Below are 144,179 nucleotides of genomic sequence, written 5' to 3'. Positions count from 1 at the left end.
CTCCAAAATGGCCGCCGCACGAGGAGGCCGGCGGGTATCTCTCGCGGTCCGGACCTACTGGGGGAAGGGGCGCGTGCACCTTATCCCCGCGGCACGCATGCCGAGAGGGCGAGAGACATGTAGCCGCGGTCGGAAGAAACAGACCGCGGTAAACAGCCGCCCACGAAAAACTGCGAGCGAGCACCCAGAGGGGAAACCAGCCGCAGGGGAAGCAAGGGAGGGGATCTCCTCCGCGGAGAAAAACAGTAACAGAGGGATGGAAAACCCAATAGGCACACCAGGAGATAAACGTTAAATACACAATCAAACGAGCAAAGTGTAAACAGCAATAAAAATCAATAAATGCTGAAAACATGCAGAGCAAGATAAAATACTTAGCTGATCTGAGGAAGCAGCAAAGAAAGAGGGGGATTGTGGGAAACACAGGCCTTATATACTCACTTCCTCTGTTATGTGATTGGTTGCCTGTGTATCTATACTGTTTTTTCTTTCATTTTTACAATATTCATATTCCTCTATCTTTGCTGCTGAGGAAATAAAGAAAGAGTTATGCATAATATGAGCCTCCGTGTCTTTAATAAAATCAGTGTGCATGTATGGGTCTATGTATTAGGCAGTGTGTTTTTATGGGTCTATGTATTAGGCAATATCTGTGTATGTATTAGGCAATATGTGTGTATGTATTAGGCAATATCTGTGTATGTATTGGGCAATATGTGTGTATAGATGTATGTATGTTTTAGGCAGTGTGTGTGTATGGGTGTGTATGTATTAGGCAATATTTGTGCAGGAGCAGAGCAAGCAAACAAACACCAGTGTGATCCAGGGACAGAAGGTCCCAGGGGCACACAAAAGAGTCCTTAGAGTATTGCTAGTAACTTGGATTAAAAACAAATTTTAGTGTAAATCATTGAATACAAATGGAAAAAAAAACAAATATAACTAATCACTCCACATATAAATCCCTGAGGAGAGCTAACAGGCTCTACAGACCTAATAGGGATATGGGATTAGCAGGTTATCAAGGGTTGCTAAATGGCAAATATCGATGAGTGGACAGCTTTAAGGAAAAGGCTTGATAAATGGATATAAATCCTATCTGTAGTTAGTATACAGCGATAGGTTCCAACAAAGTGTACTAAAATATTTCTAATAAAGTCATAACAGATTATGTTATGCAATTGTTCCAAGAATATAGACACTTAGTTGCCATTTAGCAACCCCTGATAACGCGCTAATCCCATATCCCTATTAGGTCCTTTGAGCCTGTTTGCTCTCCTCAGGGATTTATTTGTGGAATATTAGTTATTTTTTATTTTGTATTCGATGATTTACATCAAAATGTGCTTTTAATCCAATTTACTAGCAATACTCTGAGGACTCTTTTGTGTGCCCCTGGGACCTTCTGTCCCTGGATCACACTGGTGTTTGTTCTGCAAGCAGAGAGGAGCAAGAGCAGAGCAAGCAGAGAGGAGCAAGAGCAGAGCAAGTAGAGAGGAGCAAGAGCAGAGCAAGTAGAGCAGGGCCAGATTAAGAGCCCAGAGGACCCGGTGCTGACAATTATGAGGGGGCCTAATTACAGAATCTTATCGACCAAAAACACTAAAACAGTCATACCTCTCAAGTGTCATGTATCTGATGGTGTTGGTGTTGGAGGGAAACTCAAAGGATGCAGCTATAAGAAAACACATACTCTATGCTAATCTCTCTCTAATGTATGCTTTCATCTTTCAAGTAAATCCATACCCTCTAACAGCAGTGTCCAGTGAAGCAGGAAGTCAATGGGCGGGGTAAAAGGGTGGGCCACTGACACAAATAACGTGACCAGAACGGCCAAAAGGGGCGAACATGCCCAAAAAGGGGGCATGTCTGTTCAAAGAATTGGAAGGCCAGCCTGGCATCAGTGTCCCTATATATCAGTGTCAGTGTCCCTATGTCGCCCAGTCCCCTAGTCTCCCAGTGTCTGTGTCCCCATTGTGTTGGTGTATGTATGTATTCTGCAGTATGTGTGCATGTATGTATAAGGCACTTCCTGTGTGTGTATGTGTGTTTATATGTATAAGGCAGTTTGTGGGTTTGTGTATGTATAGACGGTTTACTAAGAGAGAGAGGAATACTACACACACATACAGTATTTCAGCTTGCTGAAGTGCTTTATATGTCTGGAGTTTGTCATTTTCTTGACAGTTTATAAAAATGCTGATTTAAAAAAAAAATTAGACCTTTTATTATTGGGGCAAAAACACCTCCCTGTCTGTCACACAGCTAGGAAGATTTTCTTTCACTTACTTTAGCAGAGCTATCAGAAGAGGCAGACATGCTGTACTAGTGTGCACCTGCCTTCTCCCTTTCTCAGTGAGCTGAACTAGAGCTCAATGGAAAACATAGCAAAGCCAGGGGCGGACTGAGAACCCTCAGGGCCCCCGGGCAAAATAAATCAAGGGCCCCCTTACAGGCCCCACCCATACTCCGCAGCAAGCGCCACCCATCTCCCGCCTCTATGCAGGGCCGGACTGGGGATACAAAGCAGCCCTGGAAAAAAATGTTATGCCAGCCCCATAAGTCACTGCGCAATATATTGTCGCATGTAATATGTAAGGCTATGTCTTGCCACCCCAGATGACAGATGATTGAGTAATATATATATATATATATATATATATATATATATATATTGCTTTTTCTAATATAAAATATTGGTCCTTTCAGAGTAAAATGTTTAATTATACAGTAAGCATACTCACATGCAGACACTGACATCTCAATGACACACACAAGCTCATTGATACACACCTTCATAGACAAAGAATCTCACTGATATACATCAGCTCACTGACATAAAAACACAAGCTTACTCACTAGCAGGCACACACATGCAAGCAAGCTCGCTCACTCACTAGCAGACGTGCACACACACACACACACACACACAGCTTAATGTCGTGGTACTGGTATCTATAGCATGTCTCGACAGGCTTTTCAACGTAAACACTAACTTTTCCAAGAAAAGGCAGTGTTTACATTGCTTCAAAGTGACACCGCTAGTGACAGTCACTCAGACGGTCACTAGAGGTGCTTCCTGTGTCAGTGCACCTACATTCAGGGCCTCCACACTCTGGAGGCGCTGAACGTTCCCCATAGAGATACATTGATTCAATGCATCTCTATGAGGAGATGCTGATTGGTGAAGCGTTTTGCAGCCAATCCTATGGCAAAGCATTGGATTGGCTGAGATCATCAAGCTTGATGATCTTAGCCATAGAGGCAGGGCCAGTCGAGGGGAGACCAGCACGCTGCGTGGGGAAAAAAAAGGTGAGCAAAAACACAATTTTTAAACACACATATACACCATGACAGACACAGAAACACACATATACCATGACACACACACACACCATCACAGGCCATGACACAGACTGACCCACACACACACCATGACACAGACAGACAGACACACCATGACACACACACACATATACCATGACACACACACCATGACACAGACAGACGCACACACCATGACACAGACAGACGCACACACACACACACCATGACACACACACACACACACCATGACACACACACATATACCATGATACACACACCATGACGGACAGACAGACACACACCCCATGACGGACAGACAGACACACACCCCATGACGGACAGACAGACACACACCACATGACGGACAGACAGACACCCCATGACGGACAGACAGACACACTCACCATGACGGACAGACAGACACACTCACCATGACGGACAGACAGACACACGCCATGACGGACAGACACACACACCATGACGGACAGACACACACACCATGACAGACAGACACACACACACACACCATACAGACAGACACCATGACACAGACAGACAGACACACACCATGACAGACACACACACACACCATACAGACAGACACACACACCATACAGACAGACACACACACCACACAGACAGACACACACACCATACAGACACACACACACACACCATACAGACACACACACACACACACACACACACCATACAGACAGACACACACACACACACACACACACACCATACAGACAGACACCATGACACAGACAGACACACAGACACACCATACAGACAGACACCATGACACAGACAGACACACACACCATGACAGACACACACACACCATACAGACAGACACACCATAACACACATTACTACTACCTGCCAGGGGGTCGTGCAGTGCAGACGGCTGTTTGTGCTGGTGGCCGCTGGGGAACTTGTGCTGGAGTCTGGCGGCCGCTGGGGGAGGTCTGCTGGCGGCCGCTGGGGGTCTGGTACTGTCGGCCGCTGGGGGTCTGGTGCTGGGGGTCTGGTACTGGCGGCCGCTGGGGGAGGTCTGCTGGCAGCCGCTGGGGGAGCAGGCTGTTCTGTCTCTGCTCCCCCGCCCTCGCGCGCTGCTGCATGAGACCGGCGCCAGAATATGACGTCATATTCTGGCCGCGGTCTCATTAAGCGGCACGCTGGGGCGGGAGAGCAGAGACAGAACAGCCTGCTCCCCCAGCGGCCGCCAGTACCAGACCCCCAGAGGCCGCCAGCAGACCTCCCCAGGCGGCCACCAGTACCAGACCCCCAGAGGCCGCCAGCAGACCCAGGTGTCTGCCCGGCCCCAGGTGCCGACGGCCCACCGGGAAATTTCCCGGTATCCCGGTGGGCCAGTCCGGCCCTGCCTCTATGCACCGCCTCCACCCACACCCTACACAATCTTTAGACACAAGGAACAAAAGTGCAATAATCCCTTCAAGGCCCCAGTAGAGACTACAATTGAGGGCTAATGGGCCATGGAGGGGGGTCTTTCTAGCAGAGGCTATCTCAGTGTCCCTGCTGGAAACAGTCGCCTCCAGGCCCCAGTAGAGACTACAATTGAGGGCTAATGGGCCATGGAGGGGGGGAGCATTCTAGCAGAGGCTATCTCAGTGTCCTTTAGAGAGTGTGTTAGAAATAATTTCCTCCAGGTCCCATTAGAGACTACAATGGAGTCTAATGGGGCCTGGAGGGGGGTCTCTCCAACACTCTGGTTCCTATTCACAATATAGCAACACAACATAGCTCGCTGATACCTAGGCCAAGTTGGTTCCTCTTACCTTAATTACTGTTGCTGGCTGGCAGTCTGTGGGCTTGCTGGAAGGCTGTGGGCTTACTGGCTGCGGCTGGCAAGCTGTGGGCTTGCTGGCAGGCTGTGGGCTTGCTGGCTACTGCCGGCAGGCTGTGGGCTTGCTGGCTGCGGCTGGCAGGCTGTTGGCTTGCTGGCTGCGGCTGGCAGGCTGTGGCTTGCTGGCTGTGGCTTGCTGGCTTGCAGGCTGTGGCTTGCTGGCTACGGTTGGCAGGCTGTGGGCTTGCTGGCTGTAAGCCTAACAGGTGGCCTGTGGGCTGGCTGGCTACTGGCCAGCCTGTGGGCTGGCTGGCTGGCTGGCTGGCCTGTGGGCTGGCTGGCTTGCTGGCTACTGGGGCACTTGTAGATTATTTAAAGAAATAATCCATGCACAATAACCACTACTGCTCTGTGTAGTCGTTATGGTGCCAGGAGGGCCGGGCCCCCCTCTCAGAGTAAGTAGTCAAACCGTTTAAGAACAGTTTGACAACTTACCTGGGGTCTGCTGGGATATGAGGATGTAGTAGGGTATAGGAGCAGTGGTGCAATGTGTAAGAGGTGCAGTGTGTGTGAAAGGTTCAGTGTGTGTGAGGGGGTGTAGTGTGTGAATGTGTAGGGTGTGTGGGGCAATGTGTGTATGAGGGGGCTGTGTATATATGTGGCAATGTTAGTATGGGGGGCTGTGTGTGTATGGGTGGGCAGTGTATGTGTGTGTGTGTGAGGCAATGTGTGTAAATGTGTATGGTGTGTGTGGGGGCAGTGTGTGTGTATGGGGGGCAGTGTGTGAATGTGTATGGTGTGTGGGGGCAGTGTGTTTATGGGGCTAGAGTTCACTCTCACCACTGCGACCACCAGGAATCCCTGGTGGTCACAGTGTTGAGAGTGAACTCTAGCCCGTAGCTCCAGGGCTAGAGTTTACTCTCGCAAGAGCCGTAACGTTGCCGTGGTAACCGCGGCAACGATCTGTGCTCGCGCAAGAAGGACCCAGAGGAGCTGCAGGCTGAGCTCCCAGGTCCTCTCTTCCTCCCTCCCCTGCCGGCTGCCCGCACGGTGCCTGCGGACAGGGGAGGGGGCAATTGCCCTCTTCTTACTCCCCCCTTCCCCTCTTCTTACCCCCCTTCTTACTTCCACCCTCTTCTTACTCCCCCCTCACTCTCTTCTTACTCCCCCCTCCCCCTCTTCTTACTCCCCCCTCTTCTTACTCCCCCTCTTCTTACTCCCCCCTCTTCTTACTCCCCCCCTCTCTTCTTACTCCCCTCCCCCCTCTTCTTACTCTTCCCTCCTCCCTCTTCTTACTCCCCTCCCCCCTCTTCTTACTCTTCCCTCCTCCCTCTTCTTACTCTTCCCTCCTCCCTCTTCTTACTCCCCCCTCTTCATACTCCCCCCTCCCCCTCTTCTTACCCCTTCTTACTCCCCCCTACCTTCTTACTCCCCCCTCCCCCTCTTCTTACCCCCCTCTCTTCTTACTCCCTCTCTCTCTTCTTACTCCCCCTCCCTCTTCTTACCCTCCCCTCCCTCTTCTTACCCCCCCTCTTCTTACCCCTCTCTCCCTCTCTCTTCTTACCCCCTCCCTCTATCTTCTTACCCCCATCCCTCTCTCTTCTTACCCCATCCCTCTCTCTTCTTACCCCCATCCCTCTCTCTTCTTACCCCCTCCCTCTTCTTACCCCCTCCCTCACTCTTCTTACCCCCCTCCCTCTCTCTTCTTATCCCCCTCCCTCTCTCTTCTTACCCCCCTCTCTCTTCTTACCCCCCTCCCTCTTCTTACCCCTCTCCCTCTCTCTTCTTACCCTCCCTCTCTTTTTACCCCCTCTCTTCTTACCCCCTCTCTTCATACCCCCCTCCCTCTCTCTTCTTACTCCCCTCTCTTTTTACCCTCTCTCTCTTCTTACCCCCCTCTCTTCTTACCCCCTCTCTTCTTACCGCCCTCTCTTCTTACCCCCTCCCTCTCTCTTCTTACCCCCCTCCCTCTCTCTTCTTACCCCCCCTCCCTTTCTCTTCTTACCCCCCTCCCCCTCTCTTCACCCCCTCTCTCTTTCTTTTTACCCCCCCTTTCTCTTTCTTTTTACCCCCTCTTTCTTTTTACCCCTCCCCTCCCCCTCCCCTCTCTCTTTCTTTCTTTTTACCCCTCCTCCCTCTTTTTTACCCCCTCCCCTCTCTCTTTCTTTTTACCCCTCCCCCCTCTCTTTCTTTTTACCCCCCTCTCTCTTTCTTTTTACACCCCCCTCTCTCTTTCTTTCTTTTTACCCCTCCTCTCTCTTTCTTTTTACCCCCTCCCCTGTAGCGTGGCCGAGCTGCACTCCGGTCCGCGACCCGGCCGGAGTGATAGGAAGGTGAGTGTGCACCTTCCTGTCAGTCCGGCCGGGTACAGGAAACAGAAACTCCTGTTCCGCGCGGAACAGGAGTTTCTGTTTCCTGTACCCGGCCGGACTGACAGGAAGGTGCACACTTGTGCACCTTCCTATCGCTCCGGCCGGGCACCGCGGACCGGAGTGCAGCTTGGCCACGCTAAAGGGGAGGGGAGGTGAGAAGCTGCAGCCGCCTGAGGCTCTTAAGAGAGCGCTCAGGCGGCTGCAGCATTTAAAGGGGCGGCCGGGCCCCCTGATGGCGGGCCCCCCTCCCGGCCGGGCCCTCGGACCATGTCCGAAGTGCCCGACCGGTCAGTCCGCCCCTGAGCAAAGCTCTGATCGGGTGTACATGCGCACAATTATGGATCCAGCACAAATGTGTGCATGCACAATTAGAAGCCTCTGATTGGAGGGCATGCAGGAAAAAAGCATATTTTCTTTGTGGGTATAACTACTGAAATGTGGAATAAAAAATCAGTGGAATGCTTCCTTTTCTCATATAGTGAATACACATGTGACACAATGGAAATCTCAAGAGGGGGCGCCAAATGGATCTTTGCCTAGGGAGGCAGAATTTCTTGCACCGCCCCTGATAGCAAGCAGAGCAAAGGAGGCAGAGAGGAGCAGAACAAGCATGCAGAGAGGAGCAGGTATTATGGCCAGTGACCTGTGCCACATCTAGGTTTTGAGAAAAGTGAATTGATTACAGTGAGTGGTGTGAGTGTGACAAAAGTTACTTTTTGCCCCTGAGGACGGTGTATTATCACGCCGAAACGCGCGTTGGTATTTTTTCACAGGTCCCTCCGTCATGAAGCACCTTATCACTATGCACGCACTTTTTTCACTTTATTTTAAGTATTTTCATTTTTTTGTCTTTAGTACTTGGACAGCGATTGAGGACTTGAGGGAATTACCCTAGACGGAGTATAAGCATAGAACACCCACAAAGGTGGGAGATTTAGGGTCTAGAGCAGGGGTAGATAATACAACAGCGGTGGAGGACCCACAAGTGATCGCTCCACTGGAGTTGTAGGTGGTTGAAGGGAGTAAAGGGCATAACCCAAAAAAATGCGAGAAGAAGAAACTGAGTGGAATGCACTAGCACAGTGCATCCATAATCGGCTTCTAAACCCTGAATGAAAGTGCTCCGTCAGTGTGTGGCAATACAATGCTGTGAAAGGGAGCTAAAGAACGAACTTATTTACATTATTTACAAAAGAGTAGTAGAAAAATAATAAATCTTTATTAACCCTCTTAAGGGAAATAGAAATGGAGTAAAAAGTAGATAGACTATTATATGAGCAATGCCGAGATAGATAGATGTGAGGGAGTAGGGCAATTAAACCCTACTGAGACATACTCACAATATAGACACTGTGTTGCAATGTAGCTGTACAAACGCTGTTAGGCAGCTACAAGGTGGATACAGTATGTATGAGTCACGCCCAGTATAATATAGATAACTCCCTGAGTACCACATAAAGGATAAGTGACAGCGTTTAATGATAGTAGATTGAAGGACTCGTAGAAGAGTCTAGGGGGAACACTGTCATTTAGACTAGCACTATATTTCAAGTACTGACGGTGTCCCTAGTGTCGGTACAACCAATGGTTAATAGAGTCCGAGGCAGGTATTTAGGTACAAGGGGAGGATCGAGAGTGGATAGCAAATGATTGGTGCCTATCCACCTCTTGTCACCCTTAGAGATACCAGCCAAGGAGTGGTATAGCGCTCCGTGGTTCACACTGGACCAGTGTGGACCACGGAGCGCTATACCACTCCTTGGCTGGTATCTCTAAGGGTGACAAGAGGTGGATAGGCACCAATCATTTGCTATCCACTCTCGATCCTCCCCTTGTACCTAAATACCTGCCTCGGACTCTATTAACCATTGGTTGTACCGACACTAGGGACACCGTCAGTACTTGAAATATAGTGCTAGTCTAAATGACAGTGTTCCCCCTAGACTCTTCTACGAGTCCTTCAATCTACTATCATTAAACGCTGTCACTTATCCTTTATGTGGTACTCAGGGAGTTATCTATATTATACTGGGCGTGACTCATACATACTGTATCCACCTTGTAGCTGCCTAACAGCGTTTGTACAGCTACATTGCAACACAGTGTCTATATTGTGAGTATGTCTCAGTAGGGTTTAATTGCCCTACTCCCTCACATCTATCTATCTCGGCATTGCTCATATAATAGTCTATCTACTTTTTACTCCATTTCTATTTCCCTTAAGAGGGTTAATAAAGATTTATTATTTTTCTACTACTCTTTTGTAAATAATGTAAATAAGTTCGTTCTTTAGCTCCCTTTCACAGCATTGTATTGCCACACACTGACGGAGCACTTTCATTCAGGGTTTAGAGCAGGGGTAGTCAACCTTTTAATACTTAACGCCCACTTTTGTATCTTTGTTGATGGCTAAATTTCCTTGCCACCCACCAGTGCCGCGGTAAGTAATTTTATAGAGCACGTGCAATTTTTTTATGTATTATTATTTATTTATTTATTTTAGAAAGGAGGAGTTTTTATTTAAAATATGTACTTAAATGTATCTATTTTTTTCTGTTTTTCTATTTTCTATTCTACTTTTTTTCTATGTGTGTCTGGTAGGTGCTGTGTGTGTGTGTATGTGAAGGGTGCTTTATGTGAAGGGTGCAGTGTGTGTGTGTGAGGGTTGCTGTGCGTGTGTGAGGAGTGCTGTGCGTGTGTGAGGAGTGCTGTGCGTGTGTGAGGAGTGCTGTGCATGTGTGAGGGGTGCTGTGCGTGTGTGTGGTGTGCTGTGTTGCGTGAGGGTGTAGTGTGTGGGTAGGGGGCAGTATGTGTGTGTGTAGGGGCAGTGTGTGTGTAGGGGGCTGTGTATGTGATGGATGTAGTGTGTGTGAGAGGTGTAGTGTGTGTTTGTGTGTGAAGGGTGAATAGGATCTATGCTGTGTGTAGGTTGATGAGAGGTGAAAATCTATCTTATTTTTTTTGGTTGACATGAGTGTAACATATTGCGTACAATTAGGCTTGTGCAGAAGCCAATGCTTTTGACAGTCACTGTATCATTGCAGAGTATGGATATGACTTGCGAAGGTAGCTATGACAATATACATTAGTTTAACAAGTGCCTTGTTACATTCTGTCAATTTTTGATTTTACATTATTGGTAAGTAGAGTGAAAAGAAATATAACCTTTTAAATGCAACAATTTCTATTTGGTAATAACAATTGTCATTTGCAGTTCCATCTGTCTTTTGGTTAGGGTCGTTTGTAGAACTCCCATCCTTTCTCCCCCACCCCACCCCCACCCAGGGCCTCTCCTGAAGCCTGTGAAAATCTATCTTCCTTCTTCTTACCTTTTACCAGGCAGTGGGGACATAATGCTGCCATCCCTGGTGGTCCAGTGATGGCATGTTCACTATACCCTGCAGCTCCTCCGGCTGCAGGCTGACTCTTCTGTCCTCCTGCGAGCACAGCATTGCATTGGAGGGTTGCCAGGGTAATAAGCGGCAATGCTTTGACCAGCCTGCTCCTGGGTGGAACACAGAGCTTCCCAGGCCCTTCCCTTCCTCTGCTGAAACTAAGTGTCAGTGGGCCAGTGAGGGAGATATTTGATCTCTTCACCAGCCCGAGAGGGCTTTGTCAGGGTACCTGAAGCCTCTACCTCCGAAAGAGGTAGAGACTTAGTAGTTTACTCCTCCAGCAGGTCGGCTTCCTCCATCCCTCGCGGCTCCCCTAGACACTCTCACGCCGGCCGCGAGGGATCCGTCTCATTTTATGACGTCACGCACGCTGCCCGACGTCATGACGTCAGTCCGGACCGGTCTGTCACTCAAGTGACTGGAAGCCACTCAGGACTCGTCGGAGGCGGGTATACTCACTGTAACCAGGGTATTTAAACCTGTTCCTCCCATTCACTCATTGCCCTGTCGTGGTTCTAGCCTGTCTAGTCACACAGTGCTCTGGCGATTTCAGTTATTCCTTTGGTTCCGACCCGGCTAGTTTGACTTACTCTGTTTCCCTCTGGTATCCTTGACCCGGCTTGTTCCTCGCTCACCTGTCCTCTCGTTCCCTCGACCTCGGCTTGTTTCTGACCATTCTCTTTACTCTCCGTACGTTAGTCCGGCCATTCTAAGGTCCGGTATACGTACCCTGTCCTGTTTGTACTTTGCGTGTTGGATCCCTGTCCCGATCCTGACATTACGACAGGGCCAATGGATCCTGCAGGTACAAACAGTCAGGTTGGTCCCTCTGATTCCAGGTTTGACGCCATGGAACACAGAATGGACCAGATGGCACTAGCACTACAGGCGCTATTATCTCGTGCCAATAACCCACCTGAGGAGATCCGTACTACTTCCATCTCTCCTGTAAGTTCTGGTCTAGAGGTAGCCACTGTAGGTGCCTCTTCCCGTATTACCCCACCGGTACGTTATGGTGGTTCACCGGAGAAGTGTCGTGGTTTTTTGAACCAGATTAGTATCCACTTCGAACTACAACCTCGCTCCTATCCCACAGATAGGGCGAAGGTTGGATTTATTATCACCCTACTCATTGAGAAAGCTCTGAGATGGGCCAACCCACTATGGGAGAATAATAACCAATTGGTATATAATTATAATGCCTTTGTAGCTGCATTTAGAAGAACTTTTGACCCTCCTGGTAGGAAGGTTAATGCAGCCAGATTACTGTTGCGCCTGAGACAGGAGAACCGAACACTTGTGGATTATGCACTAGAGTTCAGGTCTCTGGCGGCAGAAGTCAAGTGGAATGAGCAGGCTTATATAGATGTATTTTTGAACGGGCTATCAGATATTATCCTTGATGAGGTTGCTACTAGGGAGCTTCCTGAGAATTTAGAGGACTTAATTTCGTTCATTTCTCGTATTGATGAGCGTTTAAGAGAGAGACAGAACACTAGAGAGAGGAACTTCAGACCTGCCTTTAAATTAGCCCCTACATTTCAAAGTCCTGATTCCAATACCTCACTGTATCCTGAACCTATGCAGATAGGCAATACTCGCCTCTCTGAAGAGGAGAGGCAGTACAGGAGAAGGGAGGGTTTATGTATGTATTGTGGAGCCAGAGGTCATTTGCGTCTGAATTGTCCTACTCGCTCGGGAAACGCCCGCACCTAAGTTTCTCTAGAGGACAGGCTTTGGGTGTTTCTATTTTGTCCTCTACGCATAATTATAAAGATCACAGGCTTCTGCTACCAATTTCTTTAACATGGGAGAAGGGAATGCTAAAGACCATGGCCTTGATAGATTCCGGAGCTGCTGAGAATTTTATCGACCAAGTCTTTGCTACTAAACACACTATCCCATCCCAGTTAAGGGATACACCCTTGGCCGTTGAGGCCATAGATGGTAGACCTTTACTTGAGCCTGTTATCTCTCGTGAGACTATACCCATTAACTTAACTATTGGTATCTTACACGAGGAGAACTTATCACTTATGCTCATTTCATCTCCTTCTGTTCCCATAGTCCTGGGCTACCCATGGTTAAAGAGACATAACCCTATTATCGATTGGGAATTAGGGGAGATAATCTCATGGGGCCAGGGTTGTCAGGAGAGGTGTTTACGCAGGGTGTCTCCATTGGCTATGATTAACACACCAGATAGTTCTACCCAGTCTACAGGGAGACAGATACCTCCTCTGTACATAGACTTAAAAGCAGTGTTCGATAAGAAGAACGCTGATACACTACCCCCACACAGGACCTTTGATTGTAAAATTAATCTTTTGCCCGGCACCATGCCCCCCAGGGGTAATGTATATCCTCTATCCATTAAAGAGAATTCTGTTTTAGAGGAGTATATTCAGGAGAATTTAGACAAGGGATTCATTAGGAGATCCTCTTCTCCCGCCGGGGCTGGATTTTTTTTTGTTAAAAAGAAGGATGGCTCACTCAGACCATGTATTGATTACCGAGGTTTGAATAAAATAACCATTAGGAATGCCTATCCGATCCCCTTGATTACCGAGCTCTTTGATCGGCTAAAAGGTTCTAAGATTTTCACCAAGTTGGACCTCAGAGGGGCATATAACTTGGTGAGAATTCAACAAGGTCACGAGTGGAAGACTGCGTTTAATACCCGCTACGGGCATTATGAGTACACGGTCATGCCTTTTGGCCTTTGTAACGCGCCGGCAGTATTCCAGGATCTGATTAACGAAGTTCTTAGGGAATTTCAACAGGATTGTGTTATTGTATACCTGGATGACATTCTCATACACTCTAGAGAGATTGAGACCCACCATAGACAAGTCAGAAAGGTATTACACAAACTTCTACAACACGGCTTATAGTGCAAATTGGAGAAATGCAGCTTTGACCAGACCCAGATAGATTTTCTTGGATACGTGATTTCTGGGGAAGGCTTTAAGATGGATCCAGACAAACTCCAGTCTATTCTAGATTGGCCATTGCCTAAGGGACTCAAGGCTATCCAGAGGTTTATTGGGTTCTCCAATTATTATAGGCGCTTCATTAAGGGTTACTCTTCTATTATTGCACCTATTACCAATATGACCAAACAAGGGGCTGATACTAAGACTTGGTCTACTGAAGCTCTCGTTGCTTTCAAAAATCTCAAAGAACTTTTTGCTTCTGATCCAATATTAGTCCATCCTGATACGTCCTTGCCGTTCCTACTTGAGGTCGATGCCTCTGAGACAGGAGTAGGTGCCGTTCTCTCACAAAGGTTGGGGGTGGATAAACCGTTACATCCTTGTGGTTTTTTTTCCAAGAAACTTTCTGGGCCTGAAAGCAGGTATGACATCGGAGACAGGGAATTGTTAGCAGTCATTAAAGCCTTGAAAGAGTGGAGACATCTATTGGAGGGCACCTTACATCCGGTTACTATTTTGACGGACCACAAGAACTTGTCCTATATTGGGGAGGCTAAGCGTTTGTCCTCTAGGCAAGCTCGTTGGTCCTTATTCCTGACTCATTTCAATTATGTGCTTACTTACAGACCTGGCTCTAAGAACTCTAAGTCGATGCTTTGTCTCGACAATATGAACCTTTCACTGTATCTGAACCGATTCTTTCTTCTATAGTTCCTAAATGCAAGATTGTTGCTAATACGAATCTCAGGATTCATTCTCCGTTACTGGCCGAGATCATTAAGCTGCAACATCTAGCACCTAAACAGACTCCTGAGGGTCGACATTTCGTTCCTCCTACTCTTCAACTGGAGCTGTTGCAATGCTTCCATAACAGCAAGATGGCGGGACATCCTGGTATCCGCAAGACGTATGCTTTGATTTCTAAAGACTTCTGGTGGCCTGCTTTACGTAAAGATACTAAAGATTTCATCGCTGCGTGTGAAGTGTGTACTAAGACCAAACAACCTCATACGCTCCCAAGTGGATTCCTGCATCCCTTAGAGGTACCAGAGAAACCATGGTCTTGTTTGGCCATGGACTTTATTGTCGATCTACCTATCTCTAAAAGACAGACTGTTATCCTCACCGTGGTTGACAGATTCACCAAGATGGCCCACTTCATTCCCTTGCCTAAACTTCCATCCTCCCCAGAGTTGGCAGAGATATTCGCGAGGGAGATTTTTCGCTTACATGGGATACCTTCCCAAATCGTATCTGACAGAGGGTCCCAATTTGTTTCCCGTTTTTGGAGATCCTTTTGTTCTCAACTAGGTATTAAATTAAATTTCTCTTCTGCCTATCATCCCCAGTCTAACGGAGCTGCTGAACGTACTAACCAAAAGATTGAGCAATATCTACGTTGTTTTGTTTCCGAACACCAGGACGATTGGGTCGGTTTGATTCCTTGGGCGGAGTTTGCGCACAACAATCTCGTTTGTGACTCTACTCATTCAAGCCCCTTCTTCATGAACTATGGCTTTCATCCATCTATTCTTCCCTCGGTTTCTCCTTCCCAAGGTGTACCGTCGGTTGATGTACATGTTGCCAATTTGAGGAAGTTGTGGGATCAGACTCGACAAATTCTTCTACACAATTCTATGCTGGTTAAGAAACACGCCGATAAACGTAGAAGGGCGGCTCCGATTTTCGTTCCAGGCGATAGAGTATGGTTAAGCACTAGGAATATTCGGCTTAAAGTTCCTTCCATGAAATTCGCTCCTCGATATATTGGTCCTTACAGGATCTTGACTCGAATTAACCCAGTGGCGTATCGTCTAGCTCTCCCAGCTGCCTTACGCATCCCTAACTCCTTTCACGTTTCATTGTTGAAACCCCTAGTCTGTAACAGATTCTCCTCCACGATCGCCCCTCCTCGCTCTGTTCAGGTGGAGGGTCAGGAGGAGTATGAGGTTAACTCCATCATTGATTCTCGTATCTCTCGGGGAGAGTACAATATTTGGTCGACTGGAAGGGATATGGTCCTGAGGAGAGAAGTTGGGTACCACAAGAGGATGTTCATGCTCCTCGCCTTCGCAGGGCGTTTCACTCACGCTTTCCGTCTCGTCCCGGTTCCTTCCGCCCGGTGGGCGTATCTGAGAGGGGGGGTACTGTCAGGGTACCTGAAGCCTCTACCTCCGAAAGAGGTAGAGACTTAGTAGTTTACTCCTCCAGCAGGTCGGCTTCCTCCATCCCTCGCGGCTCCCCTAGACACTCTCACGCCGGGCGCGAGGGATCCGTCTCATTTTATGACGTCACGCACGCTGCCCGACGTCATGACGTCAGTCCGGACCGGTCTGTCACTCAAGTGACTGGAAGCCACTCAGGACTCGTCGGAGGCGGGTATACTCACTGTAACCAGGGTATTTAAACCTGTTCCTCCCATTCACTCATTGCCCTGTCGTGGTTCTAGCCTGTCTAGTCACACAGTGCTCTGGCGATTTCAGTTATTCCTTTGGTTCCGACCCGGCTAGTTTGACTTACTCTGTTTCCCTCTGGTATCCTTGACCCGGCTTGTTCCTCGCTCACCTGTCCTCTCGTTCCCTCGACCTCGGCTTGTTTCTGACCATTCTCTTTACTCTCCGTACGTTAGTCCGGCCATTCTAAGGTCCGGTATACGTACCCTGTCCTGTTTGTACTTTGCGTGTTGGATCCCTGTCCCGATCCTGACATTACGACAGGGCCAATGGATCCTGCAGGTACAAACAGTCAGGTTGGTCCCTCTGATTCCAGGTTTGACGCCATGGAACACAGAATGGACCAGATGGCACTAGCACTACAGGCGCTATTATCTCGTGCCAATAACCCACCTGAGGAGATCCGTACTACTTCCATCTCTCCTGTAAGTTCTGGTCTAGAGGTAGCCACTGTAGGTGCCTCTTCCCGTATTACCCCACCGGTACGTTATGGTGGTTCACCGGAGAAGTGTCGTGGTTTTTTGAACCAGATTAGTATCCACTTCGAACTACAACCTCGCTCCTATCCCACAGATAGGGCGAAGGTTGGATTTATTATCACCCTACTCATTGAGAAAGCTCTGAGATGGGCCAACCCACTATGGGAGAATAATAACCAATTGGTATATAATTATAATGCCTTTGTAGCTGCATTTAGAAGAACTTTTGACCCTCCTGGTAGGAAGGTTAATGCAGCCAGATTACTGTTGCGCCTGAGACAGGAGAACCGAACACTTGTGGATTATGCACTAGAGTTCAGGTCTCTGGTGGCAGAAGTCAAGTGGAATGAGCAGGCTTATATAGATGTATTTTTGAACGGGCTATCAGATATTATCCTTGATGAGGTTGCTACTAGGGAGCTTCCTGAGAATTTAGAGGACTTAATTTCGTTCATTTCTCGTATTGATGAGCGTTTAAGAGAGAGACAGAACACTAGAGAGAGGAACTTCAGACCTGCCTTTAAATTAGCCCCTACATTTCAAAGTCCTGATTCCAATACCTCACTGTATCCTGAACCTATGCAGATAGGCAATACTCGCCTCTCTGAAGAGGAGAGGCAGTACAGGAGAAGGGAGGGTTTATGTATGTATTGTGGAGCCAGAGGTCATTTGCGTCTGAATTGTCCTACTCGCTCGAGAAACGCCCGCACCTAAGTTTCTCTAGAGGACAGGCCTTGGGTGTTTCTATTTTGTCCTCTACGCATAATTATAAAGATCACAGGCTTCTGCTACCAATTTCTTTAACATGGGAGAAGGGAATGCTAAAGACCATGGCCTTGATAGATTCCGGAGCTGCTGAGAATTTTATCGACCAAGTCTTTGCTACTAAACACACTATCCCATCCCAGTTAAGGGATACACCCTTGGCCGTTGAGGCCATAGATGGTAGACCTTTACTTGAGCCTGTTATCTCTCGTGAGACTATACCCATTAACTTAACTATTGGTATCTTACACGAGGAGAACTTATCACTTATGCTCATTTCATCTCCTTCTGTTCCCATAGTCCTGGGCTACCCATGGTTAAAGAGACATAACCCTATTATCGATTGGGAATTAGGGGAGATAATCTCATGGGGCCAGGGTTGTCAGGAGAGGTGTTTACGCAGGGTGTCTCCATTGGCTATGATTAACACACCAGATAGTTCTACCCAGTCTACAGGGAGACAGATACCTCCTCTGTACATAGACTTAAAAGCAGTGTTCGATAAGAAGAACGCTGATACACTACCCCCACACAGGACCTTTGATTGTAAAATTAATCTTTTGCCCGGCACCATGCCCCCCAGGGGTAATGTATATCCTCTATCCATTAAAGAGAATTCTGTTTTAGAGGAGTATATTCAGGAGAATTTAGACAAGGGATTCATTAGGAGATCCTCTTCTCCCGCCGGGGCTGGATTTTTTTTTGTTAAAAAGAAGGATGGCTCACTCAGACCATGTATTGATTACCGAGGTTTGAATAAAATAACCATTAGGAATGCCTATCCGGTCCCCTTGATTACCGAGCTCTTTGATCGGCTAAAAGGTTCTAAGATTTTCACCAAGTTGGACCTCAGAGGGGCATATAACTTGGTGAGAATTCAACAAGGTCACGAGTGGAAGACTGCGTTTAATACCCGCTACGGGCATTATGAGTACACGGTCATGCCTTTTGGCCTTTGTAACGCGCCGGCAGTATTCCAGGATCTGATTAACAAAGTTCTTAGGGAATTTCAACAGGATTGTGTTATTGTATACCTGGATGACATTCTCATACACTCTAGAGAGATTGAGACCCACCATAGACAAGTCAGAAAGGTATTACACAAACTTCTACAACACGGCTTATAGTGCAAATTGGAGAAATGCAGCTTTGACCAGACCCAGATAGATTTTCTTGGATACGTGATTTCTGGGGAAGGCTTTAAGATGGATCCAGACAAACTCCAGTCTATTCTAGATTGGCCATTGCCTAAGGGACTCAAGGCTATCCAGAGGTTTATTGGGTTCTCCAATTATTATAGGCGCTTCATTAAGGGTTACTCTTCTATTATTGCACCTATTACCAATATGACCAAACAAGGGGCTGATACTAAGACTTGGTCTACTGAAGCTCTCGTTGCTTTCAAAAATCTCAAAGAACTTTTTGCTTCTGATCCAATATTAGTCCATCCTGATACGTCCTTGCCGTTCCTACTTGAGGTCGATGCCTCTGAGACAGGAGTAGGTGCCGTTCTCTCACAAAGGTTGGGGGTGGATAAACCGTTACATCCTTGTGGTTTTTTTTCCAAGAAACTTTCTGGGCCTGAAAGCAGGTATGACATCGGAGACAGGGAATTGTTAGCAGTCATTAAAGCCTTGAAAGAGTGGAGACATCTATTGGAGGGCACCTTACATCCGGTTACTATTTTGACGGACCACAAGAACTTGTCCTATATTGGGGAGGCTAAGCGTTTGTCCTCTAGGCAAGCTCGTTGGTCCTTATTCCTGACTCATTTCAATTATGTGCTTACTTACAGACCTGGCTCTAAGAACTCTAAGTCGATGCTTTGTCTCGACAATATGAACCTTTCACTGTATCTGAACCGATTCTTTCTTCTATAGTTCCTAAATGCAAGATTGTTGCTAATACGAATCTCAGGATTCATTCTCCGTTACTGGCCGAGATCATTAAGCTGCAACATCTAGCACCTAAACAGACTCCTGAGGGTCGACATTTCGTTCCTCCTACTCTTCAACTGGAGCTGTTGCAATGTTTCCATAACAGCAAGATGGCGGGACATCCTGGTATCCGCAAGACGTATGCTTTGATTTCTAAAGACTTCTGGTGGCCTGCTTTACGTAAAGATACTAAAGATTTCATCGCTGCGTGTGAAGTGTGTACTAAGACCAAACAACCTCATACGCTCCCAAGTGGATTCCTGCATCCCTTAGAGGTACCAGAGAAACCATGGTCTTGTTTGGCCATGGACTTTATTGTCGATCTACCTATCTCTAAAAGACAGACTGTTATCCTCACCGTGGTTGACAGATTCACCAAGATGGCCCACTTCATTCCCTTGCCTAAACTTACATCCTCCCCAGAGTTGGCAGAGATATTCGCGAGGGAGATTTTTCGCTTACATGGGATACCTTCCCAAATCGTATCTGACAGAGGGTCCCAATTTGTTTCCCGTTTTTGGAGATCCTTTTGTTCTCAACTAGGTATTAAATTAAATTTCTCTTCTGCCTATCATCCCCAGTCTAACGGAGCTGCTGAACGTACTAACCAAAAGATTGAGCAATATCTACGTTGTTTTGTTTCCGAACACCAGGACGATTGGGTCGGTTTGATTCCTTGGGCGGAGTTTGCGCACAACAATCTCGTTTGTGACTCTACTCATTCAAGCCCCTTCTTCATGAACTATGGCTTTCATCCATCTATTCTTCCCTCGGTTTCTCCTTCCCAAGGTGTACCGTCGGTTGATGTACATGTTGCCAATTTGAGGAAGTTGTGGGATCAGACTCGACAAATTCTTCTACACAATTCTATGCTGGTTAAGAAACACGCCGATAAACGTAGAAGGGCGGCTCCGATTTTCGTTCCAGGCGATAGAGTATGGTTAAGCACTAGGAATATTCGGCTTAAAGTTCCTTCCATGAAATTCGCTCCTCGATATATTGGTCCTTACAGGATCTTGACTCGAATTAACCCAGTGGCGTATCGTCTAGCTCTCCCAGCTGCCTTACGCATCCCTAACTCCTTTCACGTTTCATTGTTGAAACCCCTAGTCTGTAACAGATTCTCCTCCACGATCGCCCCTCCTCGCTCTGTTCAGGTGGAGGGTCAGGAGGAGTATGAGGTTAACTCCATCATTGATTCTCGTATCTCTCGGGGAGAGTACAATATTTGGTCGACTGGAAGGGATATGGTCCTGAGGAGAGAAGTTGGGTACCACAAGAGGATGTTCATGCTCCTCGCCTTCGCAGGGCGTTTCACTCACGCTTTCCGTCTCGTCCCGGTTCCTTCCGCCCGGTGGGCGTATCTGAGAGGGGGGGTACTGTCAGGGTACCTGAAGCCTCTACCTCCGAAAGAGGTAGAGACTTAGTAGTTTACTCCTCCAGCAGGTCGGCTTCCTCCATCCCTCGCGGCTCCCCTAGACACTCTCACGCCGGCCGCGAGGGATCCGTCTCATTTTATGACGTCACGCACGCTGCCCGACGTCATGACGTCAGTCCGGACCGGTCTGTCACTCAAGTGACTGGAAGCCACTCAGGACTCGTCGGAGGCGGGTATACTCACTGTAACCAGGGTATTTAAACCTGTTCCTCCCATTCACTCATTGCCCTGTCGTGGTTCTAGCCTGTCTAGTCACACAGTGCTCTGGCGATTTCAGTTATTCCTTTGGTTCCGACCCGGCTAGTTTGACTTACTCTGTTTTCCTCTGGTATCCTTGACCCGGCTTGTTCCTCGCTCACCTGTCCTCTCGTTCCCTCGACCTCGGCTTGTTTCTGACCATTCTCTTTACTCTCTGTACGTTAGTCCGGCCATTCTAAGGTCCGGTATACGTACCCTGTCCTGTTTGTACTTTGCGTGTTGGATCCCTGTCCCGATCCTGACAGGCTTACAGCAAGGTCGGTAGGGGAGATGAAAAGATCTTCCTTACCTGCCTTGGTTTGCGGCCATCGAGGCCCACTGGGCGCTATCTGCAGAACCCACCACCGCCCACCTGAAATCCCAAACCGCCCACTAGTGGGCGGTAGGGACCAGGTTGACTATTCCTGGTCTAGAGAGTAGGGACAGCTTTACCAGATACCTCTAGTATTTATAGAGAGGTGGAGTCATTTGTATATATCCCTATCACCTATCTCCTTGTATAAATACCCTTCACTTTATATATTTTTTCCTGTGCTTATTTCTCACTATTCCTTTGTGTTTTGACTTTTGCATCTGGATGATTACACTAGGTTCTGTTGTAGCCAGTGTTATATAGATTTCCACGCGGGCATATAAACAAAAAGGTGGAGATTGCTACTTTTTCTGTTCTCATATCGTTACATTTGTATCCTGTGGAGTTAATGTGGCATGCCTAATAACCAACCATTAGCTTTTGAGCATATCACTAGGTGTTTAGACAGCTATTTGAGAACTTAAATTTAAACTGAATTAAAGCATAGAATATCCACGAAGGTGGTTACATGAGACTGAAGGTCTAGTGACTAGGGATACCCTTACCACAGACCTCTGGTAATCCTAGAGAGGTTATATCCCTATTACTTATCTCTTTTTTCCTGACATTATTCATGGCAGCATTTACTCATGGGTTAGCTCCTCCCCTCACAGCAGAAAGGACAGGAAATAGAACTCTGAAACTGGTATAAATAGATCCTCCCCCTTCCCATCAGGCAGTAATTGGATTCTCAGTGTAATTCTCCCCGTGTTGAAAAGCATGGTGTATTGTTCTCATCCAACATTCTGTTATGCCTTTGTCAAGGTTCTGATCTGATGAGGTCATCAATTTGGTTTTAAATTTTATATCAAAATGGCATTATCCTTATCTAACTTAGGCTATCATGGCCTTAAGTCCTTTCGGACTCTATCATTATTCAGGATATTTCAGATATTGAATGCCAGGAGGTTGCTGACCTGGCAGCCTCTAGGTTAATTTACTTGTCTGAGCAGAATGTATGACAATATCCTATTGAAGTCTTGTTTGGCTTTTTTAAAGTCTTCTAAGATTTATGCAGCTCAATAATGGTTTTATAGCTATTAGCTGTTTTTGAACTCTGTCCCTCCCTCTATATATACTGCTTGGGTATTCCCCATGAGTAAATGCTGCCATGAATAATGTCAGAAAAAAAGGAAAATTTGCTTCATACTTACCGTAATTTTCTTTTTCTGATCATTATTCATGGCAGCATTACGGTCCCACCCATATACTATAAGATGTGATGCTAGTTACTAAGACTGCCTGATGGGAAGGGGGAGGATCTATATATACCAGTTTCAGAGTTCTATTTCCTGTCCTTTCTGCTGTGAGGGGAGGAGCTAACCCATGAGTAAATGCTGCCATGAATAATGATCAGAAAAAGAAAATTACGGTAAGTATGAAGCAAATTTTCCTTTATATACCCTTCATTTTATATTTTTTCCTGTGTGCTTTTTTCTCACCATTTAGCATATCTCTCACCATTCCTTTTACGTTTTAGTTTTTGCTTCCGGAAATCACACTAGGCTTTGTCGTAACCAGTGCTGTATGTACTTCCATGAGGGCTTAAACACATAAAGGGGGAGGTTGTTACCTTTTAAGTTAATTCTCGTACTGCCAATCTATACCCGTTTGGAACTAGTGTAATATGCTTTATTATTGACTATCTATTATTGAGCATCTCACTCAGGGCTGTTCCCCCTCCTATCAGGCGTACTGTTTAATTTGTCCTAGTACTTTTTAGAGTTGCTAATAAAGTTCTTTTGTTATTTATTATTATTCTCTCCTTTAGGATCTTATTGGAGTGGATTGGAAATTTAACCTTGTGGTCACTTTCTATTCAAGTGACACCTTTGGTTCTCTACTATTTATTGTACCCCTGATTGCAGAAAGTGAGTGGTATGACAGTGGCATTTACTCCTGAGATTGCAGACAGTGGTGTGACAGTGTCATCTTACTTACCAGAGATTGCAGACAGTTTGCAGTGCGTCCCCACATAAGGTGTGAAACCTTACCTACCCGAGAGTGCAATTTTCAGAAGGACTGAGTGAGCGGAGCAGACACTCCAGACAGTGGCATTACTACTGTACATAGTTACATAGTTACATACCTGAAAAGAGACTTGTGTCCATCAACTTCAGCCTACCTCACATATCTTTTTGCTGTTGATCCAAAAGAAGGCAAAAAATGTGGTCTGAAGCGCTTCCAATTTTGCAACAAACTAGGAAAAAATTCCTTCTTGACCCCAAAATAGCCGTCAGATGTCTCCTTGGATCAAGCAACTATTACCCCACTAATTAGAAATTATATCCCTGTATGTTATGTTTTTGCAAGTATTTATCCAATTGCGGTTTAAACATCTGTAATGACTCTCACTAAACCACCTCTTCAGGCAGAGAATTCCATATCCTTATTGCTCTTACTGTAAAAAAAAACCACTTTTCTTTGCCTTAGATGAAATCTCCTTTCTTCCAGCCTAAATGTGTGACCTTGTGTCCTATGTATAGCCCTGTTTATGAATAGATTTCCAGATAAAGGTTTGTACTGGCCCCCGAATATATTTTTGTATAATGTTATCATATTTCCTCTCAGGCGCCGTTTTTCCAAACTAAACAGATAATTTTTATTTTTTTCAATTTGACAATTTTTTTTTTCATGTATTAAAACGGGTTACAGAAAGGAAAGGGGGTGGGTAGGCATTTATGGTACATCTTGTACATTCATGTAAGGCATTTACAGCGTTCATAGTTGGTTTTGGTGGTTTAGTGTTACTATTGAGTTCTATCGTGCCCTTGTGTGATGCCTTGTCTCGGCTAGTTATACCCATAACTGTCTGTTTAGCCTTAGGTGAGGGTGGAAGAAGGTCGTGGAGGTATAGGAAAGGAGGGGGTATGGGAACAGGTTACCGTTATCGTGTGACTCCTAGTTTCCTTGCCTCGATTTGCTGGTTCTTTGTTGTTTTTGGGTCTGTCCCCCTCAAGAACTATTTACAGTGTGTGTTTCTTTTCCGCAATGCCCTGGGGCTAATGTGTTGATTGGGTTGTCCCCAGTTACCTCGTTCATGCCTCTCTGCTAGGAGCGCTAGTCTCTACACCTCCGGTCCAGCAGTTGACCGTCCCATCGTACTGTCTCTCTCTTATCTGTCTGTGCCTAGCCTTTTTTTTTCTCAAGTTTCTGTCCCGTCCCCCACCCCCTCCCTCTTGATGTATGTTTCCCACACTTTTCTGGCTTGCACCATATGTTTTTTTGGGTGAAGATGTTGGCTGGTCCCTGTTTCATAGGTCAGGTTTAGTGACGTCTGTTGTATCAGGTTGGGTCTTTAAGGTGCCTGTGTCTGTTTCCATCCTCTGACTATCAGGAGGTTGGCTGCTATCAGTATATGAAACATTAGGCCAGCTTGTGCTTTTGTGTACGATTCAAGTGATATAAATAATAAGGCACACTCTGGGCTCAGCTTGGTTTCAGTTAGTAATGCTCCCTTAACCGTCCCCTCCAATATTCCTTAAGAGCTGGACAAGTTCACAAAATGTGGAACATTGTGCCCTCATCTTTTAAGCATCTCCAGCATAGTTTTGAGGTGTTGGGGTAAATGCTCGATAGTCTTGTTGGCACCAGGTACCACCTATATTAAATCTTGCGCATGAGCTCTAGGTGAGATGCGCATCTGGATCTGCCCTTGTGTGCCGCGAAAGCCTGGTTCCATTGATCTTCTGAGAATATTGCTTGCCTATGTTCCTGTGCCATGCCTCACTAAAGTTGTCTATCTGCGGTTGTTGGCTTGAGTCACTGAGCATTGCGTATAGGAGTGAGAGTGGTTTCTTGGGCATGGACATGGATACACATGATCTTTCTATGCATTTTGTGTGTGTCGGAGTAGTCAGGGTGGTGTAGTGTGCCAATATTCCCTTTATTTGTAGGTAAGAGAATATCGTTTTTTGCAGTAAGTCATAATCTAGTTGCAAGTCTGGGAATTGTCTCAGTTGTCCCTGACTATATAGGTGTTTAACTAGCATACATCCTTTTTCTATTCATATGCGGTGATCGAAAGTGGGGCGTGCTACATGTATGCTGTATAGGGGAGTGGCCAGCGCCCAGGCGGTGGTATATCCTAACTGTGGTTTAACCATGTCCCATTTTTAGCAGGGTTTCTGAGGTGGTGGGCATCTCCGGGAGCGGCGGGCGTCGCCCACGCGGTACCCAGAAGAGGTACTTAAGGTCTTTGGGGCATGTCCAGGTCGATTCCATCTCTATCCATTGTGCTGGGTTATGGGCTGTGTGCGCTTGTAGGGCTGTGGCCAGTGTTGCTGCTCTATAGTACATTCGCACCTCTGGCATTCCCAACCCTCCCTGGGCCAGATTTTTGGTGAGAATCTTCGTGGCTACTCTGATTTTTTTGTGTGCCCAAATGAAGCTAGTGATGTTTTTCTGCAGCCTCCTCAAGTATGTGTTGGGTAGGGGGATCTGTAGTGTTCTAAGTAGGTACTGAAATTTTTGCAGTAACATCATCTTCACTGCCGCTAGTCTCCCCACCCATGACATGTATTTATCGTCCCATTTCTTCAATGTGTCGCTTATTTCTCCCTGTCGTCTTCCATAGTTGAGGTCTAAGAAACACAGTGGCTCTTTTGGGATTCTCAGTCCCATGAACGTGAGGTGGTCATCCCTCCAGTCCAGTGGGAATGAGAGTTTTAGGTGTTCTATCATGTGTTGTGGTATCCCTATCCCCCATAGCTTGGGTTTTCGTGACGTTGAGTTTGTAGTACGATTGCTCACCATACCTTTCTATTTCCTGCAGGAGGTTTGGCAGTGATATGTGCGGTTGTGTAAGTGTGAGTAGTATGTCATCTGCGTATAGGTTCGCCTTGTACTCCCTCTCTCCTATCTCCATACCGTGTATCACAGGGTTTTCCCGTATCTTAATCGCCAACGGCTCCAAAGCCAAGACATATAACAGGGGGGATAGGGGGCAGCCCTGTCTCGTGCCGTTCGTGAGTTGGAACAGCTCGGACAAAAATCCCGCATTGAGTACCCTTGCCGAGGGAAGATTAATTTTTTTTAACCTTTCTTAATAACTAAAATGCTCCATCCCTTTTATCAATTTTGTAGCTTGTCTCTGCACTTTTTCTAGTCCCATGATATCTTTCTTTAGAACAGGTGCCCAAAACTGCACAGCATATTCAAGGTGTGGTCTTACCAGCGATTTATAAAGAGGCAAAATTATATTTTCATCCCGAGAATTTATGCCCCTAGTTATACATGACAAAACTTTACTGACCTTAGCAACTGCAGATTGACATTGCATATTGCAGTCTAATTTGTTGTCTATAACAATTCCCAATGCCTTCTCGTGTGTGGTTATCCCTAGTTCACTTTCATTTAGGGTGTAAATTGCTTGTGCATGCTAAACCCCGAAGTGCATAACTTTGCATTTCTATGCCTTAAATTTCATCTGCCATTTTAGTGCCCAGTCCCCCAATCTATCCAAATCCCTCTGCAGTGCAGCTCACATTTTATTACTTTACAAAGTTTTGTGTCATCTGCAAACACTGATACATGGCTTTCAATGTCTATTTCAAGATCATTTATAAATATGTTAAATAGAAGTGGTCCCAAAACAGAACCCTGAGGGACACCACTTACCACTTTTGTCCAGCCAACAATTAATGACAACTCGAGAAACTTGAGAAAAAAAAAAAACTCTATCCTTAAGCCAATATTCTACCCAAGAACAAGAATATTCATCTAGACCAATTTCTTTTAGTTTGAATACTAACCTATTGTGAGGAACCGTATCACATGCCTTGGCAAAATCCAAGTAGCTCACATCCATTGCAACACCCTGATCTATACTTCTACTTACTTCTTCGTAGAATGCAATTAGGTTAGTTTGACATGACCTATGTTTCATAAAACCATGCTGATTATTGCTAATAACAAAGTTCTTCCCAATGAATCCCTGAATATTATCCCTTAATAGCCCTTCAAATATTTTCCCATTTACAGAAGTTAAGCTCACAGGTTGAAATGGTAAAAGGTGCTTTAGAATGGGATCAATATTTTTTGATTGCTTGATGTACACATTTATTTTTAGCATTATAATTACAAATGAAAGGGAAATCAGTTCCTTATATTTTTTCTTTTTCCCCTTTTAAGTAAGTGTTTCCTCTGCATTTTCTTAACCTCTTCTATACACATTTGTAGATCTTCTTTGTAACCTTTATCCACAAATTGTTGCTACATTTTGCTTACTTGAGATATATAATCTACTTCTTGTGTGCAGTTCCTTCTGATCCTAAGGAACTGGCTTTTAGACACGTTTACTAACCATAGGGCAGTAACGTATACTATACACCAGAACTTAAGCAAACTACCTAACATCTTCCATGTTTTCGTTAGTTAAAATGGTTTATAATGCTATAAGTTTGAGCCCACTGGCTAGAGGTTGATTTTTGTATTTTGATGTGTTTTCGCATACTGGAACCCGGGGAGAGGGGGGCAGCAGGTGCAACACAGACCCACCTAACTGGGCTATATCATACAACCGCACCTGAAAACAAGAGTTTTTCATAGCCTATGCATACCTCCCAGATACCACACAGGACCGCATGCCTACGCATACTGTACTTAAACGGGAAATGAAATCACGATAACTGTCACTAAAATGTGAAATAGAAGATGAAACGCTTCATGCAAAGGGAGTGAAAATCAAAAAACAAAACTTGAAACGTGACTGAAAGCAGCCTTAGACATAGCGATGCACGATGTAAATCAAATGGGGAGGGAAAGGATGATGCTGTTTGTTACAATTAGGATACAAACTCAATGCGTTTTAATGGTTAGTCAGCTTAAAAGTGTGATAGACAAAAGAGCGGGAACTCTAGGCCACTGGATGGTGGGTAGCCACTTCACCAGGGGTAAACGACCTCAGAGCACTGACGTGATAGGGAGATGACACAACCCCCTGAGACCACACCTCCGCCGACGCAAACCCACACATTCGCCATGGGGGAGGACACGGACACACAACAACCGGGATACCCTGCTAAGGCACGACCCTGAGGCATAACCACCCCACGTGATCACAAGCCACAAACGGCTAGCTGACCCCAACAACAAGGGTACAACCCGGCCCCACGATGACCAAAGACAACCAATGTCACCCCCCCCGACGAATGCAAATTTATAGATGAAACCCCCCTCCAGACGTATAGCTAACAGTGACAGACACCCTGAACGCCAGACATGCGACAGGTGAACTCTGCCCTCCCCCCTAGAGGACGGACTGCACAGGTTGTTCATATCGTATGTGAGCCTCGACAGGGTGCCTACCGGCTGAGCTTCCCCCCCATTAGAGGAGACACCCACGGCGCGGAGGACGCCCACCTCCTATAGCTCAGGGCGACTCGTAAGACCCGGAAAAACTTACTGATTGATTTACTGTATTAAGCAAATTGTGAATCTTGACTGTTTGCAACAGTGCATTTACTTGTATATATAACTTGTACATTTGCTTCCTCTTAGGTTGTACACAACCTTTCACTTTCAAACTCCGCATTCTATCTACTTTTCCTATACCCACCCATTCTCTTCCACCCCCCCCACCTCTCCCGACAACCGTACCACCCTCTGCAGACCTTGAAGGCTCGGCCCCGAACACCACTCACCAGGGCGGATGGCACAGGTCGCGCCGGACAACTGGAATCACCTGACAACCTGTCTGCAGTTGGGTAAGCCAACAAATGCCGCACCACAATGAGACATGGACCTCAAACTAACCTCACTAAACGTTAACGTACTTAAAAATAAAAAAAATACCTAATAAACGCAGACTACTGCTCAAGGAAATAAGACGACACAAGGCTGACATCACATTCGTGCAAGAGACACACATACCACGTAGCTCATGAATAAGCCTAACAGATCACGTATACACAAGAGCTTACGCATCACGAGCCCCCTATAAAAAAAAAAAACACGGAGTAGAAATACTCATACACAAGAAATGCCCTATACAAGTTACAGGGGTACAAACTGACTCGGAAGGCCGGTACGTGGTACTATCTGGCACACTCCACTCCACCACCTACCACCTCCTCAATGTCTACGCACCAAACTCCCCCACCCCAGAGTTCTGGTCAGACCTCGAAACAATAGTACATACACTACCGAGGGGAATTTTGATACTGGGAGGGGACCTCAACGCGACACCTTGCCCGGCATCAGACCGGGGAAGGGGACAACACCTCCCACGCTCACAAAACAGAGGAGGACAAGACAAACTCCTACACAAATTCATACTTAATACAGGACTGTTGGATCCATGGAGGATCCAACACCCAACTGAGCGCGATTACACATTCTACTCTGCACCTCATGCCACTTACTCCCGTATAGATCTCTTCCTCACCAATAGGCTGGGTATGCAATAGGTCAAGACCTCCATGATAAACCTGATATCCTGGTCGGATCACGCAGATATAGAAATAACTCTCAAGACCCCCGGGGCCAGCACATCCTGGAGATGGAGGTTGAACGCCTCCCTCCTCAAGATCCCACAGATACAGGAGCGCATTAAGCAAGAGATTGCGCTCTACTTTCAAACTAACAACACCCCCGATATCTCCCCAACAACCCTCTGGGCGGCCCACAAACCAGTGATAAGAGGCCTCCTTATAAAGCTGGCTACACAGCATAAAAAGGAAAAATATGACAGGCTAGTGGAAATACAAAAGCAACTGCGCAAAGCAGAACTGCAACACAAACAGGCAGTCACTCAAACCAGGACAAGAGACCTAACGAAATTAGACGACTGCTTAGGGAATTGATGATCGATGAAGTAAGTAATGACATACGGCGCACGAAAAGGCTTTTTTATGAGAAGTCTAATAAAATTGACACTCTACTGGCGAGAGCCTTACGACCCAAAAAGACTAAGACCTCACTAATAGCCATCAGAAACATGCAGGGAACGATTCTCACCAACCCCATAGACGTAAATGATGAGTTCACCCACTTCTTTGCCAAAATATACGACCACTCCACTGCTTTGACGGAAGACATCTCAACATTCCTAAACAAAGCCCGACTCCAGAGACTCTCAGCAGACTTGATAGAGTCCATGGGGGTCCCCATAGACATAGATGAAGTAGTAGCAGCCATCGCCGGGCTCAAGGGGAATAAGGCCCCGGGCCTGGCGGATTTAACGGCGCCTATTACAAGACCTTTAAAGACGAGCTCACACCCTACCTAACTAAAATGTACAAATAATGGACAGAGGGAGCACCTCATTAAGACCTCCTGACAGCGGACATAACCCTTATTCCCAAACCAGATAGAGACAACACATACATCACCAACTACCGCCCCATATCCCTTATAAACTTTGACCTGAAGACATACACCAAATTATTAGCCAACAGATTGAACCCGCTTCTTGCCAGATACATACACGCTGACCAGGTGGGCTTTGTCCCCACAAGACAGTTATACGAGAACACAAGGAGAGCAGTTGATCTCGTGTGGTGGGCTGGGAGGATGCGGACGCCTTCTCTGCTCCTTTCGCTGGATGCGGAGAAGGCATTCGACAGGGTCCTGTGGCCTTACCTATTTGCGGTGATGCGTAAACTACACTTATCGGACACATTTGTTGCGGCGGTCCAAACCCTGTACACACACCCTAGAGCGCAAACAATGATACCCGGAACAGCTCCACGCCCTTTTGACCTCTAAAATGGCATGCGACAGGGCTGGCCCTTATCCCCTCTTACAACTCATAAGGGAACACCCAGGGATAAAAGGTGTAAAGTTAGCGACGGAGGAATTTAAAGTCTCAGCTTACGCCGATGAAATTCTACTAACCCTAACTGAACCGAAAAGTTCAGTACCACACCTCCTCGACCTACTAGACGCATATAAACGCATCTCGGGGTACAAAATAGACGTAGAAAAATCTATGGGCATGCCCATAGGGTTACCCAAGTCAGACACCAACTGGCTGGCCCAAACCTATAGCCTAAACATTAGCCAAAGGCCAATTAAATACCTTGGAGTCGCAATCACACCAACCCTAACGATTTATACGCTGAGAATCACAAACGCTTAATAACGACCCTAATGAAGGACCTGGATAAATGGCACGAAAAACCTATATCATGGATAGGAAGATTGCACAGCGTAAAAATGAACATACTACCGTGCCTCCTGTTCCTCTTCCAGGCACTACCGGTAAGGGTCGTCAAGGGAGACCTTAAACCACTCCAGACCGGGTTTCCAGCGTGTAAGCCTCTTCAAAACGTTTGCCAGCTCTAATCGTGAGTTTACAGACGGGTACAATACCAGAGAATCTGCCAACCGCCAGGGTCCCTGGCGTTATACATGCTTGCCGGATATTCTACAGACCCCCCACGGACTCACATGTGTCATGGGGGTCTGCGGTATTACTTGCTAACAGGGTTGCTTCGGTCCTGCGCTTTACAGTGAGTACAGACAGGTACACTGGTACACCGTCTGTATCACATAGTGGGGATCACACAACCTGCGGGGGTCTCCAGCATGGCTCGGTATCCTCCTCACCCGCCCCCACAATATCACCATAGAGAGTACCCACATGCCAGCCCCCCCTCCCCTATCAACAGGGGCACAGAGGGGTTTCACATACCGGCTTCGCTGGCTGCCATCATCCAGTAACAGGGGCACTAAGGGGAGTCGCATACCGGCTTCCCCGTGTCTTCCCCTCCTCCTCCTCCTCCGGCAAAGGACACGGAAGGTAGACACGGGTAGTAACTCACTGGGTTGTGCGCTCCCTCCACGGCTGACGTCGGAAGTACGGTATAAATTTCATCTGGCCAGAGGGTAGGCCCCAACTCCAAGAATTACCTATGGAATAGAAGAGTTGCTAAGCCACAGCAAGAATTCACACAGTTGGTCCTCAAAGAATATGCACACTGCTATGACGGAGCTTACTGCATATATCGAAGTTCATGTCAGATCACCACCTTACAAACTGGTTCAAGAATACAAACTGGTTCAACATTGGGGGCTTTCGACATTTTTTGCCACATCTAAACAAATGTCACACAACACTATTAAGTTATATCTTCCGGGCATGCAACAACACGTTTTCAGTTACAAACACCATTCTAAAAAATAAAACGCCACATTCTTGGCTCTTATGTTTTCCTTTGACCCAGAGAATTTACCATTACAGGGCAACACGATTCCAAGCTTTGCCTACGGTATTCTAACCTGTACAAATACAGGATCACTACGTATTAAGCTTACCATCAACTAAGACCAGCCAGAGGGGTCACGAGGCAGGGGCGGACTGACCGGTCGGGCACTTCGGACATGGTCCGAGGGCCCGGCTGGGAGGGGGGCCCGCCGCCAAGGTCGCCATCAGGGGGCCCCGCGGCAGGACAGGATTGGCCCACCGGGGCCGTGGCATCAGGGTGCCACCGGGTGGCCGGTCCGGTGGCACACACTCTGAGGGTGCCGGCTGCGTTATATGCTGGAGCCGCCAGGCGGTCCGGCGGCATTCCTGTTCGGGCTGTCACTGACGCTGAGGACGGGAGGAGTATGTGTCTCTCTCACTCATGCTCCTTTGCGGTTCCCACAATTCCCAGCACAGGATCCTGAGTGAGAGAGACACATGCTCCTCCCGTCCTCAGCGTCAGTGACAGCCAGAACAGGAATGCCGCCGGACCGCCTGGCGGCTCCAGCATATAACGCAGCCGGCCCCCTCAGACTTCTGGTAAATGGAGGGGTAGGATAAAACAGGGGGAGAGGGGCAATAAAACAGGGGGGCAATAAAACAGGGGGGGCAATAAAACAGGGGGAGGGGGGCAATAAAAGAGGGGAGGGGGGCAATAAAACAGGGGGAGGGGGGCAATAAAACAGGGGGAGGGGGGCAATAAAACAGGGGGAGGGGGGCAATAAAACAGGGGGGATAAAACAGGGGGAGGGGGACAATAAAACAGGGGGAGGGGGCAATAAAACAGGGGGAGGGGGGCAATAAAACAGGGGGAGGGGGCAATAAAACAGGGGGGATAAAATAGGGGGAGGAGGGGGCAATAAAACAGTGGGAGAGGGGGGAATAGATATGGGGGAATAAAATGGGAGGGGGCAATAAAACAGGGGGGGAATAAAACAGGGGGAGGGGGGCAATAAAAAGGGGGGATAAAACGGGGGGGAATAAAACAGGGGAAGGGGGGCAATAAAACAGGGGGAGGGGGAATAAAACGGGGGGAATAAAACAGAGCGGGGGAATTGATAGGGGGGAATAAAACAGAGAGGGGGAATAGATGGGGGGAATAAAACAGAGAGGGGGAATAGATGGGGGGAATAAAACAGAGGGGGAATAGATAGGGGGGGAATTAAACAGAGAGGGGGAATAGATAGGGGGGAATAAAACAGAGCGGGGGAATTGATAGGGGGGAATAAAACAGAGAGGGGGAATAGATGGGGGAATAAAACAGAGAGGGGGAATAGATGGGGGAATAAAACAGAGAGGGGGAATAGATGGGGGGAATAAAACAGAGGGGGAATAGATAGGGGGTATTAAACAGAGAGGGGGAATAGATAGGGGGGAATAAAACAGAGGGGGGGAATAGATAGAGGCAGGAGAAGAGGGGAGAAACAGACAGTGGGAGAATAGAGAGAGACGCAGGGGGAGGGGGGAGGAGGGAGAAAGAGACAGAGGGGGAGGAGGGAGAAAGAGAGAGAGACAGACGGGGAAGAATGAAACACAGGGGGAGAAAGAGGGGGAATAGAGAGATGGTGGAGGGGGGCGAAAGAGACAGAGGAAGAGAGATGTGGGGAGAAAGAGACACAGGGGAAGAGAGAGACACAGGGAGAAAGGAGAAAGACACACAAGGGGAGGGGGAGAAAGAGGTAGAGGGGTAAGAGAGACTGGGAAGGAGAGGGGAGACATGGACACAGAGGAGCAGTGAGGGGGAGAAAGAAACATACAGAGGGACTGGGGGGAGACAAAAAGGCACACAGTGGGACTGTATATATCACTGGTGGATCCAGGGGGCAACGGCGCAATTGCCCCTCCCCTGCCGGCCGATCTCTCTCCCCGGTCCGCAGGCACCGTGCGGGCAGCCAGCAGGGGAGGGAGGAAGAGAGGACCCGGGAGCTCAGCCTGCAGCTCCTCTGGGTCTTTCTTGCGCGAGCACAGAGCGTTGCCGCGCTCTGGCTCTCGCGAAAGTTAACTCTAGCCCTGGAGCTACGGGCTAGAGTTCACTCTCAACACTGTGACCACCAGGGATTCCTGGTGGTCACAGTGGTGAGAGTGAACTCAAGCCCCATAAACACACTGCCCCCCACACACACACACACCATACACATTCACACACTGCCCCCACACACACCATACACATTTACACACATTGCCTCACACACACACACAGCCCCCTCATACAGACATTGCACCACACACCCTACAAATTCACACACTACACCCCCCCACACACACACTGAACCTTTCACACTGCACCCCGCACACATTGCACCACTGCTCCTATACCCTACTACAGCCCCATATCCCAGCAGACCCCAGGTAAGTTGTCAAACTGTTTGACTACTTACTCTGGGAGGGGGTCCCGGCCCTCCTGGCACCAGAGCAGTAGTGGTTATTGTGCATGGATTATTTCTTTAAATAATCTACAAGTGCCCCAGTAGCCAGCCAGTCAACCCATTGGCCAGCCAGGCCAGCAGCCAGGCACAGGCCAGTAGCCAGCCCACAGGCCTACAGCAAGCCACAGGCTTACAGCCAGCAAGCCCACAGCCTGCCAGTCGTAGCCAGCAAGCCACAGCCTGCCAGCCCCAGCCAGCAAGCCACAGCCTGCCAGCCCCAGCCAACAAGCCCACAGCCTGCCATCAGTAGCCAGCAAGCCACAGCCTTCTAGCAAGCCCACAGACTGCCAGCCAGCAACAGTAATTAAGGTAAGAGGAGCCAACTTGGCCTAGGTATCAGCAAGCTATGTTGTGTTGCTATATTGTGAATAGGAACCAGAGTGTTGGAGAGACACCCCTGCAGGCCCCATTATACTCCATTGTAGTCTCTAATGGGGCCTGGAGGAGATTCTTTCTAACACACTCTCTAAAGGACACTGCGATAGCCTCTGCTAGAATGACCCCCCCTCAATGGCCCAGTAGTTGTCAATTATAATCTCTACTGGGGCCTGGAGGCGACTGTTTCCAGTAGAGGCTAATGGACGCTGAGATGGCCTCTGCTAGAAAGACCCCACTCCATGGCCCATTAGCCCTCAATTGTAGTCTCTACTAGGGGCCTCAAAGGGATAATTGCACTTTTGTTCCTTGTACCTAAAGATTGTGTAGGGTGTGGCTGGAGGCGGGACAAGGGTGGCGCTTGCTGTGGAGCATGGGTGGGGCCTGTAAGGGGGCCCTTGATTTATTTTGCCCGGGGGCCCTGAGGGTTCTCAGTCCACCCCTGTCACGAGGTACTTATCCAGTACCTACAATGCATTTGTGATATGTCTTTATAGTACGCTAACTCCATGTCTTGTGTTTTCGTAATAAATATCTTTGATAACACTATATGGGTATTCCTTTTTGCCCACTTATTTACAGGCCTACCACACACCTCTACCGACTTTTATTATTATTATTATTGTGATAAGTATACTCCCTTGCTATTTCATACTATACTGAAATGGCCCCAAACACAAATTGGAAGGTGGGGCCTGAAGTTGTGGGAGGGGCTATGTCCCTTTAAAAGGGACTCCCCCTCCTACCTAACTTACCTGCTGGTCCAGACGTTCTTTTGGGCCCACCCTCCTCTCCCTCTATTCAATACTATTTAAGGTAGGCCCACTTATTTACAGGTCTACCACATACGTCGGTTTCGGCACACCTCTACCGACTTTTTTTATTATTATTATTATGATGATGATATGTATACTCACTTGCTATTTCATACTATACTGAAATGGCCCCGAACACAAATAATGTATATATATGATTTGATTATAAGTGTATTTTGAGATATATGTGTATATATCCCCCCCACCCCCCGGGTGCAGGTAAATCAAGGGCTCCTATTTGCCGCGAACATACTAGGTACATCTGCGGTCCTTAACAACCGTTTTTTTGTCGGATGTACTCAGTACATCCACAGTCGTTAAGGAGATATACATAGAATGAAATTATATATTTATCTCTAAGTGTATTTTGAGATATATATGAATATCAAAGTACAGTTAGAATAAAATTACATATATAATTTAAAAAGAAATATATTTTTACAGTTTATTTTTAATATTAAATTTTTAGAATATATAATTATATATACACACGTGTGTAATTTTACTCTAAGTGTATTTTTATATTAATAAAATACACTTATATATACAAGATAGATACACACACACACACACACACACACACACACACACTATATAGATTATAATATATACATATATCATTTATACACATATTTTTAAATGTATTCATTGTTTTACTTTTATTTTACTTTTTTTTTATTAACTTTTTCATCAGCAGGGGGACTGTCGGTCAGTTCCCCTGCTGGCAGCATGGTGGACACCTCTTTTAGAGTGGTCACATGGCCCCTGAGGGTCCTACAGAGCAGAAGGGAGACTGTCTGGGCTCAGCCTAGACAGTCCCCTTCAGAAGACGACGGATTGCCGGCGGGGAAACGGCGGTGATCGCTAAGCACTTGAGGAGGGAGAGGGTAGGGGTTAATTTTTTAAAATTGTATTAATTTTGTATTTTTTTTTTTAACTATTACCGAGTGCCTCGACCCCTCGAGGCACTCAGTACAGGCAGAGCATCGGAAGCCTGCCTGAATGCTTCTGATGCACTGCTATACACTGCCGGGCGCCCTGTGCGGCAACCCAAAAGTGATTGCTCGGGTGCCCTACAGTGTAGGGGGGTATTCTACGATGCCTCGACATCGAGTAATACCCTTTGAGCAGCTGGAAGCGATCACAATCGCTTCCAGCGCTCATTTTGGCTGCGGTCATGTAGCGGGCTTCAACAACCGTTTTTTGGCTGACGTATCCTGTGTGTCCGCAGTTACTAAGGGGTTAAAAGAATTTAATCTTGAGTTTTAGTTCAGCCTTTGACAGACACAGCTCGTACAGCAATATAAATAAAAAAATACAAATATTACCCTTGTGGCATGCAAATCAGATAGTGGAACAGGGGAATAAATAATACATGACCATTGAAAAGGTAGTGTGAAGACTCCTCTATGTCTTTGCAAGTATAGATCTATAAAAATACACAACCTAAAATAAATAGAAACAGAAATGTGTAAGATAGGCGGAGTATGTAATTCAAAACTAAGACTTCTGTTCTTCTCTTCTCCCACTTTAAAACTTTAGGGATGAGAGAGAAATACAAGACATAATGTACAATGGATAAACACAAATAAATGCTTTATTAGACTGCACTCACAGGAAATAAGTAGTTAAAAAGCCCATCAAAATTGCAATGTACCGTATATACTCTAGTATAAGCCAACCCGAATATAAGCCGAGGCCCCTAATTTTACCCCCCAAAACTGGGAAAACTTATTGACTCGAGTATAAGAGTAGAGTGGGAAATGCAGCAGCTACTGGTAAATTTCTAAATAAAATTAGATCCTAAAAAAATTATATTAATTGAATATTTATTTACAGCGTGTGTATGAGTGCAGTGTGAGTGTGTGTATGAGTGCAGTGTGCGTGTGTGTATGAGTGCAGTGTGCGTGTATGCGGGGCCAGACTGGGACAAAAATTCAGCCCGGGCAATTAAAGGCAGAGCAGCCCACTATTAGGGGCGGGGTCAGAAAGAGGGCATGTCATGTCACCACCACCAAATGAGTATGTTAATGTCACGCTTCTCCAGAGCATCCAGTGTTTTTAGATGGAAGTAAATGCCATGTTGTTTCTTTTGGGGCGCAAGCATGCGCTGTGTTTGCTGGCGATTTGTCTCTTGTGTCCTCAATAGTGGGATACCAGAGATCAAAACAGGAACAGGGTTGTTAAAGTGTTGTGCATGTGTGGGGATGTTCCCTGTGGTGTTGTATATGTTTGGAGGTTGCATGTCTGTAGAACCGACTTTTTGTTTTGTATTGTGTGTAAAGGGGTCTGTTTGTGGCGTACTGCATGTGGCTAGGGACTGCAGTCTGTATTTCTGGGTTGTAAAGTATGTGTGTGTGTATTTATATAGGGCCTGTGGAGTGTGTGGGCCTAGTGGATGTAGTGTATGCATATAGGAGCTGTACAGTACATGTGTATAGGTGCAGTGATGTATGCATATGTGGTGTAGTGTGTACAGGGGGTGCGGAATATGTATCTATAGGGGATATAAATTACTGTGTTTGCATGCAGGAGGTGTAATGTGTGTGTTTAAAGGGCCATAACGCATGAAAGTGCAGGGAGTGTAATGTATGTTTAGGGGATATAGAGTGTGTATGTGAGTGCCGGGGGTATAGTGTGTATATAAGGGGTATAGAGTGTGTGAAGTGTGTTTGTGTGTAAGTGCAGGTGGTGTAGTGTGGATATAGGGCTATAGAGTGTGTGCTGTGTGTTAATGCAGGGGCTGTAGTGTGTATATAGGGGGATAGAGTGTGTTTAGTGTGTTTGTGTGTTAGTGCAGGGGGTGCTGTGTGTGTAGTGTGTTAGTGCAGTTGAGCAGTATGTTTGTGTGAGTGCAGGGGGTACAGTGTCTGTAGTGTGTGCTAGTGCAGGGGGTGCAGTATGTTTGTGTGCTAGTGCAGGGGGTGCAGTATGTTTGTGTGTTAGTGCAGGGGGTGCGGTGTGTTCGTGTAGGGGAGCAGTATGTTTGTGTGTTAGTGCAGTGTGTATTGTGTTTGTGTGTTAGTGCAGGGGGTGCAGTGTGTTTGCGTGTTAGTGCAGTGTGTTTGCGTGTTAGTGCAGGGGCTGCAGTGTGTTAGTGCGTTTGTGTTAGTGCAGGGGGTGCAGTGTATTTGTGTGTTAGTGTAGTGTAGTGTGTGTGTGTGTGTGTGTGTGTATATAGTGGATTATATGGCCATACATTATTAATTTAAGAATTAAAATAAAAAAATGATAATACCATTTACTCCCCCCTTTTAACTTGGCAGGGGAGAGAGGAAGCATTCACATACCTGGTGGTCCAGTGAGGGGGGGGGGGGGGGGGGGGGGAAGAGAGGCACGCCACGCACACGGATCCCAGGTGGTCCAGCAGCAGGTAATTCAGTCTGTACCCCGCAGGGTACAGACCATGTTTCTCTCCCTCTCGCGAGCGCTGGTTTTTCAGAGCGTTGCCACGGGTTACCATGGCAACGCTCTGATAATCTCTGAGCTCGCGAGAGGAAGAGAAGGAAGCTGCTCGGCGTTCTCCCCTCCGGCCCATGATGGGAGACAGGACTCCACCTTGGGGCCGGCGCTGCCCTGCATGGGCCGGCAGGAGAGATCTCTTGATCTTTCCTGCCGGCCTCGGCCCATGGCCATCGCGGCCGATGGCCAGTCCGGGCCTGCGTGTATGAGTGCAGTGTGTGTGTGTGTATGAATGAAGTGTGAGTGTGTGTGATGCATTGTGTTTTTGTGTATGTGTTGGTGGGGGGTGGGAATTTTGATTGTTATTTTTTAATTATTATTTTAATCATTTTTTGTTATATTATTATTTATTTTATTAATTATTATTTAAATTGTTTTTGTTATATTGTTATTTTTTTAATTATTATTATTTTTCATATTTTATTATTATGTATTTATTTTTTTCGATCCCCCTCCCTGCTTGATACATGGCAGGGAGGGGGCTCTCACTCCCTGGTGGTCCAGTGGATGGGCACTGTGTAGGAGGGGGGCTGGCAGAGAGTTTACTTACCTCTCCTGCAGCTCCTGTCAGCTCCCTTCTCCTCCGCGCCGGTCCGTGCAGCTCCCTCTGTCAGCTCACAGTGTAAGTCTCGCGGCCGCACTATGACCCCGCGGCTCTTGCGAGACTTACACTGGGAGCTGGCAGAGGTGCTGAACGGACCGGCGCGGAGGAGGAGGGAGCTGACAGGAGCTGCAGGAGAGGTAAGCGCTCGCTGCCAGCCCCCAGTCTGTATTATGGCAATGTAAATTGCCATAATACAGACAGTGACTTGAGTATAAGCCGAGTTGGGGTTTTTCAGCACAAAAAATGTGCTGAAAAACTCGGCTTATACTCTAGTATATACGGTATCCTCAGTCTCTCAGAGGAAGCTGGTAAACACCCAGGATCAGAAGTTTGCGAATAAATCAAAATATAAAATAAAACCGCAATATAAAGGCACTCCTGCACTTATCCAGTTGTACACTACGTCTTGTATTTCTCTCTCACCCCTAAAACAGAAGTCATACAACATTATGTATTCCCCAGGTACCACTGATCTCTCTGAGCCTAATTTACCCTTCCTTGTTTGGCAGCCTGTGGCTACCCTGTACATAAGGTTTATGTTCCCTCCCCCCCCCACCTCCCCCCTCCTCGGGTACTATTGTACTTAGCTAATTTTTGTGGTTTAAGTTATCTGTAACTCATGTTCTACTATTAAAGTTGCTTTTATATTCACTTCAGGTGTTTCCTGTTTTGGCTCTATACATGTTCTGTTTTACTCTGGAAAGTAAGTACATTTTACTTCATAGAGGCCACATTACAGGGACATTATAGTCACTGTAATAACTGGTCTGTGTTTATTTAGTTGAATAAGTATTTTATATATAGTATTTCTTCAATATTCTACAGTCACCAAAACAACTTTAGCTTAATGAAGCAGTTTTGATGTATAGATCATGGAAGAGGTGTAAAAAGGAGATATATATATATATATATATATAAAACCTAAGAAGATCGAAATAAAGAAGCAATTTAAAACACTCTGCCCAAAAAAATAAAAAATTATTTACTTCTTGAATCTGTTTTGTGTAATTTAATATTTGCATTTAGAAAAAGTAACACATATTTGGCAAAGGATCAACATTTGTAATCATTCCAAGTTGAAATACATGTGATCTAAATACTTTATCAAAGTTGGAGAACATGCCTTGAACAGATTTAACATACACATTCTAAAACTATAAATAAAAACCAAACTGACATTCACAAAAGTAACAGAATTGTTTAACTAAAGTGAGAATTCAAAGTTAACTTAAGGTGCATTTCAAATCTAAGGCCAGAGTTGCTGAACTACATGAATTTTTCCAAGCCATTTTGACCTTAAATTTAAAATTTACTTTAGTAAAAATTCCTGTAAATCACCAAGCAATTCTTGTTTTTCACATTTGTAAAAATCAATCAATAAAGGTTATGCACAACATAAATGTGTAATGTTTTCTAGGCCACAAATGCAGTAGTAATTTTCTGATATAGATTAAGAAGCATGACAAAATAAGGGTGTATGCAAATATGAAGCCAATTCATATTATCTATACATGTGCATGCAATCAAAATCCTAATAGAAGGAAACACTACACAAATCAGGTGCATAACTTTTCGAGTAACATTTACAAAAAAGAAGGTGCCGCTTTAAAAGCTGACAATATGAATATCAATACGATTTAGGAAAAACATGTATTTTCAATTACTCAGTAAAACATCAAAAACAGCTGTGTTCACCCCTTAAGGCCGGTTTTATGTTTCACGTGATAAAAAGGGACTTGTCTGATCCCTGGTCTTTAAGGGATTAGTATACCCAGTGAAGTAAAATATAAAGCTTCTGAAAATTATTCTCAGAAATTAAGGTTTTAAAGAACACAAGTACATATTCTGTGATAAATTGCAGTACTGTCCTATGCAATATACTGATGAACCTAAATGTTGCTATTGAAAATCATAAACATTTAGAAAATAAACCTCAACATCACAACTAATTCAAAGCTATAAAATAAAAATGGCTGTACAGTGGACTGTAGCATGTCAAGAGCAGTCAAATGCATTATGTTAAGTCCACGAATAATACAATAACATTTCAACTTAAAAACATTTAAGAATAGGCATTTTTTAGGTTCGGATATACACATGTAATACCAAAGCACTGCTTATAGTCTCTATTATATAGTGGTCTTGCAGATGATGAAAACAGAGAGCACAAACATTTCTCAGATATGCTTAGTAAATAAAATGCTATAACACGCAAATAACCCATTGACTTGTTTTACATTATGCCAACACAATCTATTTATTAGCTAATTCTTCCACCAAGGTCCATTTTCAGTATACAATTCCAAGGGCAGACGATTCATGAGGATTTTTCGAAAGGTAAACATTGTAGCAATACTGTAGGTCTGTAAGCCATTGTTCTTGAATTTCACAACTTTTCAGATTCTAAAATTAAAAAGATAATTAAAAAAAAAAAAAAAAAGTAAAAAAATCTAAACATTAAACCTATGCAGACAGATCAAACTTACAGTGCAAGGGTTTCTGCTTGCTTGATATGTGTATTTGACAGAACATGTGCAAAATCCGTATTCATTAAAAGGGCACTGTAGGCACTATATCCATTTCATCTCCATGAATTTGTTATAGTTATTGGCTCAATACATCTCTGTGGGGAGTGTTCAGTGTCAAGCATCAGTCTTGCAAATACTGTGGACCAAGTAAAGGCAGAGTTTGTACCAGAACCACTACATTGGTTCGAGTGACCATTTAACCCCGTAATGACCAAGTTTCAGTTTGCTTGTTTTGTTCTTAAGGACCAAAGCAATTTAGGCAATTTTTGCTGTGTGTGTTAAAGGAGCACTATAGTGCCAGGAAAACAAACTTGTATAGGGTCATTAGGTCCCCCCAACCCTCAGGGCCCCCCTCCCGCTGGACTGAAGGGGTTAAAACCCGTTCAGCCACTTACCTTTCTCCAGCGCCGAGCTCCCTTTGTGCTGGTGAACTCTCCACCCCCTGCCGACGTCAGATCCGAATGCGCATGCACAGCAAGAACCGCGCGTGCATTCAAACAGCCCATATGAAAGCATTACTCAATGCTTTCCTATGGACGTCCTGCGCCTTCTCACTGTGATTTTCACAGGGAGAATCGTGGAAGTGCCTCTAGCGGCTGTCAGTGAGACAGTGAAATTGCTATGTTTTCAGCTGCATGGTTAAAACGAGAGGGACCTGGCACCTAGACCACTTCATTGAGCTGAAGTGGTCTGGGTGCCTATAGTGGTCCTTTAACGTTAACTATCAAAAATGTATTTAGATCCTAGACATATTAGGCATTTAACAATCAGGGCTGAAATAGGAATCTATTTTGAATTCATTTTATTTAGTTGCATTGGATGTGTAAAAATTATAAGCAAAAATGTGATAAAATTTGTTGTTTTTTTCTCTTTAATATTTTATTCACACCTGATGTTGTATTAGGTATACATATAGAATAGTAAAAAAAAAAAAAAAAAAAATGCTTCATGTCCCTTATAAAAACCAATATAAAATATGTATAGGGGCACTTGAAGAGAAGAGAAATTCTTAACCCCTTTAGGACACAGCTTCAGAAGCTTGTCTTACGCCTAAGGACACAAGCCATTTTTGCATTTTTTGCGGTTTGTGTTCAAACGCAATTTGTATCTCTCATTTATTGCACGAACACATATTATACATCATTTTTTAGAGGGCAAACAGGGCTTTAATTTGAGGTCACATATACATAGATACATTCTCAATAATTATAAAAAACAAATGACAAGAAATTGAAAAACAAACCCCCCTCTCCCCCACAGTTTTGGCAATTATAGCGTGTGCATATGTCCAGCTTAGAAAAAGTAATTTTAAATTAAATTCATTTATGTGTCTTAATTTATAGAGTACATCATATGTATAGGATTTCAGCTTATTTTTAAAGTTCCTGGTTACAAAAGGACTAAAATAAACTTTCAATATGCAACAATTTTAGAAGTTGGTATGTTTGTCGTGTAGGTTTAGTAGCCATCAAAGAAAATAAAAAAAATTGTATCTATATATAGACATCACAGGCTATTTACCCAAGGTTAATTTGATACTTTTTACGTAGCCATTTAATCGCCAATCTCTGCTAAATATTGGAGTAAAAGTGTGTTTTTTCTTTATTTTGGCATAGAAAGGTTTTTGTATTGTGTATTTCGTAAAGCTTGTGTGTGCTATTCCTGCACAGAACCCCATATTGTGTTGAGCTACAACTGCTGAATATAATACCCCCATTGTATGCCTTTGGCACTTTTCTGTAAGGCTACAATGCCATATAAGAGACAAGGCTATTTCAATTTCTGTAGTTTTCGTGCATTTGACAGGCCTATGTCTCATTTTAGGGTATTATAGGAGTGTGACTGTTCAAATAACCCAACAAAGGGCTTTCGTTTGATAAAGCAGACACCCCAGGGTATCTTATATGGTGTATATTGTGCCTTTACGTGTCACCATTTTTTCACCAATTAAGGTCAATGTTTGTGGTGAGGGGGGTGGGGGGTGGAATGGCATTTTTGCTGAGTATTTCTTACACTTAATATGTAACACTGTCCGATAAATCCACAAATTATGCTCAGTTACATCTTCTGAGTAAAACAATATGCCCAATGTATGACCTAGACACTTTTGTGAAGTTACAGTGCTGTAAAAGACGTGGCAAGTTCAGGTTTTTGAATGTGAATTTTCATGGAGGGTTTTATAATGCGTCCGTGTCCCACTTTGGAGCACTTGAGCAGGCTACCTATTACAACTACACCATAAAGGCATACCATTTCTTAAAAAAAAAAAAAAAAGACATCCCAGGGCATGTCGAAAGGCATATTTTGAATCTTAGCTTGTACCAAGTGTAGTGGTAATAAGCCTTTTTGACACACACAGTGAGTTTGCACAGTATATTTTGCAAACCTTATGTGTGCTACGACTGTATAATACTACATATGTTGCTCAGCTATATCGTCTGAGTACAGCAATACCTCCGTATGTACCTTTGCCAGGTATATGTCGATGTTGAAGGGGCAGATTTGAGACGCAGCCAGTTTTTTTTTTCTAACTTTGAAGTTTTACGTTGTGTATGTTCCATTTTAGAGTGGTTTAGCTGGTTAGTTATTCAAACTTCCCCACAAACACATACTATTTATTAAAGAATACACCCTGGGGTAATTCAAAAGGCATTTTTTGAACCTGGGATCATTTTTTCTCTAGTTTGTTCTAGGTGTAGTGGTAATGAGCATTTTTCAATGTTATTTTTAAAAACTTTTTAAAACTTTTTTTAAAAACTTTTTTGCTTATTAATTTCTTAAAACTTTTCTAAACTTTCTTAAAACTTTTAATTTTTTTTTTTTACAGATTTAACATTTCTATAAATTTTTGTTTTTACCGTTAACCCCTAACTGGCAGTAAGCAGCACTAACCGTAAATTACCCAATTTCCACTAACTCACACCCACCCCAGCTAGCAAAATATATAATTTTAAAATATTTAAATTAATAAATTGAACCCCTGAGGGTTAAAAAAAATAAAAAATAAAATTAACTAAGGGATTTATATATTAATAAATTGGATCACAGTATAATACTGTGATCTGTATTTTGATCAATGTAGGTAGTGATGAACTGGCAGGGAAGGGGTTAATTTTTATTAGGACTGGGTAAAGGGGGTGGGACTTTATTTTTTTAACTAACCGCTAGCTAGCCTAACACCAAATTCCCCAATTCCCCACTAACTTCCACCTACCCCAGCTAGCTAAATATATAATTTTAATATATTTAAATTAATTAATAAAATTAACCCCCGAGGGTTATAAAAAATAAAATTTTTTTTTTTTTTTTTTTTTTCGTTTTAACAAGAGTTTACAGTAAAATGTAGTCCATGTCAATTGATCACTGTAGTCAGTGATAAATTGGCAGGTAAGGGGTTATTTTTTATTTAAAATTGGTAAAGGGGGGGTGGGATTTTAAACTTTTTTATTTTACAGGGGAAGCAGATCAGGAGGGGTGAGTGACTAAAGGAGGGGGGAGGGGTGAGTGACTAAAGGAGGGGGGAGGGGTGAGTGACTAAAGGAGGGGGGAGGGGTGAGTGACTAAAGGAGGGGGGAGGGGTGAGTGACTAAAGGAGGGGGGAGGGGTGAGTGACTAAAGGAGGGGGGAGGGGTGAGTGACTAAAGGAGGGGGGAGGGGTGAGTGACTAAAGGAGGGGGGAGGGGTGAGTGACTAAAGGAGGGGGGAGGGGTGAGTGACTAAAGGAGGGGGGAGGGGTGAGTGACTAAAGGAGGGGGGAGGGGTGAGTGACTAAAGGAGGGGGAGGGGTGAGTGACTAAAGGAGGGGGGAGGGGTGAGTGACTAAAGGAGGGGGGAGGGGTGAGTGACTAAAGGAGGGGGGAGGGGTGAGTGACTAAAGGAGGGGGGAGGGGTGAGTGACTAAAGGAGGGGGGAGGGGTGAGTGACTAAAGGAGGGGGAGGGGTGAGTGACTAAAGGAGGGGGAGGGGTGAGTGACTAAAGGAGGGGGAGGGGTGAGTGACTAAAGGAGGGGGAGGGGTGAGTGACTAAAGGAGGGGGAGGGGTGAGTGACTAAAGGAGGGGGAGGGGTGAGTGACTAAAGGAGGGGGGAGGGGTGAGTGACTAAAGGAGGGGTGAGTGACTAAAGGAGGTGGGAGGGGTGAGTGACTAAAGGAGGGGGGAGGGGTGAGTGACTAAAGGAGGGGGGAGGGGTGAGTGACTAAAGGAGGGGGGAGGGGGGAGTGACTAAAGGAGGGGGGAGGGGTGAGTGACTAAAGGAGGGGGAGGGGTGAGTGACTAAAGGAGGGGTAGGGGTGAGTGACTAAAGGAGGGGTAGGGGTGAGTGACTGAAGGAGGGGTAGGGGTGAGTGACTGAAGGAGGGGTAGGGGTGAGTGACTGAAGGAGGGGTAGGGGTGAGTGACTGAAGTAGGGGGGAGTGACTGAAGGAGGGGGGAGTGACTGAAGGAGGGGGGAGTGACTGAAGGAGGGGGGAGGGGTGAGTGACAGAGGGGGTGACAGGGTGACCGAGGTGGTGACAGGGTGACCGAGGGGGGGGGACAGAATGACTGAGGGAGGGGGTGACAGGTAACAGTGACAGAGAGAGGGTGACAGAGTGACTGAGGGAGGGTGTTAGTAATATATCTTTGTTTCCCTGGTGGTCTTTCTATCCAGTCCGCCGGGTGTGAGCTGCAGACTGTGCTGTATCTCGCGATATCCAGAAGTCAGAGTGTTGCTGTGGTAACCCGCAGCAATGCTCTGATTGGCCAGAGATCACGAGATACAGCACAGTCTGCAGCTCACACCTCCCTAGAGCTGCAGACTGTGCTGGCTCTCTCCCTAGACAGATGAGAGGGGCCTCGCACCGCCGGGCACCCTCACGATTTTTGTCAGATTTGACCCGCCTACTCAGCCTGCCCAACCAGCAGCCACACTGGACAGGTAAGGAATACACTCCAGCTCTCCCATGGAGGCTGGGTGGATTTAAAATAAAATAAAAATAATAATTTGTGAGTGTTGGGAGAAATGTGTATGTGTCAGTGAGAGCGTGCGCCTGTCAGTGAGTGCGTGCGTGCGCCTGTCAGTGAGTGAGCATCTGTCAAAGTACGGCCTTGACAGGAAGGGGTGGGGTGGGGAGCCCGTCCTGCCTAGGGCAGTCCAAATCCTAAATACATCACTGGTTCCACCACTGGGATACTCAATTTGAGGTGCCTGGATGAAAGAGCAGAACACAGCGCTTCTGATTCTGCCCAAGTCTGTGAGTAAGAAGTTGTATTATTATTGCCATTTATAAAGCGCCAATAGATTCCGTAGCGCTTTACAATATTATGAGAGGGGGTATTTAACTATAAATAGGACAATTACAAAAAAACTTACAGGAACGATAGGTTGAAGAGGATAGGTAAGCTCAAACAAGCTTACAGTCTATAGGAAGTGGGGTATAAAATACATTAGGACGAGGCGGAGCCTAACTGCCGAAGCGAGCGGACGCACTAATTTGAAGCTCCGAGCAAAGAACGGGGAAATCTGACCCAAAATAACCCTCACCGATCCCTGCACAACCGTGGGAACTCACCAAGCCTCATGGGACGGAAAAACAAAAGACCGGTAACCGACAAACCTGTTCCAGGGCTGACAATCGGAGATATGTGGAGGCAAGCATGCGGCACCAGCAGCCCCAATATGGCGGCTCTCCACGGAGGGTGCTCAGACTTCTCGGACGACTGCTCTGGGGACGCCGGGGATGATTACCTCACAGCCTCTGCCCCAATGCAGAGGGTGAAACAAAACCAAACAGGAGCTGACTCTGACCTGGTCACAGCTCTCCGGGGGGAGCTGCAGGGCCTGACAGGCCGCATAAACTCACTGGAGGACTCCTCCAAAGACCACCAACGGGACATTTCCTCATTGCAAAAAGCCGTGCAGGATTTGCAACACCAGAACATGCTACATAAACGCCGCTTTGCGACCCAAGAGGATGCTAGATGGAGAAACAACTTAAACGTAAGAGGGATCCCAGAGGAGGTGCCGGACGCCGAGCTGCCACAGGTTCTTAGGCGCATACTCACAGCCATACTGCCACCCGGACAGGCCAAAGTACTAACCCCTACAGACCTCTTCCGGGTCTCCAAACCCACCAAAGCCCCAACCACGGCCACAAGGGACACAATAGTCACCTTCCGGACCGGGAAAGATAAATCAGCGGTCCTCTCCGCCCTCCGGGGTAAAACCCCCTTCCAGTTAGACGGTATGGCACTGACCTTCTTTGCCGACTTGTCCAGCGGAACCCTAGCGTGGCGCAGGTCACTCCGACCCCTTACCTTCCTACTCCAACGACATAACATAAGCTACCGATGGCGGCCCTAACGAACACTTCTCGTACAGCATGGAGATAACACACATCAGATACAAGGCACCCAGGACGCAGAAGATCTCTTGCATACTCTAGGCCTGCCACAGGACTCACCCACCCAAGAAAGATCCCACAACCTAATCTCTCCTACCCGAAACTGGGATCCAGCAAGAACCGTCCTGTTCATCCCGCGGGGTTCCACGCCAGAATCCTACGCCTCAGTCACAACCTAAACAGAGACTGCGGGCAGCGTTCACTTCACCATATGGCATGATGAAGAGTCGGTCTAAGACTGCTGCAAACCATTAGGTTTTAGGGGTCTTTAAACCGTTCAGAGTTGGTTTAAAACTGTTGATTTCCCGTTGTATTTTTTATTCTTTATTTAATTTTTTTCTCTCTCTTTTTCACCTCCAGTTTCATATACCGCCATAGCAATAAGTTAAACACGGCACAAGGCCACGTTATCAGTAAGCTGACCAACATCCACGCACCCCTGGCCATCTCCTAAGCATACACCAAAATATACCTGCCACGCCACTTCTGATATGCCCCCCATACGGAGCTCAGGCTCCACCCTACATGATGCAAAACGGAAACAAGTGCCTCTCATAACAAGCCTAGACTTGAAAAGTCCTAACATTAGTTTAGACCCTCACACTGCCAAGCTACGGCTATTCCCTATCACTCAGGGGAATGAATAAGGGGTCTCATCGTATTCTACCAACTATTGTCCCAGTGTCCTATTCCTCAGTTGATGTCATATGGGTCCAGCTTAGATCTCTATTATTTTTAAGATGTAGAGCCTGTCACCGAAAGCCAGAAAGACCTTCAGATATACTCCCCATCATTAGTTTGCCTGGTTATCACCTCAGGATAGAACAAATTGTGCCTTACATTTGGCGGCCCTATCACTTCTTAGACCCACCCCACCAACAAAGTTGATGGTACACCACTAGGATGTCCTACCCAGCAGCTGGTGCCTCTAGCCACTCCTACCTAGCCATGAGGTCTATACTCACTGACTGATATGAGCATGTCTATTATATTGGAAAATGTGTATTAACCTCATGCTGCAATGTTTGTCTAGCCTGTCTTCCATATTGCCTTAAATTGTGCTGTTTAACTATGCCGTACTAATAATCTTTGCTTGCCGCTTGCACCTGCTATAGAGACGTTACAAACATGTTCGGTACAGCACACCTTCTGACATTATATTGATTAATTACTGAACGTCCAACTAAGCAAATCCACGGAGCACAAGATAATTGTTACGTTACAAAACATAAAATTGTACAGCTGAAATACCACGTCAGCGCTATTGTATTAGGCAACAGGTCCACAGAGCCAGCTGCACCCCCCATAACGGCAGTCAGCGAGATATCCTACAAACCACATCTTACCTAGCATAACACACTTGTAAAGCTACATAAACCACACAGATCCACTAACTACTGCAAAGACGAAATTATCCAATATCTCCCTCTACCCCTTACGGAATGCGAAGTCAAATAATTAGTACACATAAGCTGCAACCAGCTACACTTCTCTAAGCGGAACTTTCCTCTCTGAGCAGCAGGTCTAAACGTTAATACATGATATAGAATAAGATGCGCATGCTTATCTCTTCTAGACTAACTATTTTCACTCTGCTAACGTTGATGCAGACATACCAGTCTAGCTTGTTTAAACATAATATAAAAATGTGCAGTTTCTATGTGCCAAAGCACTACCTTTGTTCACTAATCTTTGCGTGCTGTTGTGGCACTTCACATATACTTGTAATATTCTTGCACAGAAAAAATAAAGAATTAAAAAAAAAAAAAATTACACATTAGGACAGGAAATAGCAATCAAATAAGGTGGGAGTGAAGCATAGCTGGAGAAGAGAGTAAAGTGTTGCCCTTTAGGAGAGAGAGCAAGAGACAGGTATGTAAGGTAGAGGTTACTCTGGCAGGCCATAAGCTTTCCTAAAGAGATAGGTTTTAAGGCACTTCTTAAAAGATTGAAGATTTGGGAAGAGTCTGATGGCAGTAAGCAGGCTATTCCATAGCAAGAGAGCCGCCCGCGAGAAGTCCTGTAAGCGTGAGTTGGCCGTAGTGTGCGAGTAGCAGACAGGAGAAGGTCATGGGCAGAGCGGAGCGACCGCGAGAAATTACTAGAGCATGGACAAGCTCCTTGGTAGCATCTTGCGTAAGAAAGGTGCAGATGCGGGCTATGTTTTTAAAAGGGAATCTACAGGATATGGCAACATACTGGATGTGAGGCTCAAGGATGAGGCCAGAATCAAATATGACACCAAGGCAGCGTGCTTGCAAGGTTGGACTTATGTGGATACCACTAATTTGCAGGAAGAGCAAAAGAGTATCAGTATTAGGAGGAGGAAAGACAAGGAGCTCAGTTTTAGAGAGACTGAGTTTCAGAAAGCGGGAGGACATTCAGTAAGAGATGGTAGAAAAGCAAGCAGTGACATGTTGCAGGACGACAGGGGAGAGGTCCGGGGAGGAGATATATATCTGGGTGTCATCAGCGTACAGGTGGTAGTGGAATCCAAAAGAGGTAATAAGTTTGCCAAGCGATGCAGTATAAAGAGAAAATAGAAGGGGACCCAGGACAGAGCCTTGGGGGACTCCAACTGAGACAGGACAAGGGGAGGAGGTATCATTAGAAAAGGAGACGCCTAATGAGCGTTTGGAGAGATAAGAGGAAAACCACAGAGACCAAGCGATTGAAGAGTTTGATCAACGGTGTCAAAGGCAGCAGAGAGATCAAGAAGAATTAGTATGGAGTAGTGGCCTTTGGATTTAGTTGCGATTAGGTCGTTAGTAACTTTGATAAGAGCAGTCTCAGTAGAGTGGAGAGGGTGGAAGCCAGATTGACGGGGGTCAAGGAGAGGGTTGGAATTGAGACATATGGGTAAAGACAAGTCTTTCCAGAAGCTTAGAGGAGAAAGGGAACAATAGTTAGAGAGGGAGGACAGGTCAAGAGATGTTTTGTTCAGTATAGGTACTACAGTGGCATGTTTATGGTCAGCAGGGACAACGCCAGAAGAGAGAGAGCAGTTGAAGGTGTGTGTTAAGGAAGATGCAAGATCTGATAAGGTGAGATGGGATAGTATTGAGCGGGCAAAAGTGGGGCGAAAGGAAAGGTGAAGCACAGCCACCTCTTGTTCAGTAGCTGGGGAGAACGTCTGAAGGGTAGGAAAGGCATGATCTACGTGTGGTTGAGAAAGAGAGAGGCAGGGTGGGAAGAATTATTTCCTTAGCTGTTCAATCTTGTCAGTAAAGTAACATGCAAAGCTATTGGCTGTAAGGTTAGTTTTTTTTTTGGGGGGGGGGGGGGAGGGGAGTAGTCACAGCAGGGTGAAGAAGAGAATTAAAGGTGTCAAAGAGACGCCTCGGATTGCGGGAGCATGAACTAATGAGAGAGGAAAAGTATGACTGTTTGGCGAGGGCAAGGGCTGCGCTGTATGAACACAATATGAATCTATAATGATTCATATATAGATTGACTGGGTGCAAGACTTCCTCCAGGAGCGTTCAGCACAACAGGAGTAGCTTTGCAGGTAGCCATGTTTCTGTTAAGGCTAGTAAGTAAATCTAGGGAACGAGAGATGAGGAGGTCGTGGACAGCAGTGGATTTTGTTATACTGCAAACAGAGAATGCATTCCAGAGGGCAGTATTGAAGAAGGATTTAGAGGACGAGTAACATGAGATGGGTATGAGATTGGCGTGGTTCCTTGAGTTAGTATGTGTTGAGTTTGTCGAGATGGGACCAGGGTTTGGAGAGACATCGCCAGCTGTTAGGAGCGAAAGGATAGAAACGAAGTGAAGGTGGGAGTAGGATTTGATTTTTTTTTTAGGAGGGTATGTATATAGAGGATTTGGGAGGAGTTAAAGGAGATAGGCTGGAAAGGTATATGTAGAGTGCGTGGGACGAATAGAGAGGGGAGTAAAGTGGAAGTTATGAAGATGGTGTCGCCAGGGACAGGTGAGCAGAAGGATAGGGATATTTTAGTAATGAGTGAAGTTAGTGTGAAAGTGAAAAATAGAAGGGAGAAAATGTGTTTTGTTGTATGGATATAAAAATTATACATCTGTGTGTGTGTATATATATATATATATATATATATATATATATATATATATATACACACACACACACACACACACACACACCAATGAGTGATTAAACCATGGTTAAGGGTGCAGTTTGTAAACCGAATGATTTCACATGAGGAGAGGTTTAGTGACTTGATCGGTGTGTTTTGAAAACCAACTGATCTGCACTATCTGCAAGTATATTAATGGACATGGGTTAGGGTGGGCAGCCTTCCAGAGATGATACCTCTGCTTAGAAGATTCTGCAGGGCCTGGTTGCTTGTGAGTACTGGGTGTAGTTAATCAATGCTGTTTTTAGGGGCCCAGTCTGAAATCCTAAGTCTGGGGTTGGGGTGGGGGGGGGGGGGGGGGGGGGAGGGGAACTAAAAAAATGGTATGCCTCTAAAACGGATTGGCATGGTATGCCATGTTTCTGCCTTTAAAACTGCCACGATTTGCCAATCTTATGCATCTAAAGCCGATTGCCACAGTGTGCCAGTCATATGAATCTAAAACAGAGTGCCATGATGTGCCTAGTTTATGCCCTTTAAAGCAGATTGCCATGGTGTGCCAATCTTATGCATCTAAAGTTGCCACGATGTGCCATGTTTATGCATCTACAAGTGATTGCCATTGTGTGCAAAGTTTTTGCATCTAAAGCTGCCATGATGTTCCAGTTGTATGCCTCTATAGCTGCTTGCCATGGTGTGCCAACTTTCTGCATCTAAAGTTGCCATGATGTTCCGATTGTAGGTCTCTAAAACAGATTGTCATGGTGTGCCAATTGTTTGCTTTTAAATCTGATTGCCATGGCGTGCCACTTTTATTCTTATAAAACTGATTGCCATAGTATGCCAATTCTATGCATCTAAAGTAGATTGCCATGATGTGCCAATTATATGCCTCTAAAGCAAATTTACATGGTGTGCCAATTGTATGCCTCTAAAGCAGATTGCCATGGTGTTCATTTTTAAAATATGCATTAAAAGAAAGTGGGTCTTGAAAAATTACAGTTTTCAAAAGTGGGTCTCAGACCATAAAAGTTTGGGAAGTCCTGCTCTAAATGTTATAAAATTCCACACAACTCTTATTATTGAATTATTAATGTTCCATTTCTGTTATGTGACAAAAGTATACACTTACTATGATAATAAAGAAAGGGAAAAACATTTGTACATACCATAACATCTTGGAGAGTTTGCTGGACAAGAAAAGCATTGGTCATCATGTGACTTCTAAGCTGTGTGTTTTGCAAAAGGAGACGAAGTAATTGAGCAATAATAGGCAGTTCCTCCTGACAGGCCCTGCTAACTTGGAGGCTTTGTAACATCAGCTTTAGCACATTAGGAAGCATAGATAGTAAAGATATGCAAGTTCCCCACAATGAATCTCTGTGGAAAAATAAATATATATTTATATATATATATATATAAATTTGACACACTTTGTGACTAAGCCTTACCTGAGCATTATTTGACTATATTAGGTTTTGCACTTTTTGCAGATATGTGTGTATAAAAAAAGGAGTAGCGTACTTCTTTAAAGAGTTTTAGCTTTTTATAATTGGAAGTTAGTTATTCTCCTTACACATAAAGCACTTCATCTTGCTGTAGAACCTGATGTGTCTGGAGTGCTACATTTGTGATAGTTTATAAAAGTGCCAATTTCAATAGAAAATAATAATTGACTGAGGGTTTTTTTTTCTTCATCCATTTACTCCACAGAGCTAAGGGATGCACAGAGGTTTCTCAGTGAGAAGCCTCTGATTGGAGTATTTCCCGGTACTTAGAGAGAGTTCAGAGAAGGGCTACTAAACTGGTTCATGGAATGCAGGATAAAACTTACCAGGAAAGGTTAAAAGGATCTTAATATGTATAGCTTGGAGGAAAGACGAGACGGGGGGATATGATAGAAACATTTAAATACATAAAGGGAATCAACACCGTAAAGGAGGAGACTATATTTAAAAGAAGAAAAACTACCACAACAAGAGGACATAGTCTTAAATTAGAGGGACAAAGGTTTAAAAATAATATCAGGAAGTATTACTTTACTGAGAGGGTAGTGGATGCATGGAATATCCTTCCAGCTGAAGTGGTAGAGGTTAACACAGTAAAGGAGTTTAAGCATGCATGGGATAGGCATAAGGCTATCCTAACTATAAGATAAGGCCAGTGACTAATAAAAAGTATTTAGAAAATTGGGCAGACTAGATGGGCCAAATGGTTCTTATCTGCCATCACATTCTATGTTTCTATGATTGGACGTCTGTACAGTGGAAAAGGGAAGCGCTTGCAAAAGCAGCAGACAACACATCTGAAAGTACCACCAAAGAAAATATGCAAAAATAAATGCATATATGTTTTCTTTGGGTCTACTAAGCGGTTAAAAAAAAATGAAGACATTTCCATTGAAGTGTTTTTCTTCCAAAACACCAAGAAAGATTATATAACTCTATCCTCTTTTACAGTCATTGGAAAAAAGAAGTACACCCTTTGAATTCTATGATTTTAGATATCTGACATAATCATCTGTTCCTTATCACGTCTAAAAACAAGGTAAATACAGCCTCAGAAATATTACACTGCGTCATGATTTAACAAAAATAAAGCCAAAATGGAGATGCCATTCAATGATAATTCAATAGGTTGTAGAATTACCTATAGCAGCATTAACTGTAAGTTATCATTTTCTGTATCACTTTCAGTCTCTCATCGTTGTTGGGGAATTTTGACCCACTGTTCTTAAAAACGTTGCTTCAGTTCATTGAGCTATGCTGGCATTTGTTTATGCACAGCTCTCTTAAGGTCCCTCCACAGAATTTCACCTTGATTCTTTTCTTTTTTAGCCATTTTGTTGTAGATTTGCTGCTGCGCTTGGGATTATTGTCCTGTTGTGTGACCAAATTTGGCCTAACATTTAACTCTGGAATACTTTGTATACAGAGGAGTTAATGGTTGACTTAATGACTGTAAGGTTCTTAAGTCCCATGACCCCAAAACAAGCTCAATCATCACCCCACCACCACCATGCTTGACAGTTGGTATGAGGTGTTTGTGCTCATATGCGGTGTTTGGTTTTTGCCAAGCGTGCCACTGTGTATTATGGCCAAACATCTCCACTTTGATCATGTCTGTCCGAAGGACATTGTTCCAGGAGTTTTGTTGTGGTTTGTTCAGGGGGTATGGGACAGCCAAGGAGGTGGCCTGCTGCAAATTAAGCTGCATCCTGTTTCCCCAGGGAGTTGGTTTTGGTGAGCAGCTGCAAGCAGCCTCCAGAGAGCCTGCTCTACACCAGACCAAGGAGCCAGACTTCAGCCAGAGATGATCATCGTCATCATCATCATCATCTTGTCCTCATCTGGTGGTAAGCAGGCAATCTAGTATAGTATTAGTGCACTAATCTCTAACTCACCTCACAAAGTGACACTATAGTCACCAGAACCACTTCCTGTCTGCTCTAGTTTTCTTTAAAACATAAGACAAAGTATGGACTACTTTGTCTTATGGAGGTTTCCTACACCTGACCAGCTATGACAAGCGGAGGAGCAAAGTGTGCTTCATTTTCCAGAGCAATTTTCACCTTTGATCCTGCGATGCTTTCGGTCAGTATTCCCAAACGTCCTGTCACTTGGACAGAACGCCGGCAAAACTAACAAATTGCGTCCTAACAGAATGAGAACAGTTTCTACATTCGTGTTAGGATGCAATTCGGGACTTTGTTCGGATCGAAATTTCATCCTATTCGAGCCGCATCTTGCAGCCACTTAGAAGATAACTCTTTAATTCCCACGGTATTCGGGAGCTATCCACCAAAAGGCTGAAAGACCTAAATTGGTCTTTCAGCCAAATTTACTAATACTAAGTAAAGATTACTTTGTATTAGTAAATGATCGGCCCCTAATCGCTATACTGTTAAAAAAAACAAAAATACAAAATATAAACAAAACCCCTAGTCTCCCCCCTCCTGAGCCGCTCGAGTGGGGGCTCTTAAACTAAACGGGGGACCCATTGCGCCCCCCCCATGAGCGGCGGGTGGGGGCCCTAAATGAAAATGAGGGGGAGGGGGAACTAGGGGCTTTGGGACCCCTAGCCACTTGGGGGGGGGGGTTAAGATTTTCATTTAGGGCCCCAACCTGCCGCTCATGGGTAGGGGAGGACATTAGGCCCCTTTTATTTTTATTTAGGGCCCCCACCAGCCATTCATGGGTGGGGCTGGTGGGAGGACAATAGGTCCCCCCATATTGTTATTTAGGGTCCCCACCCGCCGCTCATGGGTGGGAGGACAATAAGTCCCCCCTTATTGTTATTTAGGGCCCCCACCCATTGTTGATGGGTGCAGGCCGGGGGTGGAAAACAATAGGTCCCCCCTCCTCTTATTGTCATTTAAGGCCCCCCACTTGCCACTCAGGGGTGGGGGGGGGGGGAGGACAATAGATGTCCTGTCCCCCCACTTATTTAGGGCCCCACCCACCACTCAGGGGTGGGGACGACGACATTAGGTCCCCCCTTATAGTTCTTTAGGGCCCCCACCTGCCACCTGGGGTGGTGGTGGTGGGGGGGGGGGGATGAGGACAGTAGGTCCCCCCCTTACTGTTATTTAGCTCGCCTGTTATTTAACTCGCGACTTGGTATTAGTAAATTTGGCTGAAAGACCAATTTAGGTCTTTCAGCCTTCTGGTAGATAGCTCCCTAATACCGTGGGAAGTGGCTGCAAGATGCAGCCATGGCACGAATAGGATCGGAGTTCCATTCATCCAAACAAAGTCTCGAATGGTGTCCTAACATGAATGGAAAAACTGTTCTCATTCTGTTAGGACGACATTCTATAGCTTCGCCAGCGTTCTGTCTAAGTGATAGGACGTTCAGGAATACTGACAGGAAGCGTTGCGGGATCAAAGGTGAGAATTGTGGGAAAATTGCTCGGACCACCGGAAATTAAGCACACTTTGCTCCTCCGCTGGTCAGGTGTAAGAAACCTCCATAAGACAGTCGTCCCTACTTTGTCTTATGTTTTATAGAAAACTAGAGCAGACAGGAAGAAATGAAGAACAGATCCTGAGAGAGGGAAAGAAGAGGAATCGATTAAAGAAGGGTAAGTTCAGCATGACAGTGCCACTTTAACCCCTTAAGGACACATGACATGTGTGACATGTCATGATTCCCTTTTATTCCAGAAGTTTGGTCCTTAAGGGGTTAAGGGGATCCCAGTGGAGCAGGACATTAATACATCTGTCAGGATAGAGTGAAGGAGGGTAGGTGAGTCCTCCCATTTAGACAGGCCTCCAAGTCTTAAACTGCAGTGCCGGACATAATTCTGCATGTTTTCTTAAGGTATATGTTTTCTTAAAAACTCTGTGCCGCAAAATTGACCATAGACTTCTCCTCAAGTGTGCACATTGCTTTCCGATGTTCCTAAAAGAGCTGTAGTAGTGCTCATTGAAAAGGGGATGAAGGCGAGAGCTCTCAAATCCAGCGCGCTTTGACATCTGAGCTGGTGTTACCGATTTCAGTTATAAAAGTGCAGGGTTCTACTGAAATTCAGCACTTTTACAAACTATTAACAACATAAAGACTCTAGACACATAAATCACTTCAACAAGCTTAAGTGCTTTATGTGTCTGGAGTGTTCCTTTAACATGTGGTTCTCTTTTTATGCGTCACTGGTTCTCTAAGAATGATTAAATAGATGCATGTCTAGAAACAACAATTATAGGCAGTTACCTTTTGGGCATATGCTCAACATCTTTTTCTTTCGTCAGCAGGAAGTTGAATATGCTGTAACAGCTGGAGGCTAAGAATTTATTCAAACTATCATTAGGAATGCAACAGGGATCATGAAGCGTATTTATGGCACATAAAACTGATCCAGCGGTGCTGTCTGGGATTACCACCAATCCACTCTATGGAATTAAACAAAATAAATAATATCAAAAAAATTAAAATAAATACACACGCATATATAAATATATGATATATTTTGCTTTTTTCCCCCCCAAGATAAACAATCACACTGAGGGTTAACAAGTTTGGTAATAAATCCGTTTCCATTCTTTAAAGGTTCATTCCAGGCATTGGGAGTGATAGTTTAAATATTTTTGTTTAACACAGAAACCACTCCTTATCTCATCACTTTTTATATGATGTTTCAGACCCTTCCAAATATGAACCAGGTATAACCTAATCATGCACACACACCTCTCCCAACCATTTAGAGCGACACTCCTCAAAGCATATTTTTAATGAAACTTTCACCAGAAGGCACCTATCCAAACACATTTCTGTTCATGCATTTTTCTCTTTCAGACAAATATTCCTCAAGGGCAACGTATCCCTTGATTCAAAATTTAAATAGACAAAAAAAAAAAAAAAAAAAAAAAATGAATATAGTTTTAAAAGTGTGACAGAACTTCCTATATGTTACCTCAAGATTTTAAGCTCCCTCAAAACATCAGAATTAGCATGGGGAACGTATTTTAGAAATATTTACTAGGGACCATACCCACTAAATGGCTTAGTTCAGGTCAGTTATACTCTCTTGCTCATTGTGCACAAGTTATGTATTTAAAAAATAAAAAATGGTGTATTGATTTCCTGCGTATACCATGTGTTACCACATATCTGTTTCAGTCTATGTTCAGGTCTTGACTCATGCTTGCTTTGTGATCACTATGCACCTTGAAAATAAAGACTGTAAAAAAAAAAGTGACGGCTATTTGAAAACCTTACCAGATTGTTATTAATCGCATTCTGAAGGATTTCAAAACACTGACGCCTCGCTCTCAATGAGGACAAACTGTGGCACACAGCCTGTTGAAATAAGTAAACAAAAGTTTTCAAAACATAATTTGAAGAAAAAGGAAGATCTAGACAAAAACATCACTAAATGACATATAATTGTTGAAGAAGAGTAGCTGAGTTTACAATGGACCATGAAAGATTAAATTCAACAGCTACAGATCCAGCTAAGATTCTGCTTCCCCCTTCTTTTTGTTGAGACTTTCCAACAACTAATATGGTCATAAAAATAACTACATTTTACTTACCGTACATTTCTCTCTGCATAGTCCAGGTGGCAGCCAAAACAAATGGGTAGTTATCCATTCCTCTCTCACAGCACAAGCAGCATTTAAAAAAGGTTAAAAAAACAAAATGCAGTCCCCACCACCAATCGTCTCCTTTCCTAGCCCTATAAAGGACAACTCTACCCTAAGCTCCCCAGTAAAACTTTAATTTTACTCACCGTAAATTCCCTTTTCTAAAAGAAATCATCAATTAACATAAAAAGTTCCTCCCCCTACCAGGTATAAGAGACCCTGCAGCCTTAGGACCTCAGTACTTGTCAAGAAAACCACAGTGGAACCACAAAAACCTAAAAAAAAAACTTTTTATTAATTAGATAAAGGGAGGGTGTGCTGAACTGCCACCCTATTAAGGAAAAAGGAATTTACGGTGAGTAAAATTGCAGTTTTTCCTGGCATGTGGTGGCAGTACAAAAGGGATATATCGAGATCCCAAGTAAAGGCGGGAATTAGGCCAAAACAGCTTGTAACACCTTGTGCCCGAAATCAGCGTCAGAGGCAGAGAATACATCTAGTCTGTAATGCTTCACAAAGGTGTTGAAAGAAGACCAGGTAGCTGCTGCTTTACATCTCTCTTCCGGAGATGCACATGCTTTTTCGGCCCAAGACGTAGCCATGGCTCTAGTGGAATGTGCTTTCAAGGAAGTAGGTATAGGAAGGTTCGATGAAGAATAAGCCAACTTTATAACCCCTACCAGCCATCTTGCTAAAGTGGCTTTGGATGCTACTTGACCTTTGAATTTTCCAAAGAAACTCACGAAAAAATGATCAGTTTTTCTATATGTAGAGGAGCGTTCCAAGTAGATTTTAAGCGACCTCCCTACATCCAGTAGGTTCCAATCAAATTCCCAATCCGGCTTAGCCGGACCAATGAAGGAAGGCAGACAAATAGGTTGGTTGATAACTTTGGAGGAGATGACTTTTGGAAGAAATGAAGGCTTAGGGAACATAACCACTTTATCTGCGCCTGCAGTTCCCCAATTCTCTTAGCTGAAGTAATTGCTACTAGAAACACGGATTTTAGGGACACATTCTTCAAAGAGGCATTTTCTAGCGGCTCAAAAGTTTGAGAGCAAAGAAATGTCAAAACTAAGGACAAATCCCAAGAGGGAAACCAGACTTTTATAGGAGGCCTTAAAATCCTCACTGCTTTAAAAAAAATCTCCTAATGAGAGGATTAGGAGCCAAAAAATGACTCAGAGCAGAAACTTGGACCTTGAGGGTAGACCGACTAAAACCCTGTTCAAGACCATCTTGCAAAAAAATGAAGGATTGTGTCAGCAGATGGATGGGATCTAATGCAATCTTTAGTAATGCACCAGTGAAGAAATCTTGTCCAAATCTTCCAAGTATATAGAAGAGTTAGAGCTCCTAGTGGAGTTTAAAAGCAATTGAAAAATCTCTTTTTTTAATACCCTTATGATGCAGAATCAGCCTTGCAGCAGCCAAGCTGTCAATTTGAACATCTCCAATACTTCCACTGGGACATCCGCGTTTTCCAGAAGATCCGGCGTAACCGGAAGAGTCCAGTACTTTAAAGTCATATTCCTCAAACCCGAGAACCAGCTGCGATTTGGCCAGCACGGCAGTATGGCCAGGAGACGTGCCTGATCCGATGACACTTTGTGTAGAATTCTCGGTATTAAGCTTACCGGGGGAAACATTTAAGCAATGGGAAATTCCCACCGGATTGAAAGACCGTCTATTACCAGAGGCCTGTCTACCCTGAAAAGGGAGGCAAACGATCTTACTTTTGCATTGGACCTTCTTGCCATAAGGTCTATAACTGGAAGTCCGAATCTCCCCACCAGCTGAGCAAAGACTACTTGATTGAGCGACTGTAGATATAAATATCCATTTTGACATCTATCCTAGCTGTTCATATAAGGGTTAATTTGAACAAAGAATACATTTGGCATTTCATCTTTTATTCTCGGAAATAGGATTGATATAAAATCCTAGTTACGGGAAAAATACTGATTTCAAAATGTTCTTGTTAATTGTCCAAGATATCGGTATCTGTAAATATCTGGTTTTAATCAAATATGTAATGCGTTATATGACGAAAGATTATAACTAGAAACAGCTGTTTATAACTTGTGAAAAACAAATTATGTCACTAATGCTCATGGCCCCCACCGACATGAAAATGGGGTATAAATGCATATGACTGTATAATAAAATTTGAATTGGTTATAGAACACATCTCTTGTCTTCTTGACTGATTCCCAGGATCCTGTCTATCACAGAGGGTGTGGCTCTAACAAAATATCCATCTAACTAAGAGTTTCGTGTATAGCTGATTTTATCCCCTACAGCGACCACTCGTTCTGGGACCATTTTGATCTGCTCAAATCGTCTACAACAATGTTGTCTACCCCCGAATGTGAACGGCTGAAATGTCTTCCAGATGGTACTGAGCCCAGGACATAATCCGAGAGCAAAGAAGATACATTTTTTTTTTACTTTTGTACCGCCTTGCTTGTTCAGGTAGGACACAGTAGTCTGATTGTCCGACAGGATCTTTCCCGAAAATGAAAACTTCGAACTGTTGAAGGGCGTAGAAGACTGCTAGCATTTCTCTGAAATTTGACGATTCCTTTGTTTCGTCTTTTGACCAAACACCCTGTCTTAAGTGATAACCTAGGTGAGCTCCCCAACCTGTTTTTGATGCATCTGTTGAAATTACTACCCAGGATCTTAGGTGAAAGGACCGGCCTTTTGTAAGGAATTTTTTCCTGCAGCCACCAAGAGATTCTCTCTTTTGAATGATTTGATATACACATGATTGCATCCAAGTCTTCTTCCTTTTTTGACCACTGCGTAAGTATTTCCCATTGCAAGGGCCTTGATTCCGCTCTGGCCCATTGTACTGCTGGAATCGTAGAGGTCAGATGACCCAAAACCTGCATGGCTTTTCTTACGGAACATTCTGATACCTGAAGAAGTTTCGTTATCAACCACTTTATCTTTGTCTTTTTCTTGCTTGAAAGATGAATTGACAGGGTATCTGACTTGATCAAAAACCCTAAAAATAGGATGGACTTTGAAGGGGTAAGATGTGACTTTTCTAGATTTATAATCCACCCATGTTCTTCCAGGATTTTTAGAGTGTAGGCCACATCTGAATTCAGTGTGGTTCTTGTATCTGCTTTTATCCACCAGTCGTCCAAATAGGGTACGATTGTGATACCTTGTAGCCTTAAAAGTGCAGTGATTGGCGTGAGGATCTTTGTAAAAATCCTGGGTGCTGAGGCTAGCCGAACGGGAGAGCCCTGAACTGGAAATGATGGATACGCTTTCCTTTCTTTATAGCAAACCTGAGGTATCTTCTTGAGCTCACATCCATAGGAACATGCAGATAGGCATCCTTTAGATCCAAGGTGGCCATAAAATCTCCTCTTCAAAGGATATGAGTGACAGACTCTATTGTTTCCATTCGGAAATGTTGATAAGAAACGAGTTTCTCTCCATTTGTGAACTAAATTCTGTAACCTTCCTCCTACTCTGATGGCGTCAGAAACGTTTGTTTCTGTCAGATTTGTCTTTGTGAGTGTCAAACTTCTGATATCTCTTTTGTTGACGAAAACCCCTGGGTTTATCTTGAAAACCCCTCAGGTGCCTAAATTGGAAATTTCTGTACCTGGGCTTCCAGGAATACTTTCTGTCTTGGGGCAAGGCCTTTTTAGTTTCTTACATTGTTCGTACCAAGTCTTCTAGGGGAGACCCAAACAACTTTTTCTTCTCCAAGGGAAGTTCACATAATGCAGCTTTTGAAGCAGTGTCTGCTGCCCAGGCCTTAAGCCACAGTGCCCTTCGGGTTACAGATGACAAACCCATGATACGAGCTGATAGTTTAATCACCTCCGCAACAATATCCATAAGATACTCATTTGACAACCTCAACTTTTGGAATAGGAGGGACAGGCCTTTGTCCTGGGTATCACCCATACCTTCTTCCAAGGTATTCAACCAAAGATTCTGAGCTCTTGCCACTGAAGCCCCGGCTAATGCAGCTTTTGCCTGAAAACCTGCTGCCTGATAAGCCCGACTGCTGGAAGTTTCAGCTCTCTTATCCATAGGGTCTTTCAGACCCAAAATCTCCCCAATAGGTAAAGTAGTTTTTTTTTTTAGACAATTACGCAACTTGTACATCAACTACTGGTAAATCCTCCCATTTATCATCCTCCTGTATTTTAACAATACTTTTAAAATGACTGGAGATAAAGGCCCTTTTCTCTGGGTTCTTCCATTCCCTGAAAATCAAATCCAGCATCTTTTGTTGGATTGAAAAAAAATGTACTCCTGGTTTTATCCGCTGTCTCATCAGCAAGGACCATAGTAACCTCTTTAATAAATTTCCTCAGCTCGTCACAAGGAAACCCCACTTCATTATCAGAAGATTCGCTAGAGGATTTTGAATCTGAAAAGGAACATTCCCCAGAAGAGAGTTCTGAACCAGATGGTGTCCTCTTCCTTTTAGCTCTCTGCTTATTAGTTTTAACTGGAGAAGTCTGAGCTGTTTCTTTAAAAGACTCAAAGGTCTGGGCTAGATTATCCTGAAACCAAGACAAAAAGGATTTCATCTCTTGTTGCTTGGATTTTTCTAGCGATAATGAGGAGCAATTATTACAGATTTTCCTCTTGAACCCATCTGGCAAAGGAGTGGAGCATTCACTACAACAGAGATGTTTAGACTTGGAACTGGCTTTTTTAGAAACAGGAGTAGGAACCTTGTCTTTATCCATATTGTCCGTAGAAACAGGGCTAGACATATCTGTAATACACAAAATGTAAACAATATTTGAATTCGACTTTAATCAATCTATCTAGAAAGTTTTAAAGAATAGAAGCCATCAGGATCCTACCTCTAAAACCTCTGACCCGTGTGGGGGGGCTGGTGACACGGGAGATCTTCAATGCCAAGCATCCATGCTGACAGACAGATCTGCACAGCATTTATAGGCAGCTTATTTCAAATTTGGCGCCATTTTTTGGGGAGTTCAGACCGCGCATGCGCGATAGCGTGGTCGGTACTCGGGTGGAACTCAAAACCACCCGGGCGTGCGTTCCACCGCTGTGCGCATGCTCCTCCAACGGGCAGGGATTCGCTGCCCTAAAGGACCGCCTCCTTGCTTAGCCGGTGACCTCACGCGGCATAAAAGCAGGCTTTTCATACCTGCCTCCGTAATTGCAGTATGTCCAATGGCCGTTCAGCGCTCCACCCGGGAGGCTATCAGGCCGGATCCCCCTGGCAGCAACCCATGTGCCTCACCACTGCTCTCCATCTTCCAGATGCCGACTGTTCCTGTTGGAACAAGAAAGAGAACTGAGGTCCTAAGGCTGCAGGGTCTCTTATACCTGGTAGGGGGAGGAACTTTTTATGTTAATTTATGATTTCTTTCAGATGCTTGCCTATGGGAAGAGTACATCCCTATTGTACTGCCACCATATGCCAGGAAAATTACAAGCTAATAGAAGGCTAGAATTTCCACCCATGACCCATGCCAAACCCCCACTACTAACCGAGATGTTCCAGGGTTACGACTGTGACCCCCATCAAAAGACAATAGTCAGTGATGAAGAAACTGAGAAGTTTCCTCATACGGGTTGACGGGCACAACATACAGTCCCAGGCAATGGGCAGTTACCTAGTCATACCACAAAGCCCCGCTACTTGACCCCGGTTCTTGTCCCTCCTAGGACCCAACAATAAAGCCTCCCCCCCCCCCCCCCTATCCCCAGGTGATGCAACTCCATGGCCACATGGGTAAACCCCCAGGAGGCAGAGAGCTGAAGCCACGGGAACCCACACCTACATCAGTATTCCTCAAACCCAATAAACACTGCACCATATGCCACTTCTGCCTCCCTAGATATACAGACAGAGACGAAGCGGACGCATACAGATCTTAGGACATAGTGAACCTGTGGTGAGCCTAACTGTTCTACATGTTAAAGTTGTTCCTGTTTCTTATCTCCAAATTTCTATAAGATAACGTTACCAGAGTAGCTAATTTGAGCGCCATATATACCTATATACCTGGGTTGGGGGGGGGGGATGGACGCACACGACTGCACTATACTTAGAAAGGAATTATGGCTGTAAGCTTCAACTCATTGAATGTGAAGGGACTTAACGCCCCTATCAAGAGACGTCTTCTGTGCAGAGAACTGAAGAGGATGAAGTCAGATGTAGCCTTCATCCAAGAGACGCACTTGCCCAAACATGTTAGCTTCAGGTTGAGGGACCACGTCATACGAAAGCTCGAGCACACCGCAAACCTGATTTGGAATAGCTGCCCACTAAAAAGAACGTCTTCCGAACTAGATTCGGATTGATGCTACATCATTGTATCCAGCATTTTACTTTCACACACATTTCACCTAATAACTGTGTATGCACCGAATCATCCAGACCCCGGGTTCTGGGACGTACTGACGGCCAAGGTCCAAGCTTCACCACATGGAATGACCATACTGGGGGCGGGACTTCAATGCAGCACCGTGTCCCTTTATAGACAGAACTGCACACAAAGGGGTACCTAGATCTCAAGGAAGGGGGGGCAGGACAAGCTTTTCCATGGGTTCAAGACCACCGTGGGGTTGGTGGACGTCTGGAGGGCACATCATCCGAGCACAGTCGACAATACGTTTTATTCTGCCCCACATGGCACATACTCCAGAATAGACCTATTCTTAGTAAACAAGTGTAGCTTAGCCAGTATCACAGGATCATCGATTGGCTCCATCTCAAGGTCGGACCATGCAGATCTGACCCTTACCCTGGGGAACCTATGTGCTGCGTCCCCATGGACGTGGAAACAATTCATTGTTATTACGAGACCTAGAACTCACAGAACAGATCTACTCCTAAATTCTTTAATTTTTTTTATTTTATTTTTTAACACAAATGCCTCCCCTGACCTAAGATTAGAGACAATATGGGCAGCCCACAAGACAGTAATACGGGGCACCCTAATAAAACTAGCAACTGCAAAAAAGAAAAAGAACTTAGGACGTTAGAAAAACAACAACGATGCTGCCCTAAAGAGGGCAATTTGAGACAGTTAGAAACGGTACGGCACACTAAGTAACCTGCTTCTAGATGATACAGCTAAGTCGATTACCTATTCCAAGCGGACCTTTTAAGAAAAAGCTAACAAAATGGACACCCTCCTAGCTAGAACTCTGATGCCCCAACCTAAATACCCCCCCCCTCCCCAGACATTGCAGAGGTGTTCAGCAACTTCTATAAATCACTTTATAACCATACCCCAAACTCCGAGAAACAAAATACCCAGGAGGCAGACTTGACGCATAGATTCTTGACTGATTTAGATCTACCAAAACTGCCCCAAGAGGCGAAAACCGCACTAGCAGCCATGATCACGCCTGAGGAGGTTGATCTAGCGATCTCCGAATTGAAGGGGAATAAGGCCCCCGGACCAGACTGGTTTGATGGCACCTATTATAAGACTTTAAGATACTGATACCTCACTTAGCAGCACTTTTTAACAGATTCAGGGAGGGAGGCACACCAGACCGCAACATGTCCTTGGCTACTATAATACTACTGCGAAAGCCAGACAAAGACCCTATTCTACCAGGAAATTATAAACCCATTTAGCTCATAAACCATGACATGAAGATCCTAGCCAAGATCCAAGCCAACCGGCTTTGATAGACGCAGACCAAGTAGGCTTTATACCAGGCAGACAGCTGTTTGAAAATAACCACAGCAATATAGACCGTATATGGAAGCAAGCGACCACCCGCACCTAAACACTGGTCGTTTCTACAGACGCAGAAAAAGCCATTGATATGGTCAAGTGCCCTTACCTGTTCACATTAATGTCACACCTGGGTTTCCCGCTGTAGCGCCACCCAGGCATAAAAGTTAGTAGAGTAAGTAGGAGGTAAAGACTTTCTGGTCTCAGCGCATGCGGCTGATGTGCTCTTGACGCCCACGAGCCCCGTGGACTCCATGGGGGCTCTAAGGGAAATCCTAAAGGAATACGTGGCAATCTCGGGATATATGTCCAAATTCAGTGCCCTCCAAAAAGGAATGTCAGAGGCGGACACGTCACTCATACAGGATACACATCACATACATGTAGAGCAACACTCACTCAAATACTTAGGAATCCAACTAACAGCAGACCCCAGGGCACTATACAACCAAAATTACGTGTCGATAATAAAATAGTTGATTACAGAGATGGAAAAATGGACTGATAAACCCATCTCATGGATAGGACAGATTCATGCTGATAAAATGAATATATTACCGAGAATCCTTTCTTTATTCCAAACACTACCTATACACCTAACTAAGACACACCTACTACCCTTACAATAAGCAATGGGGGCATTTGGCAACATAAAAGACACAGAATCTCAAGTCACATATTGTACGAACACTGTAGTTGAAAGTTTAGGGTCCAGTGATCATCACTCCGTGTGGTTTAATACAATAACAGTGACTGAGTCACACCACACAAAATCTAAAGTTTTAGACTTTAGAAAAACAGACTTTTCTAAAATTAGAATATGTGTAAAGGAGTCATTATCCGACTGGGGCAATTTAAAAAGAAATAGGATTATTTAAAAGTTGCACTGCTAAAGGCAACAGAAAATTGCATTAGGCTTGTCAGTAAAAGCAAAAAAAAAAATCAAGAAACCACTGTAGTACTCCGCAGATGTGGCCAAAATAGTAAAAAACTAAAAGTTAGCATTTAGTAATTATAAAAAAAAAAAAAAAAAACAGTGAGGAAGACTGAATGATCCATAAGATTAGGCAGAAAGAGGCCAGTTACAATAGCTTCCAAATCACACACAGAAGAGAAAATAGCAGTCAGTAAAAAAAAGGGGACAAAACATTTTTTAGATACATAAATGAGAAAAGGAAAGTAAAACAAGGATTAGTTAGATTAAAAACAAAAGGAGGAAGGTATGTAGAAGAGGTATAGCTGACTGCCTCAATGAATATTTTTGTTCAGTAGTTCCAGATGAAAATGAAGGAAAGGGGCCTCAGTTAGGAAAAAGGACAAATGAGTCATTTGTTTCACGTGAGTTTACAGAGAAAGAGGTTCTATTTCATATGTCAAAAGTAAAGCCAAATTAGTCAATGGGACCTAATGGAATACACTTAAAGTTATTAAAAGAGCTTAGTGGTGTACTAGCAAAACCATTAACAGATTTATTTAACCAATCATTGTTAACAGGAGTAGTCCCAGAAGATTGGAAGTTAGCGAATGTTGTGCCCATTCACAAGAAAGGTAGTAGGGAGGAGTCGGGCAACTATAGGCCAGTAAGCCTTACTTCAGTAGTGGGGAGAGTAATTGAAACCATGTTAAACGATCGGATTGATGAACATCTAAAAACACATGGATTTCAAGATCAGAGACAACATGGGTTTACTTCAGGGAGATCATACCAAACCAATCTTATTGATTTTTTTGATTGGGTAACTAAAATTATAGATCAGGGTGGTGCAGTGGACATTGCTTACCTAGATTTCAGTAAGGCTTTTGACACTGTTGCACAAATAAGGTTGATCAATAAACTGCAATCTTTGGATTGGATAAGTTTGGATTCCAATATTGTTGAATGGGTAAGGCAGTGGCTGAGTGAAAGGCAACAGAGGGTTGTAGTCAATGGAGTATATTCAAAGCACGGGCTTGTCACCAGTGGGGTACCTCAGGGATCTGTACTTGGACCCATTCTCTTTAATATTTTTATTAGTGATATTGCAGAAGGTCTAGATCAGTGATGGCGAACCTATGGCACGCGTGCCACAGGTGGCACGCCGGGCCCGCTCTGTTGGCACGCGGCCATAGTTCGCCAGGAGAGAGGAGGCCGCTGGCTGTCTGCAGAGTAGGCACCTGCCTGCCCGAAACGGCAGGCGCCTACTCTGCTTCCGGGTCGGGAGGCAGGGGGAGGGCTCTAGCAAGCAGCTCCCCTGTCCACCCGCGCGATGCTGTGTGGAGCGTTGCCGCGCGTTACCATGGCAACGCTCCACACAGCATCGCACAGGAGGACAGAAGAGCTGCTTGCAGAAATAAACTTACCACCGGACCACCAGGGATAGCTGTGTGTCCGTCCGTCCCCCCCTTCACCAAAGGTAAGAGGAAGAAGGGGGGGAAATACAGCATTAATATATCTTTTTTTAATGTATTTTACCCCTACCACCACAGCACCCCTTACCACCACAGCACCCCTTACCCCCACAGCACCCCTACCACCCCTTACCCCCACAGCACCCCTACCCCCACAGCACCCCTACCACCCCAGCACCCCTTACCCCCACAGCACCCCTACCACCCCAACACCCCTACCACCCCAACACCCCTTACCCTCACAGCACCCCTTACCCTCACAGCACCCCTACCCCCACAGCACCCCTTACCCCACAGCACCCCTTACCCCACAGCACCCCTTACCCCCACAGCACCCCTTACCCCCACAGCACCCCTACCCCCACAGCACCCCTACCCCCACAGCACCCCTTACCCCCACAGCACCCCTACCCCCACAGCACCCCTACCCCCACAGCACCCCTACCCCCACAGCACCCCTACCCCCACAGCACCCCTACCCCCACAGCACCCCTACCCCCACAGCACCCCTACCCCCACAGCACCCCTACCACCCCTTACCCCCACAGCACCCCTTACCCCCACAGCACCCCTTACCCCCACAGCACCCCTTACCCCCACAGCACCCCTTACCCCCACAGCACCCCTACCACCCCTTACCCCCACAGCACCCCTACCACCCCTTACCCCCACAGCACCCCTACCACCCCTTACCCCCACAGCACCCCTACCACCCCTTACCCCCACAGCACCCCTACCACCCCTTACCCCCACAGCACCCCTACCACCCCTTACCCCCACAGCACCCCTACCACCCCTTACCCCCACAGCACCCCTACCACCCCTTACCCCCACAGCACCCCTACCACCCCTTACCCCCACAGCACCCCTACCACCCCTTACCCCCACAGCACCCCTACCACCCCTTACCCCCACAGCACCCCTACCACCCCTTACCCCCACAGCACCCCTACCACCCCTTACCCCCACAGCACCCCTACCACCCCTTACCCCCACAGCACCCCTACCACCCCTTACCCCCACAGCACCCCTACCACCCCTTACCCCCACAGCACCCCTACCACCCCTTACCCCCACAGCACCCCTACCACCCCTTACCCCCACAGCACCCCTACCACCCCTTACCCCCACAGCACCCCTACCACCCCCACAGCACCCTTACCCCCACAGCACCCCTACCACCCCTTACCCCCACAGCACTCCTACCACCCCTTACCACCCACAGCACCCCTTACCCCCACAGCACCCTTACCACCCTCAGCACCCCTACCCACCCTCAGCACCCCTACCCACCCTCAGCACCCCTACCCACCCTCAGCACCCCTTACCCACCCTCAGCACCCCTACGACCCACAGGACCCCTACCACCACAGCACTACCCACAGCACAGCACCCCTACCATCCACAGCACCCCTACCCGCCCACACACACACAGCACACCCCCCCCCACACACACAGCACTCCACACCCTTACACACACACACAGCACACCCCCCCCCACACACACAGCACTCCACACCCTTACACACACACACACACACACACACATACATACATACACACTGCACCCCTCAATGCAGTATGTGTGTGTATTCAACAGTCTGTCTGTCTGTATGTGTACTCAGCGGACTGTGTGTGTGTGTGTGTGTGTGTATGTGTATTTAGCGGACTGTGTGTTTATGTATTTAGCGGATGGGGAGTATGTATTTAGCGGATGGGGAGTGTGTATTTAGCGGATGGGGAGTGTGTATTTAGCGGACGGTGTGTGTATGTATTTAGCGGACGGTGTGTGTGTATGTATTTAGCGGACGATGTGTGTATGTGTTTAGCAGACGGTGTGTGTGTATGTATTTAGAGGACTCTGTGAGAATGTGTTCTGCAGTCTGTGTGTATGTATTGCATTTGTTGGAGATACTAATAAATATAAGCTGAATTTGATCTATTTATATCATTATTTAAAATCTGTTTAATTGAACTCTCTGTTGTGTTCTTTTAAAACAAAAGTTGTTAATTAGTTCGGACAACTGTACAAGTTGTTTTTTCTAAACTTAAACCTCAGTATTCAGGTTTAATTGCAGTGTTGGCACTTTGAGGGAAAAAAAGTTGACATATATTGCGGTTTGGGCACTCGGGCTCAAAAAGGTTCGCCATCACTGGTCTAGATGGTAAGGTATGTATTTTTGCTGATGATACTAAGATATGTAACAGGGTTGATGTTCAAGGAGGGATAAGCCAAATGGCAAATAATTTAGGTAAACCAGAAAAATGGTCATAGTTGTGGCAACTGAGATTTAATGTGGATAAAAGCAAGATGATGTATCTTGGACGTAAAAACCCAATGGCAGAGTACAGAATATTTGACAGAGTCCCAACCTTAACATCTGAGGAAAGGGAATTAGGAGTAATTATTTCAGATGACTTAAAGGTAGGAAGACAATGTAAAAGAGCAGCAGGAAATGCTAGCAGAATGCTTGGTTGTATAGGGAGAGGTATTAGCAGTAGAAAGAGGGAAGTGCTCATGCCATTGTACATAACACTGGTGAGACCTCACTTGGAGTATTGTACGCCGTACTGGAGACCGTGTCTCCAGAAGGATATTGATACTTAAGAGAGAGTTTAGAGAAGGGCTACTAAACTGGTTCAGCAGGATAAAACTTACAAGGAAAGGTTAAAGGATCTTAACATGTATAGCTTGGAGGAAAGACGAGACGGGGGGATATGATAGAAACATTTAAATACATAAAGGGAATCAACACAGTAAAGGAGGAGACTATATTTAAAAGAAGAAAAACTACCACAACAAGAGGTCAGTCTTAAATTAGAGGGGCAAAGGTTTAAAAAGAATATCAGGAAGTATTACTTTACTGAGAGGGTAGTGGATGCATGGAATAAACAGAGAGGAAATACACCAGTCCAGGGGCAATATAGATTACCAGTGGATAGGTGTAATATGCCCAAAATAACTCTCCTTAACGGGGAATAACCCACAAAATTGAAAATTGAACGAAGAACTGGGGGACCAGAGTCCCTAATAGGAGAGTAATGCAAGGGAAGGGAGCCCTACCTTTAATAACCCTAAGGACAAAAGTTAAAAAGGCAGGAAAGGTCTGATCAGGGATATAGAAGCAGGCTAAAACATTATAACCTTGTTCCAATATATGAGAAGGTTAATAGGTAATAAGGGGAGGAGGGGGGGGGGGGGGGGGTGAGAAAAAATGGAAAGGGAACAAAATCTCCTGAATGGAGGATAAAAGTTGCCCAGTAAATTATCCAAATTCTCCAAACTACCCCACCTAAGGAAAAAAACCTCCTAAATGGAGGATTGAAGTTCCCAATGAATTACCCAAATTCCCCAAACTACCCACCTCAAAAGAGCACTAAACCGTTCCCTGTATACCTCGGCACTATAAAGATAGTGCCTACCTATAACCTTATTGCCCTGCCTGCCTAAGTAGCCAAAATAATAAATTTAAATAAGAAATAAATCCATAGTGCTACCTAAAGTGAACAAAATAAAATAAAAAAGTAAGTCTAACTCAACGCGCGTTTCAGCGTTCTAACACGCCGTCGTCAGGAGTAATGAACTTGTCTTGCAACACGGTAACCGTTTATATACCGTGTAGCAATCACCCTGTAAATTGTAAGCCGGTGTGAACGTGTCACGTGATTATGCCGCGTTGTCTGATTGGTCAGTACATCCCATTGTTCTGATTAGTTAGGGGGCGTGGTGACTGATCTCGGCCGGCCGGTAACCACGTGGGTAACTGAGAGGACTCAGCCGCATTCAGGGGGAGTGACCTAATGACGTGAATATTATTTACATCTGAGCTTAACCTAACCCGTTCAGTGAAAAAATAAACATCACATTACCGTGATTAGGTAGCTTGAGTAACTATCGGCTTGTTACTGTCCCTTACATATGCTGAGTGGATGCTTTCTAAGAGCATCGATCGTACAGTCTAAATTCTGATTGGACATCATCATGTCTATAATCATAGGACATGGTGGCCACTTGAATAAGACCCTCATAATGAGAATTTACCTATTCGAGGGGGATAAACCCAGTACTTTATGACAGTATGAATATATACATATTTACAATTAATTACAGCAGAAAGGGAACAGTGATGTAACTGGATTTAAAGGGGAAGTAAATAATTTGTGGTATGCTTGGACAATAAAATGCACCTACCATTTAAGGATAGTGGTTTTAGACCCATGTAATAGAACGTGGGCAAGAAAATAATTTGCCCTAAATTAAGAAGGGAAAACATTACCTTTGACTTAGGTGGTAAAGTTTATTGTCCTTAGGATTATTAAAGGTAGGGCTCCCTTCCCTTGCATTACTCTCCTATTAGGGATGCATGCAATAGCTTTCCAACTAAAGTGGTAGAGGTTAACACAGTAAAGGAGTTTAAGCATGCATGGGATAGGCATAAGGCAATCCTAGATATAAGATAAGGCCAGGGACTAATGAAAGCATTTTAAAAAATTGGGCAGACTAGATGGGCTGAATCATTCTTATCTGCCATCACATTCTATGTTTCTAAACACAGGGTGGGTTGGGACTACCTAACTTATACTAGCGGCTCAGCAGACGCAAGTAGCAATGTGGCACTCTATCCCAGAGGGGGTGGGCAGACCTAGAATCCCAAATGGTGGGAGCAGACTTACCACAATTCCTCATATGGGTACCAAAAGACCATAGACCCATGATCAGGGCAACTTGCCCAACAATACTCAACTCATTGAGATTATGGGACTTCTCCGTGCAGAGATATGGGCTGGTGTCGACCCCATCTCCCGTCATGCCTTACCTTCTCAACAGGGCATTTACCCCGGGAATGTCAGCTAGAGATTTCAGGAACCTATAACAGGCGGGCCTACAGCGGATATGGCACCTATTCCAAGGCACCGAGGTAATCACCTTTGATACCTTAAGCCAAAGGAGACACCTTACCCCATCTGATTTCTTCAGATACTTACAGATTAAAAATTTTGCTAAATAATCCCACATTCAAGAAGCGGCACAAAAAACAGCGTTTTTCGAACACATATGCATAAATGAAAATATGCCTAAAGGCCTTATAACCATGATATATGCCTACCTATGCTCAGAAACTAAGGAATGGGGAAACTTACATACACGGACCAATGGGAGAGGGATTTAGGAGAGGAACTAGAGGTAATAAAGTGGCAGGACATTTGGTAAGCAAATAACACCTTTATATGTGTGGCCCATCAGCAACCCATAAAAATGATGCTGCGCTGGTACACCACTCCTGTAAAACTACAGGGAGTGCAGAATTATTAGGCAAGTTGTATTTTTGAGGATTAATTTTATTATTGAACAACAACAACCATGTTCTCAATGAACCCAAAAAACTCATTAATATCAAAGCTGAATATTTTTGGAAGTAGTTTTTAGTTTGTTTTTAGTTTTAGCTATTTTAGGGGGATATCTGTGTGTGCAGGTGACTATTACTGTGCATAATGATTAGGCAACTTAACAAAAAACAAATATATACCCATTTCAATTATTTTTACCAGTGAAACCAATATAACATCTCAACATTCACAAATATACATTTCTGACATTCAAAAACAAAACAAAAACAAATCAGTGACCAATATAGCCACCTTTCTTTGCAAGGACACTCAAAAGCCTGCCATCCATGGATTCTGTCAGTGTTTTGATCTGTTCACCATCAACATTGCGTGCAGCAGCAACCACAGCCTCCCAGACACTGTTCAGAGAGGTGTACTGTTTTCCCTCCTTGTAAATCCCACATTTGATGATGGACCACAGGTTCTCAATGGGGTTCAGATCAGGTGAACAAGGAGGCCATGTCATTAAATTTTCTTCTTTTATACCCTCTCTTGCCAGCCACGCTGTGGAGTACTTGGACGCGTGTGATGGAGCATTGTTCTGCATGAAAATCATGTTTTTCTTGAAGGATGCAGACTTCTTCCTGTACCACTGCTTCAAGAAGGTGTCTTCCAGAAACTGGCAGTAGGACTGGGAGTTGAGCTTGACTCCATCCTCAACCCGAAAAGGCCCCACAAGCTCATCTTTGATGATACCAGCCCAAACCAGTACTCCACCTCCACCTTGCTGGCGTCTGAGTCGGACTGGAGCTCTCTGCCCTTTACCAATCCAGCCACGGGCCCATCCATCTGGCCCATCAAGACTCACTCTCATTTCATCAGTCCATAAAACCTTAGAAAAATCAGTCTTGAGATATTTCTTGGCCCAGTCTTGACGTTTCAGCTTGTGTGTCTTGTTCAGTGGTGGTCGTCTTTCAGCCTTTCTTACCTTGGCCATGTCTCTGAGTATTGCACACCTTGTGCTTTTGGGCACTCCAGTGATGTTGCAGCTCTGAAATACGGCCAAACTGGTGGCAAGTGGCATCTTGGCAGCTGCACGCTTTACTTTTCTCAGTTCATGGGCAGTTATTTTGCGCCTTGGTTTTTCCACACGCTTCTTGCGACCCTGTTGACTATTTTGAATGAAACGCTTGATTGTTCGATGATCACGCTTCAGAAGCTTTGCAATTTTAAGAGTGCTGTATCCCTCTGCAAGATATCTCACTATTTTTAACTTTTCTGAGCCTGTCAAGTCCTTCTTTTGACCCATTTTGCCAAAGGAAAGGAGGTTGCCTAATAATTATGCACACCTGATATAGGGTGTTGATTTCATTAGACCACACCCCTTCTCATTACAGAGATGCACATCACCTAATATGCTTAATTGGTAGTAGGCTTTCGAGCCTATACAGCTTGGAGTAAGACAACATGCATAAAGAGGATGATGTGGTCAAAATACTCATTTGCCTAATAATTCTGCACTCCCTGTATATAAAATGAAAAAACATCCCACAGATGAGTGCTGGATGCGGGATGAAGGAGACGTACATTCACATATGATGGGAGTGCCAACAGATAATTAGATTCTGGAATCAGATTAGAGATTTTTTAACCCAAGTATTCTCCAGGGCCCCGGACCTAGACCCGTGGTTGTATTTACTAAATAGATCTATTGACGTGTGGACCAGGAGTGAACAAAGACTCATCCATAAAATAACACTTGGGGCAAGAAGGGCAGTAGCTTGTTATTGGCTCAAACAGAGCATCCCTCACATAGAAAGGGTAATAAACAGGATGAAAGAGGTACACCAGATGGATGACCTAACGGCCAGGATTAGAGGGACAATGAAGACGTTTCAGAAAATCTGGGAACCATGGATAAACTGCCCCCGGGTACATAACGAGGACAAGAGATGTGTAATGCTCCAAAGGACGAAACGATCCTATGACCAATGGACACTAGACGCCCAGGGTCACCTATCCCCCGCCTGGGAAGGAGTGGATCAACAACCTTGCTGTGTTTAGGGCAAAATGGTGCAACACACAGAGGCTAATGTGGATTGCACCTGGCAGTCATAAAGCCAGCTAAGCTGTAAATAGTTCAAATACTGCCAAGGCTGGAATTATTTTACACCAGTTTATTCTCAAAAGCATTGGAAATGAAACACAACCTGTGTGCGAGTTTCACAGAGAAAACACAGAGCAACCTGTGCATGTGTTACACAAAATGAATGGCTAATCGCGCCTTACTCATGCTTTAGGAAAAGCTTTACTGGATGAGTAGCCCATCATATAGAGGAGGGACCTGCCACGGCCAAGCCCAAAGGAAAAAAAAAGCATGTGCTTTGCCCCCCACCAGACTACCAACTGTTCGTCAATCTAAAATAAATAAATAAATAAAAAAGACTTAAGGTAAAAGCCACTTGTCTTACCTCAATAAACCTGTGTGTGCTGGAGGTGAGGTGAGAGCACACGGGAGGCTAATCTGACACACACCACAAGCACAGATAGTTACATCTGGGTTTAAATATCCTGACATTAGGCTTCTGATACAAACCTAGCAACAGGCAGTCAGGTAAGCATTGTACTCTGCAATTTCTACATTAAAAATCAGCACTACACAGATGTGCATTCCACAAGCTGTGCATACAGATGCACATATAACTCTTCCAGCTTCTGGCACATTGGGCGGATGTGATAAAAGAGTGGGACACAGGAACCCGGTGTTTGTTCCACAGCCTGAAACAAAATAAGAACAAGCTCAAAGACCAAGCAATCCTTCACAAAAGCCAAGAGGAGCCTTCCAGGAGCTGCAACCCCTTTGCCACATCTGGCCATAACACAACAAGATATTTCTGCTACCTGACTATCTGCTTAGGACAGGCATACACTACAGAGCAGAGGGTAGAGTAGCCCTTAGTAAGGTTGAGGGAAGGAGAATTCTTAGTTTAACCTTTTCAATGTTACCTGTCCTGTGTGAGAAGAATGGGTATCTACCCATTTGTTGTAGCTGGACATATGGAAAAAGATGTAAAAATACACGTCATTGCACCTCCACATTTTACACAAATTACCAGCTTAAAATGTCACCATCAGCAGATTATATATGTCTAACCTAAGGAAATAGAGCTGTGTGACATTAACCCCTTAAGGACACAGGACGGAAAATTTCTGTCCAATACTAAAATTAACATTATTTGGAAGCAGACTCTATTAAGTAGACTCTTTCAAGTAGGAGTTAGAAAACCAGGAGTTGCTTGGAGTGGTTTGTATACTGTGGAGAGTGGTTTGTATTTTATTTTTGTTTAATTGGTTCAGTCTGTAAAGTTTAAAAAAAACTGGTTTTTCCCCCTTTTTTGTGCTGCTGCTGCTTGATTGATTGGGGGGAGTGTTCATTAATTGCACCTGTGTGGGATTTGTATCCCTATAAAGGCACACCCCTAACTCACTGAGCTTGCTCACATTATTTGGAAGCAGACTCTATTAAGTAGACTCTTTCAAGTAGGAGTTAGAAAACCAGGAGATAAAACTAACAAGGGGTTTAAACTATCAAGGTAATTTAAATTTTTTTATTTTATTTATATATTTTATTTTTATTTATATTTTTTATCTGTATCTGGGGAAATGAGTGTTAGCAAGATTGTTAGTTTAACTCAATGCACATCTTGTTGCATGTATGGATGCCTGGATGTACCCGTCCATGGTCCATACCTCTGTGATGGTTGTGTGCGAGTGGCTACTCTGGAAGCTCAGATTGGAGATCTTGAGAAGCAAATCGCAACTTTGAGGGAGATCGACAATCTTGAGAGGAGTCTGCTGCTGACTGAGCAGAGTTTAGTGGGGACAGGTAGTGGAGAGGGAGGAGATATGACAGATGGGGAACAGGCATGTAGCTGGGTGACAGTGGGGCGAGGAAGCAGGGGGGGAGGGAAGAGGAAAGGGCTAGCTAGTCCTGATTTGGTGCAACCTAGCAGATTTGCCCGTTTGAGGGAAGATGTTGGGAGCATCAGCTCAGGAGTAGCTGTATTAGAGGAAGCTGTTACTTCTAACAGCCGAGGTGACAGCCCCTCTAGTACGGGTGGGGATCAAAATGTAAGGAAGGCAAGACAGGTTGTGGTGGTAGGGGACTCTATCATTAGGAGAGCAGATAGGGAAATCTGCCACTCTGATCGGCTCAACCGGACAGTTTGCTGTCTCCCGGGTGCTCGGGTCCGGCATGTTGCTGACAGAGTGGATGGATTATTGGGAGGGGCTGGGGATGGTCCATGATGGTCCATGTTGGTACCAATGACAAAGTAAGAGGAAGATGGAAGGTCCTAGAGAATGATTTCAGGGAATTAGGTAGCAAACTCAAGAAAAGGACCTCCAAGCTGGTATTCTCTGAGATATTACCTGTGCCACGTGCTACAGTGGAAAGGCAGCGGGAGATTAGAGAGGTTAATGCGTGGCTGAAGTCTTGGTGCAGGAAGGAGGGTTTTGGGTTTTTAGAGCACTGGGCCGACTTTGCGATTGGGTACAACCTATATAGTAGTGATGGATTGCACCTAAACGGAAGGGGGTCTGCAGTGCTGGGGGATAGGATGGCTAGAAGGTTGGAGGAGATTTTAAACTAGTAGTAGGGGGGGAGGGTCATAGCAATATACAAAATGGAGATAGGACAGAAAGGAGATGGGCTTTAGAACAGTATAAGGAGGGTGGAGACGGGGGGAGGGGCAAGCTCAGAACAGAGAAGCTATGTAATGTTGGTAATTCACAAAATAAACAAGAGACGCATGATATTAAATGTATGCTTACTAATGCAAGGAGCCTAAATAACAAAATGGGGGAACTAGAGGCATTAGCATACACTAAACAATATGATATAATAGGCATAACTGAAACATGGTGGGATGAGACACATGACTGGGCAGTTAACTTAAATGGGTACACATTATTTAGGAAGGATAGGAAAAACAAGAAGGGTGGTGGGGTATGTTTGTATGTCAACCATGATTTAAAGCCAAATCTTAAGCAAATTGAATGCGATGAGGAAAATGTGGAAGCTTTATGGGTAAATATCTGCTTGGGGGAAAAGAAGGGAAACCAACTATTGGTTGGGATATGTTATAAACCACCTAAGGTTAATATTGACGAGGAACAACAGCTGTTTGAGCAAATTGAGAACGCTGCAAATCTGGGTAACACAATTATTGGAGATTTTAATTACCCAGACATAAATTGGGACATAGGGACTAGTAGCTCAGCAAAGGGAATTAGGTTTTTAAACTTGTTAAATGACAACTTCATGTCACAACTTGTACAAGCACCAACTAGAATGGACGCTTGTCTGGACCTGGTTTTAACAAACAACGTTGATCTTTTGACCAACATTCAAGTAGGTGAGCACTTGGGAAATAGTGATCACAATATAGTGTCCTTTGAAATAAACTCAAAAAAACAAAAGCACATGGGGTATACTAAAACATATAATTTTAAAAAGGCCAATTTCAATAAGATAAGGGAAGCTTTACAATATATTGACTGGCATAAACTCTTTAGTGAAAAGAACACTGAGGATAAATGGATCATCTTCCAACAAATATTAGAAAGGTACATTTCTCAGTATGTACCATTGGGAAATAAGTATAAAAGAAACAAATTAAAACCAATGTGGCTTAGTAGAGAAGTAAAACAAGAGATTAAAAATAAGAAAATGGCATTTAAAGCATTTAAATCAGACAAATCAGATGCATCTTATAAAAGATATAAGAAAGCAAATAATGCGTGCAAAAAGGCAATTAAACTTGCTAAACTTCAAAATGAAAAAATGATAGCTAAAGAGAGCAAAACCAACCCCAAAGCATTTTTTAAGTACATAAATTCCAAAAATGAAAGTATAGGTACACTTAAAACTAAAACGGGGGTGTTAGTTAATGAAGACCAAGAAAAGGCAGGAATTCTAAATAACTATTTCTCCTCCGTATATATTAAAGAAGAACCCATGGCAATAGATGTGCAAATGATTGCTACTAAAAACTTGCAGAATAATTGTAAATGGTTAACTCAAGACAATGTGCTGCAGCAACTAAAGAAAATAATATAAACAAAGCTCCAGGGCCTGACGGTATCCATCCACGTGTACTTAAGGAACTAAGTGTAGAAATAAGTGAGCCTCTGTTTTTAATCTTTCAAGATTTTCTTTCAGGAAGTGTTCCGGAGGATTGGAGGAAGGCAGATGTGGTTCCTATATTCAAAAAGGGTTCAAAATCCTTGCCTGGAAATTATAGACCTGTGAGCTTAACTTCTGTGGCTGGTAAAATATTTGAAAGGTTATTAAGGGATAATATTCAAGAATTCCTTGAGAAGAACGTGGTTATCAGCAAAAATCAGCACAGTTTTATGAAGCACAGGTCATGTCAAACTAACTTGATTGCGTTCTACGAAGAAGTAAGTAGAAGTATAGATCAGGGTGTTGCAGTGGATGTGATCTATTTGGATTTTGCCAAGGCATTTGATACAGTTCCACACCAAAGATTAGTGTTCAAACTCAAGGAAATCGGTCTCGATGAAAATGCTTGTTCTTGGGTAGAACATTGGCTTAAAAACAGAATACAAAGAGTTGTCGTTAGTGGTAAATTTTCAAGCTGGACAGAGGTGGCAAGTGGTGTCCCTCAGGGGTCTGTTCTGGGACCCCTTCTATTTAACATTTTTATAAATGATCTTGAAGACAGCATTGAAAGTCATGTTTCAGTGTTTGCAGAGGACACAAAACTTCGTAAAATAATACAATGTGAGCAAGATATTACTTTGCTGCAGAAGGATTTAGATAGACTGGAGGACTGGGCACTCAAATGGCAGATGAAATTTAATGTTGAAAAATGCAAAGTTATGCACTTCGGTGTAAAGAATACACAAGCAACGTATACCCTTAATGGAAGTGAATTTAGGGATAACAACACACGAAAAGGACTTGGGAATTGTTATAGACAACAAACTATGCAACAATGTGCAATGTCAATCAGCAGTGACCAAGGCCAGTAAGGTATTGTCATGCATGAAAAAGGGCATTCATTCTCGGGACGAGAATATCATTTTGCCTCTCTATAAATCACTGGTAAGACCACATATTGAATATGCTGGGCAATTTTGGGCACCTGTTCTAAAGAAGGATATTATGGCACTAGAAAAAGTGCAGAGGCGGGCTACAAAATTAATAAAAGGAATGGAACATATCAGCTATGAAGAAAGGTTAACAAATTTAAACCTATTTAGTTTAGAAAAACGTCGCCTGAGAGGGGATATGATAACATTATACAAATATATTCGGGGCCAATACAAACCATTGTGTGGAAATCTATTCACAAACCGGACTTTACATAGGACACGAGGCCATGCGTTTAGACTGGAAGAAAGAAGATTTCGTCTAAAGCAAAGGAAAGGTTTTTTTACTGTAAGAACAATCAGGATGTGGAATTCTCTGCCTGAAGAAGTGGTTTTATCAGAGTCCATACAGATGTTCAAACAGCTACTAGATGCATACTTGCAAAGACAGAATATTCAAGGATATAATCTTTCAATGTAGGGTAATAACTGCTTGATTCAAGGATAAATCTGACTGCCATTCTGGGGTCAAGAAGGAATTTTTTGTCCTAGCTTGTTGCAAAATTGTGCTTCAAACTGGGTTTTTTTTTTTTTTGCCTTTTGGATCAACAGCAAAAAACAGGTGTGAGGAAGGCTGAACTTGATGGACGCAAGTCTCTTTTCAGCTATCTAACTATGTAACTATGTAATGTTCCTGCAGTGTGCTTCCCGGTCTGAGGCACACCACAGAAAGCAGTTTCACAGCCCATGTGATCACTCTGAGTGCTGATCTGTCTCTCGCTGTGAAGAAAAAAAAAAAAGTTAGTTTTAAAATCCTCCCTCCCCTCACTCCTCCCCAGTAAAATGTAACCCCTTCCCTGCAGTATTTCACGGTGATCTGATTTTTTTCTTTTAACCCATGGTTTTTTTTTTTCTTGTTTTTTGACCCCCCGGGATTACATTTATTTAGTTACTTAAATATTTGTAAATTATTTATTTAGCCAGAGTGGGTAGAAGTTAGTGGGGGAAAGAGATTTACTGTTAGGCTAGTTAGGGGTTACCTCTACACTTGGTACAATCTAGCAAAAAAAATGATCCCGCTAAGGTTTAAAATATGCCTTTTGAAACACCCTGCTAAAAAAAAAAAAAAAATCCAAAGTTGAGCATTGACCGAGCGTAAAAATTCAAACTTAAATGGCTGTGTCTCAAATGTGCCCCTTCAACATCATCATATACCTGGTAAAAGGTACATACGGGGGTATTGCTGTACTCAGATGACATAGCTGAGCAACATATGAAGTATTATACTGCCGTAGCACATATAAGGTTTGCAAAATATATATTACAAACTCAGTGTGTGTCAAAAAGGCAGAAAAAAAAAAAAAAGGCTTATTACCACTACACTTGATACAAGCTAGCGGAAAAACGATTTTGTGCTAAGGTTCAAAATATGCCTTTTGAAATACCATTGGGCTTCTTCTTTAAGAAATGGTATGCCTTTGTGGGGGAGTTGGAATAATCAACCTACAAAAAAACCTAAAAAGTGGGATATGGGGGGCGGAGCCTGACCTCTGAGCCGGCAAGACATGGAAAGCCAGAGCTCCTGAAACAAAGCTGGATTTTGAGGTATTTTACCTGAGACTGTCACATAAGCCTGCTGCCATAAGAGAGAAGCAGCTGAGTTAAATAGCCCATCTGCAACAGTCATTAGCAAGGAAAATGTTTTCCATTACTTTCCATGTCTCCTATATGCCTTTCTCTGTCTATGGCTCCTCAATAGCCACTTCTTCGCTCTATAAACTGACACCAACCCACTGCTCAGGGCAATGGTGACAAGCTACATATTCTGATTACTTGTCTGAGAAAATTAACCTGCTATTATGCTATTAGTTACCTGTTATTTGCTATCACAAAAAAAAAAAAAAAAAAAAAAAAGTGCAGATTTTCTAACTACTCCTATTGTTAAGCATAAATAGAAACTCATGGATTGCTATTGGGGCACCCTGAGAATGTATGTCAAAACAGCTATGCACAAAAAAAAATATTAAATATAAAAAAAAAAAAATAAGTGGGCTATGGACACCATAAAAATCCAAAGTTTTAAAAAAAAACCAAGAAAAAAAAAACCCCAGACGATTGTGTCTCAAATGTGCCCCTTCAACGTCCACATATACCTGGCAAAGGTACATATGGGGGTTATTGCTGTGCTCAGGCGACATAGCTGAGCAAGATAGGAAGTATTATATAGCTGTAGCACACATAAGGATTACAAAATATACAGTACTGTGTGTGTGTGTGTGTTCTAAAATAGTTTCACATTGAAATTTTATTTTAGTCCTTGTAGTTTGTGACCTGTAACTTTCAAAATAAACTGAAATACTACACATATTATAAACTCTGTAAATCAAGACACAAATGAATTGGTTTTGATTTACTTTTCCTAAGCTGTACATATTATGTACACATTATTATTGCCAAAACTTGGAAAAAATATATATTTTTTATCTCTCTTTTATTATTTTGCATTTTTTTTGTAATAAATGAGAATTTATATATGTATGTCACATAAAATTAAAGCCCTTTCTGTCATCTAAAAAAATGGTATATAATATGTGTTGGTACAATAAATGAGAGATATGCAAAATGTAGTTAAACACACAGCAAAAAATGCAAAAATTGCTTGTGTCCTTAAGGGTAAGCTTCTGAAGATGTGTCCTTAAGGGGTTAAGGTTTGTTTTTTATTGCTTAATAAAAAAAAATTAAATAAAAAAATCTTACTTTAACTATGCTACTACAGTCAATGATAAATTAATACTGAAAATGTTTACCTTTGTAACTGTCCAGTGATGAACAAAATGCGATTGATCAGTCAAATACAGACCAATTCGTGAAACTCGTGTCTTGCTGACACGATGAGATTTATTGTTCTGCATCCAAATCAATTTCTCTGCATTGAACCCTTATGTTAAAGGAATAAAATAAAATTAATAAAAAGAGAAAGTGAAAATATAGGCATTTACACACTGCATCAATTGAATATATAATCAATGATATTGAGAATAACTGTGGGAATCAACATTCTAAATTTCATGCTGTGCAAAAACATGAAATGTGAGGAAAAATTTTTTTTTAACCTCAATGCCATACTGGATCTACATTGATCAGCTACAACTTGAAAACCACCTGCATCATATCGTTTAGGTCCCCCCTGTGCTGCCAAAACAGCAGTGATGTGTTGAAGCATGGACTCTACAAGATAAGAGTAATCATGGGCACTATAACAGTTCTTTGGATATGCAGTACCATAGGCAAACTGAGATGTACTGTCTTACTATTGTGTGTTGTGGCCAGCATTAGGTTTTTCAGCAATGTAAGCTACAATAGCTATTCGGTTATTGGACTAGACAGGCTAGTCTTTGCTCCCCATGTGCATCAATGAGCCTTAGGCACTCATGACTCTGATGCCGGTTCATCGATCTTCCATACACCACTTATGGTAGGCACTTATCACTGTAGAGTTGCCATTTTGGAGGTGCTCTTACCCAGTCGTTTATTCATCACTATTTGGCCCTTGTCAAAGTCACTCAGATCTTTTTGCCTGCCCATTTTCCTGCTTCCAACACATGAAATTTAAGAAATGACTGTTCACTTGCTGCCTAACCTAATACATTCCACCCGTTAACAGGTGCCATAGTAATGATTTGGTCATTTTTTTTCACTTCTCCTGTCAGTGGTTTTAATGTTGTGGCTGATTAGCGTATTTAGGCAATCTCTTTAAATATTGTCTGTATCATCTACTTATTTAATCTGTATCATTTACAGTTCCAAGTTCTTTACCTTAAGGACAACCAAATAGATGTGTGAATTCTAACCTTTTGTTCTTGTATGTTTTACATTAGCTGTGAATTTGCTGCAACTTGCAAAAATCAGTTTATAAATACTAATTGAGGTCCAAGTAACTCTCTGCAGAGCCCAAAAGACAGGATTGTTTCGATGCACAGATTTGGGGAAGGTTACAATATTATTTTATTTTTTTACACTGCATAGAAGGTTCCCAAGAGCACAGCATTCCTTAAAGGACCACTATAGTGCCAGGAAAACAAACTTATTTTCCTGGCACTATAGGTCCCCCCACCCTCATGGCCCCCTTCCCGCCTAGCTGAAGTGGGGCTCAGCCCAGCGCCGGGCTCCCTCGGTGCTGGGGACTCTCCTCCTCCTTCCGACGTCATCGGCTGAATGTGCATGCGTTGCAAGAGCCGCGCGCATTCAGTCAGTCCATAGGAAAGCATTACACAATGCTTTTCTATGGACGCTGGCGTCTTTTCACTGTGAAAAATCAGTGAGAAGCGCGGAAGCGCCTCTAGCGGCTGTCAATGAGACAGCCACTAGAGGCTGGATTAACCAATATGTAAACATAGCAGTTTCTCTGCTATGTTTACAGCAGGCAGGGTTAACCCTAGATGGACCTGGCACCCAGACCACTTCATTAAGCTGAAGTGGTCTGGGTGCCTATAGTGGTCCTTTAAATGTAAAAAAAAAAAAAAATTGGAAAAACCTAGAGCTCATCACCCAACTAAACTAAACAATCAGGGGAGAATGGTCTTGGTTATAGAGGTGATCAAGACCCCGATGAACATTGTGAGCATTACAATTGTATTTTCCTTTTCCCCTACTATACCCCTCAAAACAAATCATATTCTCTTTAGGTTTACTTCCCAATTATGCCCCTTATGATTTCACGATCAGAGTGATCACATCTCGGATTTGATTTAACATAGGTCTATTATCTTCCCCACTCCACATTCTTGTTTGCCAGTGGTCACCAATACCAATAAACATCAGGGCAGGAGGGATTAACATTGCCATTCCTCCTGGTCTCTGACACACTCATGATGAGCCCAGTACAACAACATGCACATTGAAAGAGTGTCAAGTCGTGATCCATCCATGTAGGGGAATACTACTGCTGAGGCTCCACGGTGAAGGTTGGAGCTCCAATTATTGAACAAAACATGCTCAATATTCAGTTGTGAAAAGATACTTACTACTAATCAAATCAATTCTTATTACATTATGAAGGAAAAATAAAATAATGACAAAAACAAATCAAAGATTAAAGCATATATTTGAAAGAAGGCAATAATATTCCACAGCCTTTAAAACAAAAACAGTTTAAAATCTGTATTCTACCTATTAGGGTTGAGAACAAAAAACTGAAATAATCTGTTTCATTCATTGCACTCTCCTGTGACTGGTGTGTCCAGCATGCAAATGGGGACCTGTAATATAAAGATAATAAAGAATAATTAAAATAATAACATGTTCTTAAAAAACACGTTTCAATATAGATCATATAACGGATATGTCAATAGTAAACATTTTTAGTATGCTGTTAATTTGCAGCTGTTAAGCTTAAATGTATTTTCTCCTTAAGTATGATTTGCAAGTAAAATGCTAGACCAAAGCAGAAAACAGTTTCACCTCTAAAGAAAACAATTGCTATTTAGTACTTGAAAATGTGATCATTCCATCATAAAAATGTCTGTTCAGATTCTTCAGCAATGCTCTTCAGATTTTATTTACATTAACTTAAGCACTTGCACAACTGTCCACCTCTATCCTGTTTGCTTAAAGGGACCCTATAAGCACCAAAACAACTTTAGTATAATGGAGTAGTTTTGGTGTGTAGCTCTAACTGCAGTCTAACCACTCAATTCTCTGCCATATACCGTATATACCCCTAATTTTACCCAAAAAAAACTGGGAAAACTTATTGACTCGAGTATAAGACTAGGGTGGGAAATGCAGCAGCTACTGGTAAATTTCTAAATAAAATTAAATCCTAGAAAAAAATATATTAATTGAATATTTACAGTGTGTGTATAATGAATGCAGTGTGTACGAGTGCAGCGTGTGTGTGTGTGTGTGTGTGTACGAGTGCAGCGTGTGTGTGTACGAGTGCAGCGTGTGTGTGTGTGTGTGTGTGTGTGTACGAGTGCAGCGCGTGTGTGTGTGTGTGTGTGTGTGTGTACGAGTGCAGCGTGTGTGTGTGTGTGTGTGTGTGTGTGTGTGTACGAGTGCAGCGTGTGTGTGTGTGTGTACGAGTGCAGCGTGTGTACGTGTGTACGAGTGCAGCGTGTGTGTGTGTGTGTGTGTGTGTGTGTGTGTGTACGTGTGTACGAGTGCAGCGTGTGTGTGTGTACGAGTGCAGCGTGTGTGTGTGTGCGTGTGTGTGTGTACGAGTGCAGCGTGTGTGTGTGTGTGTGTGCGTGTGTGTACGAGTGCAGCGTGTGTGTGTGTGTGTGTGTGTGTGTGCACGAGTGCAGCGTGTGTGTGTGTGTGTACGAGTGCAGCGTGTGTGTGTGTGTGTGTGTGTGTGTACGAGTGCAGCGTGTGTGTGTGTGTGTACGAGTGCAGCGTGTGTGTGTGTACGAGTGCAGCGTGTGTGTGTGTGTGTGTGTACGAGTGCAGCGTGCGCGTGTGTGTACGAGTGCAGCGTGCGCGTGTGTGTACGAGTGCAGCGCGCGCGTGTGTGTACGAGTGCAGCGCGCGCGCGTGTGTACGAGTGCAGCGCGCGCGCGCGTGTACGAGTGCAGCGCGCGCGCGCGTACGAGTGCAGCGCGCGCGCGCGTGTACGAGTGCAGCGCGCGCGCGCGTGTACGAGTGCAGCGCGCGCGCGTGTACGAGTGCAGCGCGCGCGCGCGTGTACGAGTGCAGCGCGCGCGCGCGTGTACGAGTGCAGCGCGCGCGTGTACGAGTGCAGCGCGCGCGCGCGTGTACGAGTGCAGCGCGCGCGCGTGTACGAGTGCAGCGCGCGCGTGTACGAGTGCAGCGCGCGCGCGCGTACGAGTGCAGCGCGCGCGCGCGTACGAGTGCAGCGCGCGCGCGCGTACGAGTGCAGCGCGCGCGCGCGTACGAGTGCAGCGCGCGCGCGTGTACGAGTGCAGCGCGCGCGCGTACGAGTGCAGCGCGCGCGCGTGTACGAGTGCAGCGCGCGCGCACGAGTGCAGCGCGCGTGTGTGTACGAGTGCAGCGCGCGTGTACGAGTGCAGCGCGCGTGTACGAGTGCAGCGCGCGTGTACGAGTGCAGCGCGCGTGTACGAGTGCAGCGCGCGTGTACGAGTGCAGCGCGCGTGTACGAGTGCAGCGCGCGTGTACGAGTGCAGCGCGCGTGTACGAGTGCAGCGCGCGTGTACGAGTGCAGCGCGCGTGTACGAGTGCAGCGCGCGTGTACGAGTGCAGCGCGCGTGTACGAGTGCAGCGCGCGTGTACGAGTGCAGCGCGCGTGTGTGTGTGTTGCAGAGCCTTGGTGGGGGTGGGCAATTTTTTTTTATTATTTTAATTTTTTTTATTATCATTTATTATTTTTAATTTAATTTCATTATTATTTTTTATTATTATTTAATTTAATTATTATTGTTAATATATATTTTGTTCGTCCCCCCTCCCTGCTTGATATATGGCAGGGAGGGGGGCTCTCCTTCCCTGGTGGTCCAGCATTGGCAGTTCAGTGGGGGGGAGAGAGGGGCTGTCAGAGTTTACTTACCTGTCCTGCAGCTCCTGTCAGCTCCCTCCTCCTCCGCGCCGTCAGTTCAGCTCTTCTGTCAGCTCGCGAGACTTACACTGGGAGCTGACCGAGGTGCTGAACTGACGGCGCGGAGGAGGAGGGAGCTGCAGGACAGGTAAGTAAGCTCTCTGCCAGCCCCCACAGCCCCCAGTCTGTATTATGGCAATGTAAGTTGCCATAATACAGACTATTGACTCGAGTATAAGCCGAGTTGGGGTTTTTCAGCAAAAAAAATGTGCTGAAAAACTCGGCTTATACTCGAGTAGATACGGTAGGTGTTAAACCACTTTGTTTATACAGCCCTCCCTGCCTTTTTGCAGTCTGTTTAATTTAGAATGTTTTATCTCCTGCTCGCTTAATATCTTGCTAGAGCCTCCGGTGTGATATTACATTTCAATTAATAGAGCAGTAGATTCAAACTTCTAAAGTAAACACTCTTAGAGTATCCATTTAAAGGCCATCATTTAATACACTACCCATTCTCTGTGTCTTGCACTGAATGTTCTAAGTTTGAGAATCTCAGCAAAAATAACTGGAGCAGATTTTTGGCTCAAGTACCAAATATTAACATATGCAATTTAACATTCTTCTTAGGTGATCCAGTTAGTTTTCAAGATTTCTTATGTGCTTCTTGCTGGGTTAGCTACACACACAGGCTAAAAATCATGTAGAACAGGACACCAATCACATGGCAATCCAGAACAGCCAAGTTGTGCTTCAAAGAAAACATTTTTGGCTATAGTTATCACTTGGAAACTCAATTGCTGCATGTTAGAAGAGAGGTACAAAATTAGTAGGCTTATGAAGCTGTGACAACATATACCAGGTTCATTAACAACAAAGAAGATATGAAATACAAGAATAAAATGCAGAATGTTGTATGTTTTGTTTATGTATTTTTTTTTTTGGCTTGCTTGATATTTTTTATATAAAATAAAGCAAGCAAAAAACAAACAAAAAACAAACAAAAACCACAACATACCAACGCAATTTTTCTTTTTTTACGTCACACGCTATAAATTGGTTTAGCAGTAAAACTTCCGTATAAGGCTTGATAAGTTTCATCAGAATTATGGTAAATTATGCTGTGGTGGCAAAATGTTTTGTGTCATGCATAATAGCTCCAGCAGAAATGAAAGGAGGCATATGTATATAATTTTATAGGTAAAATCCCTCTAACACAGACTCCAAACAAACATTTGTAATACTACATTCTACACTTTTTACAGTAACATTTACTCTTGACTGCCAGTTTTGATTAGAAGACAGTGATAAATGTGCAGGGTGTATTTGTAAAAACACTTTATTTAGTTAAATACTGGTTAACTGTATTTATTCACAGAACAAACCAGGCCCAAAGAAACAATGCAATATAAATAACAATTTTAACTCACCTGATATGTAATATTCCAATAAGCATTGACACAAGATTAGATGGAATATTTTCAGTAATGCAGCATCGGTTTAAACAAACAAGTAAATCTGATGATATACATGGCAAAAAATATAAAAGCTGTACCAAAAATTGCTGTGATTCAGCTGGCAGAAGCACAAAAGCGCCACCTTGCGGATCTGGTTACAAGAAAAATAAATAAATAAATAAATATATATATATAAAAAAAAGTAAACATGAAATTTATTAAAACGCCATTTACAATATCGTGAAACATTTATTTTTTTCCTATACCAAGTCTAAGTAGTAGTATTAACTGATGGGTAGTCGTCCTACTGTTTATAGGGCAGTTATCACTAACAAGCAAAAAGGAAGACATAGTAAACTGAACACCAAAAGTTTAATTATACTGTGAGAAAATGTGGCAGTACAAACTGATGGGATATAACAAACATTATATTATTTGTATTTCTTAACGTTTGCATAGAGGATTGAGTAAGGGCTGCTCATATCCTAATTAAGTCTACATATAATACCAGATTTTCATTTCTTAAAACCATCTGCTCCCTTTTCCAACATATTATTGGTACCACAGTCAAATTCACGCCCATACTTTCCAACTTTTCTGCTGTCCTGTACTCAACTGTTTATCTCACCACTTATCTTGCTCTTCCTCTTGTTTTTTTACCTCAATTTCTTTTGACTGTAGCTTGACAGTGTCCTTAAAAACCTATGTTTTTATGACCTTAAAAAATGTTTCATATTAACATTTGGAATTGCTTGTTTTAGTGGTTTTCAGTTATAATCTTAATTTATAAATGTACAGAGCTGCAGAAGACATTTATCAGCCACAACATAAAAACCACTGACAAGTGAAGTGAACAACATTGATTATATTGTTATAATGGCACCTGTCAAGGGGTGGGATATATTAGACAGCACGTAAGCAGTCAGTTCTTGAATTTCATCTGTGGGAAGAAAGAATAGTGAGCAAGCGAAGATCTCGGCGACATTGACAGGGACCCAGTAGCGATGGCTAGATAACTGGGTTAGAGCATCTCCAAAACAGCAAGTCTTGTGGGGTGTTCCCGGTATGCAGAAGTTACAACTGCAAGGAAGGACATCTGGTGAGCCAGAGTCAGAAGTGCCCAAGACTCACTGATGCACATGGGGAGCAAAGGCTAGCCAGTGTGGTCCGATCACACAGAAGAGTTACTGTAGCTCAAATTGCTGAAAAACTTAATGCTGACCATCAAAGAAAGATGTCAGAACACGTAGTGCATTATAGTTTGCGGTGTATGGGGCTATGAAGCCACAGACTTGTCAAAGTCCACTAACGAAAATGCCTTCAATGGGGACATGAGTGTCAGAACTGACCATGGAAAAAGGTTGCCGGTCTGATCAGGTGCATGTGTGTTGTGGGTACCTGGAGAAGAGATGGCAGCAGTATGCACAATAGGAGGAAGGCAGGCTAGTGGAGTCAGTGTTATGCTTTGGGCAATGTCCTGCTGGGAAAACTTTGGTCCTGGCCTCTCATGGAAATGGTGTTCCCGGTCACACTGCAAAAATGGGTCAGAAATGGTTTGAGGAACATGACAAAGAGTTCAAGTTGTTACCTTGGCCTCCAAATTCCCCAGATCTCAATTCGATTAAGCATCTGTGAAATGTGCTGGAACAACTAATCCAATCCATGTAGGCCCCAACTTTGCACTCTCACAAACACACCCACAAAATGTCCCTAAAATGCCATGTTACCATGACTAAGCAAAAATGACAATTTTTGCGGTGTTCAGCAATTTGAAGTACCGAATGAGGGAAAAGTATAAAAGCAAGGTTTAGGTGTATTCCTGAACTGTGACAGAGAATAGTCCCTGGGAAGGCAAAATAACGGTTATGTCACAGTCCTTTTAAATAAAAAGTTTTGCAGCTTTATGACACATAAACCTGCATCCTTAGCAATGTTCTATTTTCACAGAAAGAAGATATTTATCAAAAGCTTTCTTAAAATTATAAAATTGTTCTGAAAAGTATAACTTATGCAGAGATTTCCTTTTCACAAAAAACAAAAGCCAAATGTGGAGATGTGAAACAGAAGAGCAAAATGGTTTTGAAGTTCGTGCCAACTCTGTTGTCTGGGTCCCCATCAGGCTCGAGTAGGCAACCTTCAGCTTTTCAGATGTTGTGGACTACATTTCCATCATCTGGCAAGTCAAAGGTTGCCAATCCAACCATAGGGCAACAAGTGCCAACAAAATTTGTTAGCTGTAAACGAATTTCACTTGTAAAATTGTGTATGCCCAGTTCTGGGGTATGATAATATACCTTCAAAATATGTATAGACAATGAAGGGGTAAATGTAGGACCTAAATATACACAGTCATATTCACAATACACTAAAATTATAATTTTTTTTTTTTTAATAATTACTTGAACTGCTAGGATACATGAGCATAATTTTTGTGAAATATATCTTCATTTAGTAATAGGTTTGTGACAGGGACTACCCTGGGCTGGAAACACTTGTTACAGATTTACTACATGTGTGGGTGTCATACTATACTATACCCCTGAGAATAGAGATATATGGGATTATCTCAGTCCAAAGTCTGTATTTTCTCATGTTACTAAAATAGAGTTCAAATTAATAAAACATAAAAGTAGTATTTACCATAAATTTCACAAGCAGTGCTCTGAAGGCTTTGCAGTAATTCTTTGTTTGAACGAGATGCAGCAGTATATATTGTTTCAATCATTAATGCGGAAAGATTAGGGTTTTTGGAGCCCAGCTGAGCAAGTTGCAGGGGAAGGTTAGCAAGCCAACGAGATAAAACTTTGCTTCTGCTTCTATTTAAAAAAAAAAAAAAAAAAAAAATATATATATATATATATATATATATATATATACACATGTTTTAGTGTTTTCAAGCAACAAAATGAAGAGAAAAAAAATAAACATTAAAAACAAAACAACAACAGGTTACGGGCACATTCGCCTATCTCACTTAGATGTGCTAGCATACAGTCCTGCACAAAAGAGTTGCCCTGGGGAGCAATCTACATCAATAGCTTTCAATTGTGGCCAGCTTACGTTGAGTGGGACAACCATGATTCTACAATTTTTCAGTCACAGGCATGCTAAAGTTTATACAGGACAATTTTGATAAGGGACTGTACTTTAATATCCTGAGGATCCAAACTTTTATCCTTGTTTGAAGTTAAGAGTTCTACAATTAAGAATCTCTTATGAAAGTTTGAGGAACACAGAGGAGAGTATTTCCAGAAAGAACTACTGCGGGTGCTACAGCATTCTCTTATCTACACTTTGGAATATGTAGTGAAAACTTTCTGACCCATAAAATACAGATATGATGGATGCTCCAAGAATGAACTTGGACGCTCATGATTTGAGCAACTATCTTTCCTTTAAGTCAAACTCGTACCTGGAGTAACAACTCTTTGTACATTCTTTCAGGGGCTTACAAAGGGAAGGAAACATCAGTACTATTAAAGGGACACTATAGTCACTAGAACAACTACAGCTTAATGTAGTTGTTCTGGTGAGTATAATATCTCCCTTCAGGCATTTTCATGTAAACACTGTCTTTTCAGAGAAACTCCAAGTGGCCATCTCTTAGATGTCCACTGGAGGGGCTTCCTAGCTCAGGGCTGCACAGTAAGCAGCCCTGCCATTCAGCATCCCCACGCTCTGCATGGAGAAGCTGAATTTTCCTCATAGAGATGCATTTCTATGAGGAGATGCTGATTGGCCAAAACGGTGTTTGGCCCTGCCCCACCCCCGTGCTGGTTTTAGCCAACTAAGGGTTTCCCCATAGTTTGGCTAAAAATCGGCAAGTTTGATGATGTAACCAAGGGAGCGGGACCAGAGCCGGCAGACCAGTGTAGAGCTGGAAATAAGGGGAGTTTTAACCCATTCTGAGGGGGCTAAGGGGAAGGGGGGGGGGGAAGCCACCTAAATGGTGAGTTTTCACTATAGGGTCAGGAATACATGTTTGTGTTCCTGACCCTATAGTGATCCTTTAAGCACTAGTTATGCTTAAATTATTACAGGCAAGAACATACAGGTTTTTTTTAAATATATGACAAAGAACATAACAAATGTTTTGACAATGTATGTGTAACCATTTAATCAACTACCCCTGCCAAAACATCTGGAACACAGAACAAAATGTATTTTTTGCAGTCAGATATTCCCAATGCATAAGGCTATCATAAAATCATAAAACACAACTGTCAAAGTACTAAATTTGCAAGATACAGTATTTTATGGGCAGTAGGCTCAGATAATTGGAAAACTAGCAAATTAGTACACAGATGTACACATATTTACCTCCCCAGATTGAGACACATATCCTCTTCCTTTAAGTAAACCTTATTAAAAAAATTCAGTAGCATTGAACGCACAGGAAACAGTAAATCCTTCTGCTGATACATCATGTACACTGCATGAATCAATTTTTCTGTGGCCGCTAAATAAAACATAACATCAATAGGTTAATTAGTTGCACGATCGCTACAACATGCATTTAGATATTAATCTACATAAATCACTGTACTATACATTTTAGGCCTGATTTTAAGCACTGGGGAGCTGTGCTCATCATAACTTTATTAAGCACAGCGTTCCACGTGACAGAGCTCAGTATTGCAGGTAAGGCCCCAGGTTGTGATTCCACCAGGAAGCAGAGAGTTGTTGCAAGCTTCCCTCCACCCTTATGGGCTGCAAGCAGTCATGTGTACAATACAACTTAATTCAGAAACATACATTAATTTTGCATAATTTTCCATTTTTAAATAGGTTGTATTTAACAAAACCTGTTTCAAGGAACACCAAAATACATACTCTGGCTCAAATTTTGTTTTGTTTACTTTGAGGTTAAGAAAGCTGATAATGCCCAAACTTCTACAATTTCGTTAAATTATTTTACAATTAAACTTGTCGGAAAAAAATAAGTCATATTTTAGGGTGGTATAAACAGCTTAAGTTATTATTATTGGCATTTATACATTTTGAGCCCTGCAGTACACAACTGCTTCAAAACAGATTTATAGCAAAGAAAGTCAAGGATGAAATATCGCAAATGAAATTAGAAAGACGGTAAGAGCATCAAACGGGTACCGGATACACAAAACGTAATACCAACCAAAATGTATGGGAAATCATAGAGTCATCAAAATATTACTAATTTCAATGTAGGATAGAACAGTAACAAAAAAAATAGAGAGAATACAAGCAGAAAATAAGTAAATAGACAACCCAGCTTCAAATGATTGATAAAGAGAGGAAATATTACTTAAGTAACACTCAGCAGGAAAACTAGCTACCATACAATGTTCATAGAAAAACAAAAAAAAAGTTACCCAAAAACACAAATATGCAAAGATAAAATCCTTGGAACAGACAGATATGCTTTATAAACAAATATACGCAATGTTAAAAGGATACTATAGGCACCCAGACAACTTCAACTCATTGAAGATGTCTGAGTGCACTGCCATGTTCCCCATAGTCCTGCAATGTAAAAATTTACAGCTTTCGAGAAACCAGACTAAGCCAGCCTCTAGTGATTGTCTACTAGACAGCTTACCGGACACTGGCTGTCTTCACGCTCTGCGTAAGGACATCCAGCGTCCGTGAAAACCCTATAGGATTGAGGCAAAGTTTCTTATTGGGGGGGCCTAATGTGCTTCCCCCGCCCCCCCAATCGGATGTCAAGACGGACATTGGCCCTGGAATCGGGTGAGCAAATAAAGGGTTTTTAACCCTTTATGTGCAACAGGGAGAGAGGGGCCCAGAGAGCACTAGTGTTAGGAATGCAACTTTGTATTCTTTTTTTGTAATAGAAGTTTATCGAGTTTTCATATTCAATAGTGGGGTACAAAAGTTTGGGGTATGGCATACATATTACGCATCTAACATTGAAATTCAGTACATGTGTGGTGGAGTGGATATGGGTCATCAGAATTGAAACCTCTGCAGAATTACGAAGGGTGTATATATACAGGGAGTAAAGAAGAAAAAAAAAGAAAAGAAAAAAGGGGGGGGGGGGGTGTATCTCTTGCGTCCTAAATTTGCGATCATTGTTTGGTGTAATGAAATTAACTGGGGCATGTAATGTGCCATCTCTACAAAAACGACAGGGTCAGTGGTGAGCGATAGGTACGCTTAAAGTAAATGAGTTAGTAGGGCTAACCCATATTGAATCGTTTTGTTGAGGTATATCAATAATTAACCGAACCTCCCCAAATTAAAGGACGAATGTATAGATGGTGGTTCTTTGCGATTGCTTTTTGGATTTGGAGTGTGGATGTTAGAGCACGCCAAGAAGTCATGTTGAGGTGCTCGTGGTTATTTGTGTTTTGCTTCTGTAGTCTAGCCAAGGTTGTCAAGAGGTTCTAATTTGAGTAGATTGATTTGGGGTGATGGCAGACATCAAGTCATATATATAATATTGATGAATTTTGAACGAGTTATGTGAGCATTGGACATGTTAGTTTCCAAAAGGAAGCTCTAAGTTTACCACTAGCAACAAACAAACTGGCAGGTCATATTGCATTAGCACGTAGTGTTGGGAGTGTAAAAAATAAAAGGGGGGGGTGGGGAGGGAGTAAGTGGTATAACGGGGATATCCCTGAAGTGCACGTTGTGAAAAAGAAAATGAACCCTGGACCACAAATGTTTGAGAGTGGGGTAACACCACCATATGTGGGTCATGTTGCTTTCCCCTTCTCCACATCACCAGCATATAGCTGGCACGGTAGGGAAAAGTTTGTGTAGGCGGCTGCGTGTGAAGTACCACCTGTATATTCATTTCTTTTTTTTTTTTGTCAATCTGATTTTTATTAAGGCATAGTATGGGGTACAAAAGAGAAGACGGAGGAAACGTTAAAGCGAGTTACATTATAGGGTTGGTACAACAATACACAAAGTTAACGTACATATCCAGATTATCAATGCCTAATTTTTTTATTTTTTGTAGCGTAGTTAAGCTCCAATTTGGAAATACAAGCTAGGGATCGTAGGATCCTGATTAGTATCTCGCTAGGTCATGCTAGCCAGGTGGCAGGTTACACATATATAACAAAAAGAAAAACAAAACATTAGTTACTTGTGCTAAGTACATGCTATCTTCAGTATGCGCGCAGGTCTGGCTAGTTTAGCGTTAGTGGTACTGGTCAGGCATGTTAAGCTATGCACAAGTTACGACATTTTTAAACCATGTGAGCACAGGTGTTTTGTCAAATTTCGTCGTGGTAATACATAGAGATTTCAGGCTGTAGAACAGTAATAAGGTAGTTTAAACTTTTACATTTTTAAGGTCTGTATGTTATTTGTGCATGTTATAGATATAGCACATCGTGCCACCACAGCTAGAGTATGCATAATGAAACACATGTGTATTTCATATAGGCAGTGGAAAAACTTTGCACGTTTTTTAAAGTTTTAAAAATGCGTAACAATGAATTATGTCTATGCTGAGTTTTGAAAAAATTACAAAACCGGATTAACTTCAGGCTGGTTATAAAAGTGATAGATAACAGTGCATGTTATTCGTTTGTTCAAGCTTACGAATCTATGTAGTGATTTGCTGTGTCTGGCTAAACATGCTGTGCAGCTTGATTCTGGTAGTTACAACCTGTCTATGCTATACATTTCAACGACAGTGTTAATAGATTTAGACATAGAATAAACATGAAATAAAATAAAGTTTAGCATTGATATACCAGTATATGAATAAAAATAAAAATAAAAATAAAAATAAAAGGCTGGAGGGACATAGTCCACAGGGGCTGCTTAGATGTAGAATCATGTCGGCAGTCCAGGCCGCCGTGCGGCAACGAGAGTTAGCGGGTGTCAGCCTACACCAGTGGTCGGTTCTGGTAGATCGCATATCGATAAGTCCCTCGGGTCCAGTATGATCAGGTGAGTCGTCGTAGTGCTGAGGCTGCCCTGTATTCTCAGGCCATGTGGATGGTTGGCTGTGCAAGTGTCTTGGTCGGTGTGCCCCCTTCCGGCTTGCCTCCTGAGCGTTGTGCTGCGGGCCTGGTTCTCAGTGAGTGTCGGGCACCGCTTAGACCCCAGTCTGGTGCCTGGGGCTTGTCTCCGCTGGGTAGAGCCCTGCCATTTTAGGTGTGGGGGTCCGCCCTTGCCCCGGAACCTCGTGGGGGCTGGTGCTCGTGAGCCATGAGCCTGGAGTCCTGTGTGGTCCAGGGTCGCCCCTTTTGGGGTGGTACGGAGGTATGTAGTCGGTCGCTTGCGTAGTCGCTTCATTGCTCTCCGCCAGTATGGCTGGCACCTCTGGGATATACCCAGTGTTGCTCCCGGTCCGGGAGGGGCCTTGACGCGGGGTTTTAGAGTATCCCCCTTCCCCCTACTGCTAACGGCTCTGACCTGCGCGGGTGGGGTCTGGTTCGGTGTCTCAGGCTGTAAGTATGCCTCCAACTTGGCCCAGAAGTGGTCAAAGATTAGTGCAATAGGGTCCTTTGTGTGGTCTATAGTTCCTGTTGTAGTATGCTGTTGCCATCGCCTGTCCGACACTCTCGTGTCGGAGTGGACCGCCATCTTGGCGACCCCTTGCTCCGCTCCATGTTGGGGGTCTATGGTGTCCGTCGCTTGATGCGGTGCACGGGGTATCCCGTCCGGCGGGGACCGTGATAACCCCCAACGGTCCTCAGGGGGGGGGGTGAGTGCATATCTCTCGTTCCGTGCGGGAAGCGTTTGGCGGGAAGGTGGCCATCCTACCCCCATGCCTCCGATAGGCCTCACGTGGCTGCTGCGGTACCCGGCTGAGTTGGGTGTCGTGATTGATGTCGGCATGTCCGTGTTGGTTTCACCCGTTCAGATATCGCACTTGTGGAAATTTCCTGCCGGTATTTTTGCATTAATCGTCGAATTTGGGCCCTGCAGCACAGGAGCTCATGCAGTGTGCGGCCGTTCAGGTTGCCGGTTGGCTCCGCCCCCCCCGTATATTCATTTCTTAATGCTTCAATGTGAGAATAGTTGTCAGGCCTTTGAGGGTGTGAAGTATTTTATTCCAGTTTGAGGCATCTGGAGCCAGGTTACATTCCGCCCTCCACTGGGATATGCATGTAAAGTTTTGCGGTGATAAATAATCTAAGAAAGTGTTGTAACATAACAAGAGGGCTTTAGGTTCTTTTATAGAATTCTGTCATAGTAGTTGGGGTTCGCAGGTGATTGGAGTTGAACCCATCTAGAGCAGGGGTGGGCAGTCTGCGGCCCTCCAGATGTTTTGGACTACATTTCTCTTGATGCTTTGCTAGCATTATGGCCCTAAGAGCATTGTGGGAGATGAAGTCCAAAACATCTGGAGGGCCGCAGATTGCTCACCCCTGATCTAGAGAGAGTAACTCTCTAGCTAAAAGTGGGTCTAGGGTTTACTACATATATAGGTGTGTGCACGGGGTGTGCCTGGGCACACCTTAATCTAGGGTGCCCACGTGTCCCGGATGCCTTCATTCCAGGACAATGTAATGTCCCGGAATGAGCTGGGCCCCATATTAGTAAATATGCCAGTGTCGCGGGCCTTCCATTTGCTGCCCGCCGGTGAAGATGTGCAATCGGCAACCCTCCCTCCCTCTCTGCGCGTCTGAGGTCACACGCTCTTTGCAGATGGCCACGTGGGAGGAACGAGAGAGGAGCTCCCAGGACCAGGTAAGTGCATGGAATGAGGGAGGCGGGTGAAATTATTATTTGTTTTTATCATGGACTCACTAGTACTACTAGTGAATCTATGATAAAGATGGGGGTGGACATGAAATGGGGGAAGAGAAATGAAATTAGGAGGAAAAGAAATAAAAATTAGGGGGAATGTACATGAAATGGAGGTTGAACATGAAATATGGGGGAGTGGTGAGGCGGAAATGGACGCTGAAACCTATGCTACACCACTGTGTCCGGTGTGAAGAGGGGGTCCGTTATGGGCAAGGAAGTGTCCCTGAATGGCATTTTTAAAATGTGGTCACCCGACACCCTAATCAAGCCTCAAGAGGCTCCATGCTGCACTGTTGCTATGTTCTTTTAAAAAAAAAAAGTTATACCGCCATTATGCGGGGGGCGCCAATTCGCAATGGGAAGGTGCGAGTATCCCTTTGCCTTTAAGACACTCTGTTCACCTTCCCTTCCATTGGCTGTCCACCCCCACTCTTTAATACATTTAAATGTTTGTTTTTATTGATATTTATAGGAGTGCGGCGGGTCTGTGTGTGTATGTGTGTATAATAACGAAACAGCGGTCCATGAGAGGTTCACTGGCATTGCAACTCTGAGTTGTTTTTCAAAGCAATTATAAGCAGCAGACACATGCTCCAATGAATCCATGTATAAAGTGGAATTATGAGGCAAAAATGTGGTTCTTTGTTGAGCTAATTTGCATATGCCTACCCAGAATCCCTTGCAGTAGTGAGAGCACTGTTAAAGTGTGATTTCTGTGGTAAAAAAGTCTTATGGCTTGCCTGGGGTGTGTATTTGTGTTTAACATTGCATTATATATATATACACACACACAAAAATAAATAAGCAAGGCACTCCTCATGTAACTTTTTAGACAAAATCAAAATAGAAAATAAAAGGAGCACACTAGGACTTCTTCTTAGTGGAAAACAGTAGTCTTTACTGTATCATAAAATACATATCCTGTGCAAAGTGCAAAAAAAAAAAAATCAAAGTTTCGAAACGTCGCTTTTTTTTTTTTGCACTTTGCACAGGATATGTATTATTTTATGATACAGTAAAGACTAACTTTTTTCCACTGAGAAGAAGTCCTAGTGTGCTCCCTTTATTTTCTATTATATATATATTTGTAGTCGGGGCAATCTAGTCGTGATGATAGTGTAACATAGATTATAAACAATAGACATATTCAAATTACACCAGTCGGTTGTGGTGTGCCGGAACCGACAGAGCAGTAGGCCTGTAATAAAAGTGGGCCCACCTTAAAGGGTGATATGAATAGAGGGAGCGGTGGGAGGGGTGACTCACCAGACTATCCACGGTAAGGTGGGAGAGGTTTGGCAGCCCTTTTAAAGGGAAATCAAGCCCCTCCCACAACTACAGGCCAGGGCCTTACATTTGTAGTCGGGGCAATCTAGCCGTGATGATAGTGTAACATAGCATATTACAAACAATAGACATATTCAAATGACACCAGTCGGTTGTGGTGTGCCGGAACCGACAGAACAGTAGGTCTGTAATAAAAGTGGGCAAAAAGAATACCATACAAATTAATCATATTCGGATAAGTCAAAAAGCTTGTATGAACTCTTTAACTGGTCAGGAATGTAAAGAGTACAGGCGGAGAATTTCCAGCGTCCCATAGCCCTGATGATATGAGCTGGAATGTGGTTGGAGGAAGCTGAGGATGCTGCCCCTATGTGGAAGTAGTGTCCTGAGGAAAGATTTGTATTAGGCCGCTCCTAGTTAACAGTACATGAACATGAAGCATGACTTAAGATGCTGTAAAAATGGAGCTGTGAAGTTCTGATAATGGTTGGAGTGGTTGTATCTGGAAAGTGGTGCAATAAGTAACCCAAACTTTACAGGGCACCAATATTTAGAGTAGGTGATAGAGGTATTGTGACCTTATGTGCTATAGGGGGGATAGGTATAGACTGATGCAGAGATAGGACCTAATGATCTACAGTGTCTGGATCGTTCCCAGCTATTCAGTGGTAGTTATATTCCGGGCGGTAAATTCATTGGGACGTAAAACCCATAGCATGCTAGTTGTATGGCCTTTGATTGTCGTATGGGTTATGTGCTCAAAAAGGAGCAGAAACTACTAAGTCGTATAGTGAATGAAATATGCCGTGTGGATGGGTAGCCTTTGAGATGGTACGGGTGTCTTGAATTCCTTTCACTATGTCTTTATCAGATCAGATGAAAGGAATCCTGTATTGTTAGGGTGTCGTAGGAGCATGTGGTGTTGGATATACGCAAGGTACCGTTTAATTGTGTTAAATTATAATTTAAGGTTAAGGTGGCAAAAAGAAGTGAACCCCAAAATAGATTCCATAGCAACCATGTCAGGAACTCGAAACTCCAAAGACTTAGTGAAAATTGGGAACACCTTATCAAATGATTCCCTAGTGTGTTGAGTGAAGTGTAAGGTGAGAAACGTTACGTGCAGACATTTAATCCATGAGTATGTCATGGAATGGCGGGGCAGGTAAGCCAGCCTGGAAGTGGACAGCTGAGATGTTTGTAAAACCCAGCACATGAATACATGTGAAAAGATTAGCAAGTGGCTACCCGTGTGAGTTTCCTCAACAGTCTCCTGATGACCAGAGATGAAGAACGGCCTATATGCACAATGTGGCTAGGTTCATCTGAATAACATCTAACCAAGTGACCGGACCATATTGGTCACCAGGCAATGGCAGCTGTCATGCCCGGATATAATTTGAACAAAGACGAAGTAGAGGAGACGCTGGGCCGGGACCTAACATCTGTAGGTCATGACCCCCAATGCCATTTATATCCTCCGATGGCCGCAAAACCCAAGTTTGCCTCGGCATCTGTTCAAAGGATGGGTAAAAAGTCAGAGAGGGTGGAATAAACATGGCTTGCCCTTTCCAGTATTAAGGAAAGCGCCACATGAGTAAATCAGAGGTTGCCCGAGTGTCTAACGTGATACGTGACGTGTCTGTGGTGAGTCGTGGGAATAAAGAGTAGTAACCGGGAAAGATAGGATCTACCATGAGGTACGATTCATATGGCAAAATTGAGAGACCCCAGCCGTAATTGAAGTTCCATGCAGTTGCAAGATCTAGTTGCAAGTAGTGTTCCATGCTTGATAGGGTGGGCTCAATCTATGTCGTGGGGAAGGCTAGCTTGTATGTGGATTGAGTCTAGAAGTATCCCCAAATTTGTGTGGTGTTATCAGGACCTAAGGTCTCGTGAGGGGACACTGGGGTAGCCAGGACTCAAAAGCCAACATGTGTGTAAGGCTGCTAGGGGGGAGAGCCTTGTTCTCAATCATGGGGAAAATGTCCAGGTAGTAATAACGGGTGGACATCTGTACATATTAAGCCATGACCAACACAAAGTATGAGCCAAGAAGCACAGATTCTGGGCGGCTCCTGGCGCTAAAAGTGAGCCGTGAGAACTAATGAAGCTCATGCCACTTGAAATTCAGAGCAGATGCCATGGTGAAGGGTGAATGGGAAGTAATTAATACATTGATCACGTCAGTTTCTAGAGCCATGTGCCTTTACCAGTCCCCAGGATGGCCCAAATAGGTGAAATCATAGGTGATAGCGGCATAATGTGAGGAAAGTTCGTCGGAGGGCATGAGGGAATGAAGCTGGGAACAGTGGATAAGTCTATGATTGGTCTGGGTTTAAGTGAAGTGTTCCCCGTGATACCCCATGGGGTTGGTTCTCCCCAATGTGAAAAAGGAGGGGGATCAATCTCCCCCCCCCGCACACAAACCCTTTATCTATTTCCTTCCTTATAACTGTACACACCAACTCCTGGTCTGTTAAAGTGTAGCAAATTATTGCATCCTAGTGTGTCCCAGTTGTCAAAATGTACTAAACCCATGTGGAACCCTTCAGTCAGCCCTTTGCAGATAAATGTAACCAAATGCTGTGAGGGATGGTATAGTAAAAGTATAACCAATAATGTGACGGTGCTGCCAGAGTGGTAAGGTTTTTGGAAAACTATATTCGGACACATATGTCGCATGAGCCCGGGAATAAAGAGAACAAAACATGTCACGACCTACCTGAACTGGGACCACCAGTGCCTCCAGAACTTGATATATAACAGAAAAATATATATGTAACTTAAACATTATACGCGAGACAAAGGAACCGGGTACTGGCAGGCTAGCTAGAAGCCAAGCGGCGAAGAATTAAACTAACTTAAGGTGACAGATGAGTCCCTACTAATTGCCAAGCGGCGTGAGAAGCGCTAACTATGCATTGGCCCGAGGGGATTTTTGAGGCCACCGAAACGTTGTGGCGGGGTGTTGGCCTCTCGGTGGCAACTAAAGCATAAGATACCTATGATTTGGGCCGAGGGACGTATATCTCCGAGTATGAGGATGGGTGTTTGCCTCGCGGGACCACTAACGTATGGATTAAGACCGGAAAACAGAAACCTAGTTTGGGCAACCTAAATCTCAAAAGCCAGTACCACCATAAAATAGAAAATTACGGGGTTGTGAAAACGTGCTTGATAAAGTTTGAGTCAGGACGAGCTCATATACAGAAAAATAGGAGCGAGAGGGTGGCAGTAGATACGTGCTGCCACCCTGAAAAATCGATAAGGGGAGTATCTGTGCGTAAAGATTATATGAGTGGGCCAGATCGTAACCTGAGCAAGAAATGGAACCTACCAGAACCTATAGATGAGCAATGAACATATGACAGAGGTGGATGACGGAATTGCAGCATTTGTAAAGCAACCTTCCAGTATGACCTAGGCACCTAAAGAAAGCCAGACGTTAGTGCCCATTACAATTTCAATGGAGTACAACCTAAAACCACATTATGAAACAAGTATTTGAACAATGAAGGCACAAAACCAATGATGACACAATTTAATTTAACATCCTGTAGAGAACTTGTGGGAACATCATGACAAATGTCAGTTAACAGATAAATTAATTAACCAGCTGAATACCATATATTTAGAATAGCCACACAAATTCATTTACCTGGAAACTGTAATGACCTTCTAATCAAGAGGGCAGATGACTTAAAACCAGGGACATGACATTACATAATCAGGCCACCAGGCGGCGATATGACTTAAACCACCTGAAATCGTGTAAACGAATGGCCGGAATTTAGTCGAACCTCACTTCATACAGTAATACTAGTTTAAATATAATCACATTCTAACGAATGCTGGAAATTATCCGAACTAAGGGGAAATGAAAGTGAAGTTTATAAATAGTGCTTAGTAAAAACGAACAGAAATTGCCGTACGCTGCCTGAATAAGCAGACACAAAGAAAGCCACTTTGTGTAATATACTACTAGTCTCTGCGGACTGTTAATATGATGGAGAGTTCAGGGGCCCTCTGTCATCACAGCAGTTGTGGCTACATTTATTACCACGACATGTGAAAATAATCATATACTATATTTCAAAGTCAAAAGGTGAAACCAGCATACATTGGAACATTGAGCAGCAGTGATTGGCTGGAAACACACCCACTCAAATACCCACGGTGCACAACAACCCGTGTCTCACATTACCACCTATCAGACCCCCCACTGTGACGTAAGAACTCGATTGTTAGATTATCTCCGGTGTTTGCTTTGGTCAAAGATAGGGTGATTTATGCGAACAGTGTGTGCAAGAACTTACCGAACGCAGCCGTACAGTGTGACAAGCCCCTGTTGCTAGGTAACGAACCGCACACGTGAAACTGGCGTGTATGGGGGAGGGGGAGCTTATGTGCGAGGGGTATGCTCGTGGTATTAGAAAGAGGGGGACCGAGCTACTGACCCGACGGCGTGCTAAGAGGCACCTTTCGGGGAAAAATACTTAACAGATTGGTCTCGTGGACCCCACCAGCTCCAGGCAGCAGGACCTCTTGAATAGCGACAAGGATTTTCTCCTGAATTAACGCGGAAGTGAGGACCCACGGGTAGAGCAGGAGCCAGGACCCCCTGGAAGGCAGGTAAGAAAACCAAGATGGCGGTCCGACCGGAAGTGACTCACCAGACCATCCACGGTAAGGTGGGAGAGGTTTGGCAGCCCTTTTAAAGGGAAATCAAGCCCCTCCCACAACTACAGGCCAAGGCCTTACACATATATACACATACATATATACATACACACACAGCGTATGCGTGTGCTTTAGGGCGCACGCCTATGACTACATAATGAATGTAGCCAATAGCCACTGCTACATTCTTTAGATACATTTTATTATATTTTGGAATATAGAAAACTTTGGATTGCATCGACACTTTCCAGTTTACCTTGCATATTGCAAAACATTGTTTTTATTTGTTTTTAAAAAAAAAAAAAAAAAAATTCGTTATCGTTGCACATCGTGCTTTTGGGAAACAATTATTTTTCTACGAGCATTGTATGGTAGTTTGTTTTCCTGTTGAGCGACATTTAAGTGATATTCTACTTTTTTTATATCAATGATTTGAAGCTGTGTGGTCTATTTACTTATTTTTGCTTGTATTCTCTCGGTTTGGTTCTTTTCTTGCTTTTTTTTGTCTTTTTGCACATAGATTTTTAAAAATGATCTATTTATTTTGTGGCGTTTTGCTCAGCTTCATTTTTTTGTGCTCAGATTTTAACATTAAACCAGGCAGACCTATAACAATTTAAGAAAGATTAACTAAAGTGAATTACAATAGAATGCAACAGTTGAAAACACATATATTAAAACAAATATTTTCATCTTAAGTCCTCACATACCTCTATTCCTCTGAATATTTAAAAGTCTGCTGGTTACCTCAAGCAACCTCTTTAATTGCTTGCAGTTTAGCTTGGCTCCGTGCATCAGCTTGTCTATTACAAACATTCTAATCATGGCTAACCATCCTGAATCCTCTTCTAGTGTTGTGGCACTTGCCAGGGATACCATGATGTCACACAATGTTAAATTTAATAAGAGACTGTCCAGGCCATTGTTTGTAAGTACACAGTCTTTGCTGTTGAGGGGAAATAACAAAACACCATACATTACAAATTGCTATGTTCTTCACAAATTAACATACTGTGGTGTAAAATGAACATATATTTTCTAAACATAGTCATACTTGCATAAATTAAATTGCTTTCAAGCGGCTAGATCACCACAAAATTGCTTTTCTACAGTCATTTCCTTTTCTCTCCTCTTTCAGAAGCTATTTGTTTTTACTTATCTATTTCTCTTTAAATACATAGGACAGAGTAAAGACTACTTTGTCTTGGATATTTTTCCAAAGCTTGACAAATAATAACAAAGAGTGGAGCTTAATGCAAGTATAATTTCCCCATAATACTCAATACGCACTTTGTCAGGGGGAGGTGTATATTTGCATTATCACTGAAAAGTTAGAGATGTCTCCTAAATGGAGACATGAAAACAAAGAAAACCATAGAATTGTATAAGTTATAATAGTTAAAGTGAAACAGTCCCCACTTACCAAGCTACTCCTTAGCTAATTGCTGACTGCCCTGTTTAGGGAAACTTGCCCAAGCAGGGCAAATTTCTCTATGATGCCAACACGCTGGTATTGTTATTCAGGTCCCTCAGGTCCTATACTCCCTAACCAGAACAAGCAGCATTGGCTAGGGAGTTACCATAGCAATCACATTTTTCCCCCAATCTATACATTGGCTAGCATAATTGCTAGCACAAAGTATAGATATAATTTGAAGCAGTTTGGTTTGGTTCCTTAAGCATTTGAGTTATAAATAGCATTGCCGTGATGAAAGTTAAGTTCTATACAGGGAAAATGGACATTCTCACTACATTCAAGTGATCTTGTAAAATGCACAGAATTGCACAATGTGCCGCTATAATGAAATAAAGACAAAGAGTTAACAAAAACACAGTTCAGATTTAAAGGGGCAATGTAACTGCTTTATCTCATTGAAGAGGCTATAGTATCTGGAGTCCCCTGGTGCTGTCCTTCCATTCAGCATTATTCAGATTTTAGTAAAATTCCAAACAAGTGTCTAAGAAGGAGGTGGCATTGGCCTCAGCAACAATGGGCAACTGTACTTGGCTAAGAGTGTCAGTTGACCCAGTTCAGTCTCAGTGCCATTGCATGTGTGAATCGATATGGCTAGAAGGAAGTGTGTAACCAATGGGTAGTCAACCTGGCCCCTACCGCCCACTAGTGGGCGGTTTGAGAATTCAGGTGGGTTCTGCAGAAAAAGCCAGGTGGGCCTCGATGGCTATTGTCTAAGGCCAGCAGGGGACATAATTTCATCTCCCCTGCTGGCCCATGCAGATTCAGACTTGCTGTAAGCCCTCTTGGGCTGTTGAGAAGATCTATGTCCTCTTGTTCATCATATTCCCTGTCTCGTCTTTCCTCTAAGCTATACATGTTAAGATCCTTTAATCTTTCCTTGTAAGTTTTATCCTGTAATCCATGAAACAGTTCAGTAGCCCTTTTCTGAACTCTCTCTCAAGTATCAATATCTTTCTGGAGATACGGTCTCCAGTACTGCGTACAATACTCCAAGTGAGGTCTCACCAGTGTTCTGCACAATGGCATGAGCACTTCCCTCTTTCTGCTGCTAATACCTCTCCCTATACAACCAAGCATTCTGCTAGCATTTCCTGCTGCTCTATTACATTGTCTGCCTACCTTCAAATCAACTGAAATAATTACCTCTAAATCCCTTTATTCAGATGTTGAGGTTAGGAATCTATCAAATATTCTGTAATCTGCCCTTGGGTTTTTACGTCCAAGATACATTATCTTGCACTTATCCACATTAAATGTCAGTTGCCACAACTCTGACCATTTTTCTAGTTTACCTAAATCATTTGCCTATCCATTACACCATTGACTACAACCCTCTGTTGCCTGTCACTCAGCCACTGCCTTCCCAATCAACAATATTGAAATCCAAACTTAAAGATTGCAGTTTATTGATAAGCCTATGTGAAACCGTGTCAAAAGGAATCTAGGTAAGCAATGCTTACTGCACCACCCTCATCTATTATTTTAGTTACCCAATTAAAAAAATACCCAACAAAAAACAGGATCAGCAGATACATTGCATTGCGGATTTTTATCAGGGGTGGGGACTGGCTAAAATAATACTCAACCAATTTTGGCCTATATTACATAGCTGAAAGGAGACTTGCGTCCATCAAGTTCAGCCTTCCTATACTTAAACAAGACGCACACCTAAAAAATGTATTAACTCCCAATGCATCACTAACTGCTAGAAGAGGAAAGAAAGTCACCTCCTATAAAATCCTCTGAGACATGGCTTAAGAAAACGCTAAGAGGCACCTACCAATGTGGCAAGTGCGTGGCGTGTAAATTTGTCCTATGGGACTCTAAAGCCATTGAGGATAGTTCAGGTGACAATAAGATCCAAGTTAAGGATTTCTTCAACTGTAATACCACAGGAGTAGTTTATCTTTTGACCTGCTCCTGTGGTAAAAAAATAAGTTGGGAAGACCTTTGGACGTTTCAAACTACGTATTTTAGAACATATTCGTTCAGTTAAACACAGAAACGAAACACCAATCGCCAGGCATTTATCGGAACACCAGGCCACTCACAGGATTTACGCTTCGCTGGGATAGAACATGTGAGATTGGATCGAAGAGGTGGGGATTTGGATCGCCATCCTGTTTTCCACGCTCCTAATATAATACAATTGGTTGAATAGAACCAAGGGGCGTGTATTAGCTAATTGGTGCCGATATTTACAAGGGTTCTGTGGGGGGAGGGGGGGGGGGGAGGTCTTTACACTAGCCCTGGACTAAGGCGCATTGTAGTAGCGCCGAAACGCGTGTCGGGCGTATTGTACACTTTATTTTCACTTTTCATTTGGTGTTTTTGGGCTTAATAATGTAGCACTTTGTGTTATCTTATTTAGTTTGTCTCAGACTTAGGAGGTACTGAACTGTATGGCAGCTGTTGCCTTAAAGGGAAACTCCAGGATCCGTTTTCCTGGCACTGGAGGGTCCCTCTCCCTCCCACCCCCCAATCCCCAGTTGCTGAAGGGGTGAAAACCCCTTCAGTCACTTACCAGAGGCAGCGACAGGTCCCACGTCGCTGCTTCCTCCTCCCCCGCCGCTCCTCCTTCTGCTTACGTCTGCCGGTGGGCGAGACTGATCTCGCCCGCCGGCCGAGGAGACCTAATGCGCATTAGCGCACCCCATAGGAAAGCATTGAAAATGAATTTCAATGCTTCCCTATGGGGAATAGAGCGACGCTGGAGGTCCTCACACAGCGTGAGGACGTCCAGCGACGCTCTAGCACAGAAAACCTGTGCTATGAAGCAGGAAGTGCCCTCTAGTGGCTGTCTAATAGACAGCCACTATGGGAGGACTTAACCCTGCAAGGTAATTATTGCAGTTTAAAAAAAACTGCAATAATTATACTTGCAGGGTTAAAGGTAGTGGGAGTTGGCACCCAGACCACTCCAATGAGCAGAAGTGGTCTGGGTGCCTGGAGTGTCCCTTTAAGGCACTTTGAGTGAGGGATCTACTATTATATAGGAGCCATCAGTATCTAATCATCATAGAAATCTAACAGCCAGTAGGAATAGTTATCCTGAGTCTAGCAGCAAGATTTCTTTCATCTTTGGTGTCTGGTAACTCACTGAAAGATACGTGCAGTGTGCACGATCGTAATAGGACTCTTAGTCTCCTACTCTTGGTTATTCCCTGTGTAAATTATCCCTATCTGACACTTTTACTGCAACTTTCTTACCACTTTGAGAGAGTAGATATACATATTTTTGATACAATTATAATACTATGACTCATTTTTACAAGTAACACTGAGATAGAGTTTTACTTCTCTATATTATCCTTCTCAGTGGTGGTAAAACTACCCCCTTTTTTGGAGACATTTAGTAGACATAACACTCAACATTAATCCTAGCATTTAACAAAGGATTTTCCCATGAATTGGCATTGACTTACATGAGAGGGTATTCTCTTTTAGATTCCCTTTGTATGTGTTGTTCACAGAATTAAATTAGGTGTTATCTTATTCCTAATGGTTATCCAATGCTTTTTGGTTCCTTCTCTTTGGAACATTTTTGAAAAGTGAACATGCCACTACTGGACAAACAGGGCTTGCAGCATTAGGTCCCCCCTCCCTGGTAAAAGGTAAGAAGAAGGCAGGGGGAGACACAAGATAGATTTTCACTTATCACCCACCTACACACAGCCACCCCCCCCCTTCCCCCTACACACAGCGCCACCCCCCCCTTCCCCCTACACACAGCGCCACCCCCCCCTTCCCCCTACACACAGCGCCACCCCCCCCTTCCCCCTACACACAGCGCCACCCCCCCCTTCCCCCTACACACAGCGCCACCCCCCCCTTCTCCCTACACACACACAGCGCCACCCCCCCTTCCCCCTACACACACACAGCCACCCCCCCTTCCCCCTACACACACACACAGCCACCCCCCCCTTCCCCCTACACACACACAGCCACCCCCCCCCTTCCCCCTACACACACACAGCCACCCCCCCCTTCCCCCTACACACACACACACAGCCACCCCCCCCTTCCCCCTACACACACACACAGCCACCCCCCCCTTCCCCCTACACACACACACACAGCCACCCCCCCCCTTCCCCCTACACACACACACAGCCCCCCTTCCCCCTACACACACACACAGCCCCCCTTCCCCCTACACACACACACAGCCACCCCCCCTTCCCCCTACACACACACAGCCACCCCCCCCCTTCCCCCTACACACACACACACACAGCCACCCCCCCTTCCCCCTACACACACACAGCCACCCCCCCCTTCCCCCTACACACACACAGCCACCCCCCCTTCCCCCTACACACACACACACAGCCAGCCACCCCCCCTTGCCCCTACACACACACACAGCCACCCCCCCTTCCCCCTACACACACACACACACAGCCAGCCACCCCCCCTTGCCCCTACACACACTGCCACCCCCCCATTCCCCCTACACACACTGCCACCCCCCCATTCCCCCTACACACACTGCCACCCCCCCATTCCCCCTACACACACTGCCACCCCCCCATTCCCCCTACACACACTGCCACCCCCCCATTCCCCCTACACACACTGCCACCCCCCCATTCCCCCTACACACACTGCCACCCCCCCATTCCCCCTACACACACTGCCACCCCCCATTCCCCCTACACACACTGCCACCCCCCATTCCCCCTACACACACTGCCACCCCCCATTCCCCCTACACACACTGCCACCCCCCATTCCCCCTACACACACTGCCACCCCCCATTCCCCCTACACACACTGCCACCCCCCATTCCCCCTACACACACTGCCACCCCCCATTCCCCCTACACACACTGCCACCCCCCATTCCCCCTACACACACTGCCACCCCCCATTCCCCCTACACACACTGCCACCCCCCATTCCCCCTACACACACTGCCACCCCCCATTCCCCCTACACACACTATTTTTTTTAAAAGGGACAATAAAGAGAGAAAAAAAAAAAAAAGATACGCACTTGCACTATAAAATGAGTTACTGAGTCACAGGTGGGCAGTAAGGACATTTTATTATTAACAAAAACACAAAAGTGGGCGGTAGGTATTAAAAGGTTGACTACCCCTGGTGTAACATCTGTCTTAGTCATACCTCCAGTAAGGGCACTGCCATGAAAAGCCAAAACCTGCTCAGTGTTTACCACTGAATTGAGGGACTGTTCCAGGGTACACCATGAGATTAAAAGTGCCCTCCGTGTCCTTTAAGGAAAGGTAAAAAGTTGGAATTTTACCTTTTCAATTTTTTCTTCTTCTGTTTAAGGGCATCACATAAGGAGTATGGAAATTTTTTCATAAAATGATGCTTGAAATCTTTAAGGTAACTTGTTCGAAGCCATCCATCCTATAATCAAAAATACAACAAACATAAAACATACTGGGTGACCCATTTAGTCTTGCACATATCTGTCCAGCTTATGGCACTATATCAACTATACACCAGTTCCTACTCATCTCTTGATGAATCAATTTTTCCTTATAACACAACAGTTTATTCTACAACAACAAAGAAGCAAATATTTTAAGAGATTACTGCCTTCCTGACTATTGTCTTATGGAGACACACTCTGGCTGTCTAAAGACTGATGGCGCTTCTGAGCCACACACTTTGTTTACATCTATATTTCTCAGAAGCACATTTTATATAAAATTCAAGGAATTATTCATGCAAATATGTTTGCCTTCAATTATATTTCGCTACTTGTTGCCAAATGGAAGCCTATGTGTGCTGGGACAAGCCAGTGTGAAATGGAATCCAGGAAAAAGAATAAAAGGCGGTAGAGACTAAACACTAATCGCTACACCAGGGGGAGGCAAGCGTTTAGGAGTACTGTACCAAGACAATACTTTAAAGTCCCTAAGTGTGTCAGTTCTATTATTTTTTTTCAACTTATGTGCATTGTCATATGGTTGTGCTTGTGTGCTGCAGCTGCTTTGTAGTGGTGTATCAAGGTGTACATTCGGCAAAAGAAAACATGAATGATAGGCCCGTTTTTTGGTTTGTCTGTATGGTTGTCAAAATGTTATTTCTTGGATGCTATTCAGCCAAACTGAACTTTGAAATGAACAAGAAGGACCCCTCAAGTCCAACTTGAAACATGCAGGTGATGCAGAACAGTAATATTTATATTTGCACTGTGGGGAGTTTTAATACATTTGTCCTCACTGCATTATTTTTGGCACCTAGCCATATCCTCTCAGACAGACTTCAACATCCAGATCAGAACCATTGCCATGCATATGAGATCCACAATGTCAAAACTTAGAAACCAACTGCTAAATAAATCTACCATTTTTGGAGATCCATCTTGGTGTTCACTAAACTTCCATAGAAGAGAAATTATGCTGAGCACTTGTTGTAGAAGATTATGCGATACAGGATTAAGAAGGTTTCCAGAAATATCTCCAGGACATTCCTCAATCCAACACTCAATTAATAGTGGGACAATTGATTGAATGAATGTTTTCAGATTATTTGCGGTAGACAGACCTTCATCAGTGTTACCCGTAATCCCGACGAAGGCCCTAAAGAAGACATGAAAGAAAACTAGAATATAAAAAAAAATATTAATGGATACATAAAATACTAAGCACTGATGATGTTGCTGCCAGAAGAAAATACACAAGATTGCCTGCAAAAACCATATACAATACTATATTAGTCTGTCTTGGTGAAAAGTTGCAGTGAACCTAAACAGATTAAGGAGCTTTCCCAGAAGGAGCAATCCATGTAAACATTCAATTCATCACAAGGAGAATTTCCTATATTGCTTCATAGAACCCCTTTGAAGTCAAAATTGCCCGGTTCCACAGATTATGAGAAGAGAAAAATAGTATAGCATTTGATCTCTACTAGTCTGTGCAATTGAAATGTATTGGTTTCCTAATTCTCCTATTTTTTTCCCCCTCTTCATTTTCTGTTAAAGAGAAGAAAAAAAAATGCAGCTTTAATTTGCATAACACCACACTTTTAGCCAAATTTTATGCAAATTAAAGCACTTGCTATAGTGCTTATGGAACTAGGTGTAATTTGGAGTAAGTAGTTAAACCATTTTAGAATGTGTCAAACAACTGATTGATAACTGCCGATTAAGAAGAATTGAGAAAAAATGAATGTAACGTGAAATTATTTTTTTCTGGTGACGTGACATTTAGATTTTATCCTTGTTTCGGTTTGCTGTCGTGACTAATAAAGTGGGGGAAATTGTTATAACTGGGAGTCATCTCTGAAGTCCACCATTGTTGCAGAACTTAAAGGGACACTGTAGGCACGGTTTAGCTCATTGAAGTGGTCTGGGTGCCAACTCCCATCACCCTTAACCCTGCAAGTGTAATTATTGCAGTTTTTATAAACTGCAATATTTACCTTGCAGGGTTAAGTCCTCCTCTAGTGGCTGTCTACCAGACAGCCACTAGAGGAACTTCCGGCCTCTTAGACTACAGTGTGTGTATGCCAAGTGATAGGTATCACTGACTTCCTTCACTTCAATCTCTACGCTTCTACTACTATATATTTTTCTTGATGGAGGCTGCCCTTTAAAAAGATTAAAAAAATGTAATCTTAATAAAATCTTTATAATATCAAATATAAAAAAAAAAAAATCGTATATATTTAATTTTGTGAAAGTCACCCACACCCTGCAAAGCTCCAAAAAGGGGCTGAAGTGATGGTTTTCTATGACAGTCATTGATTCAAGCTGATTGGATCTCAGTCATCTTCCAGGAATATACGCTGGGTAAAATTTTCAAAGGAAGGGACACACTAGCATCTTAAAAGAACACAAGAACAATAACATTAAGTTATGGTTAAGGTATAGTTGTTCTGGTGACTATAGTGTCCCTTTAACTCTGCAATGTAAACATTACAGTTTCTCTAAAACTGCAATGCTTTCACTTCCAGGGTGTAGGGGCACTGCACTCAGGTCACTTCAATGAAAATATGTGTTTTGGGTGCCTACAGTTTCTCTTTAAACAGTTGCTAAGTCCAACTTGCACCTTATCCAAGTTTTTTGTAATGTCATAATCTTAAAAGGTACACTGTAAGAACCCAGACCACTTGAGCTCATTGAAGTGGTCTGGGTGCGGTCTCACTATTGCACTTAGTGCTGCAATGTAAACCATTGCAGTTCCAGAGAACTGCGATTTTTACATTGCAGCTCTAAGTCTGCCCAGCCACTGGGGGCGCTTCCGGAATCCAAACTGACATTTGGTCCGTTATCGGACACTGTACGTCCTCATGGACCTCCAGCGTCAGATTTTCCCCATAGGAAAGAATTTAATAATGCACATTAGGTCTCCACCGCCAGCGGGGGAGGAGTGTGGGCGGAACCTGTTCCAGCGCTGAGGGACATTGGCGCTGGATTCAGTTAAGTGGCTCAAGGGGTTCTAATGCCACGGGAGAGGGTACTGTAAGACCCTATAGTGCCAGGAAAACAGAAATTTTTACTTACCGTAAATTATTTTTTTCTTAATATGGTGGCAGTAACTACTGGGTTTTGCTCCTCCCTGTGGACAAGACATCTAACAAGTAATTTAAGATCAAAAGACCATCCCCCTTGCCCTATAAAATGCTGTAACGCTAAACCTACCCCAGTACGTGACAAGAAAAAGAAAGACAAAATATATACTGTAAAAATTATTTAATAAAGAGGGAAGGAGGCAGTACTGCCACCATATTAAGAAAAAAAGAATTTACGGTAAGTAAAAATTTCTGTTTTTTCGGTCATATGGTGGCAGTAACTACTGGGATATAGCAAGCTCCCCATCTGGGCGGCACTTAGGCCACTACAGCTTGTAACACCTTACGCCCAAAAGCTGCTTCAGAGGCAGAGAATATGTCTAGCCGATAGTGCTTGATAAAAAAAAAGTGTTAAAAGACGACCAGCATGCTGCTTTGCAGATGACCTCTGGAGATGCAAGTCCTCTTTCTGCCCATGGGGTAGCCATTGCTCTGGTAGAATGGGCCTTAAGTGTAGCTGGAGACCTGCTGTAGAGTACGCCAATTCTATAGCTTGAATGAGCCAACGGGATAAGGTACCGCGGGAAGCTACATTCCCCTTGAGGTGACCCTGAAAATTAATAAAAATAGATGATCCAAAATTCTGAATTCTTTCGTTCTGGCTAGGTATACAAATAAAGCTCTTCTGACGTCCAATTTCTGCCATTTGAGCTCTTGAGGAGATGAAGCTTTGCTATAAAACGAAGGTATAATAATCGGCTGATTAATATTCTTTGAAGATAACACTTTGGTAGAAAAGACGGTCTTGGATAAAGAACAACTTTGTCTTTGTGAAAAGTGGTGAATTTATCCGAGTAGGACAGAGCGTGAAGTTCTCCCACTCTTTTAGCCAATGTAATGGCTACCAGAAATGAAACTTTAGGAGAGAAAAATTTTAATGGAACTTCCTCCAAAGGTTCAAAGGGATGAACACTAAGAGCTTGTAGGACCAGTTGGAAACACCGATCGCCTAGGCGGTCATTTGAGGCTGATGGACCTGAAAAATCTTCTGATGAAAACAAATCCTTAATTAGAAAAAAAACTTACGGCTGATATTTGAACTTTGAGCGTGGATACTCCCAGACCAGCTGCAAAACCATCTTGTAAAAAATGGAGAATGTTATCTATGAATGGATGTAAAACCGGGCATTGGTGTTCTTTACACCAGTGAAGAAACTTAGACCAAATCCTAAAGTATATCTTAGACGTAGACTTCCTAGTAGCGTGGAGTAAGACCGCTATTCTGTCTTCTTGTAAACCTTGGTTGCGAAGGATTTAGCCTTGCAGTAGCCAAGCCATCAACCTGAATATTTCTAGAACTTTCAAGGGCAGGTCCCTGTTCACAACGAGGAAGTTTGATCTGGGAAGTTCCCAATGATTGATGGCCATCTTCTTTACAGCCGAAAACCAGACTCTGTTTGGCCAATATGGGATTATTGCCAATACTCTCGCTCTGTCTGTTCGTATCTTGAGAAGGACCTTTGGGATTAAAAGGCAGAGGTGGAAACACGTAAGCCAGACGGAAGTTCCACTCTATTGATAAAGCGTCTATCCAATTGGGTTGATCTGTTCTGAATAGGGAGGCGAAATTGTAAACCTTTTTGTTTGAAGCTCTTACCATCAAGTCTACTTCAGGAACTCTGAATCTTTCTGTCGGGATTCTGAAAATTTCCAGGTTGAAAGACCATTCTCTTTGATCCCACTTCCCTCTGCTTAGATCGCAGAGTGGTCTGGTTTTGAAACAAGGAATAATCTTGAATAAACTCCCCAAAATCTTTGTTTTACTGGTACTCTTTTTTTTAATCACCCTTTTTTGCAACAGAAGCATGGTTTGAGAAAATAGGGCTCGTGATCTCTTTGAAGACTGGTAAGTTGATACCATAAACTTTGCTCTTGGTTTCTCCATAAATACAATCTTGTGTCCCTGCTGGATAAGACTTAGAACCCAAGGATTTCTTGTGTTTTTTTCCCCCATGTTGGAAAAAAACATTGGAGCCTTCCTCCCACACTTCTGGCGTCAGAAACGTCTCTCTTTATCTCTGAAGGTTCTTTTAACATCACCTCTTTGTTCAAATCTCAGATTTGTATCCCTTCTTTGAAAGAAATGTGGTCTCTCTTGATAAGATCTCCTATATTTATACTGGTAATTCCTGTAACCTGATTTCCAGGAGAACTTCTTATCCTGAGGAAGCGCCTTTTTGGTTTCTGACATTTGCCTAATAATTTCTTCTAAAGGAGCCCCAAATAATTTAGTTTTTTCTAGTGGAAGCTCACAAAGGACCGATTTTGGAAGCCGAATCCGCCGTCCAAGACCTTAACCATAAGGCTCGTCTTGCTACCGAAGATAATCCCATAATTCTGGATGCCAATTTAAGAACTTCTACCGACATATCCAAAATGTATTCGCTAGTCAAGTGCATGTTCTGAAACATGTTGCTAAGTTCTTTCACCTGGTCAGAAGATAAAATCTTTTTTTTTTTTATTTATTTTTGTAGCGCGGGTGGGTACAAGGTTATTTCAAACGCCACAACAGCGTTTCAACATTTAACAACATGTAAAAGAGCATGACCGTGGCATGCAGAATCGCACATTTTTGGTTTTATACATTCACTAGTTTCATCTACTATTACTCTCAGGTGATTCAACATTAAGCAGTAGTTACTTGGCATAGCAGGGCATAACATGTTTTCTACATAAAGGAGACGTAGTTGTATGGAAAGATTGACATATGTGCTATATTGTGGGGTCTCTAGGTGTGCCGTCGCTTTAAGGTTTGAACGTGTGTATATTTAAACTTTATCAGTAGCTGACAAGATCTTGAGTCCACTAGAATTAACCATGCATAACAATTGGAGTAGTGTGAAAATTCTCGGCATACATACAGACTAGTGGTCCTAGCGTATAATATCTCATAGGTTATGGTTAAGACTATACTTGAGAAGCAGAACATTTACACTTTTAAACATTTAAGACATGAAATTAGAGGAGAGATTTAAAGAGGGTTATGTGTCGGCAAACCAGTCTCATTCAGCCCATGCCCATTCGGGGTAAGCAGACCTCAAAGGCAGGCAGAGTGGGTCAAGGCATCGCCGTGGGCTCAGACTGTGTGGGCAGGCGGGTTCACCAGCGCCTCTGTGCTTGGTTTCGGTTCCATCGGTGGACAGTGGGGTAAACTTCTGCACATTGGTCCGGCCAGCAGCTGTGGGCCGCGTTGGGCTCTGGATCTTGGGTCCGGTGAGGTAAGTGCATGTGGGATTTGTGTGGCACTCCTGTCCCTGCTTGTGTGGGATCGGGTGTTTGTACCTGCCCGTCCGTAAGTCGTGTCCCGCCTTTCTAGTTGATTGTAATCACACCGCTGGGTGGTTGCTCTTGGGGCCCTCGGCAGTGCGTAGTAATGGCGGCGCCTGGTTGCCAGGCGCATCCACAGGGCCACTGCTTTCATTGCTTAGTAGTATGTCGCTCCACGGTTGTGGAGTATTGCCCAGAAGTTTTTATACAGCCGGTCGAACGCCTCCATGGGCTGTGTCGGTCGCTTGGTGTATGTGCCTCTTGGTTGGGGCCTGTGTTGGGCCGCCATCTTGGCTGTGCCTCGTCTGCTTTGTGTCTTTGTAGGCCGCGTGGCCAGACGGTCCGTCCGTGGTTTTGCTTGTGTGGTTAGGGAGGACCGGGATGACCCCCTCCGGTCCAAGGGGGAGAGGGGGGCGGGGGAGTAAAATGTTTTCCGTGTCGTACCGGAGTTCTGGGATCGGGGAGAGCGGCCGTCTCACCCTGTCTCCAGCTCCTGTAGGCCGCGTTTGGCGTTCCCGACGGGCTTCGGTGTTGCGTCTTGTTTCTGTGGTGCACTCCCAGCATGGGTAGTGCACCCTGATGTGTTTGTAGACTTTGTAGCTGCTGTTTTGTCATCGAGTTTTGCCCATCTGGCGGGAGCCCATGCGACTCGCGTCCACTCAGTTTGGCGGTCAGGCTCCGCCCCCAAGATAAAATATCTTTTACCGTATTTAGCCAAATGCCATTAGCTCTGGCAACCGCTGCTTCTGCCAGTAAAGCCCTGCATTGAAAACCGTCCGTCTGGAAAGCTTGCCTACAAGAGGTTTCGGCTCTTTTATCCATTGGATTCTTTAAAGCTAAAGTTTCCCCTATAGGGATAGTGGTCTTTTTAGCAATCTGCGCCACCTGAACATCTACTTTTGGGAGATCTTCCCAGATAACTTCGCCAGCCAGTCTGAAGATATCCTTAAAGTGTCTGGATATAAAGGCACGTTTCTTAGGGTTTCTCCATTTCCTGAATATTAGATCAACCAGGTTTTGTTGAACAGGAAGCATTTGCCAGAACCATTCTTGGCATAAGAGAAACTAACCTCCACTTGCTCCGTAATACCATTTGAGGAGCATGGTCTCTCAGCATACCGCCCGGGCAGCTCTCGGACTTGGTCCCCCAGACAGACAGCCCGTGTGTCTCACCCTGTGGATGTCCTGTCCTTCCCTATCGGAACGAGAAAGGAAACTGGGGTCGGTTTTGTGGAACGGCATTTTATAGGGCAAGGGGGAGGGTCTTTCGATCTTAAATTACTTGTTAGATGTCTTGTCCACAGGGAGGAGCAAAACCCAGTAGTTACTGCCACCATATGACAGAAAAAAACTGGTTTGTTTTTCGAGCACTATAGGATCCCTTTAAATTAGACACATACCACTATTTTGACATGATTCTTAGTGTGGTTTCCAGTGATGCTATCTGATAAAGTGACACAACGTCACCAAATTGACGAGTGTCAAACACAGTGTCTCTGACATCAGTGTGCAGCTATGCACAAGCGCCTGGAAGTACAGCGCTGTGGAGAGAAGACAACTTTACCAGTGACCCTCAAGGAAACTGGTCTTTAAAATCCCAACCCTAATGTCCCAAATCTACAATCTTTTTTCTAACATTTACACTATCCTTAGCCATTACTCTAAGAATTTATAAGAGATACAGTGAGGGGAAAAGGTTTTTGATCTCCTGCTGATTTTGAACGTTTGCCCACTGACAAAGAAATTATCAGTCTATACTTTTAATTGTAGGTGTATTTTAACAGTGAGAGACAGAACAACAGCAAACAAAAAAAAGAAAAATGCACGTCAAAAATTGTAAATTGATTTGCATTTCAATGAGTGAAATAAGTATTTGACCCCTTCGACTTAGTGCTTTGTGGCAAAACCCTTGTTGGTAATCACAGAGATCAGATGTTTCTGGTAGCTGGCCACCAGGTTTGCACACATCTCATGAGGGATTTTGTCCCACTGCTCTTTGTACATCATCTCCAAATCATTAAGGTTTTGAGGCTATTTGGCAACTCGAACCTTCAGCTCCCTCCACAGATTTTCTATAGGATTAAGGTATGGAGACTGGCTAGGCCACTCCAGAAGCTTAATGTGCTTCTTCTTGACACACTCCTTTGTTGCCTTGGCTGTGTCTTTTGGGTAATCGTCATGCTGGAATACCCATCCACGACCAACGGTTACCGTGGCAACGCTCCGCGCGGCATGCAGACCGCGAGACTTGCACTGGGAGCTGCAGGAAAGGTAAGTAAACGCTTCCTGCCGGCCCCCCCACTGCACAGCCCATGCCACTGAACCACCAGGGATTAAGATAGCCCCCCCCTCCCTGACCAGGTAACAAGCAGGGAGGGGACTTAAATAAAAAAAATTATATATAAAATATATAAATTAAAAATGCCCTCCCCCCACCCAGTTCTCACACACACTCTGCCTTATATACACACACAGAGTGTGTGTGTGTGTATAATGCAGATTGTATGTTTGTATGAGTGTGTGTGTATATAATTATAAAAATCACAGAATTTCATAGCCCCAAGTTTTACCCTCGACTTATCCATAAGGCATAGCATATTTCACAATTGTTGGTCACAAAACTTATACACAAGTAAACATGGTACCAAAATTAAAATTATAGACTGATCATTTGTCAGTGGGCAAACGTTCAAAATCAGCACGGGGTCAAATACTTTTGATACTCACAGACAACATGATAGACACCTGTTGCACATTATAATGATTTTTAAAAAAAAAAGGCATTGCTAATGGTAACACCGGTTACATATTTTGTTTGTTTTTTTTTAACAAAAGGATTAAAAATGTGTGTAGATAAACTTGGGAACATCACGAATTCTCAGCCAGCCACTAAAAAATATGATTTGGATCCTGAATCATATATTTTCCAGTACCCCCAGACCAGCACAAAATGTAAAAAAATTAAATAAAAAAACCACACCACCTTACCTTAATCTAAATGGCGATTGTTGTTCTTCAGAACTTGTAAACATTTTAATAGGCTGATTTCCATTTGCGTGCTCTATCCATGTAACATCTACCAGCTTTCTAGTGGAGAAAACACTTTCCAGATTTTCTGTGTTTGGACATTTTACAAAAGCCTGCTTTACCAATACAGAAAGAAACTTTTTCAATCTGCTAAGTACATTTAGTCGCCACTTCTGGGATGTAATTTTTCTGTTAGGATTAATTGATAAGGTCCATACTGATTGTTTGTCACCACCGACTTCTTTTGAGTTCTTCTGATGAGAAATAAGTTCCAAAAAATTGTTTAACAACATGTTGCTGCGGTCAATAAGCAAGTCTGCATACTCTTCTAAAAGGACATCCAATATCTTTAATGAGTCTTCTTGAATGCCAACTATAATATGAGTCATAGCACTGGATAGGTGGGCGCTAACAAGAGGGAAAAAAGGTGCAACTTTTTCCTGTGGAATCATGGGAGTCAAGCACTTAAGGACAGAAACTGCAGCCATTCTCACAGCTGGGTCTTTGTCTGTAAACACAGCAGCAACTTCAGCTATTATATTTGAAATATGCGTTTCAATTAATGAAGGGTGAGAAGACAGGAGTTCTCGGAGACCAACGAGAGCACTGTGTTTTACGCCAGTATTGTAATGGTGCATTTGAGAAAGAAGATCCTAGAGTGGAAGTTAGAAATAGATTAGAAAAATCAACGTTATAGCATACAGTAAGGATAAAAGGGAAATAGCATGCATAAACAAACAATTTGACACTTCAATACGTAACTCAAAATGTCCATTCTTACACTGGGCATGGATAAGTGGAAATAAGCATGTGCAAACTGTGGTTAATTTTATTATAAAACTGTGCTCAAATGTCTGAGCCCCAATATAAAATTTACATACAAGACTTGACTTTGATCATTTCAGAAAAAGGAAGCTTAAATAGACACTACTTATTATAAGGGACCCCTACTTTATTTTTAATGCATTATATTGATATTCTATAATAAAATAAAAAATAAAAAGGAAAAAACGTACATCTAAAAACTTTCATAAAAATATATTTATCTTCAAAAGATCTTCAAAAAGTCACTTTCTCACAACCATGACATTGTTATAAAGACGACAACACCCTAAAAACTTTGCTGCAATACCCACATATTTAAGCCCCACTGACCGACTGGAATGAAAAGCTACTGCTTTACGGCTTGGTGCAAACGCTTCCCGGTCAGGGGGGTCTGCCAGCAATAGCACTTGCCTGTGTTTTTAATGGTCATCTTTTCTTTTAACACATTTTTCTCTATAATGTATCAAGAAAGCTCAGGCCATTTGGAGGTTTCCTTTCTATTTAACAAACCTATGCCCAGCAAGGGTTCACTGGATATGTAGTTAACCCCTTAAGGACCGGACTGTCTTTGTGATCATGTACACTTGCGACCAGGCCTCTTTTTACACTTTTGTGGTGTTTGTGTTTAGCTGTAATTTTCCGCTCTCTCATTTACTGTTCCCATACAAATTATATATTGTTTTTTTCAGGCAAAAAGTGCTTTCTTTACATAACATTATTTATATAATCTCATGTAATTTAATTAAAAAAAAAAATATGAAAAATTGAAAAAAAAAAAAAATGACTTTTACTCATCTACAAAAGCAAATGAAAAAAAACTGCTAAATAGATTCAAAATTTTGTCCTGCGTTTAAAAATACAGTGTTTACATGCTTTTTTTTGTTGCAAGTTATAGGGCTATAAGTACAAGTAGGATAGTTTCAAAACATACATTTTTAAAATGTATCAATAGTGACATTGTAACACTATTATCTGTCATAAATCTCTTAATAACATCCCACATGTACATTTTTTTTTTTTTTTAAAGTAGACAACCCAGGGTATTCAATATGGGGTATGTCCAGTCTTTTTGTTAGTAGTCACTTAGTCACAAACACTGGCCAAAATTAGCATATTTGTTTGTGTGAAAAAAGTAAAAAACTAAATTGAACGCTAAATTTAGCCAGTGTTTGGGACTAAGTGGTTACTATAAAAGACTGGATATACTCCATTTGCAATACCTTGGGATGTCTTTTGCAAATGGTATGCCATCATGGGGGTAATTCTCATTCCTGGGATACCATACGCTCTCAAAGGCAACGTAACCAACCTGGCCATTTTCAATGTCAAAATATTTGACCCTGTAACTTTCAAAAACGCTATAAAATTTGTACATGGGGTACTGTTAAACTCGGGAGAGACTTTGCTGAACACAAATATTAGTGTTTCAAAACAGGAAAACGTATCACAACAATATCATCAGTAAAAGTGCAGTTTGTGTGTGGAAAAATGCAAAAAAAAGTCACTTTCACTGATAATATCGCTGTAACAGGTTTTACTGTTTGGAATCACTAATATTTGTGTTCAGCGAAGTCTCCCGAGTAAAACAGTACCCCCCATGTACAGGTTTTAGGGTGCCATAGAAAGTTACAGGGTACAATACAGTGCTAGCAAATTAAATTCTCTGGAATTTCGGCCTGGGTTGGCAGGCAGGTCCCTCAAATTGCAATTAATAAAATTACTTAATTATGTAAAAATATTAAATATGCACGTAGAATTTAATGCACGTAGAATTAAATATGCACGTAGAATTTAAATATATATGCATATTTATATATTTGAAGTCTACGTGTATATTTATATAATTATTTTTGTAATTTTGTATATTTCGGATTATTTTTATATATATATATATATATATATATATATATATATATATATATATATATATATATATATACACACACAGATATATATACACAATTTCATTCTAAGTGTATTTTGATATAAATATATATTAATATTAGGGATCGACCGATATTGATTTTTTTAGAGCCGATACCGATACCGATATCCTGTGAACTTTCAGGCCGATAGCCGATATAATTTGCCGATATTCTGTACATTTACCATTTTGGAAAATAAACTATTTCTAAAGGTAAATGCACAAAATATACATGCCACGTGTAGTGGATGCAGTGTGTTTAGACAGGGGAGCTATGTATGTGTGTGTAGTGGATGCAGTGTTTGTGCAGTGTGTGTGTAGTGGATGCAGTGTGTGTGTAGTGGATGCAGTGTGTGTTTGTATAGGGTGTGTGTATATAATGCATTGTGTTTGTATAGGGTGTGTGTATATAATGCAGTGTGTGTTTGTATAGTGTGTGTGTGTATATAATGCAGTGTGTGTTTGTATAGTGTGTGTGTGTGTGTATATAATGCAGTGTGTGTTTGTATAGTGTGTGTGCGTGTATATAATGCAGTGTGTGTGTATATAATGCAGTGTGTGTGTGTGTGTGTGTATATAATGCAGTGTGTGTTTGTATAGTGTGTGTGTGTATATAATTCAGTGTGTTTGTATAGTGTGTGTGTGTATATAATGCAGTGTGTGTTTGTGTAGTGTGCATTATATATACACACACACTATACAAACACACTGCATTATATACACACACTATACAAACACACTGAATTATATACACAGTGTGTTTGTGTAGTGTATGTGTATAATAATAGTGTGTGTGTGAGGGGGCATTTTTTATTAAAAATTTTTTTTTAATTTTTATATTAAATTATTATTTTTTTTTTTATATATTTAATTATTATTTATTTTTTGTTGTCCCCCCTCCCTGCTTGTTGCCTTGCCAGGGAGGGGGGATATGTTAATCCCTGGTGGTCCAGTGGCATTGGCTTAGCTGGGGGAGGGGAGGGGAGGGAAGTGGGGTGGGCAGCAAGCGTTTACTCACCTCCCAGCAGCTCCTCCAGCTCCCCAGTGTAAATCTCGCGAGACCCGCGGCCGTCAGAGCTGGCCGCGGGTCTCGCGAGATTTACACTGGGGAGCTGGAGGAGCTGCTGGGAGGTGAGTAAACGCTTGCTGCCCGCTCTTCCCAGGACCGCCGGGCTTGTAATGAGTCTGGCGGTCCTGGGAGGTATTATCGGCAATATCGGTATCCCTATTGGCCGATACCGATATTGCCGAAAATCCCGAATATCGGCCGATTATATCGGTAAAACCGATAATCGGTCGATCCCTAATTAATATCAAAATACACAGTTAGAATAAAATTTCATATAGATATGTAATTTTTTTTTTAAAATATTATTTTTATTTAATTTACTTATTTGTATTTTATAATTATATATATATACACACACACACACACACACACGTGTGTAATTTAATTATAAGTGTATTTTTATATATATATATTTTTTTTTTTAAATAATTTTTATTGTCGTTATAATTAGTTTCTTTCTTTACATACAAAAACAAGAACATTCATTGTGCTTGATTACATAAAACTTAGTCTTCGAGGTTTAGTCACAAAAAGTACAATAAATACATATACATACATTACATCAACTTGCATGCCGAAAAGAGAGCAGGGGAGATCTGCTGGTTCATCACATAGTCTCAGAGTCACACCAGGGTCCTTTGCCGGTTATCAACCCCTATGTTCAGCAAGTGTGACCTGGGTATCACTCAGGACAAACCTAATTACCGCTATCATTTTGTAGTTTTTCTATCCAAAAAGTGCTATAATCTTTGGCTTTCAAGTCTTTGCCATGAAACTTATCTAGTTGGGATTCCATCCCCAGTTGGAACTTTACTTGAGACAGAAAAGGGAAGTGAGTTTTTCCAATTCCTAGCTATTATAATTTTTACAGCTATCATAAAATGAATGTAGACAGTAGAATCTTTCTGAGATAGAGAATCAATATTTAAATGTAGAATAGCATTTTCTGGACATTTGGGTATAGGCTTAAAAATCAATTTTTCAATAATAACAAAAGTTTCCTGCCAAAAGTTTCTTACATTCTCACAGTCCCACCAAATATGTATGTAAGAGCCCACTTGTCGGTTACATCTCCAACATAAGGGTGAAGTCGAGCTATACATATTAGCTAATCTGGTGGGGACAAAATACCATCTGTTTATTACTTTATATAATGTTTCCAGTAAATTCAAGCAATGAATATTTTTGGCTGTTTTAGATATAATCGTACACCAATCTTCCCTTTTAATTCTTATTTTTAGTTCTTTCTCCCATTTTTGCACTGAGGTAATAACAGGAGGTGCATCAAGTTTTAGAATAGCTTTCATTGCTAAAGCAGAGACTCTATTAACTCTTTTGTTGTTTAAAAATAGACATATCATCTTAGCCCCAGCTTGCAAATTATGGTCAATTCTTTGACTTAAAAAATGTTTTAATCTCAAGTATGTAAATAGTTCTTTATTAGGCAGCTTGAATTCCTGCTTCAATTGTGGGAAAGGTTTAATTTTATCATTTACAAACAACTGATCTGTCTGGACAATACCACTCATAACCCAGCACTTTAAATTCAGATCTGTTACATAATATGGAATTAATTAAATTTTAAGAGTTATGGGAATTTTGATTTCCAAATTGCATTTCCTTTTTATAATATGCCAAATTTCTAATATTGAGTCTATACATGTATTTAATGTTCTTATAGATCGAACTTTGGGATCAACAGAGCTATACCATAACAATTTAGATCATGGACTTGGCAGATCTCTCTTTCTAGAATATACCAACCCTCATTCTTAACACTTTCCAGCTGGGTTCGATATACATGAAAAAACCCGTTTGCCAGATATATATCATTAATGGTTGGGAAGCCCAGGCCTCCTTCTTTGATTTTTTGTGCCAGGAGTAACTTGTTTAGTCTGGGTCTCTTATTTTTCCATATAAAATTGGTGACCGAATTCTGAACCAGATCAAGCCATGGTCTAGGTATCTTTATGGGAAGCATTCGAAACATATATGCCCATTTAGGGAAAGATATGCCTTTATTAAGTTCATTCTACCCCACCAAGAAATTTCTATTTTTGTCCATCTATTTAGGGCTTTAGTCATATCTCTAAAATTACTCAAGAAATTAATCTGCATTAAATCTATAAGATCTCTTGTCAAAAGTATCCCTAAATATGGGATATTATTTTTAGCCCATTTGAAGTTGTATGAATCTTGTAGGTGGTTCCTGGTGGCTATATTTAAATTAATATCTAATATAATAGTTTTGTCTTCGTTTAGTTTATAATTTGAAATTTCGCTATAATCCTTTACTATCTCCATAAAGGTCCTGATAGAATTAATAGGGTCGGTCAAGGTCAAAATTAGGTCATCCGCATAGAGTTTCAGTTTCCATTCTCTTTGTTTTATAGTTATCCCACTTATATGTTTATTAGATCTTATTTTATTGGCCAAAATTTCCATAGTGATTATATAAAGAATGGGGGATAGTGGGCAGCCTTGTCTCGTTCCATTATATAAATTGAACCAGTCCGCGCAGATATTAGAGCCCACTGTCCTCGCAGAAGGACCACTATATAGGGACATTATGGCTCGGTGTATCCAACCTTGGATTCCAAATTTTTCCAAGGCTTTACTCATAAAAACCCATTCCACTCTATCAAACGCTTTCTCAGCGTCCACCGTTATTATAGCAAGATTTTTGCCTGTTCTATTAGCCAGGTCTATAATGTCAATAATACATCTTGTGTTATCAGAAGAGACTCTATTTGGTACAAAGCCTATTTGATCTGGATCTATTATATCAGGTAGTATGGTTTTCCTCCTATTTGCTAATATTGTGGCAAAGATCTTAACGTCAGTATTTATGAGGGAAATAGGTCTGTAGTTGTCCAGAGTTGGATCTTTATTCTGCTTCAATATTGGTGTTATATTAGCTCTTAGCATTTCTTTGGGGAATTGCCCTGTTTCTACTATATTGTTAAATAAAAATGCTAATGGTTGTTTGAGAAGATCACAAAAGGACTTCTAGAATATATTTGAGAATCCATCGGGACCTGGGGTTTTATTGTTCATCAATTTTCTAATGGCCTCCTCAACCTCTTGGGTCGTAATCTGAACGTTAAGAGATGTTCTTTGAGGATCTGATATTATTGGAAGATCCATGTCCTCTAAGTATTTGTCTATGTCTTTTTCTTTTGTTGAGAGAGAATATAAGTTACTATAATATGTGTTAAAGCATTGCCCTATGGACGTAGGGGTAATATGAATCTTATCGTTCAAATTTATCTTAGTTATTTTACTTGATACCCTTTTGTCTCTAAGTTTCTTAGTTAATAGTTTATCGGCTCTATTCCCTGTGCTATATTCTTTAAGCTTTAGCTTTGCCAGGATTTTTGCATTCTTTTCTATATTAATTTGATTGATTTGGTCTTTAATCACCTTGATCCCCTCTGATTTAAGTCTAGAGGGATTCGTCTTGTTTTTTTTCACTTGTTCAGCCAAATTATTGTAGAGAGGAATTAAGTCCATACTTTTGTTTCTATTTAAATGTGCTTCTAAACTTATTACATTACCCCTCATTGTAGCTTTAAAAGAGCACCAGTTGTTAGCGTGTGAGGTTTCATTAGGCCTATTAGTTTCAAAAAAGCATTCCATCTGTGTTCTAAGCAAGTCTAGATTTAATTTGTTATAAAGTAAATGATCTTTTAATCTCCATGTAGCTTTATTGGTTTTATTCCACTGGTCTCTCATTGTCCAGATATCAATGCTGTGATCGGACCAGGTATTATCCCTAATTTCAATCTTCTCTAGATTTTCTAAGGCTATTGCATTACCCCATACCATATCGATCCGCGAATATGAATAGTGTACTCTAGAAAAAAAAAGTATAATCTTGTCTCTCTGGAAAAGTAGATCTCCATAGATCAAAATAATCAAATTCATTCATTACTTTATTTAATGTACATATTAATATAAAAATACACTTGGTATGAGATATATATATATACACACACACACACAATAATTTTTATTAACATGTACCTTTATTTATTTATTTTTAATGATTTTACACTAGCAGGGAGACTGCCTGTCAGCACAGACAGTCCCCCTGCAGGCAGACAGATGGACACCTATTGTGGCCATGTGGTCGCTCTGTTGAGCGATCACATGGCCACAGGGGTCCTAATCCGCCATGGGGAGACTGTCTGGGCCACGCTGGGTACACAAGAAACATACTTACCTGCCCCGCTGGTGACTGTGCAGACACTGCCTCAGTCAGACCCATCCCCGGTTACAAAGACAGCTATGCAGGAATTGCTGGCCGGGTTAGCTGGCTCAGGCATTGCCAGTAGGGGGACCAACTGTAATGACAGTTAGTCTCTCTCCCCCCCCCCCCCCCCCCCCCCCGCTGGCTGGAAATAAAATTAAATAAGTGTAAAATATATATATATATATATATATATACACACACACACACACACACAAATATATATATACACATATACATACACACACTGTCTAGGTGTATTTTACTATTAATATATAATTGTTATATTTATATATAATATAAAAAAAATATGTAAATACATAAAAAAATTAAATTAAAAAAATAATTACAAAAATATATATAGATGTGTGTTATTTTGTTCTAACTGTATTGTGATATTAATATATACAAATACACGTAAAACGAAATAATATATATATAGATATTTATATTTATTTGTGGTCGGTTAAGCCCTTAAGGACGCAGCTTCAGAAGCTGGACATACCCTTAAGGGCACTCAAGCTATTTTTGCATTTTCTGCTGTTTGTGTTCAACTGCAATTTGCATCGCTCTCATTTATTGAACCAACACATATTATATATCGTTTTTTTAAAGGACAAGATGGGCTTTACTTTGATGTGACTTATACATATATAAAATCTAATTTATTATTAAAAAACATAAAAGAAAAATATATATATAATTTTTCACAGTTTTGGCAATAATAGTGTGTGTATAATATGTCCAGCTTAGGAAAAGTAATTCAAAATAAATTCATTTAGGTGTCTTGTTTTTCAAAGTGCATAATATGTAAAGGATTTCAGCTTATTTTAAAAGTTACAGGTCACAAAATACAAGGAGTAATATAAAATTTAAATGAAAATCTTTTAGAAGTTGGTATGTTTGACTTGTAAGTTTGACAGCTGTCACAGAAAACAAAATTGCTACACAAAAGTATATATTTATATAAAGAAGACATCACAGGCTATTTATTTAAGGGTATTTTGACACTTTTTACATAGCCATTTTCCCACCAATCTCTGCTACATATAGCAGTAAAATTGTGTTTTTTCTGTTTTTTTTAAATACACACATATAACAAGGTTTTTTAAATGTGTATTTTGTAAAGCTGCTGTGTGCTATTCCTGGTCAAAATCCCATTTTGTGTTCAGCAACATCTGCTGAGAACAACAATACCCCCTTGTATGCCTTTGCCACTATTTTGGGAAGCTACAATGAAATATAAGAGGCCAGACTATTTCAGTTTCTACAGTTAGAAAATTCAAAGATGGATTTAATGGACCTATGTCTTATTTTGGGGCATTATAGTAGTTTGGTTGTTCAAATGACTGGTTGTTCACCATTTGTGAAAGTAGACACTCCAGTGTATCTCATATGGCATATATTGTGCCTTAACATGTCGCCATTTTTTTTGCCATTATATGTCAAAGCTTGTGGTAAAAAAATATTTTTCCCTTAAGCATTACATTTGTGCTGGGCATTTTGTATATTTGATATGTTCCACTATGATAAAACACCCCTTATTATGCTCAGCTAAGTCTTCTGAGTAAAACAATACCCCCAATGTATGTCTTTGACACTATTTGGTGACGTTACAGTGCCATAAAGGAGACCCGACCATTTCAGTTTTTAGAGTAGAATTTTGAGAGACAGATTTGCAGGGCTTATGTTTCAATTTGGGCCATTATAGCAGTTTGACTGTTTCAAAAAAAACGCAAAAAGGCCTACCATTTGTGAAAGTAGACACTCCAGTGTATCTCATAAGGCATATATTGTGCCTTAACATGTCGCCATTTTTTCGCCATTATATGTCAAAGTTTGTGGTAAACAAATATTTTTCGCATTTTTCCTTAAGCATTACATTTGTGCTGGGCATTTTGTATATTTGAGATGTTCCAATATATCAAACAACCTAAATTATGCTGAGCCATCTCCTATGAGTAAAACGATACCCCCAATGTATGCCTTTAGTCGTATTTCCTGACGCTACACTGCCATATAGGAGACCTGACCATTTCAGTTTTCACAGAATTTTATAGGTTTATGACTCATTTTGGGTTCTAATAGCAGGTTGCTTATTCAAACTTTCCCCACAAAGGCCTACCGTTTTTTTAAAGTAGACACCCCAGGGTATTTTTAAAAGGCCCATTTTGAACCTTAGGGTGGGATCATTTTTTCGCTAGTGAGTATCAAGTCTAGTAGTAGTAAGCATTTTCTCTGCCTTTTTGGCACACACTTTGAGATTTTAATGCATAGTTTACAATCCTTAGGTGTGCTACGGCAGTATAATGCTTCATATGTCACTCAGCTATGTCGTCTGAGTACAGCAATACCCCCGTGTGTACCTTTCTCAGGTATATGTGGATGTTGAAGGGGCAAATTTGAGTGGTATCCGAAAGCAGAAGTGACCTGTCTGAATATTTCTGCTGCTAGGCCCTGCCGATGGCTCCCCACTGTGGCACTCAGTGAGCAGCACCGAAATTAGCTGGAACTGAAATGTAAGAAAAGTACATTTCAGCTGAGGATTTGCCTTTTTGAAAAGGATGAATGCGTTATGAGTAGCCATTTGCATTAAATAAATGCCCACTTTCTTATACCAGGCCCTGGTCTTTCTCATGATCAGATATGGCTGCAGCAGTTGATCAGACAGGTCAACTCCCCCCATGTGTTTATTGTATTGCTTAATGCAGACAGGCAGCCGTCTTGTTTCCTGTCTGCCACAGATTGCGACCCTTCGTGTGTGTTACTGTGCATGGTAGTCAGTATGAACACCTCCTTTTTGTCTCTGTATTTCAGAGCCAGCAGTTCGTCCTGGCATAGAGCAGCAGTTTCCCCCTTTTTAATTTTTTTCTCTGCCAGAGCCTTGGGGAAGCCAGTGCGTGTCTTGCGGATAGTGCCGCAGACCACAGTCTCAAAACAATATAGCATTTTTTGAAGGGGTATGCTATTGTAGTAATTATCAAGGTAGAGGTGGTACCCCTTGTTCAGTAGCGGGTTAAATAGATCCCAAACTATTTTTCCTCTAGTCCCAACTACATCAGGGCAACCTGGGGGATCTCGGTGGCTATCTTCACCTTCATATACTCTGAAGGTATAAACATACCCACTGCTACTTTCACATAACTTGTATAGCTTGATGCCATACCGGGATCTTTTGGCTGGTATGTATTGCTTAAACCCCAGTCTACCCTTGTATTTCATTAGGGACTCGTCAATACATATATTCTTTTGGGGAGTATAAATTAGGCCACATTCTTTATTAAAATGGTTAATTAGGGGGCTATTTTATAGAGTTTGTCATACTGCGGATGATCTTTGGGGTGGCACTTCAAATTGTCATTGAAGTGCAGAAAGCGCAGTACTGATTCATATCTGAGAGAAAATGGGAGTATTGCATACTGCGTTTTTGGACCAGTACATTCGGATGCTGGGCTTTTTTATAATTCCCATCAGCATGGTTAGTGCCCAGAACTGTTTTAACTCTGGCACACTGGTGGGGTACCAGCTCCCTTTTGTGGCAAGGTGACTTGTTGCATTTTGTGCCAGATACTGCGCTGCATAAATATTTGTTTGTGTAACTATCTGCCCTAAAAAATCATCCCCAAGGAACAGCTCCATAAAATCCTGGGAGTTATAGCTGGTCACGTCTCCCTGAATACCAGGAGTCGCAGTGAACAGAGGGATGTCGGGGACAAAATTGTTAGGGGGCACCCAGATATCAGTGCCAGGAGCATCTTCACTCTCTTCATCTGTGTCTGGCACATAGTCACCCTCTACACTCTCTGAGGCAGTGTCGGCTGCCTCTGAGTCGGCTGCTAATATATTATATGCCTCCTCGGCACTAAACCTTCTAAGCATGGTGAAAGCTTAAAATTAACTAAATAACATTTTTTTGGTTTTGTTTTTTTTATACTTTTTTTAAACTCTTAAAAACTACTAAAAACCTAAAAAAAAAAAAATGAACCCCTGTGGGTAAAAACAGAAATCAGATCACCGCTAAACACAGTGCTTACACCTAGCAAAGCAGAAATGCTTTGATTTAAAATAAACTACTTTTTTTCCTCTTTTTTACTTTTTTTTTATGATTTTATAAAACTTTTACAAACTTTTAATAACTTTCTAAAACTTTTCAGCTTCGTAGCTACACTAATGCTAGATTCCCCAATTCCCCCTAGCTTCAATCCACCCCAGCTAACTAATTAACTGAAAAGAATAGTTAAAAAAATAAATTTAAATATATTTAACCCCTGAGGGTTAAAAAGAAAATAAAGTTAACCCCTGAGGGTTTAAAAAAAAAAAAACTCTGATCTCAATAAAGTACTGTGATCAGTATTGTGATCACTGCTGCCAGTGATCAAAGGGTTACACCCTTGTTAATTTTCACAGGGAAAGGAGGTAAAGGGTTTTTTTTAACTTTAAAACACTTTGTGTCTGTCAGGGACACAAAATTTCAACCGATCCGTCTCTCTCCACTTCTAAACACACACAGAGGTGGAGGGAGGAGGATCAGGAAATCCCAGCAGCACTGTGATCGCTGTGACTGGCTGTCACAGCAATCACATGTGCTGGGACAGCGCTATTGGCTGATGCTGGGCTTCCTCAAACGCCGAGGCACCCAGCAACAGCGTTAACCCCACGATCGTGGCGATCAGGCGTTAAATTTAGTAAATGACGAAAATTTTCCGTCAAGCGTCCTTAAGGGTAGTTCTGCCTTGACGGAAAATTTCCGTCCAGCGTCGTTAAGGGGTTAACATCGTATAGTGAAATACCTTGTGATTGGAATTAAGTCGGTGTGGTGTGCCGGAACCGACGTAGGGGGTAGGCCTGTAAAAGAGGGCAAAAGGAAATGCAAGGAAACACTTATTGCACTATAATTATCATATAAAATCCGTTTGCCTTACTTCTTATCCGTTAGGAATGTTCCTGTATAATGTAGCTGACTTCTAGTGACTCTAATTATGTGTACCGGCATACTGCTACTGGATGCCGTGCTTATTGAAAGGATGTGCTAAATAGGAGCCGGTGGTCCCAACTTACTCTAATTCCAGGAGAATGAATGTATAACCGTATTTAGAAGTAGTTAGGGAATGATTAGTATGTCAAGTGTCTTGATTGCCTGGTTTGAATGTTGGCGTGACCTTCTTAAATCTTCCTTGAGGAGACATGATTTGCCAGTCTGATTAGTTGTGATCGTGGAGTTGTAGGGTTCCGGAACCCTTGTACGGTTGCAGGCACATAGATTTAAGACCTGGTTGTGTGGTGCGGATGTTGTTTAGGGAGTCTGATACTGCCCAGAATTCCCATCTGTGGACATACGTTACTGTAGAGTGATAAACCAATTATTTATCTTATTGTAAGCTAGGGTATGGTTTGAAAGGCTTGTCAGAACGTGTTATTGTATGTCAGTTCGGTATAGTGCGATCGTGTTGTATGAAGGTTTGAATAAAATGTGGCAAAAAAGCAGAATAGACTACAATTGTACAGTATGCCTGTGAATGATGTGTTCCACTGAGTCTTGTAAGAATGTCACGTTCTGTCGTACGTATTCTTAGTGAAATTGAAAAACGCTATAGGTGATCACTTGTTGTCGAGTCCCAAGAGCCGGGTGACCGAAAGAGGATGTTAAAAATGCAGATTATGAAATGCGGAAAGTAACCGTGATAACCAGGAACTGGGTGTTATAAGATGACCAGGTTAAAATCATTGCACATAAGCGGGTGAGTACCAGACTGTGAGGGGGTGTGAAAGGCGATGCGGGGGGCCAACTCTGTGGGGTGGAGGGAATGAGCGTGTGTGGAGGGTCTATATGAGCCGGGCTGGTGTTCTCTAAGACGGATAGTCTTATTATTGAACGACTGAAGATTGGCCAGAATGGTGTTTAGACTTCCTATTATGGCAGAAATTTCTCCTTGTGAGCCGATCCCCAACACAGAATCCTCCGGGTTCTGTTCAGTAGTCGTACAAGGGAGGAATGGTTCGTCTCCCATATTACCTTCTTGGGATGTGCTAAAAAAACAAAAACATCACAACAAAGAATTGATTAATAACAAAACAGTTGAATATGCGTAGAACTGGCTGGCTAACTAGTGCCAAAGCGAAAAGCTCTCTACCCCGTGACAGGTGAGGCCCTTCTAGTTGCCAAGCGGCTGGTGAGAGGCTCTACCTACGATTTGGGCGTGGGGCTCGAGCCACTAGCGTGGTGGCGGGGTGTTGGCCTCTCGGTGACAGTAAAGATCCAAATACGTGTGGCCGTGTCAGGTGAGGCCCTAGCTATGAACCCGATAGACAGGCCAACGCGAGGCTCTAACTATGATTTGGGCCGAGGGGCAAAATCTCCGTGTTGAGATTGGGGATTTGGCCTCGCGGGACCAGATCCGTGGTACAACTAAGGCCAGCAACCTAACCCTAAACAGCCAATTCTCTAACCCTAGACGGGTGCTTGATGAGGGTGGAACGTAAAGTATTCAGCAAACCAATTTGAGGTTGATAGGAACCGTGAGGAGGTTAATAGGAACCGTGGCAAAAAAAAAAAAAAGATAAATGGAAGAGGAGGAACTGAGGATGTGGGATAGAAGAGAGAAAAGTATGAGCATCCCAGTGTAGTTGTTGGAGATGTGGATAATAGCATAGTAACCATAGACCCTGAGGGTACTGAAGAAACACAGGATATAACCCTGAAGGGAGCTTTTCAGGAAGGCGTTGTGCCAAGAAAAGCATGATAGTATCAGAGGGGGAGAGGAGTTTGACAAGAGTGAGGCTCGTGTGAAACAGGACGACTGTCCATAGATAGCGAGTTTGAGTAAACGTATAATGAGTTATCGAGTAGAGCCGTGGCCTGTCAAGGCAAGGCGGGAAATCAAGCCCCCGTACCACAATCCCCCCAACGTGTAAATTCGTGGCCTTGATGAGGCAGTAAATGAACGAAAAGTATTTGTACCTGGTTTAAACCTGTAGACAAAACCAGCCAGTAATTGACTGGTGATAGAATGTTGTCTTGGACCTGAAATCAAGGTGCAGTTTAAAAAAAAAAAAAAGGAAAAAACAACCCTAGAATAGTAGTATTGATGGAGGGAAAATGGTGACGGAATGAAAGGTGTTACAGGAGTTTAGAATGTTGATTGCGAGATAGTGAGTTGATTATAACGTACGACAAGCAGTCGAGTGACGCCATGGCCTGACGAGGCAATGCGAGTAAACAAACCTTTGTATGTTAATTATAAACTAATGGAGTAACAACCGAGTTGTAGTAAATGAATGAAAGGAGGGGATTTTAATTTATACACCAGAAATTGCACCATATTTTTACTGTAATCTGTCCTAATGGTTGACAGAAAGTAATACATTACATACAGCAGTTATCTTCATTGTTTAACTTAAACACAAAGCATAGTAATTGCATGAATCGACTTGATTGACACAAATGTTTTTGACCAGACAGTGAAACGTTACACCAGTTAGTGATGGAAAATGAATTCACCTTAGAATAACCGAATTAGAAATATAACAATTAATTCCTACGAATGCAGATGTCAAGACTTAAGTATACTGATGCTTGGGGCAGAGTGCTGATCAGCTAGAACCATATGAAATCAGTATGTGCTGCAAGATGGTAGTTGGATTGTTCGATGGAAATATATCCTACACCATCAATAAGCTCAAAGCAAGAAGCACGCTCTCAGGTAATGGGGTCAGAAAGATACTGGGCTAAAACTCTAGATACACTGTGAAACTTAACACAGTTAACGCAGAAGTAACATTCCACAACATGCCTTCCCTTCTTCCACTGAAATGTTACGTTTGAGCAATCACTATGTCAGGATATGGCTTCAAGAGATTCTATGCAACAACCAACCTTCCTACTTCTCGTTTGAGGGATAATTTGACAAACTGGAGTGCGCAAGCAAGCTAGCACGTTTTCATTTTTTTTTTACTTGAATTTACCGGGGTCAGAGGTTGAAAGGGACCATAATGACATGCAATGAATACGGTTTAATACTTGTGGTTCCTGTTCACATAGCCCCTGATCAGCAGTTTGTAAATAAATCCCAGACAGAATTAACACCAATAGTCAGACGAGATGGAAATGCCCATGGCCCATTCGAGAGTTGCATTGATGGCTATAAAAGATAACATGACAAAAGACAGACCTTGTTCGGCAGAAATAAATGAATGACCGTTTTAACGAATGAACAACTGTTCGCATGTATTGGGAAGGAAACCCATGAAAATGTCGAACGGCGGGAATAGCCCGAACGATTACCTGGTGTTTGTGCGAACGAGGGTGCCGACTGGCGGAAAAAGCCGCGAGGATGATGGGAGCGGAAGAGTTCTGACGGAAGCCGGAAGTTTCGCCGACAAGGGGAGGCGAGCAGACCCGGAGGTGAACAGCGTGCGTACGGCAAGGTAGGAAGGGGGGAGTAGCGTTTATATAGGAACGTTTAACTCCTCCCACAAATACAGGCCTTAAAAATTTTATATATATATATATATATATATATATATATATATATATACACACACACACATACACACACACACACACACATTAATTCTTCACATATATTTATGTAATATTTTACATAATTAGGTATGCCAATTAATTACAATTAGCGGGAACTGCCTGACAACCCATGCCGAAAGTATAGGGAATTTAATTTGCTAACACTATATTTAACCCTATAACTTTCCAAGACACCATAAAACCTGTACATGGAGGGGTGGTACTGTTTTACTCGGGAGACTTCGCTGAACACAAATATTAGTGTTTCAAAACAGTAAAATATATTACAACGATGATATCGCCAGTAAAAGTGAAGTTTTTTGAATTTTTCACGCACGATATTATTGCTGCAATACTTTTTACTGTTTTGAAACACTAATATTTGTGTTCAGCTAAGTCTCCTGAGTACAACAATACCCCTCCTGTACAGGTTTTATGGTGTTTTCAAAAGTTACAGCGTCAAATATAAGGCTTGTGTTTCATTTTTTTCACATTAACATTCGCCAGATTGCTTATGTTGCCTTTGTGACCCTATGGTAGCCCAATAATGAAAATTACCCTTATGATGGCATACCAATAGTAGACAACCCTTGGTATTGCAAACGGGGCATGTCCAGTCTTTTTTAGTAGCCACAAACACTGGCCAAAATTGGCGTTTTTTGCATTTTTCACACACAAACAAATACTAACTTTGGCCAGTGTTTGTGACCAAATGCCTACTAAAAAAGACTGGACATACCCCATTTGCAATACCTTGGGTTGTCTACTATTGCAAATGGTATGCCATTATGGGTGTACATTTATTTCCTGGGCTACTATACAGTCTCAAAGGCAACGTAACGAATCTGGCGAATTTCAATTTCAAATGTAACATTATATTTGACCCCAAAACACCATAAAACCTGTACATAGGGGGTACTGTTTTACACGTGAGACTTTGCTGAATACAAATATGTGTATTTTATTGCAGTAAAAGCAAACAGTATTATGACATTGACAGGTAAAATGCCATGTAGAACTAAAAAAAAAAAAAAAAAAAAACTTATTTTCTCCAATTTTTTTCATATTAAATTATGTTTCATAGCTAAATATTTGATATTAAATGAAAGCCCTGTTTCCCCTGAATAAAATTTATATATAATAAGGGGGGGTGCATTTAATATGAAAGAGGTGAATTAGGGTTGGACAGACATATAGCGCAAATGCCAGGTTTTGTTTACGTTTTGTTACATTTGGCTCAGTCGTTAAGGGGTTAAAGTTCTAATTCAGTCTGTAATTGTGTGAAGACCAAAATAAATGTGAAAAAAAACCAAAAAAAAAAACACACCTACGTACATGAATCTACACACACATCTTGAGCTAAGTTCTTTCTTCTCCTAGGAGAAAAAGAGCCAAAGGCTGTACTCACTGATTGAAGGTCACTTAAAGGGACACTCCAGGCACTCAGACCACTTCTGCTCATTGGAGTGGTCTGGGTGCCAACTCCCACTACCCTTAACCCTGCAAGTGTAATTATTGCAGTTTTTTTTTATAAACTGCAATAATTACATTGCAGGGTTAACTCCACCTCTAGTGGCTGTCTACTAGACAGCCACTAGAGGTCACTTCCTGATTTATAGCAAAGATTTTCTTTGCTAGAGCATCGCTGGACGTCCTCACGCTGTGTGAGGACCTCCAGCGTCGCTCATTTCCTCATAGGAAAGCATTGAAAATCTTTTTCAATGCTTTCCTATGGGGAGCGCTAATGCGCATGCGCAGCATTGCCGCACATTAGGTCTCCTCAGCCGGTGGGCGGGATAAGTCTCACCCACCAGCCAACGGAGGCAGTAGGAGGAGCAGCGGAGGAGGAAACAGCAACGAGCGACATCGCCACTACCTCAGGTAAGTGACTGAAGGTGTTTTCACCCCTTCAGTAACCTGGGATTGGGGGTGGGAGGGAGAGGGTACCTCCAGTGATTGTTTTCCTGGCACTGGAGTTTTCCTTTAACAGGGAAGGTGAGTAAACGGATTAGTTAACCTTTTTTTTTTTTTAACGTGTTATAATAACAGGAAACCATCCTTTAAATAAACTGTCCGACACGGTACACAGGAGAACATGGTATCGTCTTACCGTGATGCTGAGCTTTTTCTTAGTGGTAGGAAGTGCACTGTCTTCTTTCAGTTGCTCACTCAGGTGAATGGCTCTAGAAGTAAAATTGGTGTTGGTGGCATTGCTGGCTCTCGGCTTTTTCTTTCCAACTTTTAATTTTACTTTCTGAAAATCTTCCTGCCGTTTTCGTTTGTTGGTCATGATGCCAGTGGACGAATACACGTGGGTTTAACTTAAACGCACAAAGCTTCCTGAGTTGGCAGACTGATACTGATTTGTTGTAGAATTTATACGAAGGGGCGAAAATATGCCGGGACTGCAGCGTTTCACAGCACTGTACCCGCGCTCAATTTATATACAGAATCACGCTACTGTGTCGTGCGCTCTCCCAATCCGGAAGGAAAACCCCTGGACAATAACCTAGTTCCGGGTTAATCGAAGCTGTATGTTGAAAGAGTCACCCACTTCATTCTACGGAAAGAACGTTCAGCCAAACAAGCCAGGCTGGACAAACTTTCAATGGAAGCTTTCGTAGTCACTTCTGTAGCATTAAATTGATAGTTGTTTTACTTATAATTGTAAATTTTTTATAATAACAAAAAAGGGAGAGAGAGAGTGTCTGTGTGTAGATTTTTTTTTTCTCATTTTCTCATGTCTTCCACCCAAAAAAGTAGAAATGTCGATTATTTATGTCGAGATAGATAAACTCTATAGGTTTATATCTTACTTTACAACTTTTCAAGTGGATAAAGAGGGACACTTGAAAAACTTACTGGAACTCTTTTTTTTCCACCTTAATATTTTTTTATTTTTTTTTTTTAAATAAATCTTTTATTCGTTTTTACACAAATATTCACAAAGACAATATAAAACACAAACAATACAAACATATTCATCAAATGTAGTTATCTTCAGTATTTATACAAATCTACAATTAACAACTGTCTGCAGACACTGAGGGGAAGGATAAGGAGTTTATACTCTCGCTCAGGTGCTGGAGTCTCATAGTTAACCTATTATATTTCATTTACCCATTGCTGCCATAGCTCATATCTTTTCGGATTGTTCAAGAAGGGAATACTTATATCTCTTTCCATTTTAATCTGGATCATTATTTGTTCTTTAATTAAATCCCATACTAATCTTTGATTATTTTTCCAGTTTCTTGCGATTACTATTTTATAGGCAACAAAACAATGTGTTATAAAACACTCTTTCTTAAATGGGACTTTTGGCCAGTGCATATGCAATAGCGCAACTTCAGGTTTTTTTTTTTTATCTAGGACAATCTCCGTCCTCTCTGTTATATAATTAAATAGTGATTCTACTGCCTTTTGAATATCTGGACAACTCCACCAAATGTGGAGGTATGACCCTTCCTCCCTGCCACATCTCCAGCATTGCGCGGACGTATCGGAGTACATCCGAGCTAGCCTTTTCGGGACAGATACAATCTGTTCGCGACTTTGTAATGAGTTTCTACCAAATTCAAACATTGCACTTGTTTTCGTGTCTT

General features: G+C 43.1%; 1 protein-coding gene across 1 annotated transcript; it reads right to left on the bottom strand.

Annotated features, from left to right (window-relative positions):
* Window positions 1-41,389: 41,389 nt before the first annotated feature.
* TEX10 (testis expressed 10) lies at window positions 41,390-143,051 on the bottom strand. The gene is made up of 14 exons (XM_063452015.1): window positions 142,685-143,051; window positions 123,945-124,636; window positions 115,462-115,696; window positions 114,406-114,515; window positions 108,368-108,603; window positions 96,285-96,423; window positions 94,605-94,780; window positions 91,938-92,115; window positions 88,167-88,255; window positions 85,805-85,935; window positions 60,077-60,157; window positions 59,072-59,250; window positions 54,529-54,739; window positions 41,390-42,798 (listed from the first exon to the last, which is right to left on the bottom strand). Exons 1-14 carry the CDS (start codon window positions 142,862-142,864, stop codon window positions 42,685-42,687), a joined length of 2,751 nt encoding a protein of 916 aa, XP_063308085.1. The 5' UTR covers window positions 142,865-143,051; the 3' UTR covers window positions 41,390-42,684.
* Window positions 143,052-144,179: the final 1,128 nt, after the last annotated feature.

Source organism: Pelobates fuscus, chromosome 4, assembly GCF_036172605.1.
Source record: "Pelobates fuscus isolate aPelFus1 chromosome 4, aPelFus1.pri, whole genome shotgun sequence".
NCBI classification, from domain to species: Eukaryota; Metazoa; Chordata; class Amphibia; order Anura; family Pelobatidae; genus Pelobates; species Pelobates fuscus.
The sequence above is the reverse complement of the archived record's forward strand: the minus strand, read 5'-3'. Positions and strand labels throughout refer to the sequence as shown.

Coding starts and splice junctions, on each gene's coding strand:
- TEX10 (XM_063452015.1), bottom strand. CDS start 142,864: ATGACCAACAAACGAAAACGGCAGGAAGATTTTCAGAAAGTAAAATTA. Junction 108,604..114,405: donor AAGAAGAAAAAATTGAAAAG/GTAAAATTCCAA, acceptor TCCCCTCAACAG/CAAAGACTGTGTACTTACAA. Junction 88,256..91,937: donor ATTGGAATATTACATATCAG/GTGAGTTAAAAT, acceptor TTTATATTACAG/GTCCCCATTTGCATGCTGGA.